The sequence below is a fragment of the Mercenaria mercenaria genome, chromosome 19 (genome assembly GCF_021730395.1).
Source record: "Mercenaria mercenaria strain notata chromosome 19, MADL_Memer_1, whole genome shotgun sequence".
Classification (NCBI taxonomy): domain Eukaryota; kingdom Metazoa; phylum Mollusca; class Bivalvia; order Venerida; family Veneridae; genus Mercenaria; species Mercenaria mercenaria.
The window spans coordinates 37,020,123-37,155,489 of NC_069379.1; the positions used below are offsets into that span (position 1 = coordinate 37,020,123).

A 135,367-nucleotide genomic window follows, 5' to 3' on the forward strand; every position below is an offset into this window, starting at 1 on the left:
CTAAAGATGTCCTTCCAAACACAATAAATATAAATAAGACAAAATATCATTTAAAGGTATACTGGAACAAATTGTCATTTTTGAACACATGACAAAATACTTGAGACAGTGTATGTAAACATAAACTCAACAAGTTTATGTGTATTAAGTTCTGTTTTTAAAATAGTACACGCTGTGGACACGTATGGCCTAGCACAGTATAAATGTGTCGTACTACTTCAATTGTAAAAGTATCTTTTAATTCATTGACTGTTATTTATTGCATGACATTAATGCTCTACATACACAATTAAATCAATATATATTCAGTGAAGTTAGATATATCTAATTACGGTTTTCTACATATGAACATGATGAAGTAAATATTTAAATATAAAGTATTTTAGTGAAAGATTGAAAGACATTGGATATTGTTAAAAACGGTTCCATTTTAGTTGTGATTTTTGTAATTGCACACGATCAATTTTATACCCAGGTGCAGAAAGTACAATATAACTAAGACAGATCAATTTTATTCATTTACGAGAATTTCAGTGCAAATGCATCTCATTTCACATGGTAATTAAACTGGTATATTAGCGGCACAATCACTGGCGCCAGACCAGAAAGAAAATGCCTCTGTACATGTTATACCATGCCCCTAGGTATTCTATAAGAACCATGGTCATGATGGGGAAAATATACTTACCCGTTTCAATCGTACATTTCTCAACTTAATCGCGCAGTTCGGTGAATGGGTACTTAGTATATTGAACAAGCGATAATTTATCTTCCATCGTGCACCAGTCACATTGTCTCAATATTCCATATTGCTGAGATTAGCAACATATTTTATGCTTTCGTCAACGTTACAGAAAAAACTTGCTTGACCTTCCCTAATAAACATCCGGTCTAGAGGTCACGCATTGTGCACATGTTGGGCGAATTGTAAACAAACAAAAACAGAATTAGAAATAATCACAATTTTATACTAAAACTCGAAATGATGAATGAAGTTCATCTTGTATATGATCTTTAATTTGAAATCGTACATTGGTCTGCATCTGTTCTGTTTATTTTATTCATTTTTGCACATTTATGCTGCATTTTCACATTTTAGCGAACACGTGTAGTAAAATGACGATTGACATACATTTTCACAACAGCCAGTCAGAATGGTTTTGTAATCTAGAACGGAACTTCACCAGGGAAGTTTAAGAAAGTTTTTTGTGTAACGTTGAAATAACTACGCGTTGTTTTTCTAAGATAAGATGTATTGAAGAAATGTGACCGGTACGCAATGGAAGATAAATTACCACTTGTTTGATATCCATAGTACACATTTACCGAACTGCGTGTTTTAGGTATGAAATGCGCGATAGAAGCGGGTTAGTATATTTTCCCCTTCATGACCATGGTTCTAATTGAATACCTGGGGGGGGGGGGGCGGGGGTTTGGTATAACATGTACAGAGGCATTTTCTTTCTGTTCTGGTGTCAGTGGGCACAATTAATGGAAACATGAATTTATCCTTATCACCGGTTTTATCTTTTTGATCATTTTCAAACGACGTAGATATCATTTATATCAATATGTGTATTGTAGACTATTTCCTACATTAATATTGATCAAATAATCAAGGCATTCTCGTCGTTTGAATTTACGATGTACAGGATTTGTACAGTAGATTAAAAAAATCATTCCTACATGATTATTGGAATAATTATGAAAGCAATTAATATTCTGAATTATGCGGCAATTTGTCATCATGGCTGACGACATCATCTTTTTTTCACCGCTCTTCCCGTCAACAGTTGGCTATTGCAGACATTACAACGATCGGTGTTCATCATTTTTTGAACTGCCACATAATTCAAGCTATGCTATCAAATGAAAATTGTATTTTATGAGTTAAGTCTAAATATATTTATGAGTTAAGTCTAAATATATTTATGTCTGCTAACTGATTCTTCATCTATATTAAATAAATACATTGAGCAGTATATTTTGTATCAGTGTTTACTTTTTATTTTATTTTATTTATTTTTTTGTTGGATTTAACGTCGCACCGACACATGATAGGTCATATGGCGACTTTCCAGCTTTAATGGTGGAGGAAGACCCCAGGTGCCCCTCCGTGCATTATTTCGTCACGAGCGGGAACCTGGGTAGAACCACCGACCTTCCGTTTACTTTTTAATATGCTATAGTATATTTGTTAGGGCCTCCGTGTTCGAGTGCTTGAGGTTGCTAACTTGAATAACTTGCCTCTCACCGATGCTAGTTCGAGCTTCACTTTTTCGTAGAAATCATTATGTGAGGAATGCATCAAGTTGGTTTACAGAAGGTTGTCGGTTCTGCACAGACGATCGTGTGTAATGAAATAGTGCTAGGAGCGGCACCTGATGTCTTCCTCTGCCATCAAAAGCTGGAAAGATGCTTTATGAACTATGATTATGTGGGTGCGACGTTAAACCTTACAGAAATAGTACGTTTACTTATATTAATACGGAGGGGCCTCCGTGGCCGAGTGGTTAAGGTCGCTTGCCCCTCATCGGTGTGGGTTTGAGCCTCACTCGGGGCGTTGAATTCTTCATGTGAGAAAGCCATCCAGCTGGCTAACGGAAGGTCAGTGGTTCTACCCAGGTGCCCGCTCGTGATGAAATAATGCACGGAGGGGCACCTGGGGTCTTCCTCCACCATTAAAGCTGGAAAGTCGCCATATGACCTATCATGTGTCGGTGCGACGTTAAATCCAACAAAATAAAATAAATAAATATATTTATACGGGGTATATGTAGAGCCTATGTTCACATTAATTGAAACACAATGCTACCTATTTTTACTACAGAGTCAACACAAAGCTTCTGACACTTTATCCAATTACGATACGTGTTGGTTGGTAATAAAGCCATAAACTACCATCCTTTTTTCTAAATTTGCATAATTTTACTACCTTCTGCAACATATAGCCCATTAATGACTTGATACAGAAAATAATGTTTTCATTAGACACATGACTTAAAGGTTTCTATTTTCTCCGCCCTCTGATTACAAGGTGTTTCCATAACGTAAACTTGCTACTTTATTATTTACAACTATTACATTTATAATAATTGTACGAATAAATTTACATTATTCATAATATTCAAAGTCCGACAATACTATATCGTCTCCAGTTAATAGTATCATATACTAGTAAATAAAGTGTTAGCAATTAACAATGTGTGTGTATTTTCTGGTCGTGAAAAAATATTCTATACACGTTTTTCTGTGAAAGTAAGGGATTTATGTTTGCTTGTGTATATGTTGCTGTTGCCTACGCATGTATTATGAATGTGAAATTCTGTGTTGATGACGGTTACTAAGAAGGACCTACAGCTTCATAATGTAAACATTCAAGAATTATCTCTGTCTAATTCTAAGTTGTCCCTATTATTCCTGTGTATACTCGCATTTATTTCTTCGTGACTATATTTGTTTCAATTTCTTTTTCACGACTTTTTCTTGGACAGTCCAAGCAATGTTATAAATTTCGTAAGGCCTATTTTTTATTTCCGGCAACATGCTTAAAATAAGGGTAAGGAAGGTCGGATTTTTTTTTAATTAAGTGAGAACTTTCAGTAAATAAATTTCCAACACCACTGACTATGTTTAAAGCATAGAAAGTGCTGTTTTACGCCTTCTTTTGTTAAAAGGTTGAAAAAATATTCTCCAAGGTCATAAAAACATTTAGGGTCTGGCCACAGGTTTAGGGTAGATCGTGATACAGGAAACGAAGACTTTATTACGCCTTACATATGATTTCAGAAGTTAAATACTTTTTCCGTACATAATTATTAAGTAAATAAATGATAAACAAAGCAAACAAACACAAATTCTAATGGTCTGCGTGCCCTTGCGTCTCTATATTGTACACAATTTCAAACAAAACATTTTGTCTAACACAATGCATTCACAAAATGTAAGTCTAGAATGTTTTATATAGGTATAAAGTTTTATTTTTCGTCTCGTCAGTAAAAATGTCGCATGAAATACTCGTACAGTACATATACACGGACAACCAAAGATTAGCGGTGAATTGTACAGAAGTTAGAACTATTTTAGAAAGACATCTGTTCATGCTTATTAGATTAAAAGCAAGAATACCAGTTTTATCTCTAGCACAGATGCCATTTATCCGCGATTAATTTCACCGGATTGAGTTACGAAATGGTTCATTAACAGAAGACAAAATACCACGTCTGTATTGATGACATTTTTTTTTCTATTGGCACGCCTAGTTTTCCGATAACAGCAACACTATCTATCCATGGAAGTTTCATTCCACTGTTAGTGGATGCTATAAAAAGATCCCTTGTATACAAAAAATAGCACCCTAAAAGAGTCCCATTAATTAGAAACATTTGTCAATCAAAATGACTGATTCTGTGCTTCAAGTTTTATTTCAAAAAGATTTCTGAAAATCTTCCTGGTATAATTTATGTTTTCAAAGAGTATTTTGACAGTGTCACGGGGTGAGACAAAAATGTGCAACAAGACAGGGACTTGAACCCGGGCCCTCGGAATACCGTTCCGATGCTCTACCGATTGAGCTACCCGGCCGCCTACACAGATTCTCCCCGTTTTGATATTAAAGGCATATACCGTGACATATTTCCCCATCATATAAAATTTGTCCTCAAATTTCAGGGGGTACTTATATATCAGCAAAAACAGGCGTCGGAGACTAACCAGTGTCATGCCGTCACTGTCCTATGTTCGGCGCCAAAGTCACAGGGTAAGAATAATGTGCAACTAGACCGGGACTCGAACCCTGGGCCTCGGAATACCGTTCCGATGCTCTACCTACCGAGCTACCCAACCGCCTACACACTGTTTCCTCGTTTTTTAATTTTCAAGTTCCCTACCGTGTCATATTTCCATACTATTTTGAAATTCGTCCTCAAATTTCAGTGGGTACTTAATATATATGCAATTACAGTCTTCGTAGACTAACCAGTGTAATACCGTCACGGTCCCATGTTGGGCGCCGAATTTCAAAGAGTGAGAAAAATGTGCAACAAGACCGTGACTCGGACCCGAGGCCTCGGAATACCGTTCTGATATTCGACCTAATTGCCCGCACACTATATTTTCTTTTTAATGTTCAAGTTCTATACCGTGACATATTTGATAGTTCGTCCTCGAATTTCAGTGAGTACTTTATTATATTAAGCAATTACAGGCGTCGTAGACTAAACAGTGAAATGCCAGTGGGCGCCAAATTTCACATGGGGAGAAAATGTGCAACCAGACCGGGACTCGACCCCGGGACCTCGGAATATCGTTCTGATGCTCTAACGACTGAGCTACCCGGCCGTCTACTTTTTCCACCGTTTAAATATTAAAGCCCTATACCGTGACAACAGTATGATTCTTTCTGATTTTTAATATACAAAGAAATTCGTTGATATTAGCTGATAAACACTGAATTTAAGATATAAATTATAGATACCGATTCTTTCAAAATGTAGGATTAAAGTAATAGGTCCGGAATGAAATTCGGTTTTATTTCAGCATTCTTCGACCGTAAACGTAGCTTATATGAGCAATGGTTTCTATAAAAAAAGGAAAATGTTGAAACCAAATAAGGAGCAAACGCTATCAAATGTAAATTGCCATGAAGTCCACAACCTCAAAAAATACACAAACTGCGAGCGTAGATACAAAGACCACCACCCTCCCTATTTCTATTATGACGTAAACCATTTTATTGTTGACCTTGTCAAATATAGGTAAACCTTCCTATTTCTATCATGACGTAAAACATTTTATTGTTGACGTTGTCAAATATAGGTAAACCTTCCTATTTCTATCATGACGTAAAACATTTTATTGTTGACCTTGTCAAATATAGGTAAACCTTCCTATTTCTATTATGACGTAAAACATTTTATTGTTGACCTTGTCAAATATAGGTAAACCTTCCTATTTCTATTATGACGTAAAACATTTTATTGTTGACCTCGTCAAATATAGGTAAATCTACTTATTTCTATCATGACGTAAAACATTTTATTGTTGACCTCGTCAAATATAGGTAAACCTTCCTATTTCTATTAGGCGTAAAACATTTTATTGTTGACCTTGCCAAATATAGGTAAACCTTCCTATTTCTATCATGACGTAAAACATTTTATTGTTGACCTTGTCAAATATAGGTAAACCTTCCTATTTCTATTATGACGTAAAACATTTTATTGTTGACCTTGTCAAATATAGGTAAACCTTTCTATTTCTACACTGACGAGATAAAGAAACGCCTCATTCAAACTCGGTATACAATTTTTCGTTAACCGTGATTCAAAATTAGAAAAGAACAATTCCATTCGCAAATTAGATGCTTTACAAGAATTTATGGTCAATAAGAAATCATTTCATTGTCGCATTAAGCTTAAATCTTGAATTATAATAGCCCGGTCGGAGAAATTGCATTAGAAAAATCAGTAGCGCGTGTGGCCACCTCTGCTAGCAACCACAGCAGCAAGGCGACGCCTCATAGAGCCGCACCAGTTGCGTAACAGATACCGTGGGATTCTGGCCCACTCCTGGTGCAGCGCTGCTACCAGTTCCCGGACGTTTGCTGGCTGGGGTTGACGTTGGCGTGACCGCCGTCCGAGATAATCCCACGCGTGTTCAATCGGATTGCGAACACGCCGGCCAAGGTAAAACATTAATGTTTCTAGCCTGTAGAAAGTCCCTGGTGACGCGTGCAACGTGAGGTCGCGCGTTGTCGTGCTGATAGACTAATCCTTGACGTTGACGGAATAAAGGGACAACTACATGACGTAATATCTGGTCGATGTAACGCCTGGCTGTGAGATTACCTTGGCAAACGACGAGTTGGGACTTAAACCTATGGTTGATTGCTGCCCACACCATTACTCCACCTCCACCGTAACGATTGTGCTCCAAAACGCAATTGTTTGCGTAGCGTTCATGGCGTCGTCTATAGACACGGATACGTCCGTCGGCGTTCCACAAGTTGAAACGCGACTCGTCACTGAACACTACGTTCTGCCAACGCTGGCCGCGATAGTTGCGGGCCCAAATAAGACGTTTGTGACGGTGGCGTAACGTTAGAATTAGACCGCGGTAGGGCCTACGACAGGTAATTCCGCGTTCTTTGAGTCGATTTCTCACTGTATGTCGACTAATTGGACGTCCACGGTTACCTACAACTATACGTGACGTAGATTACGCCGTCACAAATCTGTCACGTAAATGACGTTGACGTATATAATTATCCTGTCGTATTGACGTTACACGCGGTCTACCTGAACGTGGTCTATCGATAGACGTTCCCGTGTCTCTAACACGTCGAATAAGACGCACAATTGTCGAACGAGAGACGTTAAAACGTCTAGCAACTTGTTCCTGCGTTCGCCCACATTCAAGCATAGCCAAAACCTGAGCCCTCTCTTCAGAATTCAGCCTCGGCATTACGAAAACTAATGTTTTTTTCAGAGAATAGCTGAAAATATGGTTGTGTGTCGTATTACACATGTACACGTGCAAAAATCGTTCAATCAAACCACATGGTTTACATGCACGGACTGCACGAGGAAATCATGACCAGGTACATGAAGTGAACAAATGGCTGAATGAAATCGCGCGAGTTTTTGTTCACTGTGTTTGTCGGTCAGAGTACATGTAGATTTACTACATTTCACAACAATTAAAAGCGTTAGGAAAAAAATAACGCCAAATTTCAATGAGGCGTTTCTTTATCTCGTCAGTATATCATGACGTAAAACATTTTATTGTTGACGTTGTCAAATATAGGTAAACCTTCCTATTTCTATAATGACGTAAAACATTTTGTCGTTGGCCTTGTCAAATATAGGTAAACCTTCCTATTTCTATTAGGCGTGAAACATTTTATTGTTGGCCTTGTCAAATATAGGTAAACCTTCCTATTTCTATTAGGCGTGAAACATTTTATTGTTGGCCTTGTCAAATATAGGTAAACCTTCCTATTTCTATTATGACGTAAAACATTTTATTGTTGACCTTGTCAAATATAGGTAAACCTTCCTATTTCTATCATGACGTAAAACATTTTATTGTTGACGTTGTCAAATATAGGTAAACCTTCCTATTTCTATCATGACGTAAAACATTTTATTGTTGACCTTGTCAAATATAGGTAAATCTTCCTATTTCTATCATGACGTAAAACATTTTATTGCTGACCTTGTCAAATATAGGTAAACCTTCCTATTTCTATCATGACGTAAAACATTTTATTGTTGACCTTGTCAAATTTAGGTAAACAAAGAGAGATTTTTTTCAGCAGGAAAAACTATCCATTTCATACAAAGGTTGTTATGTCTAATTATTTCATTTGCGGACAGGTATAATATTTCTTTTTAAATATGGAGGCTTATTAGGAGTACTTTTCCGAGTTTAATTCAATGAATTTAATTTATACATGTATGCCAACATCTCAATGTTGTGGAATGATCATGATTCCCAGTGATATAATTTTACAATTACATTTTAATTTGCTGCATACAACCTATTTTTTTTAAGATACACTCATTATTTCATAACTGTAATTTTGTTTGCAAATGTATTGTATATTTACTTATGGTTATTCATTACATCTGGTTCAATAAGTTTGTTTTTTTCTTGAGAATAATTCATTAAAATACTGAAGTTTTATCATTCTTCTGTGAGGGGAAAACAAAACTGGCCTAAAGAGAGCTCTTTAAAATAATCTGAAAAGTGAAATCGCACAAAAATAGGCCATATCGAACTGACTCACAGTTTTCAATAATAACATGAAACGTTATTTTGACTGCTGAAATCTGCTATTTGTTCTGTGTATCATGTATCATGAGAAATCTAGAATCTTAACAACGTTTGTGTTATTTTGTGACATTCATTTTCGTCATGTGTCTCTTGGCGATTACATGTTTACAAATTCATTTTTATGATAGTTCACACAAGTTTGAGTGACCTATACAGCTAGGCCCTCAAACAAACGTTATTCAAACATTTTACTTGAACTTGGAATCATTTAGAGTTCTTCATGTGAGGAAGCTATCTAAATGACTCACGAAAGGTCGGTGGTTTTTACACATCTAGTAACATGCTATAGATAACAACAATGCCTACCGTCTCTTTATGGCGCATAATGTGCGGTTATCAGCTTACTTGAAACTAATCTAAATCAATAGCTGTCAAACAACACATAAATTAGATACGCGAGCAGTTTACCAATATTCTGAAAAAAAAACCCGTAAAATTAACGTATAGATAAACAGCTGCCAGGGTGGAGTCTATTGTCTCATAATAGCTACTAATACAATTCATATTGACACAGGTTTGCAATTACATAAATGACACATACATATGTTTGTTTGATTTATACAGCTGATACCTATGAAGAAATTCTAAACTGCTATAACTGAATATTAAATGAAGATATTCTTTATTTTCACAAAAAGAAATAATGTATTATGACAAAATAGTTCTTTATACTGCCTACGCTTGTACATGCAATGCGATCTTTTCTTTATGAAATATGAAATATTTTAGCGGATGCCACCGTTGTATACAAAAGATAATAGGTAAGGGTAGATTTCTCGGAAGCACAGAGCAGCAAAAACACAGCCCAAGAGCCACGCATTTTTTAGTAGGCCCACAACAAAAAGAAGCTGTAATGGAAAAATATTTCTGACGAGTTGCTTCAAACATCCAACAAGTACATATTAAATTATGCTAATACTGATGGAGGGGAAGGAAACGGCAAGGGGCGAAACGGGGTCGGGGTGGGAGAGGAATCCGAAAGGGAAAGTTGAACAAGGACGAATATACAAGTTAATGCCATGTTCTTTAAAAACAGTCGCACTACAACGTAAACCACAATAGCGCAGACACTCATGTACCAAAGATAAACACACAACTACGATCAACTAAATAACATAGAAAAACGAACAAGCAACACATAAGAAAACAGTAGGGCACCGTTATAGACTCACAAGCATACAAACGCACCCACACACTAGGAAAAACAATCTAGTACCGTCTCAAAAAGTAGCGTAAATGCAAGTTAAAAGAGAGGGCAATATGGGGAGTAGGGCGGAGGAAAAACGCTTACAACAAACAAGAAAACATACGCAACAGACAATACAAGACAGACAAAACAACCAGTTGAAAATAGGGGCACCGCCTTGGAACGGTTAGTAACACAGAAAACATATTTGAACGTGTTTATCATGCAAATGGATCTATATAAATCTGGTTTCATTAGAAATAGAATTAAATCCACAGGGTAAATTTCTAGACAGTTTGTTTTGTGGTTAGTGTCTCTGGATGCGTTTCGTATGTAATATATTACAAGTGATATCTTAGACAAGAATATTTTTAACAAAATTTTTGAACCATACAACACAACTAACAAAACTGATAGCAGCCTCGATTTTATTATGTCTGTTCGTGAAACGCTGTGAAAATAATGCCTCACGCCCTCTAGTGGCAACGGTAGTAAATGTCAAGTATTGAGACAGCCGCATTTAATGAACTCTGTTAAACAAAAGAACGAAGAAAACGTATCTAAATTAAATTCATGTTCTAGGTGAATAAAATAGCCCTCAGCATTTCAATATTCAAGTCGTGATAATAAAATCTGGAACAACATGCTCTGTCATCTTTTTGTAATACTACTACTTATAATAATAATTACAATAATAATAATAATAATAATTACACTAATAATAATAATAATTACAATAATAATAATAATTACAATTATAATAATAATTATAATAATAATAATTATAATACCAATAATAACTATAAACTATTGTTTACCTTATTTCTTTGAAATTGAAATATGTGTTTTTCGTAACGATGCGAAGGGCTAAGTACAGGCTGATCATGATCTGAACTGGTCCAAAAGGCAGAATCAGTCGTGACCAGCATGATAAGGGTTAAAAGATACTGCAAAGGGTAACAACTTTCTGTTGAAATAAGTAATCTTAATGAATCATATCCAGTTACTTTTGATAGTGGATGAAAAAGCTGATGACTAGATATCGATATTCATTTCGACGCAATGAAAATGTTTATACAGTATTATGTATGACCATCTGTAATCAGTAAATGAAATAACTTCGATGTCTATTGTACATGAACATAATTTAACAGGATCATTTTGGATCAATGAAAGACATTATCTGGTTATTCTTAAATGACTTTTTTTTCAAATAAGATTGAACGAATTGAACATGTTTGATTTGAAAAAGCGAAGGAAGCTGCACAAGATCTTCGTTTTATTAAATATAAAAGTACACAAAATTAAAAATTAAAACGGAAATGATTGGAAATTATCCCTAAACACTCAGTATATTGTCACTGTGTGTGTGTTATTTTGTTTTATAAACCTGTTTTAGCAAATTAGATATTACCACATTGTTAGGATTTCTACGGTAAAAATGTAAACCAACATGTTTTATCACTAATATTATGTACCACTATTTTAAGAAACACCGATCTTGTGGTACAATGTATGTGTTTAAGTCCTTGTTTCAATGGACAGATCCCTCAGCTGTTGAAACAAATAATTACAACCTTATATACTTCACATGAAGATAAACATTATTTCATTTTGATAATTAGTGTATATTTCTAAAAAAATTATTGTTGCCGATATTGTAATAATTTATGAACTGAACATTCTACAGCCACAACCAAAATAAGCTAGCATTTGCTAAATGAAACAGATGTTACTTTTATCAGTTATATGTTTTATATCCGATTTTATACTCCGGATATTATCAAGTTTAATTGACATAATCTGATTTAGCAAGAACACGTTTTGTTTAGATTATTTGCATAATGTTTTCTTATTTGCATAAAGTCATGTCCGTTTGACAGTACTTAGTTCAGCTTAGTTTGCTACTCAATCCGTGACACACATCGACAATACAAGTCTTTATCGTTTATGATTTCTGTAATTTACATATTTATTTCTAAAATCGTATCACACATCAACAATGCAAGTTATTTTCCTTCATGGTTTCTGTAATTTATACATTTACTACCCAATTCGTGACAAACATCAACAATTAAAGTTATTTTCGTTTATGATTTATGTAACTTACATATTTACTACCAAACTTCGTGTCACACATCAACAATAAAAGATATTATCGTTTATAAGTTATGTAACTTACATATTTACTATTAAAGACGTAACACATCCACAATACAAGTTATTCTCGTAATACGAGTTACTGAGTCACTATCGTTTGTTTCTTAGTTGAATAATTAAGTGAATGCAGAAAAACTTTAAACGTAATAAAATATTTAAGCATGTCTTAAATTTGGTGCACTTCGTTAAACAATAACCTTTATAAAATACTTTGTGTCAGAAAATTAAAACTATTTTTGAAACGTATAAGTGGGGAATTTTGTTATACAGTATCTATATATTTCATTTGTCTGTAATTGCTTTCATGGCATTTTATTTCAGAAAACCTGTATCATTCGAGTGTGCATATCCTTGTTGGTTTATTTGTGTGCGATGTATATCATACAGCCTCACTGACAAGTCTAAGTGACTTTAATATTCAGTCTTTGGTAGGGCAGGGTGACACCTGATGCCTCTCTGAGCACTATTGCCGACACTAACGGGTACCTAAATTGTCAACTATCCGTAAGCCAGCTGAATGATTTCATCTCATTGAACACCACAAGCAACAAGCAAAATTTCAAAACCACAACGGCTTGGGGCTCGGAAAATTAACAGCTGACAATCTTATTGATGACATAATTGAAAAATGTGTTATATAAGAAATATTTGACGTATTCCGTTCTATCACACATGACGTCGTACGATTGAAAGAAAGTCATAACACTCTTTAAGTATAACATTAATGTAACAAAATCTGACGTTGAATTCGCTTCTACTGAAGACGTGGATTGAACTGATTTATTGATCATTGATTGTTTTGGGTTTAACGCCGTTTTTCAACAGTATTTCAGTCATGTAACGGCGGGCAGTTAACCTAACCAGTGTTCCTGGATTCTGTACCAGTACAAACCTGTTCTCTGCAAGTAACTTCCAACTTCCCCACATGAATTATCAGATGTGGAGGACGAATGATTTCAGAAACAATGTCTTTGATCAAATCGACCCAGAGGACATACGCACTGGGATCGAACTCGCGACCCCGCGATCCATAGACCAACGTTTCCCTTACTGAACGAAATTTAATTAGATTGTGGAAAGCACCTTTAATAAAAAATGTTCTCGAATGATAACCCCCTTTTATGTTACAAAGCATACAATATAAATGATAATCCACATTTAATTTCATCTTTTGATTAAAACGTTCCTATTACATAGTAGATAACAAAATATTTAACTTAGATCTCATGATATCGATTAAGTGATACAATAGATATTGATTAGATTTTAACTACCTCTTGACTAGTATGTATGCTAAATTCTAAATAGTAGTGTAAATGTAGATTTATATATTATAAGAATGCGTTCTTCAGACGTAAGGAAAGAAATACATGTACTTTAGTAAACTATAATTATGACATAATTGGAAAAGTTTGGCGGCTACAACTAATTTTACTTATCTTGGCTTTTGAGAAGTGATGGGACATCATTTAAGGATATTTGAATATTTTAGCCAGAGGAGTTTTCTCTTATTACAATACGCTAGGCTTATCCTAAAAGTAATATTACATGATAATTAATTGAATCTGTTCGGTTTCTATATGTAATTTTGCGAATTTTATTATATTTGAACAACACGAGGTTTGATTTTTAGTTTTTATACGATTAAATATTTATAATCCAAGTTTACGATAGGACCAGGTCCCACTAAATTATATATATAAAAAAAACACACGAAATTAGCACTTCAACTAGATAGAGACCGTTTCTTATTTTACGATATCAAGAGCCATGTCTCAACAAAAGTTTATTGCACACATCTGATGTAATCTATTGTACAATTCGTCAAATGGACTGCGTGCATAACTCTGCATATTCTTTCCATATATGGGCTATTCCAAAAGAAATCCTGCTTCAGTGACACGATATGGTTCTTGTTTAAGAAATATTTTCAACGTCATTGATTCACTTATATTCGTGCATTAAATAGAATCTAGTATATTTAAATCAGTTACAAGTGAAATTTTACCCTTATTTTTTCAAATAAATGTCATTTGTGTTGTCATGCAAAAAATATTCCTAAACATTTATGTACCGTGAGAATAAAGAAGTCCATAGATAAAGAAAAAAGGCCCGTTATGAGACCAAAAATATATTGCTCAATTAAAGACAGTTTCAATAAAATTGCTGTGATTAATCATTGAAATAATAGCCAAGTTATAAATATACATAAAATGCTGCACGTTATGCACTGCGGCGTCAAAATGTTCTTTGTAATGAAACCATATACACAACAAAAACCATACAAAACAAAACATATACATAACAAATTCATATACATAATAAAACCATAATAAAACCATGTACAAAACCATATACATAACAAAACTTATACTCAAAGAAGCCATATGCATAAAGTTTTATACCTATTGAAACCAAAAAAGCTAAACAAAATACATAATGAATCCATATACGCAAATATCATAGAAAACAAAACATATACATAACAAATACATTTACATAATAAACCCAAATACATAATGAAACCATATACATAACAAACCTGAAACACGATGAAGCCATATACAAAACAAAGATTTATACCTAATGGAACCTTCAAGTTGAGTAAATGCATAATTGCGTAATATACGTAATCAGAACCGTATAAAAAGCTAGTGTAAAATTTCCCCGCATGAAGTAACCCTCACACAATAGGAACACATTCTGTTTCCCTTCAAAATAGCTATTGGCATTAGATTTAAATTTGAGTGAAGTTATGTAAAATTCAACATCATTACTGCCCAATTTCAGCACTTGTTTGCAACTGATAAACGAACAGTAAGGATCGAGATCAGACTGTGCAGTCTAAACTGGATCCGGTCTTATCTCCTACTATGAAGAAATTACTGATTTATGGGATACAAACTGGTCTAAAACTTTTTCGAACCGCTTCTTGTGGAATTTAAAGCGCATCTTACGATATTAAGAGCGCGTCTTGTAGTATTTTAAGAGAATTATATAAAACGCAGCTTGCTGTATTTAAAGCACGTTTTGTGGTGTTTAAAGTGCAGCTTGCGATAAGCTGCTGTTGCCCGAACGCCTGAACAGATGTGCTGTAACAGCTCTAAACTTTTTGTGCGGTATCTTGCGGTTTGACCGGCTGTCAGGACGGTTTTTCTTCGGGCAGAGGACAAAGCTAGTAAAAAAATTGAGTGCTGTTGCAACAGACTTTTGGAAAGAAGTTGTTGTTGAAACTGATGTAGGGGAGTGATCATACATAATTTTGAATCTCATGAAATATTCATTTGACTTACGTCCATTATTTATATTATTGTAATACAGCCATTATTATTCCAAATATATCATTATGCACAGTTATAGCATTTGGATAAAATATGTTTATGCATTGAATAAATGGTAAGTAATTTTATGTACTAACTAATAAAGACAAACGTACTCAACTGCGCCTTTGAAACTTGGCATCAACTGGTTTATTCCGTCTAAAAGCTAGTATGCAAATCGATTTATATGGACGCGTGAAACACCTTTTATTTTATAATTATCCGACAATCCATAAGTGCTGGAATATCTGATATTTATCATTAATTTATCGATGTAGCTCATTGCAGACTTGGAGCGGTCTTCTGCGCATGCCCGAAGGTGATTATCAATTGGCACGGCAAAAATATGCATATTTTTGCATGTCCGCATGCATTTAGTGTACAATATGCATAATCTACTGACTAAAGGTTAGGGTTAGTATCACCATGATTACAAAATATGTACATTTAAGATATTTTCGTTCAAATTTAGTTAATCCGGTATGTACCGGAGTCTGTAATTTATACAGGCGCTCCAAGTCTGAGTCACAGTCTTAATTTATTGGGAGCTTGGCATCTAATGTTTCGGCGTTACTGTTTAAACTTTTACGGAATCTGATTTATACATTTTTCCCTCAGCAGTATTTCAGTTAGCGTTCTCCCTACCTTCCGATTTAAAATCTAAACCTCTGCTAGAAATATCATTATACAACTCCTTATATAAATTGCCAGCCTATAGCCCATGTTCTGAAAATGACGATGACTTACCTGAAACATAATAAATTTTTGCCGTCTTTCAGAAGTAAAATGTACCACAAGGAACACCTGATTGTGTCCTGTAATATACATAGCAAATTCGTATGCCTTATAAAATGCTAATGCATGTTAACAATGTTTGTTTTATGGCACATTAACACAGTCCATAGCGCAAAAGAGGACCAAACATTTTCGCTTTTGATCAAATTCACATCGATGTAAAACATGAGGTATAGAATTAAGACTTTAAAACATGCCGGTGTCGCAAAGATACAACAAAAACCTTATACATGTATTATATTAGTTTACGTACCGCTTTATTCAAGTGATATTGAATTTCTTTACTTTAATCTACTTCAGTTTTTAAAGCATGTCCCAATGAGTTTGTTATATAGATTTTTTCCTTCGTTTGATGAAACTGAAATTGAATAATTTATAGTAAATAAAACAGTGTCGAAGTGCCACTGAGAGTTTAAATAGCTTTATTATTCAAATCAGAATACTCCTTTAGCGCAAAGCAACAGTAAAATATGTTAATGATATTGCTGAACTTATTTTCTCATTTGATGTTGAAGAAAGAAGATGTGTCGTCTCAATAAAAAACGACCATAACAAAATTTTGTCTCAAAGCTTAGCTTGAAAAGTTTTAGCAGTTCTAAAGTCCCTTCTATGTTATGACATGTCCAGATTGAATAGAATTACAGTTGTTCATACAGGCGGAAAACTTAGCATGAAATATGACGGTGCCGTTGCATTGCAATCCTTAAAATTTACGCGAAAAAGATTTCTTCAGTTTTTCTGTGCAATAGAGTATTTTTAGTATTATAGACGTGAAAGGTTTACGGGACTCAGGAAAACGCACTGTATACAAAATAGTAACAATTTTATACCCTGGTCACAAGAACGCTACCAGCTCCGTACAAGTAGGTTAACAGTCGAATTTTGGCAAACTTTTACAGCGTCCGTACAGACATCGCTGACACTTACAAAAGTTGTACAGATTTTTTTAATTCGTAGAGAATACGGGAACTCGCTGAAAAAGTTCCATCGAGCCCCCGAGTTCTTTACGAGCTCGTAGAGATTTTCGAAGTTAGGAGCAGCTCGCAAGAATCCCATACTGGAACCACTTGGGCCCCGGGAGAGCTGGCACGGGCAAGGCACGTATTTGGAAAACTGCAAGGCTTGCTGATGCTCGCACAACTATCACAGGGACTCGCACTGTTAGCTACATAATGTTTTTTTTTCAGACGTCGCCAAACTAATAAGCCATTTCGTATCCCAATCCAATGAAATTACCTATGGATAAATAGTAGCTGTGCTCGGGATAAAACTATTTGAGCCGCGCCATGAGAAAACCAACATAGTGGCTTTGCGACCAGCATGGATCCAGACCAGCCTGCGCATCCGCACAATCTGGTCAGGATCCATGCTGTTCGCTTTCAAAGCATATTGGATTTACAGACACTGTTAGCGAACAGCATAAATCCTGACAGGCTGCGCGGAAGCGAGGCTCATCTGGATTCATGCTGGTCGCAAAGCCAATATGTTGGTTTTCTCATGGCACGGCTCATTTTATCATTGCTTTGAATTTACTAAACATGAATTGACGTTTACTTACAGTAATTCTTACTCCTGTACAATATACCGATAATAATGGGTTGTCCGTGTATATGCACTGTATGTGTCATGTACACGTACGAAACCTGTCCATTTTGCTGTTTACATCTCGCGTAACTGTCATAGAAATGCTATGTAAAAGAGGTTATTATTGCATAGCCTCTCTGCATATTTCATAGGGCTTTTTTGTTGACGAAACGTTAAATGAAACTTTATACCTGTCTGTATAAAATTTCTAGCTTGTGCTAATTTCTTGAAGCATACAGATTTGATATTTATATTTATATTTGGGTTTTACGGCGCACCAAAACAGTATAGGTTATATGACGCCAAACAGGACTACAAATTTTGGTTTCACATCTCATTTACATCGAAATAAAAACGTGAGGTCTGGAGTCAAAATTTGCATACCTGCTGGATTCACAGAGTTACAGCAAAACCAAGTGTTAAGACCCTATTAGTCGCCTTTTGTAATAATGCAAGGGTAAGGCAGTGGTTCCAATTCTTTTCATACACAGATTGTCCCAGAACCAGCATATAGATTTAAATTTTGGGAATGCATTATGTTAGACCAAATGTTTTGTTTGAATTCATGTACAATGTAAAGACAAAATGACAGCCAGACAATTAAAAGTTTTATTTGTTTGCTTCGATGATCATTTATATACTTAATAATTAGTACATAAAATCATGCTATGGTCTACTGAAAACACTCATTGTTGACTGGACATTGAACCAATCGGATTTCTGACAATGATATATCTTAAGCCAAACACTTGTAAATTCAACAACAAACGATGGGAATGCCTTGATTATTTGATAAATACGAATTCTGGAAATAGATATCAATGCACAGATTGTTATAAATGATATCTAAGTATACACATATTGATATGAATGATATCTAAGTCGTTTGAAAATGATAAAAACGATAACACAGATTATACTTATTATTCATGTGCCGCTACCATATTAGTTTAATTGTCATGGGAAATGAGATACAGTACAGAAATTTTCTGAAATAAATAAAAACTGATCTCTCTTAGTTCCATTGTACTTTCTGCACCTGGGTATAAATTTGATCATGTACAATGACAATAACCAATTGGAACAATTGTTTAGAATATCCAATGTCTTTCACTCTTTCACTAAGATACTTTATAATTAGATATTTACTTAAAAAATGTAGAAAACCGTTTTTAGATAAATTAAACTTAACTGAAAATATAATTTAATTGTGTATGTAGGGCTTTATCCATATTTCATGTAATGCAATGAAAGTCCATCATTCAAAAAGTAACCTCTAGGGTTTTCAGTGGTAGCACACATTTATACTGTGCTAAGCCATACATGTACACATATGTATGGTAAGCACACCTTTTCTTTCTTTTAAGGTAGTTCTGCACGTTTGATAAACCGGAAGTTATGGCGTAACGTCATTGATCCGGAAAGCGTAGAATAAATCCTGGATTCAGCGTACGGAAATAAAAATCATTTTATGAATTAATGACAAACTGTAAGTACATTTATTTAAATGGCACTGTTACTATATGTCTAAAGTCAAAATATGATATTAAAACATATGTCACGTTAAATGATTCAAAATAATGTCTTGAAATTAGCGTGAAATTTTCGGTTCACTTTAATCATGGTCAAATATCTCAAAAATAAGCACACGGGCCTATACATTTTATTTCACCACATTATAGGCCATATGTTTATTTACAACCATGAGAAGTTTCATCAAAATCTACAACGTAGAAAAAATTCTATTTGCGAAAATGTTTTGAAAGTTATGATTTTTCCATAGACTCCCATTATGAAAAAATACGTGAGGTCCAATTTTTCAAATCAGTCTAGCAAAACATCAAGCATATGACCCTATCCTTTTTATTTGCTGAATTTTCTAGGTATATTCTGAAGTTTTGAAAAGTCAGAGTTTAAACAAATTCTACGTTGTAGAAAAAATTTCGATCCAAACGTGCAGAACTACCTTAACAGTTAATGATACTGTCAACATTGAAAGATGGACAAGTTTCATTAAAGTAATTTAGCAGGGTAAGGGTTAATGCACATAAACTTGTTACTTTTATGTTCACATATATATGTATAGAGTAGCATCTTTATTTTTTCTGTCTTGACTTGTCAGATTTTGACATTTAAAAAGTGCCTTCAATTGTAAGTGGTTCTGCTGTTAGGAACAGTATTTTGTTTGTAAAACACTCTGATATTCTGTCAAATAAGAAAACATTTTTCTAACAGTACTCATGCAGTGAAAATGTGATTGAAATAAAAAGAAATTTAAGGTTCATTTTCACCAAACCCATAAAATACCCATACATTTAAATAAAAATATTGCAGTTTAGCGAACATTAACTTCACTGTTTAATTAACATTTTTGTGATACAATATCTATCCAATCAAAAAATAATACTAAGTTTTAACGAAAACTTTTCCTTTATTTTTTAATAAAAATCTAGATTGTTGTCTTAAGACATTATACTCATATTTGTAGTAGATAGATAGATTTATTTCGATAATTGAGCAAACATAACATAGTTACAATACATGCATATAATAAAATTTATAATCACATATAAAAGTTGTCATATGAAGTAATGTGTTATGAACTATGTCAGTCACATCAATATCAAGGATGACACAAGAAAGAGAAAAAAATCTCTTATTTCCATTGGTACCAATGGTCTGACATAGAGAGGCATGAAACATTAACATGAATATATATAAAAAAAATTTACCGAGTTCATTATTATAAAATAACGTATGTTATGCATATGTAATTATAATTGCTCAATTTATGATTCTTAAATAAATGAAAGACTTATGAATAAATAGACACCAATATCACATCAATATCACAGTACATTGTAAAAATATAATTTCTTAAAAAAATGCATTACAACCAGGGACTAGATAACAGAAAGAACACGTAAGTTCAGCGATGAAGCTTATCGTTAAGAAAGTGGTCCTTTACCGCCCTTTTAAAACTGGATATGTTGGGCAATTGTCTTATGTGGGGAGGCAGCATGTTCCATAACTTGCAGCCCAAGTAGGAAAAAGACTTTAGGCCAAAACCTTTAACTTTCGGTGGCCAAAACCTTTAACTTTCGGTAGTAACATACATACGATTAGATTGTTTAAACACCTTTGTCATTACAGTCTCTTACAACTGTATTGGGTTTCTGGTATGATATTATTTATCCTACTGAATCAATTAACCTTACGGAAAAGCAGCTTTCACTTTTCACATATCTGCTTTACACAATGCTGCATTTTTATATCATAATGTTATAGACTCGAATCTAGGGAATATGGACTAAAGATACAAAGGAGTCGTTTGCAAAACGGGAAGGGAGACACAGTTTTTCTAATTTCGGAAAATACTGCCAACAGGTATATACATTTTTGTTTCATTGTTTAGTCACACAAAAAAATGTACAAAGTAGGCTTGTAGCAGACGTTTCGATGAAGTTGCACATGTTAATATCTTTATCTATTCATTCTAAGGATGAACGATCGTTTCATCATTTCGAAAATGTGTTTTTGAATATTTCTCTCAGGCAAAAGTTTCTGCCAAAAATGAATGCTTAGTCATCAAAATATGACTGAAAATGTACCATTTAACCGTTCAGATTATACCTGTTCTGACTCTTATTTCAAGTCAAATTTAGCCTTAAACCGATATAAGAAGCATGATGGGGATAATAGTTATAAATATCTTTTAAAAGCAGGTAAGGTCTTGTTTTCATATTTTGATTTATATAACAGTAAGTTAAATAAAAGAACAGTTTTTAGCAATGCACTTCATATTATCTTGAAAGTGTAAGTACTATTCGAAAAAAAAATACTTACGATTTCACAATACTACAGGTTTAATAGGGTTTTTTTTTTTGTTTTTGTTTTTCCTAAATATTAATATTATTTTTAGGCACGATTTACTAAACTTTGTCTTTTTAATATCTGCATATTTGTATGTCATACAAGAAGTAAAATATTTTTAAAAGCTTTACTGTAGATTTTTGTTTGTAGATTAAAGGTGGATAATCAGAGTTTGGCAATGTAACGGATTTGTTCGAAACTTTAGCATCTGATCATTTACACTCATTTATATTCACTTAACACTTAACACAAATTAGATTTTCACTGGAGGTATTTTTAAAATTTCATTTTCCTATCCTGGTTGCCCAACCAAGATAGAGTTATTTTATCATAAGTATAAATTTGATAAACATACTTTGCCTAAGGAAATGTATAAATATTAGACATATTGTAATATATTTGTAAAATATTTGCATTAAAAATTATGTATTTAGATGAAATTCATTAGAAACGCAAGTTTGAAAAGTTATTATTACCTCCCTTTGCCTATCTTGGTTGCGCAACCAAGATAGATTGGAAATAAATGAATTCAGAAGCTACACACAGCTTTAAAACTTGCATTTTGGTTCGGATTGTTCAATAGTTGATATGTCTATCAAATGCAATTGTAAAACTAGACATTGTATCGAAATAAAAAGAAATACCCAGCTTTTTATATACTTTCATATTAAAGGGGAGTAATTACAAAATTTTATAAAAATAATAAAATATACATTTCAAATAGGAATCTAACTCTATGTAATCGGTCTTTTTGTTCCTTAAATAACTCTCTACCAGAATATACAAAAAGTAAAAAATGTCATTAAATGTTGACTAAATGTGATTGACCACCTTTAAAAGGTGGTTTTCTATCGCAAAAGATGAATAGGGGTAATTATGTCAGCATGTAAGATAAATTGAAATCTTTAGTGAAATTAAGGTTTATAAAATACTGATGTTACTGTATATTGATAGTTAGCACACTTCAACATTAAGTTGGATATTACAATGTGTTTGTTTTACAGAGTACCTCTTTTTTTAAATTTAGCTTAATATCAGAAATGACCAAACAGTGTCAATAATAGCTCCTGAGAAAAATAAAAATAAAGTTGAATGTGTTGACCTTTATTTTTTTCTTCAAGCTTCAAAGTATAAAAACATAGGTAAGGAAGGACAGAGCACCACATACACAGCCTTCAGAGCCACACATTTGCAAAGTAGGCCCGCAAAATATGAAGCCGTAACGGAAAAATATTAACGGGTTGCTTACATTATCCAAATAAGTAGTTTTTACTTTCATGCAACATATAGAAAAGGGAAGGAAGGTGTAGGGGTTATGAATGGGAGGGGTTAATGGGGAAAGTACAACAAGGATTATTATTCAAAATGAAATGCTACGTTTGTAGAAAAAAATTATCATAGTATATTACGTCCTTTATGACGTCATCTATGCACTTAAATATATATGTTCAGTTGAATATCTCCATCTATTAACGTTATACTTTCACCGAATTACTTTGATATATTTTCAGTTCAATACTTTATACCTTTTCCTTTCATTTCATCTATTTACCTCAAAATCTTCATGTTATAACTTTATATCTTTATCTTTTCACAATTTACAACCCATTCACATTGATGTCATTTCACAGAGTCACATGAATCAAAAATAATAAAAGAAACGTTTGCTTAAAACGTAGAATGAAGATTGTCTGCATCATCCGAAAACTTGTATTTTTATCATAATTTTGGTATCGTTATAATTATTTATAGTTTTTCATCTCAAAACTTGTATTTTTATCATAATTTTGTATCGTTACAATTATTTATAGTTTTTACACCAAAATTAATGATTTCTTCAACAAATTTAAGATTCTACGATGGTGAAATTCAACAACAACACGTGAACTTTTATCTTTTATCAACGGTTTGGCGCTTACGCCTTCGTCAGGATAAATATATAAATATATAATAAGACAACGGATGTGACGCCATGAAGTTTACGTTACGTTAAACGGTGGATAAACATATAGTATTTTGAATATACCTAAAATAATTGTAATTACTCTTGATAAATATCATATGTGGATAACAGATGACAAGTTTAGTTCGATACGGATATATAATAATACCTAATTTTCTATAGCAGTATATATAAAAAAAAAAACATAACTAGGAAGAAATGTAATAAGACTAAACATACTGGTTCACATACATAGTTAAAAAGAATCTGTTGTATAATAAAAATGTTAATAGTCTAAATTGTTTATACAAAAGGCAGACGAACGCTCTGGTGACATCATTTCATTTTTTTTTCAAAGTACTATGGTATTAAACCCAAGACTGAATTGAGTTTAGTAACATTTAATAAAATCTGAAACATTGTCATAAAGCATAACGCATTTTTTCTTCTGAAAAACAGGAACCCACAACAAACGTTAAGATACAACATTACTGATAAGAAATAGAAATCAAGGACGAAATACAGTCATAGAATCAAGTCAAGTCAGTGGTGTTGTATTTTTTACTATTTTCTCCAGCAGCAAAAATATATAATTTCAATATTGTGATAAATATAATGTTGTACTGTCTACATTGCTATTGTAGTAATTTTAAATGTCATCGGCCGGAAAAGATTTATTCTATATGAAAAATTAAGTATGTATAATAACTATAATACCTGCATTCTGGTCCATTTCCGGCCTTCGAGTGAAAGGAGGTGAGTAACAGTTTATGACACTTTCAAATTTTCATATATTCTGTAAGAGAATTATTCAATAAAAATAAACAAATAAAAAAAAGAAAAGAAAATACCCATAACAAAGAGTTATTTCCCTACTGGAAAAGTGGGTTTTATTACTTTTTATGAATTGAGAATTACGCCCCCCACCCCCCTTTTAATAGAAAAGTATTTTTGATAAAAAACTGGTCTATTTCTCAATAAAATGTTTGATTTTACATATTGCGTTTGATAAATATTGGGACATTTTAACAACCTGAAACAAAAGTTTTCAAACAGCATGTTGGTCATGAATTAATCTTCTGTAAATAGACAAAGGGAGATAAGAATTATAATTGAATGCACATTTATTTAAAATTAATTTTGATGAAATTTGTACTTTTCAATGCAGAACTTTGACGTGTTCAATACAGTAATGCTTATATAGGGATAACGCATGTTTTCTTCGTGTCATAACATCTGTAAATCTCGAGTGATTGGACTGGTCCCCGAGCCCGATAGTGTGAGGGTACCAACGTTTCCCGAGGAATTCTGTAGATGTTATAACATGAAATGAACATGCGTTAACGCTATTCTAGCATAAAACGCGCAAATAAAAACCTGAAAATAAAGTATTTCCAACGTCATTAAATCTACTTTCCATATAATCGCAAGCATTCTTATCATTTGTCTATATTTTTTTTTTGGTTTCAGACTATGCAAATAGCTGTTACTTCGTTTGGATTCCATTTTGTTACTTTGTAATCGCTTATTTTCCTCGGAGTACCGAAACCTATTTTTAGAACGTGAAATTGAAAGTAAAGGCAGCAGGGTACACTTCGAATTTTGGCCCCCGTCAATATTTGTTGTAATTAGAACTTCGAGATTTTGGATGTCTGTAAATTAAGGTGAGAGATAATGATTGTTAATTCTTTAGGCAGTCGATACATGTAAAATTCTGATGTAAATTGTAGAACTAGCTGCTGCTAGCTTTGTATGAATCGTTTAGTCACCTTGGCGCGTGAAATTCAAATCACGGAAGGGTTCCGTGCTTGTTGATTGATACTCAGGAACATTTTCGTCTATTTTGTGAAAAACAAAACGAGCTTGATGGGCCCCATTCCGTTTATATCCTATAGTTCAGTAGGGACTATTAAATTGAGATGCAATAAAGTTGGGCATTGTTCCTGCAGCGGGATCATTGCAGGCTGTTCAAGAAAGGCACAATTGATGATTTTGACATATTATTGATAATGGAATATGTAAAACTTTCGTTTTGATAACTTTCTGTATTCTTGTATGAGAGTCCTGATCTTGCCATTAATTAAAAGCACTAAACATGCACGCAATTTATAAAATGGCCATCCTGATTCTGCTCATTAGGGAAGTGCAATATTGTGACTCGCTACTTGTAAGCCTGGTCGTGCCCAAATTTTCGAATGTAAGAGTATCCTGCTACCTAAACTTTCCGGAATTTTCAGTATGTCAAAAAATACTCGGATATAAACAATCAAACAGGCGACTTCGAGCAGTAGTTCAGAGATTTCGGTAAGATAAATTGACCGTAACATGTATGTCTTGGTTTACGTAGCATAAATTAGTGTTCAATATTGTGTGAAAAAGTCTGAAGTATGATACTGATACCGCTGAATGATGAATTATGTAAGCGCACGCGCCGAGGCTTACTGGTGCTATTTTTATAATTGCTTTGCTATTTTTATAACTGCTAAGTATCGTTGACGACAGTTAGAAGTTTACCATTGAAATCTTTAAAAGTATGCCGAATTTAATTATCAATGTTTCACTATTGAAATCAGAGTTATTTGACCACGTATAATTAGAACTAATTTTTCTATAACGAAATTTAATCAGATTGTGGAAAGCAGCTTTAAATTTCCATGAAACGCGCGGGATTATCTGCGTCGTTTTTTTTTCACGCTGACTTCATTACGTTTTGAATTATTCGTGTTTACATTTTGCCACGGAACGCGCATATACAAAAAAAAAGGTGTTTTAACAGCATGTGAGCGCGAGAATCTCTCTGTAAACTTATGGATTCTATCCTGTTAGAACACCCCCAGAAAAGTTACAGCACTTTTATGATTATAATGATTACAAGAAACTGAAACTTTTGGCATCATTAGTAGTTTTAAAGACAATATTACATAAAATTTATACCAAAAATATGCCTTTTAAATGTTTAAAAATAAAAATCATACTATGATTTCATTATAATCGCCAATTATTAAAAACACCTTATTTGAAGGCATAATAAAACAAAACACCAGTGTCGCTTTTGATGTCAAGAAAATCATTTTACACATCATGAAAGAAACATAAAAGTAAAGTTGCGCTAATAAGACCAGGCAAAATGATGGTCTCAATAGTGAACCGGTCTTACTAGCGGACCGTTTTTGCTCTATATTTTACACTTTGGTTCTTTAAGATTTCCAATTTTTGCATGATTTTGAAATATTAGAAGTCGTCTTATTAGCGGAACTATACTGTATTTTCTTTTTATATTTTATAAGAAAAAGGAAAACAAATAATGATATCATATTTATATTTCTACAGGTAATGTTTGATAACTCCTTTTATCCTTTCTTTAGTTATTCCAGTCCATGACACACTTGTTATATTACTTCAATTTTATCATATGTGTTTGCAATCTCATCAACATGTTAATGTAGTTCTGCACGTTTGGATCGAAATTTTTTCTACAATGTAGAATTTGATTAAACTCTGATTTTTCAAAACTTCAGAATGTACCTAGAAATTTCAGCAAATAAAAAAGATAGGGTCGTGTGCTTGATTTATTGCTAGACTGATTTGAAAAATATGGACCTAACGCAATATTTCATAATGGGAGTCTATGGGAAAATCATAACTTTCATAACATTTTCGCGAATAGAAATTTTTCTACAATGTAGATTTTGATGAAACTTCTCACAGTTGCAAATAAAGACATAACCTATAATTTGATGAAATAAAATGTATAGGTCCATGTGTTTATTTTTGAGATATTTGACTATGAGTAAGGTGAACTAGATATTTCACGCAATTTTAAGACATTATTTTGAATTATTTCACGTGTCATATGTTTTAATACCATATTTTGACTTTATAAATATAGCAACAGTGCCATTGTAATAAATTCACTCACATGTTGCGATTAATTCATAAAATTATTTTCATATCCGTATGCCGAATCAAAGCTTTATTTTACGTTTTCCGAATAAATGACGTTACGCCATCACTTCCGGTTTATCAAACGTGCAAAACTACCTTAAATAAGCCTATTTTGAATGAACAGTGTTAGCGTTAATTCTTTTGATACAATGTTTCAAGATAGCAGCTTATTTTTGATGATTTTATATTCTAACTTTACATTAAGAAATAAAAAGATATGATTATTAAAAAAAATAGTGTTCAGATATTTTTAATCAAACGCTCTTTAAACTTCAATCTAATTTAGATTGAGAGATTTTTATAATTTTAAGTTTATAATTTAAATATATAATCATTATTTTTAAAAGGTGAAAATACGGTTAGTTTGTGCTTCCTTGCCGTTATGGCACGCCTAGTATCAGAATAATTGTGTGGGAACCATTATGAAATTTTATGCACCATATAATGGCTAGAAAGCACACACCAGCCGTTAACTTACTAATGCCTTCGTTTTTACCGTGTTATTTTTTATCTACTTCTGTTTTCCAAAACCTTACAGTTATAATTCTTATTTATTGCTGTTTTTTCAATCATATAGAGAATCTGTCTTAAAACAATTGAGCATTTTCAATCGCCATGATTACGTTGCTACTTGACGTTTGCTTTATAACCGCGTGGAAGTTTCGTTTACTCGAAACCCTTATAATAGTGCAGGTAATGCACACTGTGCTAGAGAGGCAGAATAAACTGCTTAAAATCTTTTTTTCTATCTTACTCAATCACTGAGATAGAGGTATAATACATTTTGGTCAGGTCCATCGACTTAGCTATTTACAGATGTCATCACCGATATCATCACATAATAAACATTTTATTGCACCCTACATTGACAGAAAGAGCAAATTGGTAGTTCCTAATAAAAGTTAATGCTAGATATTTTTCAAGACACACAACCAAGCTATTTATATAAAAATTTGTCATATCATCTAAAAAGATTATTGTAAAGAATTAATAAAATTTTAAAATATTAAAGGGAAAGGCAATGTTGTTTTGATGTTAATTCCATCTGCTGGGAAATCTATCTTCATTAAAAGAAGTGAAAGAATTTTCAAAATCTTGGACCTAAAATAAGGAAGCTATGATCATTTAAATATTTGATCAAATGGCGGCCATTTTGATTTCATGGCAACAAGAATCTAAATGGTGGATTTATTAAACTTCTAGACATATATTTGAAATGTATTTACTTATTCTGTAAAATAATTCCTCTACTTTTTACAGCTATAATGAAAGAAATTACCATATTAAACATCTCACACGCAAGAAACATATACAATTAATCTATTTAAAAGGTGATTTGCTAAATACAGAAGTCAGCAGACGAGTGTGTAAATGACGTCATAAACACACAAAATGGCTGCCTTCATGATAAGTAACTTTCTTACGTTTCAAACTGCCATATCTTTTTCCATTGTGGTCCGATTTTAAAAATTCTTTCAGCGTTATGAAAGGCTTGGATATGGCTTTCATATGAAATTAAATTATTGTCAGGCTTTCCTTGCCCTTAAAAGAAACAAATGTTCTATACATGAAAATCAAGTTAGCTCACAAGAACATTACTTCTTTCCAATAGAAATCACTTTCTGCGGATGTACATATTGTGGTGCCCGGACCCCTGCCGAGCTCCTCAGGGTTGCCCGCTGCACCACATTTCAACTTGGGTAGTTTCGTCACACGGCCCTAATGAGGGGGTTAATCAGAAGGACACAAAACCTTCTGGACAAAAATAGGCTTTTTTTATTCCTCAACTATTAGGACTACAGTTGTTAAATAAACGTAAAAATACAAAAACGTATGTTCATTATTGTCTTGCATTGCAGAATAAATATAAAAGACCTATAGTTGACTCAGTCGGAGTTATAAATCTAGCAGACGACGGTGACTAGATCTGGTATGTACCTAGTAGTGTACTAGATTTGGTAAGAACCCTGATAAACTAAATAAACAATCAGCTTGTATGCACTGAAACGAGAAAACAGCAAATAAAACAAGTATTTCGCCTGAGTACGACCCATACTCTTATATCAGATAAAAGTAGATCTAGCTTTTCTTTCTGTATCAACACAACAATGTTTGTTGTAACTACAGTGATACGGAACGCCCGGTATTTATACTAACCAGAGTATGACGTCACAAATACAAAATGGCTAACAGTCACCGGCTAGCTGATTTAAGTCCACTTTTAAACAAGTTTAAATGTAAATAAGGGTATGACAGCAACTAACAAGAGCTGTTGGAGGCAACAACGCTCGACTATTCAACAGCCTTGTCAATTGAATAAATACAAGTCAAAAAGGGACATAATTCTGTAAAAATGCAGGGTTACGAAACCTGCACAGTGCTTATTAGCTCACGACAGTGGACAAGTGTGTGAAGTTTCAATCCATTCCCATTAATGGGTACTGAGATACCAGCTTACATAAAAGAAATTTTATGCCAAGCCTGTAACAAGCCTGTATCTGATTTCTGATCTCTCTGTCGTGGGGGCTTTGTCTCACTCTGTCCCTCTGGTCAGATCGCTCTGTGTCTGTACTAGTAGAGGATGAATTATGCGCCCTGTGTGGATGCATTTGAACTATGTAAAGCGCCTTTGAACGTGAAATTGATCATGAAAAGGGCGCTATATAAATCTGGTATAATAATTATAATAATAATAATAATATAAATTAACCAAAAACAGCTAAGTTGAAAAAGGGGCATAATTTTGTTCAGCTGCAAAGTAGAGTTATGGGACCTTCACAGTGCAAGTTAGATCATGACAGTGAACAAGTTTGTGAAGTTTCAATCCATTCCCATAAGTGGATACTGAGATGCCAGCTTACATACAAAAACTTAACAAAAAACTGCTAAGTCTAAAAAGAGGCGTAATTTTGTAAAAAGCAAAATAGAGTTATAGACCCTGTGCAATGTAAGTCAGTTTATCACATTAAATAAGTGTGAGAAGTTACCATCCATTTCAACAAGTGGTTTCTGAGATATTAGCTTACATACAAAACCTTAAGCATAAATTTCTGAGTACGTACATAGAACTTTCATACCCAGTGTCTGGCAAGATAAAAATTACAACAAGAATGAACAAATGCATGGGCACCACCAGATACCGACCAGTGCGATATTCTTTAAATAATTTCAGATAGTATTGAATAAGGTTAGAGAGCATTCCTTAATGTATCAGAAATAAGATTGTCAATATCTATAAAAAGCGTTTGACGACTGATAGACAGAGTTATTTAAAACTTTTTAAGACATTAATCCTTGCTCGCTAAATATCCGATGTTACAAAATGACATTATCATTGAAAAATTATTGTAATGGTGGGCGATATTGATATGGCGAAATGCATATATTTACATTTTCAAATTGTTTAAATTGGTAGACAAACTCATTTAAATGGCATTAAGTTTAAAGGTAGCAATATTTTTATTTATGGCTTTAAATGACAGTTTTGTAGACAAACTCATTTAAATGGCATTAAGTTTAAAGGTAGCAATATTTTTATTTATGGCTTTAAATGACAGTTTCTGTTGAATGTGAGAACTATCTTAATAGGCAGTTTATATTCTTCTGGATTGTAGTTGTTGGGAATTAAAGTCAATTCAGGCATCGGAATAAGTGAGATACTTGAATTAAAAGTTTCTTGAAATGTATTAGATATTTTCATTTAAAACTGTGGGAGACTAAATATTTGAAAACAATACTGTGCAACATGAGCCTTTCTTTCTGTTATGTTATCCTATGGCATTTAGGAATGGTTCACATATTCCTTAGAAACTTACTAATTAAAAAAAGGAACTTTACAATATGATGATTCCTAGCAATTCAGTTTATTGGGATAATTTCAAAGTTATTTGATATATAAATGTTGTCTAATTGTCTTCTGTTGTCGTGTCGTATAAACGTTGATATATATAACAACTTATTACATACTCGTTTCTATTCCACGTTAAGTTACACTGGTACCGGAAACGTCAATATTTTTCCATACGCTGACGCCTGAATTTCATATCGGGTGCGTGACGTCATTCAGTGTGTGTTGTTGCACTATTTTATTTCTATTCAGTTCAGTATTGTCAATCCTATTTAGGCTATTGAACATATTTACGATATTTACATAATATTTATACGTGTAGATGCGTATGTAATAAAAAGGTTATCATCTTTGCATCGGGAAATATGCACTCGTTCTTCGGCGGAAGAATATTGCGCTCCTAAAGTCGCGCAATATTTCCTCTACAGAACACGTGCATATTTCCCGATACAAAGCTAATAACCTATAAATATCGTATGACATAATTTCCCTTTTAAAGCAGCGTGCCTCCAGATTTGGCTAAAAAAGTAATCTTTCTTTCAAATTGAAGTTTGGTCTTATTATGAACACTAGAATATGAATTTTTGTTTCTAAAATATTTTTAAAGTTCCAAATCAATAAAAAAGATGACCGCGTTGGGAATCGAACCCCGGACCGCCTGGGCAATAAAGACATTTTCCCGTCGTCGTAACCAATAGCGTTATAGCTGAAGTAGTGAATAATGATTCAAAATATAGATATTTATAATCGAGACAGTTTACATGGAGTAAAAGCGTGACAAACGCTTTTCGATTTTCATCGTAAAAAGTAGTAAAAACAGCAAATTCTCATGTGTTTCCGTAACAAAGAGTTTGTCAGTAATTAAGTTTTAAAGCCTTCTTAAGAAATATAGCATTTATTTCAAGATATCTAAAAAACTGTTTTTTCTTGTTGTCGAACGATCTGGAGGCATGCTGCTTTTACCTCACGAAACACTTTTTGAAAACAAGTTTCGAGCAGTATCACGAGATTATGTAGAATAATTATGTTTTTCGCAATCTTTCGTAATATTCTAAAAGTGAAACGTATTCCAGTGGTTGATTTTGACAGTTACCCATTTGCAAATGTTCAGTTGGAGCTATAAGATTGGGTGTTGACATGCCTTAAAATACAAATATAAATGAATAAATAAAAACAATAAAAACATGTCGCTGTATATAATGTAGGTTACTGTAAAAGTGTCTTATTCATAGTCACACAAATTTATCGTCTAATTTTAAGTGCTTTGAAATCCTTTTGTTAAACTTTGTAACCATAGTTTCTCCTCCTTTACAGTTTTCTTTTTGATAAACAAGAAGTGCATTTGTAAATTTTGATTTGTCTTTCCTAGTTGATGACAAATAATAACTAGATTATTGAATGAGTAATATTTTTGGTCTTCTTACGGGTTTGTTTAAATAATAAATAATTGTATAACAGTCTTTTATCTTCTTAAGGCTTTTGACAATTTTATACTGGACCCGAATTTAAAATCTTTAATCTTGACAAAGTACTACATAATATCTTATGTAAACATGACGAAACAGTGCTATGTATTAGGTTTTAACAGTACAAATATATGTCTGATGCTCTATGCTTCCAAGAAATCTACCCTTACCTATTACCGCTGTTAAAATAGCTTAAATAGGTCCTTCCAATGAAAATCTCGAAACTGTTTAACAAAACAAATGTTACCGCATAATATTTGAGTATGAATATAGCTCTTCCTATACCATTATTTTTATATTGATTGAAGTTAAACATATTTGATGAGTAGTTTCTATATCCGAGGCATACGACTTTAAAATTGGAAAAAAAATGTACATTACATATTTTATTTCGTTGGGTTTTATACAAAAGAAATGAAAAAAGTTCCAGTATCTCCATTGTTTGGCGGCGCAAAGCTTTTAAAGGGAAACGAGCTTCTCCTCCATCATCATCCAAGAGCGATGGATTCCATCAGAGACAAAGTGTCGAGGGTTTTTAATATAAGTAAAAGAAAAATTTGCAAAATTGTCCTGACATAAATTAGTACAAATCATTAAAAAATCAACTCTGTGCTCTTGTCGTCAAGTTGAAGTCCTTATATACTTGTGACCTTTCTACTGTTTGTTTAACTCTAACGTCATTTTCTTTTATAATAATATATCCGCAAGAGAGAAGAGAAGCTTCTTAACCAGGGTAAATAACTTGTTTCTACAATAATTGCTGGATGCCGAATAATTGTTCCGATGCCTGTAACCCCTTTTGTACCTGAGTAAGACCCGTGCAATTTTAAAAGGAAGTTTATCGGTCAAAAATCGAATATAGTATTCTACAATGAGCATTTTTTCTATCCATATGTTAGTTCTCTTTAAACAAGATATCAATAAAATGAGATTGATAAAATGTGATCAACCATGAATACAAATTTGTCATTACTAAAGCATTCATAGGATGAAAGGTTAAAGGTCTAGTCTTTTTGAAGGGCAAGGGAAGCCTGATAATAAGTTATTTTTATAACTTAGCAAATTCACACCGACGATAAACAGTATGATGAATATATTGTGTTGCAGTTGTGCACAGAATCTTTGTTTTGATAATAAGAATTGTATTTGTTTTACGTTTTACATGAATTTTCATAATATAATGTATAGTTCGGCTTAATTGTCGATATTCCGTTTCCTTTCTTGGTGCCTTTGTGTTAAATTATCAATTAAGCTATTTATGATAATTCTATAGGCTATATAAAATTATCATGTATGTTACAGAACGCGAAGAGGCCAAGATGAATTTTAGGACTAACCTGAATGTGAAAAGGTCGTGCGTGTCTCTTGTGTGCCTTTTGTTGCTTGTGATCCTAACATTTCATATTGTATCCGAACGAAGGGAAATGGTTTATTATGCACCAGGTAAGATTTTTATCGTTCAAAGAAAGAGAAATTTGCTTTTACCAATCGCTTTTAAAATGATTGGACAATTTTAATGGGCTTTTATCTGCAATTTTTCATGATATTAAGAAAAGAAAACAGCTTAAAGTTCAAATGACTGTTTAAATCAATTTAATCTAATTGAATTATTATGATGAAAATGTTAGAAACCTTATTGCTTATAAAGGTTAACATTGCAAAATATATAAATGGTTAAGGTATTGTCGCATGTTTTGACATGGATTTAGCTGTACAAATGAAATCATTTCGTTTGATAAAGAATAAAGAATACCAGCTATTTAGTATATTTATACAGACAATGTTTGTTAATTTGGACAACATACTAAAAGAAACCTTAAATCAAATATAATCATATAAGACCTAAAAATTCTTTGTTTTGAGTAACATGCTCAAATAAATAGGGTAGGTAGGTCGGATTGATTTTTAAGTTGATTTCTAACATCACTGACCATGTTTAAAACATAAAAAGTGCGGTTTTGCAAAAATTAAAAATTGAAATTAATAAACAGTCATTTGCTGAAGCATCATTAATAATCATCATTAAGTCTTATTAAGTTTTATAAAATATACATTTTGTGAGAAAAAAAAGCAATATCTTAGGGTAAGCAATAACAGTCACTAAATTTCCAGGCGATAATAATGAAGATGCGAAAAAATAACAAGGGTATAACTTTTATGATAATTGCCTGCAGTTCCGACTGAATCGATTTACTTAAAGTGTGGTCAAATGTTTGACAGTATGAATTTCGTCAGCCTTTGTCGATTTTGAAAAATGCTTTGATATATTAGAACGTTCTCCAATATTTATAATTTTTTTCTAAGAAAATGTAAGCCTTAAATGAGTAAAAGCTATTCAAAGTATGCATAGTTCTATAAAAGAACCTTTCATATTTTCAAATATAAAACCTATATTAACGTTTTTCGAATCAAACATCTGTAGAAAATTAAGGATCCCGGTTGTAGTTTACATTGTCATTATTAAGTTAACGGTCAGGTAAATAATAAATAAATTACTTACAATCGATGACATAAAAGTAATTCTTCTGCTGATCGCAGACGAAACAGTATTCCTTGCTTACATACCTGAATCTTTATATTTATCGATACTGTTCCAACTGTATTCATTACAATCAATGCAAGAAATATTATTTTATTGTTGGTTCGTTATTAAACTACGACGCAGAAATTTTGGGATAAGACAAGACAAAAAGTTTTAATGAGTCCACTACAAGTATTTATGATCAGTATCTTAGAATAAGAATGATCATAGCTAGACAAATGTGGCAGCCTTATCATACAAATGTAAACAAAGGCATTATGAGCCTTTAAGACAATGTACAATACTTGTAAATGTTGTAACTGAATTATGCTGAATGTTTTTATGCAAAGTAAAATAAGATCTTGGAGTTCTTGAAATTTATTAACGAATGGTTTGTTAATCAAATACAGTGACTTAAATTAGGTTTATATATGTCATATGTTTCTTTAACTTGAAATCTTATTAACGGACACTGCTTTTAGTGTTTGTCTTATTATTGTACATGTGAAATACGGTTTTAATTTCGTAGTGTTCGTAAATAAAAGATAAAAATGAAGTGACTCGAAATATCACTGTGTTACAGCCAGTAATTATAAATTAAGCGAATTAGAATTCTATTAAATATGGTTTATAAGGCATGAGTTAAGTAATATATATGATGTTAAAAAGGTAGAATTAAGATGTACTTAATAATGAACTCATTAATAAGTCTTGAGGTCCCCGCAGTCAAATGTTTAAGTGATTTTGAATGGCTTTGGTGTAAAGTTCTTTCACGTGGGGACGAAGTGACCTTATGTACGGAATGTCAGTGTTTCTATTGAAGCTCATGCCCATGCTGTCTCCAACAATCACCGAAATCTCTTGAAGGACGCCACATAATTCATGAGTCGTTACACAGAAAAAAATACAAAAATAAAACTTGGAAAACATATGCATCACAATTTTAACACGCAAGTCAAAATATGGGAATATCGCAGTTTTGGCTTTGTCCATATACATTGCAAGTTGATTTTTAGACATGCTTTGGACTATTCAACGCGCCAATTATTTAATTTGAAATTGTAACTTTTAAAAGATATTAAAGGTTGACAACAGCGGGTGTAAAGTGTGTGCTATGCTGTGCTGTGCTAAAAAGTCGCCCCGACTTCGTCTCAGTGTTGTTATATTTTCTGGTCCTTCGGGATCATTGATTTGAACTCATTTAGATTTGAAGGTTGAATACTGCTTAAGCCGGTGCTAGGGGCGGGGGCAGTGTTGCATTTTCCATTACTTCTCATGCACAGACTAAATCAAACCGAGTCTGCAATATTCACTGTTTGTATTGTTTTCGGTGCTTCCGATGGATTTACATTTTAGATGATATTTTTTCTACGATATCTGAATAAAAGACATTTCGGCATTACTTCCAGTTTATAAAACTTACAGAGCTACCTTAATTGTCATTCTTTTACACGTAATTTGTTTATAGTCCCTTGTCACCAGACTAGAAACAATTACCATTGGAATAATTATGGTTGTGCATGTTTATTTATATCACACCCTACACGTTTGTAAAAAAAACAGAGATATGGTCATAAAAGTGATAAGAACATGTTCATTTTAACCTGAAGCTAATGGCTTTGTCTCATGATATTCCGTTTTCTGTCAATGATCAGTTTAGATTCGTTTGTTTAAATTTCTGTTTTTGTTTTGTTTTTGAAGAAACGGGCTATTTTTTTATTCACTTCACAAGTGTTAATTTTACTATAACATGATATATAAAACAACCAATCATGTTTTTGTTGTTTTTTTTTTTTTGCAACAACACTTTGTCTGATATATATGATTTTCATTACTTACTAAAGTCTACTCAGATCAATATAATTAGACTCTAACTGTTAACTAGCTAACTTCATCAATTAGTAAAGACGCGATACTATAAGAATTCCAAAGAAGTTGCATGATAAACTATGCATGAGTACTGTAGTTTATAACATGATTACAATAAATAGACCCTTGACGATTATTAGTAACCTGATAATATTAAGCTACCTGTAGCTTAAAGAGGTCTGAATACAGTCAACACTATAAATTATTGTATTCCTCGGTGCGTTAAATTCTTTTCTTTTTCAAGAAGTTTAAATTTACAGCATTACGAATGCTCACCTAATTTATCCATGCAAATTTTAACAAACTGAAAATTGTCATGTTAGTCACTAATCCTGGGTATGTCATATTGACACTCGACCGTCAGGCATAGGATCATCACATATATTTTCTTTCATAGATCTTATATTCTTGCACCATATTACGCAATAACCGTATTACCGAATGTATATTTTAAGTCCGTGCACCTCGTTTTACTTTATACGTAACAGCGTGCATGGATATCATAGGGAAAATATATAGGAAATATATCTTACTGAGAAGTGAAACAATGTCTATAATATCCACGTAGGCGTAGTGACTATACTAAATCAAAGAAGTATAAAATACACAGAATGGCAACTGACTGTAATCTCGCGTGATCTCATGTCAGAGCGTGAATCGGCGTTATCTTAGTAAAAACAAACATCGGCGAGTATGAAGTTACAATTTGTACCTTTAAAACTACATTTAAAATACATGTTAGCTTCTAAAACAACATTAGTTTAATGTTAAATAGTCTTAAGACACAAAGTACACGTTGCTTACCATCAAAAGAAGCGTGGTCAAACGGTGATAACTAATTTACCGATGAATAATTGCTTACGCATACAAAATGGCGCGTGGAAAACGCGTCACTTCTGGTAAACGAGATCTCATTCAGTAGTCACGTTTTTTTGGCGAGATTTGCTCTATATGCCTTTCAAGTTGCCGATCTATTTATTTTTATAGCTCTTTGGCTAAATTATAAGAAACAAGAGAAGAAATGAACGAAATAATTTTGGATGCTATGATAATTTATCTTAAGGACATTTCCTGTATTTCATGAATTTGATTGAAACAAATAACATTGTGTTAAAACAAATGAAAAATGAAATGGTACAATATAACTCATTGGTGTGTTGTGATTGTTTGTATTTATAAAATCTTATTTGTGATTTATTCCTATCTTCTGACTCATCTGTATTTTCGGCATGCCTAACACCCTACCAATGATATTTCATGTAGTATATATATACAATTCATCTGTTATTTTTGCATGATTAACAGCTTATATTACTGATATTAATATATTTAGTAGCTCATCTGTGATATAGACATTGCTTTTGCCTCCAAATATTTATCAATCACCTTGCATGTGTAACAACTGATCTATGATTCCTGCATGTGGAACAATTGATATTCGAATCCTGCATATCTTTGAAACGATCTGTGAACTATAATTCTACATATATGATAGCTGTACATATATCAACTGATGTGTGACTACAACGTGTGTATCAACAGATATATGGATACTGAACATGTAGCAAGTGATGTGCTATTCTAAATGCGAAATATGACAGGTTTATAAATTCTACACATTTTGCAAGTGATGTATAACTCCAACATGTGTAATGACAGATCTATGAATCCTTCACGTGTAATAAGTAAGTGTCTGACTACAGATCGATGGATCCGACACATGTAGCAACTGCTATATGATTACAAAGTGTGTAACAGCTAACCTATGGATCGTGTAAATGTAGCAACTGTTATATGAATCCATCATGTGTAGCAACCGATCTATGAATTCTGCACGTGTAAAAACTGATCTACGAATCCTGCAGATTTAACAATTGAAGTATGACTACAACGCGTGTAACTATTAATATATGGATCATTCAAATATATGAATACAACGTGTGTAACTAAAGTTCTATGAATCTTGCCCATGTAGTAAATGATGTATTATTCCAGCATTAGTATCAACTTCTTCATGGATCCAGCTATTGTAAAAAATGATCTAAAAATCCTACACATATAGCAGCTGAAGTATGATTCCAACATGTGTAACGGCAGATAAATTATTCATGCAAATGTTACAGCTGATGAATAACTCTAACATGTGTAACGGCAGATAAATTATTCATGCAAATGTTACAGCTGATGAATAACTCTAACATGTGTAACGGCAGATAAATTATTCATGCAAATGTTACAGCTGATGAATAACTCTAACATGTGTAACGGCAGATAAATTATTCCTGCAAATGTTACAGCTGATGAATAACTCTAACATGTGTAACAATTAATCTATGACTAATGGATGTGCAGCATCTGCTTAATGAGTCGGCGATTTGTGGTATCTGACGTTCAACAGTAATTCCGAAATGCAGAACAACGGGTCTATCTAAATCTTGCATTTCTTCGAACAGATCTATTAACACGACATGTTTTAACTATGCATGTCTATCAGCAGACCATTGAATCTTGCATGGTGTGAACCTTGTATGAATCTTGTATGTATTTCACCAGGCATATGACTCTTAAAAGTATTGCAGCTGATTTACGGCTGTATTTCTGCTGTCTGCACATACTTCGCTTCTGAGACTTCTGCATGCTTAAAAACTTTTCTGTGACTGCTCAGCCTCTATAACAACTGCATGCCTTACTTCCATCTTTATACCTGCATGAGTAGCCATCGTCTATCAAGGTATTTTCAGATATTTCAATTCCTCATTTTAATTTACATTTTGTAAATTAAATAAGATAATTAGTAAGTGGCATTGTTAAATGTAACGAACCCAAAATGACAATCGACGATTTCCGTGCATTTACGTATCCTCTGTAACCTATTTCGGTATTTTTCTGCCGTACCAGGCAACTGTTTTCATAACTACCGAAGAATGCCGAATTCGCAAACGTAAATGAACGGAAATTGCCGATTGTCATTACAGGTCCATTAGCAAACGGGAGATATTTATCTAACAATTTGTATAATGTCTGTATAGTAACAGCATCAGGAAAACAAACAAAAAATGCAATTGTTGTAAATAATTTGTCGCTCTAAAGAGGAAGTACAATCGGAAGAAATATGGATAGTTGCCGATTAATGCAATATTTATCTCCACTGACAAAACTGGCAGCCTTTTTGGGTAAAATTTCTACATATCTTGTATAGATAGATTATGTACTTCAGATTTATCTAAAATGACATTTAAAGTCTTTATTTCTTTTCTTTTAGGTGCTGAATTCAAATCTTCTTACAAAACAAATACAACAAGGAAAAAAGGGGGGACCCGCAGTGAAGAATCGACTGGACTACTTGAGTTTAAGAACACATACAATGCAGTCGCCTGTTTACTCAACGTTGTCAATGACGAAAGTATTTGTCATCTGACCTTATTCCAAAAAGTGCAAAGCAAAAATATCTCAGCGAATTTCTTGCGAACTGAGAGAAAATCTGAACAGACGCAAACGTATGCTAAAATTGTAGACGATTTTTTCTCAAATGAAAATTATCCGACAGGACAAAAGGGAGGGGTAGATAGAATAAAAAAAACTTGCAGTGACGGGGATTTACTACGCGACAATGGATATTTCGGTCAAAATAGCACTAGGTTTTATTATTCTTCCAAATATAATTTCTCATATTGTAAGGTTCCGAAATCTGGGTCAACATTTTGGACTCAAGTTTTTCATATTCTTAAATATGGAGTTAAAGTTGCAGATAAAGTATTTTCGAAAAAAAAACAACAAGTGTGCATGGTTCAGCGGGATCACTTATGGTAGATATTTTTAGTAATTTACGAAAGAATTCATTGTCCCTTTTAGTGTCACGTGACCCATTCAGTAGGTTGTATTCAGCATATATCGATAAATCATACCTACTTTTGAACTTTAAAACAAACTTTCATATTAGACTCCTTAGACCAACGGTACATAATAGGCAGTGTCCAGTTGATGTAACATTTCAAGAATTTCTCGATTTTATCATATTTGCTGCCAGAGAAAATCGAACATTAAATCGTCACTGGGCACCTATTTTCAGTCTTTGCCGTCCACGTGATGTAAACGCTTACATTTTAGTAAAACAAGAAAGCTTTTCAAAGGACACAGAGTAAGCATTGCAAGCGTTTGGTGTTGAGAATAGAAAACTTGAAGTAATAAAGTCAGCGCTTCATGATCATAAAGTTGAAACGACAGTCCCTGGTGTTATAGAAATGGTTTATAATAGAATCCAGCACAGTAAATTACGAGCTTGCGTGGACGGAAGGAACATAGCAATGAGACTGTGGACTTCATTGAAAATACAGGGATACCTGAAAGAAAAAATAAATTCCAAGTCAAATGTTTAATAACGCAGAACATTACAATAATATTCACTACGTATCGCAGATTATATTGAATTCTATAAATAGAACCAAAATGACGTCATTAGAAATGAAAGATCAGCGTTATAAAGCACTAGCAGACGGTAACTGTTACAGTGAAATTAAGGAAGAAACGATTGACGGCATTAGAGAAGTGTATAAATTAGATTTTGAAATGTTCGGTTATTCCACAGACCCCCCTGTTGATTCTCACAGACGATAGATAAAATTAGTAACACAACATGACATATAGGTCAGAATAAACATTTTCCCAAAACCGTTGCCATAACGTTATTTTCTGGTGATTAAAACAAAACAAACTGCATATTTAAATTTGTAAGTACGACCTGCAATTTCTAACAGTATTGAAATGCCCATTTCTTACTAGGCAAAACTCTGTTGATTTGAAATCTCGCTCGTGGTTTAGATTATTTCATTTGAAGAAGCCATCCAGCGGACTTCCGTAAAATTCAGTGGTTCTACCCAGATGCGTGCCTTTTTCTGAAACAATGACTGTTAGAGGCACCTTGCGTCTTTCAGTATATAATGAAAAACTTGACATTCGCCATAATAATGACATATTACCTTGATTCTGTGACGGTAAACCATACAACTACACAAATGCTCTATAAATTTTAGCTCCAGTCATGTAAGAGCTTAAAATGAGACCGCAAGCAACGTATTTACCTCTAAATATGATGAAAATATGTATTACTATAAAAGTAGAACTGTATTTAGTATGTTGCTTTTAATAACAATACCGGATGTAATTAACATCAAATGTAATATATGATAAAATTATTTTTCTTGCCTTACATAGCGGGACAAGACTATGATATCATGAATACCACATTAAATGGAAAAGACCAATTGCATGTACGTATTGAGAAAATATAATTTTTAAGTCATAAACTACATGCAGGATTTTTTTATTTATAATATTTTTAGAAATCGCCTGTGTCAGAAATAAGTTTTCTAAACTTTTGGAGCAAACAGGTTTCGTATTCCTTACTGTCCTTTCGACAGGGATCACACTGTCTCACACAGGCAAATATGTAAGATCCTTACATTTAGATTCCTAACATAATATCGGAGTATGCACGTTCAGCTATATATATATATTACTTATTTTTCATTGCCGACCAGACTGTTGCAAATCTAAAGCCGACTTAAGTAAATCTTATTTTCATATTATGCTTACTTTTGAGACTAGAGCGGAATCCAATATTTCAAAGAACTTAGTCAATTGAATCAACTTAAGCGCGTAAGATACTTAAGAAAAAAATATATGAGCTATTGCAGTCATGTGATTGTAATAGTTTTTGTTGATAATTGTTAAAGTGGTATCCCGTTTGATAGAAACAAAGAATATTCAGTTCTTCCCAAAAATCTTTATGTTATGATTCAACCAAATAGTTTCCTTTTCCCAACAGAAAGGAACATTTATTATATCTTAATATTGAGGTTTGATACTTTCATTACAGGCAATGAACTAAAACAATAGAAATTCTTACGTGACTTCGGTGAGCTCAACAAAGCAATTTCAAGCACAAATATTAATGTGGAATGTAAAGTAAGTTACACACTAAAAGTCCTACCAAGATAGTTACAGAAACAATGCATATGCAGAATGGAGAGACAAAAATAATTTTGACAGCTCGTGAAAACTAATGACAAATTTTGACAGGTGAATGATGACTCATGACCTAATTAAAATTTTTCTGTTTTTTCTAACTTCCAGATTGATTTTCTTAAAAATGGATATTCTATATTGTAGCTTACAACTTATAAATTAAAACAATAAAAGAATATATTGTTACTTACTGTCGTTTTATCCAAATCACATGAAAATTCCTATCGTTTCAGTCATTTATCACTAATTGAGGATTTATCTAATGAGCACATGCATTGGAAATGCAATTTTAATATCGATTTAATACCGATTGTGTATTACAATAATGCTAGACTATCTCAGCCGTGATGTGTCCTTAAGAGATTTTATTTAAATTTCTTAAACTTACTGTTTACAAGATTCCACACTATTACAAGATGAGTTAGAAGGCTTAACATATGTGTTCCCTGCATTGTTTTGAAAATGATGGCTCTGTTTTAGTACATTATTTTCCGTCTAAACAAATATAGGCAAATATTTTGCATAATGAATTGAAGTAAAATGAAAAGTAATGCAATGTTCCCGCATATCATACCTGGGATTTTCAATAAGTAACTCAACTGCGTGAATATTATTTTCATACTATTTCATTACTACACTGAATTAGTTTGAATCTACGTCACGTTATGGAATCAACATGAATAAATAAATTGGATCAATTATTTATTAATTAGAACATCATCAGGAATGACAGTTGGAAATGAAATGGTGATTTTGTCTGAGAAACAGCAAGTGCTTTTTAGCTTGGTACGTTGATCAATGTATAAAACTCGCATTCCATTGATACTTTTGTTTAACAATAAAGAGTATCTATAATCAATTATCATTGATATTTGGCAATGCCTTAATTAGCATTTTAATGTTGTAATGGGCATTATTACCTTGTCAAATGCAATTATTAGTTATTTTAATATGTAGATGTATAATGCACTAGGTTAGCATGTTAATTTAATAAGGGCTTGATAACTATTTTAATGTAATACAGGACTTGGTTTTTAACTTAATGATAAAATGGGCGTCATCAATACGTTAATGTAGTATCGGGTTTGATTTCTATTTAATGTATGTGATCTTGATTTTCTGTTTTGTATTCAGACTTAAAATAGATGTTTCACCTCATCACCCACATCATGTGACACAAGGTGCATAACTCTGACACCAATTTTTCTTGAATTGTGTCCCCTTTTACCTAGACTTTAAGGTTGGTTTTGATGTATTTTCACTATATCTCATTCTGATTGGCTTAGAGCCAAAGGGAAGTAACCTTTTTTAACTTTTGTACTGTGTTTCTTCCCCTTAAATTCCAGGAATTAGTCTACTTTTAGAAATCCTATTTTTAGATTTTTAATATTTTAGGTATTTTTCTAACTTTTTTATTATAAGTCCTATGTAAAAAGTAAATGCATTTTTCTGTGGTATCATGGGTCGATAAGACACTTCTTTATATTCACCTTTAGTGTATCTCTAATATTAGAGATTTTTATATTTACTAGTATTACTATACTAGTATTACTTATAGATTAAGGTGGAAGAAAATTACACGTCAAAGTTAAAGAAGGTTATAGATTAAGATGGAAGAAAGTGGCAGGTCAAAAGTAACAGAAGATCACAGATTAAGGTAACAGAAAATCATAGATTTTAGTATATATAAATATTATATGGCTTTATAAAGAACAGAAAAATCAGTTTAGGAAACAGAACTTCAGGTTTAGGTAACAGAAGGTCACAGATTAAGGTCACCAATTGAGGTGATAGAAAATCAAAGATTCGGGCAACAAAAGGTCACAGATTGAGGTTACCGTAACAGAGAATCACAGATTATAGTTAAGTGTGGTCACCTATTAAAGCAGCAGGTAACAGACAGTATTACATTGATGAATTACAATTGATGAAGGAAACAGACTAAGGTGACAGTTAATTGTCCATGTATAGGTAACGTAAATTAACAGATGAAAGTAGCAGATTCTATATCAGAAGTGTTATACTTTGTTTTACAGAATAGGTTTGAGTTAAGGGGACGCATATTGCTACATTCACAGTTCATACAGAAATGCGGAAGGGATGCATATTCAAGAAATCGATGGTGGGAAAATAAAAAACATATTCCTAAACTGATATAATACTGATGGACACCTGTAATATTCAGTAATTTGTGGATAAGGATGTGGTACTATGAATGTAATAGGAAAACAGAGGTCTTTGTGAAAGTACATTCAACACAAAATATTAAGCTTTTGTATAAGGAAAAAACAGGTTTTTGACAATAACAGTGCTCCAAATAATGTTGAAGGGATGAGATTTTCTTTCTAACACACCAGGTTTGCTTAAACATGTAAAAATTTAACGCCACGTCATTTCAGGTCGGGATGGACGCCATATTTCTCATTGATAAAAATGTAAAAAAAAAAATCAGAGTGGGATTAGCATTGCAACGGCATAACATGACATTCTACACAATGAATACCTTAGAACAGATATCTAAGATGCTACACAGGTCAGGCGGGTTAAATGCATAATGGCGATCACTTGAAATTCATCTTGAAAAAGTGGTTAATTTTAGTTTATTTACATGGTTTTTAATTTTCCCACGACTTCTCGGCGATTCACTGCAAACGTATTACTGCGCCGAACGAAAGGTAACTCTAATAAACAACGGAAGACAACTTAGGTGTCAGCACGTGTATGATTTTTAAAAAAACATGTCGATGATTATAATTTCTTATCAAATAATGAATCCTATTCAGATATTCGTCTTTATTATTAGAAAATTATTAATTTCTGTGGACATTTGTCAAAAAATATTACTTACATTGGACTACTTTGCGCATCAAACTGGTTTCCGCTTCAGTTGTGAGGCACTTCCGTTATACTTTTTGACAACAATAACAAAACACAAAATGAATCAATAAAGTCACTTATAAACCGACTGCTACTTAAATCAGTGTAAGTAAATTTGTTGTTACAACATTATACATGTTCGTTACGTTATGAGATAAAGTTTATCTTGAACTGCATACTCCATTAATTACGTTTAGATGATATTGCTTTTACAACTTATTTGACCCCATTTTTACGTGAATGACAGCATTCTCGTGCAACTCGTGCAAACAGAGTTATGAAAAGTATGGTGGAGAATTCAAGGACAAATTATAAATGACATTAAAATGAGGATAACTGTATATTCGTCCAGTTTTGATCATTGACATGCCTGCTGTGTATTAGTAACTTTCGTGAACAAGATTAGAATGTTACTTTTGCACATATACACATTGATTGGACCTCTCAACCAAATGTCATACCTTATTTTAGGGATTTTTAAGACAATACATTTTCAAAAGTTTGTTGAATGTGTTTTGATATTTAAGTGCATTGTAGTTCATGAATACCAAGTTAAAAATTAATAATGGCAACCTTTCTAGGCCCTTATTGTAAGCCACTAGACTTCTGTAACGATAAATGTTTAATGTATTAAGGGGAATATACTCTTTTAGTTTTGGAATGTGGCATTCCTTGACCACCGTATCTTTTCTTATGCACTACTTTGTAAACAAACTAAATAATATGTTTTAGCTTACATATGCGAAATGAAAAGTAAGACAGTGACCATATTTCACATTCTTTCTTTAAATTAGAATCTGTAGGACATTGATAAATGTTTGGACAAAGTGAAGCACTATTATTTTCGCACCAAAAAGTCTTAATTGTTGACTTTGAATGTACACAATAAGTCTTATGTAATTCAACAATAACTTCCTTGTTTCAGTTTTCTCATTTTTATTTTAGTGAGCAATCCTTTATGTACTTATAACAGTTGAAACAGGATCCATTTCATGTACCAAAACCTTGTACTTTTTTGCAGGTAAATTTTATCATACCCCACCCAATTTTTTCTAATTTCAAAGTATGCGTCCCCTTAACATGACAGTGGTCTTATAGCTGATTACCAGCCGATGTAAAGATACAAGTAACGTTGGGCAGGAGAAGGCCGTACAGAAAGTTGACTGTTGAGAGCCTTAGGGAACCTCTTGTTTGCATCGAGTGTTTTCATAGATAGCCTGTCTTAAATTTCAGGTAAACGCTGTGACTCGAAATTACGAATGGACACAGTGATTCTTTGTATCAAACATATGAAAACGATAGCTCTTCGTTACAGATTTATATCTTAGCACGGTATGTGAGGCTGAGGTCGCTGACTACAACTCGCTTGCCGCTCGCCAATGAGGTTCCAAACTTTGCTAAGGGTGTAGAATTCTTCGGATAAGAAAGCCATCCAGCTGGCTTAGGAAAGATCGGTGCTGCCCAGGTGCTGTCACGTGATGAAGTAATGCCGGTTTTCTTCCTCTACCGTGAAAAAGCTGGAAGAGTCGTCATGTGACTTAAATTTAAAACCAATAAACAAAACATTTTTTAAAAAAAAAGATCATCATTACAGATGAAAATCATATCTCTTTGTTACAGGTGAAAACCAGAACGCGATTTTTCATAGGTTTTGTTTTTTAATGTGTTGTTTTCACTTATTTTTGATGTTTTTGATTTGTCAGTTTCCGTTTAAACGAACTGTAAGCATATTTTTCTGTTCTGTCCCGGCGTTCGATGTAGGAACGCTAAATTGATACAACTTCGCCAAATGATACAACTGACTTTAAATGATACAAAACTGACACTAAATGGTACGACCGACGCTAAATGATACAAAATCAAGGCTCACTAAAAGATACAAAACTAATGCTAAATGATACAACATTTTTAGGCTTGCTAAAAGATACAAACCGTCGACGCTAAAAGATGCAAATTTTCTATAGTGATGCATAGAGAATTTCTACATTTGTTGACGTTTACACGAAAATATCTCATTTTATGCACGACATGTCAAATGGAAATTTAAATATACATGTAGTTTTGTATGTTTCCTGTGAAATAAACATATACATGATTCCAATTGTATTTTCCTGGAGTGCACACAAGTAACATCCGTGCATTCATTTTATTCTTAAAACTAATTACATAAACTAGTGAAAATTGAAAGGAAGTTGATAAGCACTGGGATATAAGCCGGTAATGCAGGTCATATATATTATACTGAGTGTATTTTAACAGTGTTTCTTTTAAATTCTTTGTGTTTGTGTTTTCGTTTGTTTTCTGCATTGTGTTTTGTTGTTGTTTGTTGTTGTTGTTGTTGTTGTAGTTATTGTCAGATATTGTTTCTATGATGTGTATGCAAGTGTTCTGTATCGGTGTTCGAGAATGTTTATTCGAGTGTATTCGTTCTGTTCACTCAAGGTTTGGGCTTGTGTTTTGTTTATTGCCTTTGTGGTGTTTTGATTGTTTTGTGTGTCTTGTATTTAGATGACAGAGTCTTCGTTCTTTATACATGATACTTTGGCGGGTTTGTTGGGGTTTTTTTTGCGGAAGCTAGTTTGGTTGTTTATTTTTGTTTTTATTTGTAATATTTCGTTAATAACATATGATTCTAATAAATATTTTGTTGTTGTACCTGTTATTAATAATTGTATGTTCTAATTCGTTTAATGTACATAGCATTTGCTTCTTTCCATACATAAAAATGTTTTCACAAAATAGAGGTATGTTTAGATTATTGTTATAATGGTAGTTTTTCTTTTTATTTTATATTCAGGTATGCAAAGGGTGTCAGATTTTAGCTTTCTGACACAGTGGATATATACGAAAATATCGTTCAACACTATCAGAATATTTTCACAAAATAAAGGTATGTATAGATTTTCGCTCAAATGCTAGTTTTCCTTTTTAGCTCGACTATTCGAAGTCGGCGTTGACTGAATTATGGCCCCTTTTCGACATAGAATAATTATGCTTATTGTAATGTTAAAGTTTGCGTATCACCCCAAATATTTTCAAAGTCTATTGAGATATTGCTTTCATATTTTGCATTCTTGTTTACCATCATGACCTCATTCTGTAAACAGGAGCAGACAACTTAATCAAGCATTTTGACTGAATTATGGCCCCCTTTCGACTTAGAATATGCTTATTGTAATGTTAAAGTTTGCATACCACCCCAAATATTTTCAAAGTCCATTGAGATATTGCTTTCATATTTTGCATACTTGTTTACCATCATGATCCAGTCTGTAAACAGAATCAGACAACTCTGTGAAGCATTTTGACTGAATTATGGCCCCTTTTCGGCTCCGAATATGCTTATTGTAATGTTTAAGTTTTGCTCATAGCTTATATTATACTATCAAGCACTGAGAATAGTCGAGCGCGCTGTCAACTAACAGCTCTTGTTACTTTTATATTTAGGTGTACAAAGAATACCAGATGTTTGCATCAGACACAATGAAGAGACTCGAGAACATCGTTCAGCAAGGTCAGATATAGATTATCGTTAAAATGCTAGTTTTGCTTTTCACTTTTATCTTTAGGTGTACAAAGGGCATCCGATAACTTCTGACACATTGGAGAGACACGAGAACACCGTTCAGCATGATCAGCGTATTTTCACAAAATATATGCTAGTTTTGCTTTTCACTTTAATCTTTAGGTGTACAAAGGATACCAGATGTTGGCTTCTGACACAATAAAGAGACACGAGAACACCGTTCAGCAAGTCAGATATAGATTATCGTTAAAATGCTAGTTTTGCTTTTCACTTTTATATTTAGGTGTACAAAGGGTACCAGATGTTGGCAGACACAATAAAGAGACACGAGAACACTGTTCAGCAAGATAAGCATGTTTTAACAAAACAGAAAATGTATAGATAATCGTTATAATGCTAGCTTTGCTTTTTGTGCCCCCACCCCCATCAGTGGTGGGGGCATATAGATTTGGTCTTGTCCATCCGTCCGTCCGTCCGAAGTTCGTGACATGCCTAGCTCAAAAAGTAATTGATATAAATTGATGAAACCTTGCGTGAGTCTTTATCATGATATGAACTTGCGCACCTCCTATTTTTCATCTGGCTCCGCCCCTATTTTCTGAGTTATGGCCCCTGAAATAGTCAAAAATGCACATTTTTACCTAGTGACGCGCTTAGCTCAAAAAGTATTTGATATAAATTGAGGAAACCTTGCATGAGTCTTAATCATGATCTTGCGCACCTCCTATTTTTCATTTTGGTCCGCCCCCTATTTTCAGAGTTATGGCCCCTGAAATATTCAAAAAATGCACATTTTTACCTTGTGACGCGCCTAGCTAAAAAAGTATTTGATATAAATTGAGGAAACCTTGCATGAGTCTTTATCATGATATAAACTTGCGCACCTCTTATTTTTTGTCTGGCTCCGAGCCCTATTTTCTGAGTTATGGCCCCTGAAATAGTCAAAAATGCACATTTTCACCTTGCGACACGCCTAGCTCAAAAGGTATTTGAAGTAAATTCATGAAACCTTGCATGAGTCTTAATCATGATCTTGCGCACCTCCGTTTTTAGCTCATCTGATTTTTTGAAAAAAAATGATGAGTTATTGTCATCACTTGAGCGGTTGTCGGCGTCGGCGTCGGCGTCGGCGTCTGCGTCGGCGTTGCCTGGTTTAGTTTTATGTTTAGGTCAGCTTTTCTCCTAAACTACCAAAGCTATTACTTTGAAACTTGGAACACTTGTTCACCATCATAAGCTGACCCTGTATAGCAAGAAACATAACTCCATCCTGCTTTTTGCAAGATTTATGGCCCCTTTTGTACTTAGAAAATATCAGATTTCTTGGTTAAGTTTTATGTTTAGGTCAACTTTTCTCCTAAACTATCAAAGCTATTGCTTTGAAACTTGCAACACTTGTTCACCATCATAAGCTGACCCTGTACATCAAGAAAATAACTCCATCCTGCTTTTTGCAAGAATTATTGCCCCTTTTGGACTTAGAAAATCAGTTTTCTTGGTTAAGTTTTATGTTTAGGTCAGCTTTTCTCCTAAACTATCAAAGCTATTGCCTTAAAACTTGCAACACTTGTTCACCATCATAAGCTGACCCTGTACAGCATGAAACATAACTCCATCCTGCTTTTTGCAAGATTTATGGCCCCTTTTGGACTTAGAAAATATCAGATTTCTTGGTTAAGTTTTATGTTTAGGTCAACTTTTTCTCTTAAACTATCAAAGCTATTGCTTTGAAACTTGCAACACTTGTTCACCATCATAAGTTGACCCTGTACAGCAAGCAGCATAACTCCATCCTGCATTTTGCAATAATTATTGCCCCTTTTTGGGCTTAGAAAATCATTTTCTTGGTGAGTATTATGTTTAAGTCAACTTTTCTCATAAACTAAACAAAGCTATTGCTTTAAAACTTGCAACAGTTATCACCATCATAAGCGGACGCTAAAACATCAAGAAACATAACTCTATCCTGCTTTTTGCAAGAATGATGGCCCTTTTAGACTTAGAAAATCATGGTAGGACAATATTCTATATACAAAAAAATCAGATGCGTCAGCACCCGCAAGGCGGGGCTCTTGTTTCATTTTTGGGCCGCCCCACTGCCTATATCGAAGAGTTAAGTGGTGCTTGGCCACCTAGGACCATCCTGGCATCCATTGCATGCCAAAAATCCGGGTCCGAAATTTCGACCCAAAACTGCTATTTTTCCTGACCCCCCTCGTAGGAGAATTGTCGGATCTGGGAGGGTCCTATTACCGCCACTTTCACTGCCTATATCGAAGAGTTAAGTGGTGCTTGGCCACCTAGGACCATCCTGGCATCCATTGCATGCCAAAAAATCCGGGCCGGAAAATTTCGACCCACAAACTGCTATTTTTTCTGACACCCCTCGTTGGAGAATTGTCGGATCTGGGAGGGTCCTCATTTTACCGCCACTTTTCACTGCCTATATCGAAGATGTTAAGTGGTGCTTGGCCACATAGGACCATCATGGCTCCATTGCATGCCATAAAATCCGGGTCCGAAATTTCGAACCCAAAATGCTATTTTTCCTGACCACCCCTCGTAGGAGAATTGTCGGATCTGGGAGGGTTCCTATTCAGCCACTTTACACTGACCTATATCGAGAGTTAAGTGAAGTTGCTTGGCCACCTAGGACACTTCTGGCATCCATTGGCATGCCAAAAAATCGGGTCCGAAATTTCGACACAAATAAAACCTGCCTTATTTTTTCCTGACCCCCCTCGTAGGAGAATTGTCGGATCTGGGAGGGGGTATAATTACCGCCACTTTCCCCCACTGCCTATATTGAAGAGTTAAGTGGTGCTTGGCCACCTAGGGACCATCCTGGCATCCATTGGCATGCCAAAAAATCCGGGCTCCGATTTTGACCCAAAACTGCTATTTTCCTGACCCCCATCGTAGGAGAATTGCGGATCTGGGAGGGTCCTATTTACCGCCACTTTCACTGCCTATTTCGAAGGTGTTTAAGTGGTTGATTGGCCTCCTAGGACCATCCTGGCATCATGGCATGCCAAAAATCCGGGTTCCGAAATTTCGACCCAAAAAATGCTATTTTTCCTGACTACCCATCGTTGGAGAAGTGTGGATATGGTGAGGGTCCTATTACCGCCACTTTCACTGCATATATCGAAGGAGTTTAGTGGTGCTTGGACTCCTAGGACCATTCCTGGGCATCCATGCATGCCAATATTTCAGGGTCCGAAATTTCGACCCAAACTGCTATTTTTCCTGACCCACCCCTCGTAGGAGAATTGTCGGATCTGGGAGGGTCCTATTACCGCACTGTCACTGTTCCATATAGAAGAGTTAGTTAAGTGGTGACTTGGCCACCTAGGCCATCCTGGCATACATGCCATGCCAAAATCCGGGTCCGAAAATTTCGACCCAAAACTGGCTTTTTTTCCTGACCCCCCTGCGTAGGGAGAGATATTGTCGGATCTGGGAGGGTCCTTATTACCGCCACTTTCACTGCATATTGCGAAGAGTTAAGTGGTGCTTGGCCACCTGTGGGACCATCCTGGCATCCATTGCATGACAAAAATCCGGGTCCGTAATTTCGGACCCAAACTGCTATTTTTACTGCCCCACTCCGTAGCAGAGAATTTGTCGGATCTGGGGAGGGTCTTTTTACCGCACTTTCACTGCACTATTATCGAAAGAGTTAGTGGTGCTTGGGACACCTAGGGCCATCCTGGCAGACATTGCATGCCAAAATCCGGGTCCGTTATTTCGACCCAAAACTGGCTATTTTTTCCTGGACCCACCTAGTAGGGAGATTTTTTGTGTCGGATCTGGGAGGGTCATATTACCGCCACTTTCACGGCCCTATTTCGAAGAGTTTAAGTGGTGCGTTGCCACTTACGGACGCAATAATGGCATCCATTGCATGCCAAAAATCGGGTCCGAATTTTCGACCAAAACTGCTATTTTTCACCTGACACCCCCTCGTAGGTGAGAATTGTCGGATCTGGGAGGGTCCTGTTACCGGCCACTTTCACTGACTATATCGAAGAGTTAAGTTTGGTGCATTGGCCACCATTGGGACCCATCCCTGGCATCCATGGCATGCCAAAAATCCGGGTCCGAAATTTCGACCCAAAAACTGCTAATTTTTCCTGACCCCCCCCTGTAGGAAGAATTGTCGGATCTGGAGGAGTCATATTGACCGCCCAATTTCACTGCTTATAGCGAAGAGTTAAGTGGTGCTTGGCCACTATAGGACCATCCTGGCATCCATTGCATGCCAAAAATCAGGGTCCGAAATTTCGACCCAAACACTAAACTTTTGCTATTTTTCCGGAACCCCCTCGTAGAGAGATTTGTAGGATCTGGGAGGGTGTTTCTATTACGCCCACTTTCAATGCATATATCGAAGAGTTAAGTGGTGCTTGGCCACCTTGGGACCATCCTGGCATCCATGGCATGCCAAAAAATCCGGGTCCGAAATTTCGACCCAAAACTGCTTTTTTCCTGACCCCCTAAGTAGGGATAGTGTCGGTTCTGGGAGGTCGTAACCTATTACCGCCACTTTCACTGCCTATATCGACTGTGTTAAGTGGTGCTTGGGCCACCTAGGACAAATCTGGCCATCCATTGCATGCCAAAAATCCGGGTCCGAAATTTCGAACCCCAAAACTGCTTTGTTTCTGACCCCGTCGTAGGAGAATTGTTGGCTCTGGGAGGGTCTCACTATTACCGCCACTTTCATGCTATATCGAAGAGTTAAGTGGTGCTTGGCACTAGGACCATCCTGGCATCCATTGCATGCCAAAATTCCGGAGGTCGAAAATTTCGACCAAAACTGCTATTTTTCCTGAACCCCCCTCGTATAGTGTGGAATTGTTCGGATATGGGGCGGCCCTCCTATTTACCGCCATTTCACTGACTATATCGAAGAGTTTATAGTGGTGCTTGGCACATAGGACCTTCCTGGCATCCATTGCATGCCAAAAAATCCCGGGTCTCGAAATTTTCGACCACAAAACTGCTATTTTTCCTGACCCACTGTAGGAGTAGAATTGTCGGATCTGGTGAGGGTCCTTTTTACCGGCCACTTTCATGGCATATATCAGAAGAGTTAAGTGGTGCGTGGACCGAGGTCCTTCCCTGGCATCCATTGGCTTGCAAAAATCCGGGTCCGAAATTTCGACCCAAAACTGCTATGTTTCCTGATCCCCCCGCGTAGGAGTATTGTCGGATCTGGGAGGGTCCTATTACCGCCCCTTTCACTGCCTATATCGAAGAGTTAAGTGGTGCTTGGCCACCTAGGACCATTCCTGGCTTAATTGAATGCCAAAATCCGGGTCGAATTTCGGACCAAAACGCTATTTTTTCCTGACCCCTCGTAGGTAGGGAGAATTGTCGGATCTGGGAGGGTCCTTATTTAACCGCCACTTCACTGCCTATTATCGACAGCTAGTTATGTGGTTGGTTGTCAACCTAGGTCACATCCTGGCATCCATTGCATGCCAAAATCCGGGTCCGAAATTTCGACCCTAATCTGGCTATTTTTCCTGACCCCTCGTATTCGAGAATTGTGGATCTGGGAGGGTCCTATTTTTCCGCCCACTTTTTTCACTGGGCCTATATCGAAGAGTTATGTGGTGCTTGGCACTAGAACTATACTGGCATCCAGTGATGCCAAAAATCAGAGGTCCGAAATTTCGGGACCCAAAACTGACTTTTTTTTTCCTGAACCCCCTCGTAGGAGATTGTGGTACTGGGGAGGGTTCCTAATTACCGCACTTTCACTGCCTATAGCGAAGAAGTTAAGTGGTGCTTGGCCACCTAGGACATCTGTGGCTCCTTTGCATGCCAAAAATCCGGTCCGAAATTTGACCCCTCATAAAATGCTATTTTTCCGACCCCCCTCGTAGGAGAATTGTCGGATCTGGGAGGGTCCTATTACCGCCACTTTCACTGCGCCCCTATATCGAAGAGTTAGTTAAAGTGGTGCTTGGCCACCCTTGGACCATCATGGCATCCATTGCAAGGCCAAAAATCCGGGTCCGAAATTTCGACCCCAAAACTGATAATTTTTCTTGACCCCCCTCGTTAGGGAATTGTCGGATCTGGGAGGGTCCTATTTCCGCCACTTTCACTGCCTATATCGAAGTGTTAGTGGTGCTTCGCCTACTAGGACCATCCTGGCATCCATTGCATGCAAAAATCCGGGTCGAACAATTTTCGAACCCAAAACTGCTATTTTTCGAAACACTCGGTGGTGAATTGTCGGATTGGGAGGGGTCCTATTACCACGCCACACTTTCACTGCCTATATCGAAGAGTTAAGTGGTGCTTGGCCAACTTAGGACCATCATGGCATCCATTGCATGCCAAAAAATCCGGGTCCGAAAAGTTCGACCCAAAAACTGCTAATTTTTTGACCCCCCTCGTAGGAGAATTGTCGGATCTGGGAGGAGGGTTCCTATTACCGCCACTTTCACTGCTATATCGATGAGTTTAAGTGGTGCTTGGCCACCTGGACCATACTGGCATACATGGCATGCAAAAATCCGGGTCCGAAATTTTGACCCAAAACTGCTATTTTTCCTGACCCCCCTCGTAGAGAGAATTGTCGGATCTGGGAGGGGTCCTATTACCCGCCCACTTTCACTTGCCTATATCGAAGAGATATGTTGGTGATTGGCCTCCTAGGACCATCCTGGCATCCATTTGCATGCCAAAAATCCGGGTCCGAAATTTAGACCCAAAAACTTGCTATTTTTCCTGACCCCCTCGTAGGAGAATTGTCGGATCTGGGAGGGTCCTCATTACACGCCATCTTTCACTGCCCTATATCGGAGTTAAGTGGTGGCTTGGCCTCCTAGGACCATAATGGCATCATTGCATGCCAAAAATCGGTCCGATAATTTCGACCCAAAAATGCGATTTTTCCTGACCCCCTCGTTGGAGAATTGTCGGATCTGGGAGGGTCCTTTGTACCGCCACTTTCACTGCCTATTATCGATGTGTTAATGGTGATTGGCCACTAGGACAATCCTGGCAATCCATTGCCCCCAATGCCAAAAATCCGGGTCCGAATTTTCGTCCCAAAACTGCTATTTTTCCTGACCCCCTCGTAGGAGAATTGTAGGATCTGGGGAGGGTCATATTACCGCCACTTCACTGCCTATATCGAAGAGTTAAGTTGGTGCTTGGCCAACTAGGACCATACTGGGCATCCATTGCATGCCAAAAATCCGGGTCTCCGAAAGTTCGACCCATAACTGCTTTTTTTCCTAAGACCTAAACCACCCCCATCGTGGGAGAATTGTCGGATCTGGGAGGGTCCTATTACCGCCACTTTCACTGCCTATATCGAAGAGTTAAGTGGTGCTTGGCCACCTAGGACCATCCTGGCATCCATTGCATGCCAAAAAAATCCGGGTCCGAAATTTTCGCGACCCAAAACTGCTATTTTTTTCTGACACCCCCTCGTAGTGGGAGAGGATTGTCGGATCTGGGAGGGGTCCTATTACCCGCCACTTTTCACTGCCTATATCGAAGGTTAAGTGGTGCTTGGCCAATAGGGACCATCCTGGATTCCATGGCATGCCAAAAATCCGGGTCCGAAATTTTCGTACCCAAAACTGCTATTTTTCCTGACCCCCCTGTTAAGCCCGAGAATTGATCGGATCTGGGCGGGGTCCTATTACGCCACTTTCACTGCCTATATCTCGAAGAGTTAAGTGGTGCTGGGCCACCTAGGACCATTCTGGCATCCATTGCATGCCATAAAATCCGGGTTCCGAATTTCGACCCAAAAACTGCTATTTTTCCTGACCCCCCCTCGTTAGGGTGAGAATTGTCGGATTCTGGGAAAGGTTCCTATTACCGCCACTTTCACTGCCTATATCGAAGAGTTAAGTGGTGCTTGGCCACCTAGGACCATCCTGGCATCCATTGCATGCCAAAAATCCGGGTTCTTCCGAAATTTCGACCCAACCACACTGCTATTTTTCCTGACCCACCCTAGTAGGAGAATTGTCGGGAATCTGGGAGGGTCCTATTTACCGCCACTTCACTTGACACCTAGATCGAAGAGTTTAGTATTAAGTGGTGCTTGGCCACCTAGGACCATCCTGGCATCCATGGCATGCCAAAAATCCGGGGCCGAAATTTCGATCCAACAACTGCTATTTTTCCTGACCCCCCTCGTAGGAGAATTGTCGGATTTGGGAGGGTCACTATTACGTCCACACTTTCACTGCACTATATCGATGAGTTAAGTGGTGCTGGCAACCGAGGTCCATACTGGCATCCATTGGCATGCCAAAAATCCCCCGGGTCGAAATTTCGACCCAAAAACTGCTATTTTTTTCCTGACCCCCCTGTAGTTGAAATTGTCGGTTGGGGAGGAGTCCTATTTACCGCCCACTTTCACTGCCTATATCGAGAGTTTAAGTGGTGCTTGGCCACTAGGACCATTCCCTGAGCATCCATTGCATGCCAAAAATCGGGACCGAAATTTCGACCACCAAAAACTGCTATTTTTCCTGACCCCCCTGTAGGAGAGAATTGTCGGATATGGGAGGGTCATTTTACCGCCAATTGCACTGCCCCTATATCGAAGAGTTTAGTGGTGCTTGGCCACTAGGGACCATTCCTGGCTTCATTGCATGCAAAAATCCGGGTCTCCGAAAATTTCGACCCAAAACTGCTATTTTTCCTGACCCCCCTCGTAGGAGAATCTGTCGGATCTGGGAGCGGTCCTATTACCGCCACTTTTCACTGCCCATATCGAAAGAGTTAAGTGGTGACTTGGCACTAGGACCCGATTCCTGGCATCCATTGCATGCCAAAATTCCGGGTCCCCGATATTTCGACCCATATCTGCTATTTTTCTTGACCACCCTCGTAGGAGAATTGTCGGATCTGGGAAGGGTTTACCCTATTACCGCGACCTTTCACTGCCTATATCGAAGAGTTAAGTGGTGCTTGGCCAATAAGGTCCAATCCTGGAATCAATTGAATGCTCAAAAAATCCGGGGTCCGTAATTTCGACCCAAAAAACTGCTAATTTTTCCTGTCCCCCACCTAGTTTAGGAGAAATTGTCGGATCTGGGAAGGGTACTATTACCGCCACTTTCACTGCCTATATCGAAGGAGTTAAGTGGTGCTTGCGCAACCTAGGCCTTCCTGGCATCCATTGCATGCCAAAAATCCGGGTTCCGAAAATTTCGACCCTAAAACTGCTATTTTCTGACCCCCCTCGTAGGGAGAATTGTCGGATCTGGTGAGGGTCTATATACCCGCCACTTTAACTGCCTTATATCGAAGAGTTAAGTGGTGCTTGGCCACCTAGGACCATATTGGCATCCATTGCATGCCAAAAAATCCGGGTCCGAAATTTCGGCACCCAAAAACTGCTTATTTTTCCTGACCCCCCCTCGTAGTGAGATGTCGGATCTGGGGGGTCCTGTATTACCGCCACTTCACTGACTATATCGAAGTGTTAAGTGGTGCTTGGCACATAGGACCATCACTGGCATCAATTGCATGCCAAAAATCCGGGTCCGAAATTTCGGACCCAAAACTGCTTTTTTCTGACCCCCCTCGTAGGGTGAGAATTTGTCGGATCTGGGAGGGTTCCCTATTCACCGCCACTTTCACTGCCTATATCGATGAGTTAAGTGTTGCTTGGCCACCTAGGACCATTCCTGGCATCCATTGCATGCCAAAATCCGGCGGGATTCCGAATATTTCGGAACACCAAAACTGCCTATTTTTCCTGACCACCTCGTAGGGGAATTGTTCGGGATCTGGGAGGGTCCTATTACCGCCACTTTCACTGCCTTATATCGAAAGAGTACGTGTTGCGTGGCCACCTAGGACCATATACTGGCATCCATTGATGCCAAAAATCGGGTCCGAAATTTCGACCCAAAATGCTATTGTTTCCTGACCCCCCTCGTAGGAGAATTGTTGTTCGGATTGGGAGGGGTCCTATTACCGCACTTTCACTGGCCCCTTTATCGAAGAAAGTTATGTGGTGTTGGCCACCTAGCGACTCTGGCAGCCTTTGCATGCCAAAATTCCGGGTCCGAAATTTCGGACCCAAAAACTGCTATTTTTCCTGACCCCCACATCGTAGGAGAATTGTGGATTGGGAGGGTCTATATACCGCCACTTTCAACTTGCCTTATCGAAGAGTTAAGTGGTGCTTGGCCACCTAGGGACCATCCTGTGCATCCATTGATGCCAAAAATCCGGAAAGTCCGAAATTTCCCGACCCCCTAAAAATGCTATTTTTTCCTGACCCCCCGTAGGAGAATTGTCGGATCTGGGAGGGTCCTATTACCGCCACTTCACTGCCATATATCGAAGAGGTTAAGTGGTGCGATGGCCACCTAGGACCATTCCTGGCATCATTGCATGCCAAAAATCCGGTCCGAATTTTGACCCTAAAAACTGCTATTTTTCCTTGACCCCCCCTCGTTTGCGAGATTTGTCGGATCTGGGAGGGTCCTATTACCGCCATAAAACTTTCACTGCTATAATCGTACGGTTAAGTGGTGCTTGGCCACTAGGGGGACCATCCTTGGAATCCATTGCATGCAAAAATCCGGGTCCGAAATTTCGACCCCAAAACTGCTATTTTTTCCGGACCCCCCTGTAGGACGAATTGTCGGATTGGGTGGGTCAATATTACCGCACACTTTCACTTGCTATTATCGAGAGTTAAGTGGTGCTTGGCACCTAGGACCATCCTGGCATCCATTGCATGCCAAAAATAAGTGGGTCCGATATTTCGACCCAAAACTGCTAGTTGCCTGGACCCCCCCCCCCTCGTGAGGAGGAATTTTGTCGGATCTGGGAGGGTCATATTACCGCCACTTTAACTGCCTATTTCGAAGAGTTTAATTGGTGCTTGGCCACCTAGGGACCATCCTGGACTTACATTGCCATGCCAAATATCCGGGTCCGAAATTTCGTCCCCCAAAACTGCTTTTTTTCCTGGACCCCCCCTACGTAGAGAGAAGTGTCGGATATGGGTGGGTCCTATTACCGCCACTTTCACTGCATATATCGAAGAGTTATGTGGGCGTGTTGGCCACCTAGGACCTTCCTGCCTCCATTGCATGCCAAAATTCCGGGTCCGGGCGCGAAATTTCGACCCAAAATGTATTTTACCGGACCCACTCGTTGGTGAATTGTCGGATCTGGGAGGGTCATTTTACCGCCATCTTTACTGCTATATCGGATGAGTTAAGTGGTGCTTGGCCACCTAGGACCATCCTGACTATCCATTGCATGCCAAAAATCCGGGTCCGAAATTTCGACAACCAAAACTGTAATTTTCCTGACCCCCCTCGTAGGTGATTGTCGGATCTGGGAGGGTCTATTACCGCCCACTTTCACTGCCTTTATCGAAGAGTTAAGTGCGTGCTTGGCACCTAGGACCATCATGGCTCCATTTGCATGCCATAAAATACGGGTCCGAAATTTCGACCCAAAACTGCTATTTTTCCTGACCCCCCTCGTAGCAGAGAATTTGTCGGATCTGGGAGGGTTCCTTTTACCGCCACTTTAACTGCACTATATCGAAGGAGTTAAGTGTTGTGCTTGGCCACCCTAGGGACCATTCCCCCCCCCTTGGCATCCATTGAATGCCAAAAAATCCGGGTCCGATATTTCGCAACCCAAAACTGATATTTTTCCTGACTACCCTCGTAGGGTGAATTGTCGGATCTGGGAGGGTTCATATTACCGCCACTTTCACTGCCATATAGCGAAAGTGTTAAGTGGTGCGTGGCCACCTAGATCATCATGGCATCCATTGCATGCCAAAAATCCGGGTCCGAAAATTTAGACCCTAAACTGCTATTTTTCTGCCCACCCTCGTAGGAGAATTGTCGGATCTGGGAGGGTCCTAAACGAAACAAGTTTTAGCACGTCCGTGTCGGTGTTTTGATAATCCTGTCTGTATTGAATGCAGCAACGTCTTGGTTTTAATTTTAACCAAGATTTTTTTTGTGATGTGAAATTAGGGTTTTTATAAAACGAATTCTTTATTTTTTTTCCCCGATTAATCGACTTACAAATTTGTGATCGAATTAAATCGGCCTAATCGAACGATTAATCGAATAGTCGTTCCAATTTATTAATAATTACGAATGGGCTCAATTTCGGCACCGTTGAGGTACTGACTTAATATCCAGTGGAAAAGCTGTCAATATTTGAACTCGGAGCGTGCAACAAATATTTTATACTTATTCAAACACTTAACCTCTCACAGTTCTAATCTTCAGTCGATAAAATATTTCTCCTGTGTTTTTATAATTTTTTATTTCTCACCTAAGAAATATAATAAACGAACAAGAGACTACTTTTTACTGACTTTTCGTGGAGTATGCAAAAACTTATGGCCGATACTAGCTGTTTACGGCTTTTAAACTTATAGAGTAAGAAGACTGTATGGACTTTAATACAAAAACTATTATTTTAGGAGTTAGGTACCCGGGCCAGTTTTGTATTTAGACTAGATCTACATGCGGACATGTGTTTTGATTTTGACGTTCTCTAGATAAAGACATTCACATCAGAGTAGGAAAGGTCGGTCAAGCTCACGGATTTTCAGCGTCTGGAGCAATGAATTGCTTAGTGTGTATACATTTTTTCTCACAGTTCCCTGGTTAGCCTGGGATTGTCATGTTATTAATTGCATAGCTCTTTATACAAAGTACCAGAACCGTAACAGATTGCTACAATCAAACACATTTCAGACTGCTAAACTAGAAAACTGAATCTTTTGATTTTTTCCTTGATGTCTTGCAATAAAAAGCACTACTAAGATGGCCCACGTCAGTACATTATTTAAATTTCTTCTGGACCCCGCTTGATAAAATAAAAAATTTTTTATTTTTAATCACCGCTGTCCATGTCATCCAATAATAAAGGAGGACTAGTTATGAAGGAATACTCATCTTCTTTTTCTCCTCGTAAGAGCCTACTTGTTTAGAGACTTTTTTCTCCGTTGTCCTGCTCCGATGACCTTTTACTTACACCGGGGTTACACAGAAGGGACACATAGAGGAGGACGTTTTTGCCACGGGCGTTTTGGTACGGACGTTTCGAGCCTAGGACGTTTCGTGGCCAAGCAAAAGCTTTTCGAGGTCTAGGATGTTATTGGCCAAAAAAAAAAAATTCATTAAATATGCAAATTATGATCTGGAACAGTAATAAGTTAATGTAAAACAAAATTTTTTACTATAGTGTAACAAATACATTAAAAACCATTGAAGTGCTGAAACACTTATTAATTAAAAGACTAAAGTGGGAGAAGTTCTCAGTATTGTTGTGTCACAATTTTTGGGGTAAGTTTTCTATGTCATCATTGCATACTGCGAAAAAACCCTCTTAACATACCTAATAAAGCTGAAACTTTCCGTGTAAATGAGCTGAGGAGTTATTTTTCTATTTCCTTCTATTACTTTTCTAAAAAAACATTCAGAGTTTTACCTGGTGTTGGCAAAATTTTCATTTTGTGCACATGCCTTTACACATTAAGAAGTCCGAAGTATAGGTTATGCGTGTGCGAGAAGGGCCGTGAACGCTTACGTTAATGCGAATTTCAGGGGTTGTACTGCGCTGACATAACGTCCACAAAGTGCACGAAAAGAAATATCAGTAGTTATTATGTAATAATATTTTCTTTTAAAGTATGTCTGCCAAATGTTACTCGGAGACTTACTGACTTTTAGAAAGCTGCATTTTCACGTACCTGATATTTTCCACTTTGGTTAAAAATGCATTTTTACAATAAATAACTGTTTTTAAAAAATGTATTTTTACCATCAATGCTTTCAGTAATATTGAGAGCATTGATGGTAAAAATTCATTTTTTTAAAAAACACGCTGAAATGTTACAAATGGCGTTTTATGATCGTTCCCCTATGCTCATTACATGGTAAAATGCCTAAAACTATTTTGGCTAACTTAACCAGGGGCGTAGGAGGAATGGGGGGTGGTGGAGGTCCGGAAACCCCAAATGTTTCTGTGCATTCATTAACAAAAAATATAAAAAAATTACCATACAGATAAAACATTGTAAATGACCGTTCTAAAATGAAACTATAAGTGATAATATACATACTCACATTTAAAACTTACCATATAACTTATAATTTCATATTTTACTTAATTAAGAATTAAAATATAAAATCTGGTTACTATATTCAATATCATTTTATGAATAAAATTCCTCTGGTAGACACTAAATAAAAGGTGGACAATGACCAAGTGACTACATTGAATACATTATGGATGTTGTAGGAGTAAACTAGAGACACGAATGTTGAGTAAACGGACCGAGTGAGTACATGTATGTACGGATGTTGAGGTTATGTAGCCGAGTGGGTACATAATACATGTGAAGATGTGAGTAGATGACCAAATGTGTACATGAGTGTAAGGATGTTTGATGAGTCATGAATGCACAATTGCTGAGTAATGATCAAGTGTGTACATGAATGCACACATGTGAGTAACTGATCAAGTGAGTACATAAATGTACGGATGTTTAGGTAGGTGACCGAGTGGGTACATGGAGTAATGTACAGTTGTTGAGTAGGTGGACGAATGACTAACGAGTGGGGGATGTTGAGTGGTACGTGAATGCATGATGTTGAGGTACCTGACAAGTAAGTTACATGATTGTCTTTTGCAACAATTTTAAGTGACCTAAAAGAGTACACGAGTGTACGGTATGTTAGGTGCCGAGCGAGTTAATCGAGTGTACCGATGTAGAGTAAATGACCGAGTAGTAAGTACATAATTACTTTATACAATGCTTGCAGTAAGTGACCCGCGTTGATATATTTTATATTTATTATTTACTATAGTATCATCTATGCAAATAACTTCTAATAGAATATTGCCATTGTGCCATATCTGTTCTTAAGATACAATAAAAGGTCCATTGTGATATTCCTTTCTAGTACACTATTAATTTACTTTTGTTAAGTATTTAACATACTAACATTAAGATACATAATAACATTGGTAATCTTACTGAGAGTAAATGTTACATATTCTGAAGAAAAACAGCAATTACTGTCTGTCAAAAAAGCTAGTTAAAACAAGGAGTGTAAGACTGATCTTGAAAAATCTAAGCATAAGCCTGTTATAAATTATAAGATATATAGCTTAAAACACTTATCATCTCATTTCAGTTATGAGAAGACTGATTAACATTGTTTTTTATGCCATTTACCTAATGATATTTTTAACTATTTAAAAAAATATCATTATTACATTAAAATACACAAGGACATCCATTTATATATCAATTCATTCTCTTCTCAGAATAAAAAAGCAGTTTTGGCCCGTAAAATATGTCATTTCTCTACTGGTAAAAATAAATATGACTGATCATTTTCTAACATATCCGAAAATTCTCATTTATATATTTAAGCTTTTATGTACAAGTTATCTCGAATGTCACTATATAACTAGCATTTCATAATAACATCTTTCATTTCTCTATTTGATCTTACCAAAAGGGACATAATCTTTTCAATAACCGGTAATTCTTTCTACCTTCCGGTCTCAATTACGTAATGGTGCCACACCACAAATCTAAATTTTGCTAAAGCAGAATCTATGTAATCGAGACAGTATAGTTTTACAATAATTTTCTGGTTCATATTCTGTTTAAACAATTTTTAGGTCCGTAATTTATTGCCTCTCGTTTACTAACTCCGGTAGTGTGATTATTAACAACATATTTTTCCATTTTTTATTATAAAAATTATTCATACCAGCTTTTGTTATTCTACCAACAAATTCATTTTTTGACATTGGAAGTATAATGTTAAATAAATCTTCACATTCTATTGACCTTAAATTTTGTCTAACTCTATAGCACCAATTCCTACATCTGTTTTCACTTTGACCATAACAATAGAGAAATACAACATGATTTATTCTTTCTCTAGGCATCTTACACAATCTAAACCAGTAATTGGACACTACATCCATTTGTCTCACTGATGTGGGTTTCCATCCCATTTCCCCAGACACTGCAGCAGAAGGGGCAAACTTTGATACTCCATACATATAAATGGGGGTGTTTGTCATGGGATTCGATCCAATAAGGCCGGTACTTGAGCTGCGACCTGAATGAATGGTTACCGACTTTATCCGCATGGCGCCTGACATAGTGGTAGGAGTTGGGAGGTATTTGGAAAGCACAATAACAGTGTCTCATTACCAAATTGGCTGGCTCTTTCAATAGAGGTGGCACTATAATAAACAAGACCTTTACCTTTACCTTTTGTACACTAGGAATATGTTTGTTTTACATGTAAGATCAAAGCATTAACCCCTCGTGAAAATATAATGCATGTGGCGTTCACTGTTGATATGTAATTGTCGTAGGGTAAAATAGTGGCACCTGTAAATCCTTAATGTTTTAGTTGTTTTATTTCATTTTCCCCGTTAATGTCCTGTCTGGTGTTCCGTACTTTTATCAAATCCTCCAATATTTATATATAGTATAAGGGAAGTAAATCATCGACTCCTTTACTAATCTTACTAATATTTATGCATGTGACTTATTCCAACCAATCACGATCTGGTCACTCATAAATGGTCAATGTTTTGAAAACGTTTATTCTTTGATACTGTGCAAATAAAACCAAATATCTTTGGATATATTCTACATATATTCAGGTAATTAACATTTTTGTATTTTGTCATCATATTTCTTGATGTACCTGAAATTCTGTATTGATATTTCAAGTATTTAATGAACTATTACGAGTTATAAATTACTGTGTTTAAACGGTCAGTTACGCGCCACAACACCGGTGACAAATGGCGCCCAACGTTTTATATGGGTTGCCTTGGAATAGTGCATAGTGAAATAAATGAATCAGCTACTGGAGATTTCTTCCATAGTTCATAGTGATAACTAGTGGCCTACCTGTTTAATGGATGAATGGGATGCTTTGGATTAACTTGAATACTTACACACCAGGGACCTGCCTGCCTGCCTGCCTGCCTGCATCCATGCAACTCTTCAGAACGGATTAATCGGTGCACCACGGATACGTTAGGAACGGAAACAGGATTTCAACAGGAACTTTAAGCAAAAGGATGGAATAGTGATAGTGCTTGTGGATGTAACTTTAACTGTGATCAAATTGTGATATAGACATTGTTTATAAACATTTGTGATATTGTGATATAAGGATTTTTGTTGTGACAGACGTGCAAGGTGTGGTGAGTGGCTTTCTTTTTTCACACATGTGATCATTATTTTTATGTACTTTTTGTTAAACTAGTTTATTGTGGTATATTTTTGTGTGCCACTTTGGTACATCATTGTCATTGATTTAGATTCGAAGATATATTTTTCATAAGACTTCAAAGGCACTTTCACCCTTTTGTTTCAGCATCATTGATTAATACCAAACTAACCAGTCCTATATTTCTTATATGATATAGATATATTTCCTATATAGTTGATTGATATATTTCCTATATAGTTGATTGATGTATTTCCTATATAGTTGACAAACTGTTGGGTAGACAGACATCTTATAAAGGGTATAGTTGAACTCCCCTGTACAGCGCTGTATATTATTTTTATATCGGTGTGCAAACGGATTTTGTCTGTTTATACAAAGATGTAATATATATTTCCTTCTTCTATGTTAAAGTGTCCATTTCTTTGCGTATTCATTATTTAAAAACTGTTTGTTGATTACCGGTAATTGTCCTTGTAAGTTCAAGGAGAGACAACACGTCGTAAACACTTGTATACGGTCAACGCTCTACTTTGTTCAAATCTGTCTCCAAAAATTATGACACACAGAATTTATGGATCTAGGTGAAGCCAAACCTTTTATAACTACATACATATACACATAGAGTGGATGGAGTGACCCAGGGTATCACTGTCTTACCAGGGATCTTGAGTGCGAGCCTCCGCTACTGCACTGAAAGGGACTAAGAGTCCCGTGTATGGGTGTTTTACACCTGACACGCTGCTTCTGGATTCGATTTGGAAGTGTCTTCTGAATCTTACAGAAACTTCCCTTTAACATTTCTTACACTCTTTTGGAGGAGTCATCCATATGGCGGCTGTAAATAAGGTTAGTAATATATACAAACATATACAAATGAGCCGTGCCATGGGAAAATCAACATGATAGTGGCTTTGCGACCAGCATGGATCCAGACCAGCCTGTACATCCGTGCAGTCTGGTGAGGATCTATGCTGTTCGCTAATGATTTCTCTAATTGCAATAGGCTTTGAAAGCGAACAGCATGGGTCCTAACCAGACTGCGCGGATGCTGGTCGCAAACCCACTATGTTATTTTTCTCATGACACGGCTCAAATATTGATTTTTTTGAAAATTCACTCTTGGTAATTAAACCATTAATATAAATACTTCTTGAACAAAGGTAACCTAAATGTTGTTGTTTTATTTTAATCGTTCTGGGCCTTTATTCAAAACTGCTCCCTAGACACCTTAATATATTAGCTTTTAATAATTGTGGTGTGTTTTTATATTTTCGTTTACAGATAAAAATATGAACTGTTAACCATTTTATAGTCCCATTTAAAGAACACCTTAATTTTAATAATTTAATGTCTTTTGAGAGTCGTTATACGTTGTTCGTTTACATAACATTTTATTTTTTTTATAAATTTGACTTTCTGAAACAAATCTAAACAAACATTAGATAAATGTGACCTTCATCAGACTATTCATAATGCAGCAGTATCAACCCGTCTGCTGATTTATTTACGAAATTTGAGCCGCGCCAAGAGAAAACAAACATAGTGCGTATGCGACCAGCATAAATCTAAACCAGCCTGCGCATCCGCGCAGTCTGGTCAGGATCCATGTTGTTTGCTTTCGAAGTCTGTTGCAGTTACAAAAACCTTTAGCGAACAGCATGGATCCTGACCAGACTGTGTGCGGATGCGCAGGCTGGTCTGGATCCATGCTGGTCGCAAAGTCACTCTGTTGGTTTTCTAATGGCGCGGCTCATTTTGTCTTTCATATGTAATGCATTGTTTTTCCTTCATACACAAACAAGTTGCTACCTGTGTTGGAACCATACGCATATTAATATGGGAAAGAATCGCATTCCAGTCGTGATAAGTTAAAAAAAGACGAATAATAACTGTTTTTTTGGGGGTTTTTTGTTTGTTTTTTTGTTGTTTTTTTTTGTTTTTTGTTTTTTTTTCGTGCTGACAGGTAAATAGAATCAGTTAAGCAGTATGTACAACAACTCTAATTTTGTAGGTAATCATTTAGTACATCACAAGCTATGTTCAGCTCTAGCTCTTGACCAAGCATAACGTTATACACAAAATCCATTCAATAGACTGGTAGATCAATGTCTTCAAAACCCGAAAGTCCGGCTGGAGAAAAGTCAGTGGTTCCACTCAGGTACGTGTCTGAAAACAAAATGCACCGGTGCGCTCATTACTTCTACTGGTAATAAGAAGCTGTAAAGTCGCTTTTTTACTAAAATTGGTTAGGTTTTACGGAAAATCCAACAAAAAACAACAACAACAATATATATTAATAAACAGAATTTTGCGACTCAGTGAACCGTCACCTTAAATGTGCGTCTCAACCTTCTACTTATGTGGAATTGAGATTTTGCTCACCTTTTGTTAATAAATCAACGGGCCATTCATGCACATATAGATTGGGGCTATGTTCATTCACAATTTGGTTCATTTAGCGCGAGGGTTTCTGTGGTCTACATGTATATGTCAATACTTGACAAATAGAAAAAAGGTTTGCACAGTTTTTTTTATCTTTTTTTATTTGTTCATTAAGGTTTCTTTTCATTTCATTTATTGTTCGTGTTGTCAATTTCTTACCTTTTTTCTCTCTTTCTATTATATATGTATTTTTCGTTCTGTTTTGATGACTTTTCTCAAGTTTTCACAATTTTTAAAAGTAAAAAATAGAACACTTATAGAAATCGGATCGACTAGCCAGCGACGCTGAATAAAAAGGCAGAATTACAGAATCTCAGTTGCAGGTCAAAGAGAAGATCGATGTATGGTGGATGATACTGGCAAAAATATTGATGCATCCAATGGGATTTGTCTCAGTCAGTCGCCACTCCGAGGACCGCAGCTCTCCTATGGTTACTTCTACTGGTACAGCTGACAGACAATAGAACATCAGTTTCTTAAGGTAAAATATCTGTGCAAAACTTTGAGAGTCAGTCGGATGTATCAAACGATTTTCCTTTTTAGCTCGACTGTACGAAGTATAAGGAGAGCTATCCTACTCGCCCCGACGTCGGCGTCGGCGTCGGCGTCTTTCTGCGTCCCCACCTTGGTTAAAGTTTTGGTGCACTTTCTCTTTTTTCAGCTTATCACTGTAATTACTAGATGGATTTGATTCAAACTTGAAATATTTATTCCTCATCATCATCCACATCATCTGACATAATGGCCATAACTCTGGCACCAATATTTCTTGAATTATCCCCCCTTTTCACTTAGATTTTCAGGTTAAAGTTTTGATGCACTTTCACTCTATCTCTGTTATTACTGAATGGATTTGATTCAAACTTAAAATAGTTGTTCAACATCATCACCCACACCATATGGCGCAATGTGCATAACTCTGGTACCAATTTTGTCATGAATTATTCCCCCTTTTTACTTAGAATTTCAGGTTAAAGTTTTGGTGCACTTTCACTCTACCTCTGTTATTACTGAATGGATTTGATTCAAACTTAAAATAGTTGTTCAGCATCATCACCCACATCATATGACACAAGATGCGTAACTCTGGCACAATTTTTCATGATTTATTCCCCTTTTTTACTTAGAATTTCAGGTTAAAGTTTTATGCACTTTCACTCTATATCTGTTATTACTGAATGGATCTGATTCAAACTTAAACAATTGTTCAACATCATTACCCTTATCATATGACACAAGGTGCATAACTCTGGGACCAATTTTTCATGAATTATTTCCCCTTTTTACTTAGAATTTTAGGTTAAAGTTTTGATGCACTTTCACTCTGTCTCTGTTATTACTGAATGGATTTGATTCAAACTTCAAATAGTTGTTCAACATCATCACCCACACCATATGGCGCAATGTGCATACCTCTGGCACCAATTTTTCATGAGTTATTTCCCCGTTTTACTTAGAATTTTAGGTTAAAGTTTTGAGGCACTTTCACTCTGTCTCTGTTATTACTGAATGGATTTGATTCAAACTTAAAATAGTTGTTCAGCATCTTCACCCACAATATATGACACATAAGCTGCATAACTCTGGCACCAATATTTAATGAATTATGCCCCTTTTTGCTTAGGATATACTTATATAGTGTTTTGATACATTTTATCTTTACCTCTCTTTGACATAGACTCAGGCTATTGTGCAATATCTTCATCCACAATTAGAGTCATTAAACACTCCAGTGACAGCTCTAGTTTCCTCAGATTTGCCCAGTTTCACTATCCAGCATCGAAATAGTCGAGCGCGCTGTCTCCTGTGACAGCTCTTGTATAGTAACGAATTACCAGATTGCTCCTGATAGTCTGCTGAGGTCTACATTTTTCGATGCGTTGAACATGATCTCACACTTGAAAACATACCAAAAGAAGTGTAACGCGGCAATAATGATATATTTTGATATTTTTACACTGTTGACATTTGAGCCTTCTTCAGTGTTCTTTACAAAAAGTTATATGTTTATAAAGTACTACGAAATTCTTACTCCAACGTATGAATTACTTCTGCGAATTCCACTTCTATGAAAATGTGTGCCCCGAATTTTAAGAAGCAGTAAAATCATCTTAAACGGACAGCAGACGATAATGATATTTTAAACCTGCACATCGTTTTCTCATTTTCAGTTATGTTGAAAGACATGATGATTGTGCATAATGATGATGGTGGTGATGATGATAGCGATGAAGAAGATGATGATAGCGATGATAACGGTGATGATAGCGATAGTGATGACGATGATGATGACGACGACGGCCAGTGGCTTGTCCTGGCTCACGTTTGACCATCATAGTAAACACAGATCGATGATTCTTTCCAATAAACAAGAACGTCTAAAAAAGGTGAACTTTGTTTATTCATAAAAGAGCAAAAATAAGTGACATCTTCAAAAATGTATTAATATTTTCCATTATGATGCACCTCTGATCTGAAAACTTTTTAAACACAGCATGACGTTATTAATTTCCTTAATTTGTTCTGAGAATTTCATTTCTATGAAATATATGTGCACTGAATTTTAAAAAGCAATAATAAATTCAATGATTATCGTAAACGGACATCAAAAGATATTTTAAACCTGCACATCGTTTTCTCATTTTCAGTCATGTGGAAAGACAAGATCATTGAGAATAATGATGATGGTAATGGTAATGATGTTGATGATGATAGCGATTATGATGGTGAAGGTAGCGATGATTATGAAACTGATGATGGCCCGTTGCTTGTCCTGGCTCAGGTTTACCCATTTAACACAGATCTACGATGTCAACGTCTAAAAGGTAAACTTTGTTTTTTCATAAAAGAGCAAAATTAGTGACATCTTCAAAAATACATTTATATTTTCCATCGTGACTCACCTGAATGCTTAAATGGAGGTAATTGTGATCGCTTTCTTCCCTTTATAAGGTTTGTCCCGCGGATATATCAAAGTAGCAAAATTACACTCTGTTAGGACATTAGATGCCGCACACGTGCAGCAATCATAAACATACCTTAAAACATATATACCCTGTTCCAAGTACTCAGATATATTAGATGTCTACAGAATTATACAGAAAATAGAGAGCGAAAGAGTCAATATTAAAATATTTAACTGTTCGTGTACAGTATATGTTCCTCTACCTTAACATTCATCACAGAACTTGTACATTATGTCTTTAGCTACATGAAAATAATGATAAAATGTGTGTAAATACGTACACCGAATGCAACACTTTAAGTTTCTAAGTTGAAACTAATTTTAAGACCAGTCTATAAATACAGCCTTTTTATTGGTCAATCTCGAGATAAAGCTCAGAACGGACCAATCAGAGGCTTCAGATTGCAGACTGGTCTCACTCAGTTTGTAACATACATATTAAGATACTTCCATTATAATTAATGACTGTGACTCAATGCAGACTTGGAGCGCCGGTATAAATTACAGACTCCGGTACATACCGGATTAACTAAATTTGAACGAAAATATTATTATTGTAAATATTCTGTAACCATGGTGATAATATGAATTAAGGCACCGCCTAGCATGGGGATTTATCTTTTATATATAACTACTTACAAAGAAATATTTAACGCTCAAAAGAAAGTGAAACCTCACTCCAAGTTTACATTTAGTGCCATCATACCTCTTACAGCGAATATCATACTTTGCAAAATTTACGTCATTCACCACGTTCTCGCACTGACTTTAGGAATTTTTTTTTGTTTGTTTGCACTCCTCGCAGAAACTTGACGGCCTTTACACTTCCTTGCTATTTTAAAAGTGTTTTTTTCAGTCGCATGTACAGTTTTTATTACGAAAAAAGAACTAAAAGAAGCATGTTGGCGCGGTTTACGAATTTCTGTGACTGATTCGGGGTGCTCGGATGTTCATGCAGACAACCAGTCTGCGGCGTGTACATAAACCGGTACCGGAAAACATCGAAAAAATTGCCTCAGTATATGCAGACAACAAAGACGAATAACTATATACGGACGTTACCGTCTCGGGGATTTTCATCCCCGGCGCTTCGCGCCGCGGATAAATCCCCTACTAACCCTAATCTTTAGTCAGTATTTTATGCATACTGTACACTAAATGTATGCGGACATGCAAAAATAAGCATGCCGTGTGCTACAATTGATAATCCCTTTCGGGCATGTGCAGAAGACCGCTCCAACTCTGCGATGAGTTACATCGATAATTAATTACCTGCGGATAACTTACAAATAACTTTTAAACTTTTTAAACAAAGCATGCCGTTATTAGTTTCCTTAATTTGTTTACAAAAATCACATCTAGATATGTTTCAAAACAGGGCAGAGTATTTAAGTCATACTTTCTAATAGTCAATTTTAGATACAGTTTGGATTGATGTATTCCATCCTTTTAACAAATATACTCAGAACTAAATCTTTCGTGATAGTTCATATAATTCAATGACTGTAAAGAAACGCAGAGGTTTTCCTCTGGGCACTTTAAAGATGACGTTATTTGTACGGCGGTGTTGCATGTAGCTGAAAATTGTATGACAAAATGCACTTAAATGTTCTAAAGCAACACTCGGTCTCTTTCCAGTATCTTTTAAAGTGCTACATGTACCTTTTTATTTTAAACTGATTTAGCAAGGTATACTGATTATAAAAATCAAGCCAAAGCGTTTAAGAAATCACGAAATGACATACTTTCATATTATTCAATACCTTTATCACTTTAGAAAAAAAACTCGCAAAATACGCATTAATAAAGAATATGGATCTTCTAAAGTTCTGAAATGTTCTATGATTAATAATATTTGTCATGTGTTTACGAATCGGATAGAAATATCCGTCCCGAGGGCACCTGCGCATTGGGCGGTAATGAGGCTTGCCGAATTACTGCCCATGCGCAGGTGGCCGAGGGACGGATATTTCCATCCGATTCGTAAACACATGACTGATATTTTTTCTTGCATATTGTATACTTGTTAGCATTTTATTCTGGCAAACGTTTTTTTTTTTGTATACCGTATTTTACAAAAGGTAGAAATAGTTTCTTTTTAGCACTCTTTCTTATAGTGGAGAATGAACACAAAGCGCGGAACATTAACGTCCGTAAGCAGAAGTGACGTCATGATGTTTTGCGTTACGCACAATAACAAAGTTCCACTTTAGTTTTTTGTCGTTTGTAGCGTAACGTTATGTTTTTATGGTAAACTAACGTATTTTGAATCGAGAAATATACTAAGTATAAGAAATGGAGAGAAACTATCAAGGTAGCTGCATTTTTTCATATTTTACATAAAGAATATATTATTAGTTTATGAACCAGTAGTTGTCATTAACAGCACGAGAGTCATCTGGCATGCGGGTGCCAGATGGATTTTGCCGGCATGGGTAAAATAACCGGAAACGCCAGTTCGATATGCAAGAAAAGTTTCTCTTATATGAATGAAAGAAATTGAAAATTGTCACACATGATCCTTGTTTCTCAGAAGCATGCCTGTACTGAAACCTTCTAATTAATCCATTTACTTAAAGTCTAGAATATTGTATATTTAGCTTTCAACATCATTACTGTCACCGTTGGTTATAATTTTGATAAATTCAAATGTCTCTGTACTACCAAAGCTATTGACTTGAAACTTTGAAATGTTATTTTACTATCAAAGTCTTCATCAGCAGAAACAATCCCCATAACTCTGTTTTGAATTTTGACAGAGTTATGCCTCTTTTTAACTCAGTATATGTTTTGGTTTAAGTTTTTGATAAAGTCAAATATCTTTGTTACTAACAAAGTTATTGACTTGAAACTTGAAATAGTTATTTTACTATCATATTCTACGCCTGTCCAGTAAAAACAATCCCCCCAACTCTGGTTGAATTTTGACAGAGCTCTGCCACTTGATTTATTTAGAATGTTTTGATTTACGTTTTTGATAAATTCAAATATCTGTGTTACTGTCAAAGCGTTTGACTTGAATCTTAGTTATTTACTATAATCATAGTCTACACCAGGAAAAAGCAATGCCAATAACTCTGAATGAATTTTGACAGATTTGTGCCACTTTTTAATTTAGATTTTTTTTTATTAAAGATTTTGATGAAGGCGAAAGCTCTGTTACCATCGAAGCTTTGGATTTGAAACTTAAAGTAATAATTTACTATCAAATTCTACACCAGAAGTAGCAATCTTCGTAACTCTGGTTATATATTTGATCCAGTTCAGTCCCTTTTAATGGCAAAGTTCTAATTCAGAGTCAAGCACTGAGAAAGTCGAGCGACAGCTCTTGCCTTTATTGAGCTTTAATGTATTTTTTTTAATCTTTGGTCGTAACGTTGTAATTACCTGTTCTTGTAGCGATAGACATAGTGTAGTATATAGACTAGCCACTACTCTAATAATAATATATTTCTACATTTTTCCTTTTTTGACGAGTTTAATTTTATAGAGACAAAAGCCAGTCTATTTTAGAGATTTTCACAGGGGAATGATGTTGAAATTATCATATTATGCTTTTAGACATAGAATATAGACTAGCTCAGTTCACTACATTTAAATCATAAAAATGTAAAAAAAAAGATATTTCATAGTCTAGGAGCTAGTCTATGTAGTATACAGAAGTCTCTTATAATTCTGCTGTATTGTATGGAATACGTGTGTACTGATGATTTATTCATGTTAATAATTTTATGTAGGCCTACCTGTATTGTATGTACACAGATGAGACTATAACAATGACTAAATATACTAGGCGTAAAAAAAAAATGTTTGATTCCGGTATCCCGACCTACCCTAAATTCTTTAGCCCGACCCTAAATATTTTTATTGCCTTGGAGAATATTATTTTCAACTTTTTTAACAAGAGGTTGCAAAACTGCACTTTTTATGCTTTAAACATAGCCAGTGATGTTAGAAATCAACTTACTGGTATTCTAAGGTCATAACCCCCTTATTTGTATTCATTTTTGACACATTCAAATTATGTTGATATATTTCTGTGTCCATGGTAACGGCTAAAATCTAGCCTTTAAAACTCAGTTTGATATTATTATTGTATTTTTAGCATGTAACCGGAAACAAAGAATGTTTTAGACCTTACATGTTCAAAATTCACAAAAAGACATCTTTAAAGGAATCCCATTCTGAATGATTGAAACTCGCAATTTTTAAAACTGGAACGGTTCATCATAAAAATGATTTTGGGGGTCTACATAATATCTATTACGTATGAAAACAAAGACATTCTGCAAAAAAAATATTTAAAGAAATAAAATGTTTTGAAGTTCCGACACGCAAAAGCACTTTTTGGCGATATTTTACTGGTTCTGCGTCATGTTTTACAAAACCCGGTATATTTTATAAAACGTGTTGTTAACCAGAATTCTTTTATGTATATTCGGAAACCACAAAGCCTCTATTAGGCATAAGGCTATGTGCCTTGTTTCAATGAACTATAATACTTTTCTTAAAAGTGTGCTTTAGCCTATACAGTTAATGATTACTTTTCAGGTTAAAGTTGACAAACAAATTGTTCGTTTGAAGATTCATTTTATAAATATGTTGAAAACGAATGAAACTCGTTTGTTTAGATAATCTGTTGATATTTGTTTTTGGTTTTTGCTTTAAAATGGAGTAAAATGTAAAAAAATGCCGCTATATAGTTATTATTTTCTGTATCAGTGTCTTTTCGCCAAATATGGTACTAAGTATTCTGATTCTCGCATCGAGCTATATATGCATCCGAAGATTGGCGTATTGCCTGGCGAGGATACGTGATTCTCGCATCGAGCTATATATGCATCCGAAGATTGGCGTATTGCCTGGCGAGGATACGTGATTCTCGCATCGAGCTATATATGCATCCGAAGATTGGCGTATTGCCTGGCGAGGATACGTAATCTCACGGAAAATGCCGAGTGTCATGACGAGTCCACTGTCTTAATCATTAACATTAAAACTTTATTACAATGACTGTCTTCTATTGTTTCTCTGATTGGCTGAAAACGGTTCGAAAAGTAACGAGTACATATCATATCATAAATAGTACGAAAATAAAAATAGTTCAAAGTAAAACAATATCAACTTGATTTTATTTATCAACCCTCAAAAAGTTATATTCATCGAGCCGAATCGGTGAATATTATACAATTATTGACTCTTGAGCCATTGGATATGATGTGATATTCACCGGAAGATGGCAATATTGACCGAGGCGATAGCCGAGGTCAATATTGCTCTCTTCCGGTGAATATCACATCATATCCAATGGCTCAAGAGTCAATAACTGTTTTATTATATGGGTTCAGGTTTATGAATAAGTAACAAGTATTTGCTGCAACATATTTAATGTTTGAAAGTAACAATAACTGTGTGAAAACTTAATAACGATTAATTAAATGAAGACACTTAAATTTCTGGAATCATTCAGTGTGTATACAGTTTCTTAAGTTATCACTGAAATATATTGTAGTTGATTGTAGCCAGTTATCGTTGGCTGGAGTAACACCTGTAGCTGGATTTCTCACTGTTCATATTGTAACAGTTCAACTTCCATTCTATTTTTAGAAAGTAATGTTTAATGGGGAAAACCCACTAACCAGTAAACATGAAATATATTTTGAAAGATGATGAGCGGTTTCGGCCAATGAAATTCAGGTTATTTTTAGAACATATAATTAAACTCTTTTCGGGTTGATAAATCCTGATATCAACAGGTCTATGAAAAAGTCGATAATTGTATAATATTGAAAACATTGGGAGAAAAGTTCCTAAAATGCGGGAGAAAAAAAGTTTATTTACGTCTGATTACTGCAATGCATATTTAAGTACATTTCACAAATTGTATACACACATTATTCATTGCATTCAGTTGTCCTTCGGGACATAACATTTATTGTCTGCAAAAAGGAGTTGTAAACATGTGTTTATTAGTTATTTTTACTCATTGGCAATCATTGTAGATACCTACCGCTTAAGTTGTATCTATTTCGTTTATCTCGAACCCAAAGAGCAGACGGGTCAACAACCGTAAAATATGGAAAGAAATAAGGATCAAAGCTAACTGTCTTAATGAAAAGAGACTGCAACCAAACTAAATTGTTCGGTAGAATTTTTCCATCCGCTAGAAGTGTTGGACAAAAATCATACATCAGTGATCAGTGAAAACATTTTGCTGACGTGCATTTAATATCTCACAAAACGAGAAAATAAATGGAAGAAATACGTATTATTATTTTTCACACTTTTAGTCCTAATATGTTAGCTTTTAGTAGAATGATTTAGTGTGTATTTTTTCTGTTAAAAGTTACCATTAATTAAATTCTTCTTTGAACACAGAACTTTATAATCGACAAACGTGGGTGCCTGGGTAATTATAACCGTATATTGAAATGATTACCTTTTATATATTAAAAGTAACAGCTACCTCCCTTTTAATTGAGTAAAGTAAACTTTTCAGAAAAATTATATATTCGATCGACGATAATGTCACAAATTAGTGACTTATTTACGGAAGCCTATTAGGGACATTTTATCTTAGTTTTTATGCATAACCTCTTACGTATGACATAATATATGTTACGTGCTATCAGTTACCTCTTACATGTTACATATTACATCTTAAGTGTTATATCTTATGTGTTACTTATCAAAACTTGGATTTGCCTAGTTCTCAATAGGGAAACCAAATTGGCGGACGTTAACGATTACTGCTTGTGGCATTTTACCCTTTTGTGTGACCACTAGAGCTAAAACTAAAAAAAAACAGCTTTAAACGATTTCTGCTATGAACAGCATGATGGATCTTGATCAAACCTGGTCTGTACCACCATTATAATGTCATTTCCAAATTTGTTTCAAAACGCGCAAAGGTCTTCTTGTAGGGTCCTCTAGAGCTAAACCCAGAAATACCTTTAAACAAAGTCTTTTGCTGAATTTTCATCAAACTTTGTCTGTAGTTTAAACACGGGGTTTTTGATCCTTTTCTGAAGATCTTAGAGACATAAATAAAAATACATTTAAACAACTTTTTCTGATGACCAATTAGTTGCGTTTGGCATATAATTCCATATTTTGTCTAAAATGTTTGATACATAACTTCGAAACTTTGAACACTTGCTTACCATCATGGCCACATATTGTCATTAGTGCAAGATATATCCAGATCTACAAATAGAGGTAGATTGTTTTTCTTATCTATTTATTTATTTATTTTTTTTTATTTTGTTAGAAAATCTTTATATTTTGAACCCATCATACTTCCATCAATTCTTCGAATAGTCGAGTGCACTGTCAACAGACAGCTTTTGTTTCTTGTTGTTTTATGAGAATCCTTAACTTGTTCTTGTCCGTACGTCTGTCCGAATATATGTCATGTATATTTCATAAAGTATTAAACTAGAGTCATTAGATTTAGGATTGTTATTAAACATGTTACGTTGTACATCTGCATGGTATTGTGGTTTGAGTTTACCAAACCAGACCATGACTTAGTTAAAATATACTTATTGTAAAAGGAAGTCGGGGTCTGGCTGTTCCTAAAAGTAGAGGATTGCTTAAACTGGTGCAAAAGGATATATGCAGCATTATGTTTTTCATTACTGTCCATAAACAGACTCGATAAAACTCATTTGTTTTTTCCTATTGATTTTTTTCAGTTTGCTGTGTTGAAGCATATATATTTCATTAATGCCCATAAATATTTATTTATGTCTAAGGACTTATATACCCTCTATTGTGGCTATCGTACTTTATAATAGATAAAGTATATAGTTTGTATAAATATAGTGTTCAGTTACAGACATAAGTTAGTTCAGAGATTACTAACTGCGCAGTCAACACAAGACGACGCACAAGATCTGTAATGAAATATAATGCAGCAAGATAATAAACCGAGAAAAAACAACAGAAAATAAGAAATAGGTTTATTTAGCCTGTTCATGAGCAGTAATGAAAGATATAATCCTGCAAGACAACAAACTAAAATGAATTACTAGGAAATAAAAAATGGGTTTTATCGAGTCTGTATATGGGCGATAATGAAATACTTAATACCACATATGCCCATTTGCGCCAGTTTAAGCCATTCTTTATTTTTAGGAACAGCCCAACCCCGGCTTCCTTTTACAATAAGTATATTTTAAAATAGTCATGGCCATGTTCTGGCTTTGTAAACTCAAACCACAACTTCAGAGGTACAACGTAACATGTTTAATAACAATCCTAGGTCTGGTGACTCTAGGTGAAATACTTTTTGAGATATTCATGACATATATTCGGACATACGTACTGGCAGGAACAATTTTAGGTCTTGTTTCTATTTGACATTCTCTTCCGTAATTTTGTTAATGGTTTGTCTCTTACTAAATAGTAAAACATTGAATGTCTTATGTTCAAAAGGTTAGTATTAGTATTTTCTTACCAGAAATGAAATAAATATCGAGATGTTTTGTTACACATAAGAAAAATAATATGTTTTGAAAAACAACACCCTCTAAACTGTTCCCATGAAAATTTGTTATTTAGCAATTATGCGTATGCAGAAATTTTCTCAATGAATAAAACTAAAACCTGGAAATTCACAATGGAATGTAACACTGAGTAGTCACTTACTGTTTGGTGTAAACCGACCTTAAACTTAAGGCCTCACAGGAGGTGCTCTTGTTTAATTATGTTTACCCTGAAGTGCTTTTCGAAGTGGTCGAGCGCGCTGTCTCCTGGCAACTCTTGCTTATTACCTCCCTTTATGATACTAACAGTTTAAGTTCGTGTACGATATCAAAGTAAAACTGTCTCTACCTTATTGTCATGCATTTTTAGCTCGACTATTCGAAGAATAAGTAGAGCTATCCTACTCACCACGGCGTCGGCGTCTGTGTCGGCGTCGGTGTCGGCGTCGGCGTCGGCGTCACACCCTGGTTAAGTTTTTCGTACCAGTCCACATTTTGACAAAGTCTTTTGAGATAAAGCTTTGAAACTTTCAACACTTGTTTATCATCACCATGTCCAGTTATAGGCAAGAGTACATAACTCTGTCAAGCATTTTGACTGAGTTATGGCCCCTTTTGACTTAGAAATCTTGGTTAAGCTTTTCGTACCAGTTCATATTTTGACAAAGTCTTTTGAGATAAAGCTTTGAAACTTTCAACACTTGTTTACCATCACCGTGTCCAGTTGTAGGCAAGAGTACATAACTCCATCAATCATTTTGGTTGAATGATTGCCCCTTTTTGACTTAAAAATCTTGGTTAAGTTTTTCGTACCAGTCTACATTTTGACAAAGTCTTTTGAGATAAAGCTTTGAAACTTTCAACACTTGTTTACCATCACCATGTCAAGTTGTAGACAAGAGTACATAACTCCATCAAGCATTTTGGCTGAATTATGGCCCCTTCTGACTTAGAAATCTTGATTAAGTTTTTCGTACCAGTTTATATTTTGTGTAAAGTGTTTGATAAATGGCTTTGAAACTTTTATATCTTGTTCAGTATTATAGTCTCTATTAATAGGCAAGAGTACATAACTCTGTCATCTTTTTTGGCTGAATTATGGCCCTTTTTGAACTTGGAAATTGGTTCTGTTTTCGTATATGTGCATGTTTTGTCAAGACTATTTGACATATGGCTTTTAAACTTTAAACACTTGTTTATCATTATGATTTCCAACTGTAGGCAAGAGTACATAACTCTGACAACTATTTTGGCTGAATTATGGCCCTTTTTGGACTTTGAAATTTTTGTCAAAACTATTTGAACTGTGGCTTTGAAACTTTTAACACTAGTATATCAACACGATTTCCATCTGTATGCAAGTGTACATACTTCTGTCAACTATTTTAACTGAATTATGACCCTTTTTGGACTTGGAAATTAGTTAAATTTTTCATACAAGTCCATATTTTGCCTAACATATAACTTAATAACATATTTGCCATCATGGGCACACATTGCCATTTAGTGCAAGACTAATCGAAATCCACAAATCAGGGAACATTTTTTGCTTAATCCATTTTTTCTTTTGTCTGAAAATCTATGGAAATATTTTGACCCCATTCTTCAATCAATTCTTCGAATAGTCGAGCGCGCTGTCATCCGACAGCTCTTGTTATACCCCCACCAAACATGTTTGAGTTTGGTATATAGGAGTCAGTTTTGTCGCGTCGCGTCCCGGCGTCGCGTCCCGTCCCGTCGCGTCCCAAAATCTATTATCTCAGTTATTACCAAATGAATTTGATTCAAACTTAAAATACATGTTCCACCTCATCACCCACATCATGTGACACAAGGTGCATAACTCTGACACCAATTTTTTATGAATTATGCCCCTTTTTACTTAGAATTTAAGGTTGATTTTGATATATTTTCACTATATCTCAGTTACTACTGAATGGATTTGATTCAAACTGAAAATAGATGTTCCACCTCTTCACCCACATCATGTGCCCACATCATGTGACACAAGGCGCATAACTCTGACACCAAGTTTTCATGAATTATGTCCCCTTTTACTTAGAATTTCAGGTCAAATTTGTTGTATGTTCACTATATCTCAGTTATTACTAAATGGATTTGATTCAAACTTAACATAGTTGTTCCACCTCATCACCCAGATCAATTGACATAAGGTGCTTAACTCTGACATAAATTGTTTATAAATTATGTCTCCTTTTACTTTAAATTTAAGGTTGACTTTTAAGTATTTTCACTTTATCTCAGTTATTACAAAATGGATTTGATTCAAACTTAATATAGTCGTCCACCTCATCACCCACATCATGTGACACAAGGTGCATAACTCTGACACCAATTTTTCATGAATTATGTCCCCTTTTTACTTAGAATTTAAGGTTAATTTTGATGTATTTTCACCATTTCTCAGTTACTACTGAATGGATTTGATTCAGACTTAAAATAGATGTTCCACCTCGTCACCTACATCAAGTGACACAAGGTGCATAACTCTGACACCAATTTTTCTTGAATTGTGTCCCCTTTTACCTAGAATTTAAGGTTGATTTTGATGTATTTTCACTATATCTCATTCTGATTGGCTTAGAGCCAAAGGGAAGTAACCTTTTTTTTTTTACTTTTGTACTGTGTTTCTTCCCCTTAAATTCCAGGAATTAGTCTATTTTCAGAAATCCTATTTTTAGATTTTCAATATTTTAGATATTTTTCTAACTTTTTTATTATAAGTCCTATGTAAAAAGTAAATACATTTTTCTGTGGTAACATGGGTCGGTAAGACACTTCTTTATATTCACGTTTAGTGTATCTCTAATATTAGATATTTTTATATTTACTAGTATTACTATACTAAGTATTACTTATATGTGGAAGCCCAGGATGAAGTACTCCAAAGACTAAGTATTTTTAAGATTGCTTATGGTTGCCATTCTTCTGTGACAAGACCGTATGGTGGGGGTATGAGTCACTCTTGGACAGTTATAGTTTCAGCTGCTTTGTCTTTTTGCTAAAATAAAAAATAACGCACTATGGAGCTTTAACAGAATATTGACAAGTAAAGCATTTGTAATGTAAGACACTTATTTAAATTTTTTTTTTTCGGGTTATCTTGTTTTCAAAGATCAGGATCATCTATGTAATATACAGATGGCGGCAACACAAGATCTAAAAGACGACCACATGCTTATAGAACAGAAGGTTACAGATTAAGGTGGAAGAAAATTACACGTCAAAGTAAAAGAAGATTATAGATAAAGGTGAAAGAAAGTGACAGGTCAAAAGTAACAGAAGATCACAGATTAAGGTAACAGAAAGTCATAGATTTTAGTATATATAAATATCATATGGCTTTATAAAGAACAGAAAAATCAGTTTAGGAAACAGAACTTCAGGTTTAGGTAACAGAAGGTCACGGATTAAGGTCACCAATTGAGGTGATAGAAAATCAAAGATTCGAGCAACAAAAGGTCACAGATTGAGGTTACCGTAACAGAGAATCCCAGATTATAGTTAAGTGTGGTCACCTATTAAAGCAGCAGGTAACAGACAGTATTACATTGATGAATTACAATTGATGAAGGAAACAGACTAAGGTGACAGTTAATTGTCCATGTATAGGTAACGTAAAATTTATAATTTAAGGTATTAGGCTCATAGTAGAGTACCTTTTTTCTGAAGTGTATTCAATTCTTACCACAAACCTACATTGACTGCAATTTTCAGGGGGGCGTAGGTTCAAACCCCACTGGGACCAACATTTTTGCCCTTATTTTCCATTTTTTCTAGTAAGTTTTCACTTCTTTCAAGACTTGTTAATGATTTATTGTATAAAAATGGGAAAAAAATCATTTGATAAGCCATTTCTTGCTGTTCAAAGTGAATTTAACTCTGCAACAGGAGGGGTAGAGTTAGACATCTTTAAAAGTACTAAGTTACATATGGTAAAAGTTCTTTATTTTGCCTTCAATCTTTCGATTACATATTGTGGAAGAAATGTAGGTAGGTTTTACTTCTGGCCCGAGGTTATTTTTGAATGAAGCGAGCAAAATTCAAAACAGACTCACAGCATTCGACCTTAATTTTTTCAATGTTGGAGTTAGAGTTCTGTCACATTAAACTCGTTAACTGGAGGCACCCTAAAAAAGATGATATTGACAGTTTTATTTTAAGTTTTATATATGTTTCCCAACAGTGGTGGGGACATATAGATTTGGTCTTGTCCGTCCGTCCGTCCGTCCGAAGTTCGTGACATGCCTAGCTCAAAAAGTAATTGATATAAATTGAGGAAACCTTGCATGAGTCTTTATCATGATATGAACTTGCGCACCTCTTATTTTTTGTCTGGCTCCGCCCCCTATTTTCTGAGTTATGGCCCCTGAAATAGTCAAAAATGAACATTTTCACCTTGTGACACGCCTAGCTCAAAAAGTATTTGAAGTAAATCATGAAACCTTGCATGAGTCTTAATCATGATCTTGCGCACCTCCTATTTTTCATTTTGGTCCGCCCCCTATTTTCAGAGTTATGGCCCCTGAAATATTCAAAAATGCACATTTTTACCTTGTGACGCGCCTAGCTAAAAAAGTATTTGATATAAATTGAGGAAACCTTGCATGAGTCTTTATCATGATATAAACTTGCGCACCTCTTATTTTTTGTCTGGCTCCGGGCCCTATTTTCTGTGTTATGGCCCCTGAAATAGTCAAAAATGCACATTTTCACCTTGTGACACGCCTAGCTCAAAAAGTATTTGAAGTAAATTCATGAAACCTTGCATGAGTCTTAATCATGATCTTGCGCACCTCCTATTTTTCATTTTGGTCCGCCCCCTATTTTCAGAGTTATGGCCCCTGAAATAGTCAAAAATGCACATTTTCACCTTTTGATGCACCTAGTTCAAAAAGTATTTAATATAGATGATTGAATACTTGCATAAGTCTTTATCATGATATAAACTTGCACACCTCTTATTATTTGGCTGGCTCCACCGTCTATTTTTAAAGTTATGGCCCCTGAAATAGTAAAAAAATGCACATTTTCACCTAATTATGGGTCTAGCTCAAAAAGTATTTGATGTAAATTTATGAAACCTTGCACACTTTGCATTCTTCCTGAGAATCTTAGCATTTATTACAAAGTTATGGCCCTTGAAATAGCCAAATAGTGGATTTTTTTGTTTGTGATGCCCATAGCTCAAAAAGTATATGGCCTAGAATAATGAATCCTTTTCATAAAATGTTTGTTGAGGCTATACCCCATTAAGACTACAAACATTTGAATTAGTTTTTCTTATTTATGACAAATGTACCAGTTGGGGGGGGGGGGGGGCACACCCTTTGGCCTACAGACACATTCTAGTTACTTCTATCTTTAGGCGTGCAAAGGGTACTAGATGTTGGCTTCTGTCGCAATGGAGAGGCATGAAAACACCGTTCAGCAAGATCAACATATTTTCACAAAATAGAGGTATGTACAGTTTATCTTACATTTTGTCTGTCGTCCATCTGTCCGTCTTCCGTTCACTACTTTTTTATGAACATATGAACAGAGACCACATTTTGAAATCATATCTCGGTTGCTTTCGGAAAATGGCCAGATCCCATCATTGGTTCCAGACTTATGGTCCTTTAAAGGGTCAAAATTTGCTATTTTTGGCTTGTGAACACGATAGAGAACACATTTTGGTATTAACTTTAATCAGACTCAAACGCAATTTGTGTTAGCATCTTATCTTGCTTTCTTTTGAAAACTGGCGAGATCCCATTAAGGGTTCTAGAGTTATGGCCTCTTAAAGGGCCAAAATTTTCTATTTTTTGACTTGTGAACACGATAGAGATTACATTTTGCAATCAACTTTAATAAAACTTTGACACAACTTGTATTGGCATAATATCTTAGTTCCTTTCGAAAATTGGCCAGATCCCATTATGGGTTCTAGAGTAATGACCGCTTAAAGGAACAAAATTTGCTAGTTTAGCTTTTGCAGCCACATAGAGACTTCATTAATTGTTTGATTTGGTATAAACTTGCAAAATATCTTCAACAACAATAAATCTCGGATTCTATGATGAATCTTTCAGGCCCTAGCATAGGTTCTGGAGTTACGGCCCCTGATTGATCCCTGAAAGGACCAAAACTGTTAACTTTTATCCTGTGAGAACACGATAGAAGTGGCATTTTATATTTGATTTTTAACCACATGATTTAAGTCACAATAACATCTCAATTCCTTTCAAAAACTAGATTCCATCATGGGTTCTGGATTTACTGCCCCTGAAATGGGCAAAATTTTCTAGTTTGGCCCTTTCAGCCATATAGAGGTTGATTTGATACAAACTTGCATAAAATAATTATCTTGGTGATTTCTAGGCCTTGATCGAAATTGGGTCATGTCGGTTCAGAAACTTGGTCAAAATGTCAAATCAAAGGAAAAGTTTGTTAACAGCCTAGAGGCCACATGTATGACCCGACCCAATCTTCATGAAACTTGGTCAGAATGTTTATCTTGATGATTTTAATGCCAAATTTGAAACTGGGCCATATGGGGTCAAAAACTAGGTCACTCAGTAAAATCAAAAGAAAAGCTTGTTAACTCTCTCGTTCATTTGATGTGCATAAAACTTGGTCAGAATGTGTGTGTACATGAAATATCGAATGAATATTTATCTGGGTCATGTAAGGTCAAAAACTAGGTCACCGTGTCAAATAAAAGAATAGGCTTGTTTACACTCAAGGGGCTACGTTTTTTGGTCCAATCTTAATGAAAATTGGTCAGAATGTCTCCATAAGATCACTAGGTAAAACATGTTTACACTGTTATTGTGTGTTACTCAGGTGAGCGACTTAGGGCCCTCTTGGCCCTCTTGTTACTTTCATCTTTAGGAGTGCAAAGGATATCAGCTGTTGGCTTCTGTAGCAGCGGATATACACGAAAACATCGTTCAGCAAAACCAGCATGATTTCACAAAGTAGAGGTACGTGTTTGTACAGATTATCGTAAAATGCTAGATTTACTTTTGATTCTGACACAGTGAAGAGACACGAGAACATCGTTCAGCGAGATCAGTTATTGATTATCACCATATAAAAATGCTAGTTTTGCTTTTTACTTCTATCTTTAGGTGTGCAAAGGTGCCAGATGTTGGTTTTTGACACAGTCGATATACACGAGAACATCGTTCAGCAAGATCAGTATGTTTTCATAAAATAGAGGTATGTAAAATTAACACATACGTTTTGATTTTATCCATTTATGTTATAAATAAAATAAAGGCGTTAGTTCTGTATACGTGCAATACTAGTTTCAAGAAACGATCAGTTGTTTATTTAAAATTCTGTTCAATCTATAGTTAAACAACCATTCCAAACCAACAATTTAGTCCTTTTTTTTTTAAAAAAATGTCTTCATGAGAAATGTGAGTTTATAACAAAGTTATAAGAAAGTTAAACATTTTTTTTTCTGAAATAGCAACTATTTTTAGCTCGACTATTCGAAAAATAGTCTAGCTATTCTATTCACCCTGGCGTCGGCGTCGGCGTCGGCGTCACACCTTGGTTAAGTTTTTGCATACAAGTACATACAGCCATCGTTTAAAGGCATATAGCTTAGAAACTTATTTATTCTTTTTCTAGGTCAATCACTAACCTCAGTGAGTCAAGTTCCATAACTTAACTCTGACATGTATTTTGAGCAAATTATGCCCCCTATTGGACTTAGAAAATTCTGGTTAATTTTTTGGATGCAGGTACATACAGCCATCATTTAAAGGCATATAGCTTTGAAACGTATTTATTCTTTTTCTAGGTCAATTACCAACCTCATTGGGTCAAGTTCCACAACTCTGACATGTATTTTGAGCAAATTATGCCCCCTTTTGGACTTAGAAAATTCTGGTTAAAGATTTACATGCAAGTTACTATCTCCAAAACTAATGCATATATTGAATTGAAACTCCACATGTGTCTTCAGGGTTATAAAACTAGTTGATAGCAGCAAGTCTCATAACTCTGATTTGCATTTTGGTCAAATTATGTCCCCTTTTGAACTTAAAACCCTTTTGATATTTAACATTTTGGGTAATATTTTCCTGCTTTTGGGACAATATTTTGAATAGTCGAGCTTGGCTGTCTTACGGACAACTCTTGTTGTATTAAATTGTATAATGTATTTATTTGGAATAGTCGGTAACAAAAACTGATTCAGTGAATAAAAGAAAGAAGGCAAACGTGTTAGACTTGACGGGCACCTTCCAAAATTGCGAATTTTCCAGAGGCACGGAACACTGCAAAAATTTATATTAACTTAAAAAAAAAAAAGGGCACCAAGAGCATTTTAGAATGAACTTCCAGAACATAGTTACAGACAGTAGAGTATTGGTTTTCCATTATGATGTGTGCAAAAATAACTGGAAATATTACACTTGAAACAAACTTTATGAATAACAATTTGGCTTTTTGTAGCTGAGCAGAAGAACCTTTTTTCTTTCGAATAGTTACAGAGCATGGAAGTGAGGCTAGTTTTTAGTGAATGAAGTACAGAAACATTCCAAAATGGCGAATCTTCCAGACACTGGAACACTTAAAGGTATTAAGTTTCAATTCAGATAAATTAAGAGCAAATAGCATTTTAAGGAGTTTTTTTCAGTACTTCATTTTTATCTTTAATAACTTTTTCTTGGTTTTTGAAAAAGCACTTTAGTCGAGACGATGTAACGTTCAAACATATTTTTCTAAGTGGCATTTTTAATCCCCTGCCGTGGTGGAGGGATTATAGGAATGGTCTACGTCCGTCCTTCCGTCTGTCTTTCCGTCCTTCCGTTCGTAACAAAATCGTGTCCGGTCCATATCTCCTAAACCCCTTGAAAGATTTTCATGAAACTTGGGCCAAATGATTACCTCATCAAGACGATGTGCAGAACCCATGAGTCAGCCTTGTCGGTTCAAGGTCAAGGTCACAACTCAAGGTCAAAGGTTTGAGCCTGCCATTTTGTGTCCGCTCTATATCTCTAAACCCCTGGAAGGAATTTTATAAAACTTGGGTCAAATGATCACCTCATCAAGACGATGTGCAGAACTTACGAGTCAGCCATGCCGGCTCAAGGTCAAGGTCACAACTTAAGGTCAAAGGTTTGAGCCTTCCATTTTGTGTCCGCTCTATATCTCTTAAACCTCTTGAAGGAATTTGATAAAACTTGGGTCAAATGATCACCTCATCAAGACGATGTGCAGAACCCATGAGTCAGTCATGCCGGCTCAAGGTCAAGGTTACAACTTAGGGTCAAAGGTTTGAGCCTTCCATTTTGTGTCCGCTCTATATCTCCTAAACCCCTTGAAGGATTTTCATCAAACTTGGGTCAAATGATCACCTCATCAAGGCGATGTGCAGAATTCATGAGTCAGCCATGTCGGCTCAAGGTCAAGGTCACAGCTGAAAGTCAAAGGTTTGAGCCTTCCATTTCGTGTCCGCTCTATATCTCCTAAACCCCTTGAAGGAATTTTATAAAACTTGGGTCAAATGATCACCTCATCAGAACGATATGCAGAAATTATGAGTCAACCATGCCAGCTCAAGGTCAAGGTCACAACTAAGGGTCGAAGGTTTGAGCCTTCCATTTGGTGTCCACTCTGTATCTCCTTAACCCCTCGAAGGATTTTCATCAAACTTGGGTCAAATGATCACCTCATCAAGAACTCATGAGTCAGCCATGTCAACTCAAGGTCAAGGTCACAACTGAAGGTCAAAGGTTTCACCTCTGTATCTCCTAAACCCCTTGAAGGATTTTCATGAAACTTTGGTCAAATGATCACCTAATCAAGACGTTGTGCAGAATTCATGAGTCAGCCATGTCAGTTCAAGGTCAAGGTCACAGCTAAAATCAAAGGTTTACCCTTTCACTATCCATAGCAGTGGCGGGGATTTAGCTGTCTTTCAGACTGCCTTGTCGATTAAAGTCTTGTTGTTCCATTTTGATATGCGCAAATATAAGTGGAACGTATTACACAAAGAAATAAATTTTGTTGTATCTGGGCAGGAGAACATTTTTTATGCCCCAAGCATCTACTGATGCGGGAGGCATATAGTGATTGTCCTGTCCGTCCGTCCGTCGTTCGTTCGTTCGTTCGTCCGTCCGTACGAGGTTAACCAAATGAGACCGTTTCGTCTAGCATCAATCCCCCTTACTAGAATGACTTGATACTAATGCAGATGTAACCTATGACCATTCCTCATCTTCACACATCACCTGACATTAGTTTGACCTTGACCTTGACCTCATTTTGGACTTAGGTTGCTTTATATGGGCCATACCTTGGTTAACCAAATGGGACCGTTTCGTCTAGCATCAATACCCCTTACTAGAATGACTTGATACTAATGCAGATGTTACCTGTGACCATTCCTTATCTTCAGACATCACTTGACCTTAGTTTAACCTTGACCTTGACCTCGATCATTTTGGACTTAGGTTGCTTTATATGGGTCATCTCTTGGTTAACCAAATGGGAGCGTTTCATCTAGCATCAATACCTCTTACAATAATGAATTCATACTAATGCAGATATAAACTGTGTCCATTCCTCATCTTCAAACTTTACCTGACTTCAGTTTGACCTTGACCTCGTTTTGGGCTTAGGTGCAAAATCTATAAACAAGGATGCCACTGGAGGGCATCAGTCGTTTAATGAACGCAACTTCTTGTTCTTTGGAATGTTTAGTTACATAACCGGTCACCGTGGCCCAGTGGTTAAGTCGTCCGTCTCGGGATCGAAAGGTCGAAAGTTCGAACCCCATGGGGAGCTTTAGTCCGAGGGATGTTTGCCGTAAAGACCTGTTCGTGAGCCGCGAGCTAGTTAAATGAATAGTTACCGACTTCTATCCGCCTGTCATAGTGGTAAGAGTTGGGAGGTAATTTGTACGCACAATAAAGGTGTTTCATAATTGACTGGTCCTTTCAATAGGGGTGACACTATAATAAGCAAGACCTTTACTCTTTTCCCTTACAGAACATGAAAGCAAGGCTATTTTTCAATGAATGAAAAAAATGACAGCAGACGTGGCACGCTTCGTAGACACCATCTAAAATGGCGTAATTTCCACTGACCTCAATTACTTCTGAATAAAGGTAATTTTATTTTTGTTTTTATATATTCTTTATTTAGATAAATGAATATAGTCCTACAGTTTAAGGGGAGTGAAATCAAACTTTTTCAGCCTTGATGACCGAGAAGCAGTCGGGTCGAATTGAGAGAATGTATAAACCATAATCAAACGCATCTTTAGAAGTGACATTTTGAGACTAAGGTATGTTTGCTACAATGTGACGTATGAGGAATTATGAATTAGAAATATGTTTAAGGAATTACAACGGTTGTCCCATGGTAACTGAAATTGCTTTATGCAGAAGATTTTTTTCTGATAATTCGTTACCGATTATGGAACTGAGACATCACTTTACTGAAGGAAAGAAAGAAGGCAGTCGTCATGGACACACCTTCCAATGTGGTGATTTTTCCATTCTTCGTAGATACCATCCAGAACTGCGCACTTCCAAGGGACCTTAATGACTATTCTATTGTTCGATAAATTCTTAATTTAGACAGTTGAAGACAGTTCTACAATTCTGAAAAAAATCAGGTCTTTTATCGCCTTAATTAATGTTTGAGAAGGATAACTCAGGGAAATATAGATTATATTTAAACGTATCTAAGGCCACACCAAATTAATTTCTTGGTCATCGGATTTTTTCCAAAAAATATAGGAGCGAGCGAGCGAAATAAAAATGAAAATATTTGTTTTTGGATTTTACCTACTTTTGGAGCGGGCGAAGAGCAATTTGAAGAAAAAAACAACAAAAAATACCTTGTCACAATGTCAACAAGCACTGCAAAAACTTATCAAAATGGCTTGAAAAGACATAAAAGAACCAAAGATCTTTAAATGTTGAAGGTTTAATTACAAACTGTTCCCAAAATACATTACAAACATTTAGACATTTAAACAAACTGGGGGGACAACAGGCGGATACAAGAAAGTCTTGCAATTTGACCGTATTTCTAGTGTATAGAACTAATGTGTTTGCTAAGTTTTATCCTAGGCAAGCCAGTACCCTGGCCACATAAAGGGTTTTGCCTTAGATTCTATGTCACTACATAAGAATAAGAAAGCTGTTACTCTCATGTAGTGTATAACAGAAATCATTATATATATATATATGGAAAATTCTGCAATCACCTCACTAGTACATTAGGTACATGTATACTCATGACTTATATATCATAGTGTCTGTCAACTTTCAATGCAATTTCACAAGATACCAGGAAATCCATCATCCTCTGATTGCCAAATTCATTTGTAAATTCAATGACAAATTTTACACTTTCTGTTTTTCTTTGATTTCACATTTAACTTTGGCAGATAAAGGAAGACTACTTTTGATGATGCAAGTCTTCTCAATAAATGCATTATCATCTTCAGTTTCTTTTTGATAAATAGATCTGATGGTACCCATTAAACAAATCTGAAAAAGGATCTATAAACAGTTATATAATATTCCTTTTTTCAACTCTACTTGAAAAATAAAAAAGTAAGCCTTTAATGCATGTTTTCTTGGATTGTGAGTTTGTAAGCTCTTTAGGATTCCTTTGCCCTAATAAAATTTCATGTGCGTACCCCTTCTCTGCAAGAAAATTGTGTTCATTTTACATAGCTGATAGAAGCAATGTTCCAGTCCTTAAAATCAAAGTTATTTTCAACAATACATTATTTATGATGTAACACTGTATGTGAAGTCCAAACTAAATAATATCGCCTGTTCACCATTTAAGTTCTACCAAATTACTGCTGATGTGTATAATTTTAAGGATTGCAGCAAAACGTTGTTTTAATCACCAGCCATTATTAAATATCACTGTTTTAAATAATGAGATATTTATGTTCATCTTGAGGAAAAAATGTTCTGCGGAAACTCTTTCTGGTGATCTTTCAAGGATTTATTTACACAATGTGTTGTAATGGACAATTATGATTCAAAGTATTAAATTTTATAAATTACTGTCGCTTCACAGTGATAATAAGGCCCCTAAATAGTGAAAAACGCCCGCTCTGAAATTTTGAAATCGGTCTGCAAAACTGAAGCGAGCGGAAGCTGATTTTCAAAACAAAAATATTTGTTTTTGATTTTGGAAAAAAATGGAGCGGGAAATCCGTTGACCAAGTAATCAATTCGGTGTGGCCTAAGTGGCATTTTGAAAATAAAATATGTCTGTTTACGTAAATAATGAATTAGAAACATTTTTTAAAAAAAATAACATCTGTGGTATCATGGTAACTGAAATTGATATATATAGGGAGAGTTTGTTTGTTTTGTTGTTGTTGTTTTCTAAAGAAATAGTTACAGATTACTGGAATCATGAAAGCTTGGTTTTACTGAATGAAACATAGAAAGCAGACGTCATTGATTTAGCAGACACAAAGTGGCGCCTTTTCCAGAGACTTGGAACTCTTCTAAATAAAGGTTATTTTATCATTCCTTTATTTCTTATATTTAATTGATTTCTTAATATAATTTAATAAAGATGGCTTAACGGTATAAAGGAACTTTTTTCGTATTTTTCATTCAGACCTAAATGACAGCAGTGAACCAACAGATTTGGTAGTTCTAAGCGCGCGTGCAGTGTTTCAAATACAGCAGATGAAATGGCATATAAACTACATATGCGTTCAAACTTATTGTGTGTCATATTCACAAGAAAAAACTGTCTGCTTCGTTTTGAACTTACTTACCGCTTGTAACGCTATTTTCCGTTTTTTACGTTATTTACCATATTTTTACGTTATCTTCTACAAATTCATGACAAGAAAATACATTTTTCTCTAGAATAGCAACTTGATGTCTTTCCACAGTCACTGATCTTACGCAGCTAGGAGAATGGTTTACAGAATATGTAAGTGAGTCTAGGCGTCGTGAATGAAATGCAGGACGTATCGGACATGCGACAACTTTAAAAAAAAAAACGTCGTCCTCCGTGCAGACGTGAAAGGTAGTAATATCATTCTACTTATTTGTATGACAGTATTTTTTTTAAAGTTTTATTGACTTAATGGCTGCCCCCTTCTTGCTTTTGAACAAGTAATGCTAATCTGTATAAGATATAATATCTATAGATTTCAGTCTATTCAGCTATGGTGAAGTTTAATAAGATTTTAGTTTATATATAGTCAAGCGTGCTTGACTATAGAATATAGAAACTATATGTAGAAAGCTCTGTTTAATTAAATATCAGATTTTACAGAATTGAGTGACAGAGTGGTTAAGCTTGGAATGTCTTTTCCACCACCATGATTTTTTGTTTTGTTTTGGGTTTAACGCCGTTTTTCAACAGCATTTCAGTTATGTAACGGCGACCATTTAACCTAACCAGTGTTCCTGGATTCTGTACCAGTACAAACCTGTTATCCGCAAGTAACTGCCAACTTCCCCACATGAATTATCAGAGGTGGAACCACTACCATGAAAAGATGGAAAGTCACCATATGACCTATAACTGTGTCGCTGTGGCGTGAAAGCCTAACTAAAACAATTTAGCATAGAAAGAATGAAGTTTTCGGCTGTCGGAGACTAGGAACTACGGTACATACAACTTTGTCCGTATTTTCCCGTGTACCAGAATACAAAAGTTTATCTGAGTAAAACAAAAGGTAAAAAAGTAGTTAATTTAAGAAAGGCTAATACATGTACAGTCTGGATTGGAAGAATACAGCAAATTTGTGCAGAACTATTGGTATTTGAAAGAAATGTATATTGTGTGAATCGATGCTGATTCTAAATCATTTCCCTTACATAATATATATAATTAATACATATGTTTTCTAGAATATGGAAGGAAAAACTTAACAATGTAATCCACGACAATAGAAGAAGAAGGAAAGAACATGGTGGCGAGCGGCACCAAAAACAGGCATGGTTGAACAGACGACAAGGCAAGTATAGTCAAAAATAGATAGAATAGAAAAAAAGGGTGGGGAACAGATTACAGACTAGTAGACTAAATATACAGACAGAGAAATCACTGTTCAATATACAGTGATGAAATCAGATACTGTTAGATATATTACATAAGATACAGTACAGGAAACACAAAAGGAAAAGCTCACACGTGCACGAAGTGCTCGCAGTTGGCCTTTAGGATCGTCAGATGTCTGTCATCATCATCTCAATCCACTGTTTTTTTTCTCCAACTTCACGATTCGAAACACTTCATCAAACTTGGGCACAATGTACTCATATATTGCCACCATAAATTGTCGGTCAAGATTGATTCTGGTCCAGCTGGACCATTAGAACTAGAGTTATGGCCGCTGATTTATTAAAGAGTAAAATGTTTAACCATGTTTACACTCTATAACCTTTATTTCTGATCCCAATTCAGTTTACATTGAATGTACGAGGGGTGATCGTACATACCATTAAGATAACTATACCCCAAAATTCAAAATGTATGGGGGGTTTATTGGAGTCACGCATGTCGGTTGGTCCGTCCGTCCGTCTGTCTCTCCGTCCGTCCGTATTCATCTCCACCCCAAAAACTTTTAAACCACTGGGAAGATTTTCATAAATCTTGCTTTAGTTACCAATTTCAGCAAGACGAAGTGCAGAGCTCTCAACCCAGGTCACTAGGTCCATAGGTCAGAAAGTTTAACTTTGTGTCCGCTCCAGTTCTTAATCGTTTTGAAGAATCTCATAAAAATTAGTATCAAACATGCACGATATGCAGAATGTCAACGTCAAAGTTGGAGGTCAAAGATCAGATAGCTTAAATGTGTGTCTGCTCCAAATCCTCTTAACCGATGGAAGGATTTTCATAAATCTAGCATCAGTTGTCAGCTTCATCAAGACGGCATGCAGAGTGCACAGCCCGGATCACAATTCAAGGCCAAGTACAAGTAGGGTTTAAATATCAGATAGCTCGTATTTGTGTCCGCTTCATTTATTCCTAACCACTAAACTAGCACCAGTTCTTTACTTCATCATCATCACACGCAAAGTGCACCATGGTCTCCTGGTCGATGTCACACACAAAGGTCAAAGATCAAATAACTCGAATTTTTGTCCTATTTGTCCGCTCCAAATAATCCAAAAATGCCAAGTTTTAATTTGTGTAGGTCTGTGAATTGTCATTCTTTTGCAAGTTCTAGATTTATTCAGATTTTCAACAACAAAAAAATGTATAACAAATATTAAATAGTTCCATGTGCGTGTAAATTATGTACGCGGGATTTTCAGACTGCACAGGCATGTTGGATGTGTCCACCTATTAAGTTTGTTCTGGACGCTCATAAAAACAACATTCATATATTTCTGGTTTTAGTTTCTCATTTAGTATCAATTTAATTGCGATAAATCATTAATAAATTACTCTCGAACATTTGCTATCCATAACTACATGGTTATCCGTCCCTGGCGCATGATTCTAAATGAAGTTCATCTAAAATGTTGTCACAATGTTGTGACGTCGCTTATGGCGAAAAATGTTCGTTATTAGGCCAAAAGGTACTGAAATACTAATGACATGTCATGCATAGACATAAGTAAAAATTCGTAAATTCGGTACTACTTTTCTTTTCAGTGACATAAAGGGGGGGGGGGGGGGGAAGTCCCAGTTAGGTGTTTGCGCAAAATGTTTTTTGAATTTATTTATATTTTGTGGTAATATACCTACATGTATTAAGTTTCATTAACAAGTGTTGCTGTTTCCCAGTTTGAGAGTGTACAACTCTTCCAATATTAATCAAAGTGTACTGATATACTGTCATTTTAATGTTTATTTAGCTTACAATATCTGCTGAAAATAACACCTTAATATCTCAACTAATGAAAAATGTTTTAGCTTTTTGTTAAAGTTCGTCCATTGAAAATCAGTAAATTTGATTAGACCACTTTGTGGCTCTGTGCTGAAAAAAGTATTCGGTACAATTTAAAATGCAGCATGTTGTGTGAATGTCCATTGCGTAGTTATTTTATCATGAAATCATGAAATTGTGTTCCTGGCTGGTCACACGTCAGATTACCCCACCCACTTTAAATGTGAATATCTATAAAAGTAAGTCAAAACTGGTAACAGTAACAACTGTTAATGAAACTTAATACATGTAGGTATATTACCACAAAATATAAATAAAATCAAAAAACATTTTGCGGAGACACCTAACTGGGACCCCCCCCCCCCCCCCCCCCCTTTGTCGTTTTGTCTCAAAACTTTAAGAAATACTTTCTAGCATTATTTCAAAGAGCGTCTGCAATGAAAGCGTCAAACTGATTGTGGTACCTTAACTATATTATATTCTTTTTTTTTTTTGAATTCCAGTGGGTTTTTTTTACAACAAATTCTAATACAGATATATTTGTTCATTCAGTTTTAATTTTCATATTTTAACATATTTTAATCATACCTTGACGCATAGAAATTACCTACTCATAGTTTTATTGAATAAATTACAAATAGATCTAATTTATCGTTTAGTTTGCTGCAGTTTCATTTTGACCCCACTTGTAAATCACTGTTAGCAATTTTATATAAAAAATGTTACATTCACATAACACTTACACATAACATAACCTAATTCCTAACATAATACTGGGGTTAAAATGAGTTTCAGAAAATATTTTTATTTGATATTGTTTTATAAACCGAGCTACAAAAACGAATGTAAATGAATCGGATGTAGATCTAGAGTTCGCTTGGAAATTTGCCTGTTAGACGCTCTTTAAAATAATTATTCGATGGAAATCATCAACACATGACGCTTAATACAACAGTGATAGAAACGAAAACTGTTTAACCAACTCAATTTCTTTCTAAGACACTCTTGGTGAGTTTCATTTAGCGTGTGACAAGTACAGTCTCGTATACTATATCTTATTTGAGCCGTGACATGAGAAAACCAACATAGTGGTTTAGCGACCAGCATGGATTAAGACCAGCCTACACATCCGCACAGTCTGGTCAGCATCCATGCTGTTCGCTTTTAAAGCCTATTGGAATTGAATAAAGTGTTAGTGAACAGCATGGATCCATGCTGGTCGCAAACCCACCATGTTGGTTTTCTCATGGCACGGCTCATTTACTTTTTACATGTTTGACCACATCATAAAATTACAAAACAGAACACAAAAGGGGTTAAGCAACAAGTTCTTTCAAATTAATGAACGTCCGTCACTAAAGAAAAACTGGATAAATAAATGCGTACGTTTGCCCAAACAGAATGGCATAATGTTCGTAGCTTATTTCTGCTAAACAAACCTCATTAATGTTGTATTACATAAGGTATTAACTTTTAAACACATTAAAACATTAACATACATTATCAATGAAAGAAGATATCTCTTTTCCCACTGTCTTGTTTTTCTTATGAACATTCAGAATAAATTAAGGTGAAGACATCGTACACGTCTGCACTCTGATACAAATGCCTTACGCTTCTACATGTCGTCTGTTGAAAGCCAGAAGGAGATATCCACATATGTACAAAGAATGCTGATAGCCCCTTCTGGCTTTAATTGATTTTAACGGACGATGTATTATGTTCATACTACCGCAAAAGAAGTAGTCCGTCCGTAACAAATAACTTCCATTGCAAAACAACTATGTTACAAGTACTACTTCCACACTTTAAAAGGGACTCCAGTGAAACTTCACAGACGGTGTTCACAACATCAACACTGATTATGAGCGGTCTGTTATTAAATATGAAGACATATGCGCCCTTAGAATTTTTAATTTTTAAACAGTGTAACTAATGCATTGAAATTTGTGGACCTTTTCCGTACGTAGACGTAGGTCCGTCCGTTTGTCCGGAAGTCCGTCTTTCTGTCCGAATTTGTGGTGTGCATCTCTCAAAAAAGTACATGTATTTGGCCTAGAGTCATCAGACCTCATAAGATTGTTATTCAGCGTGTGAACCTGGGGTTTTGTTTGAAATTTTACTCAGCAAGGCCAGAGTAATTATGTCTCCTCCACTCTGGGGGAGACATATTGTTTTTGCCCTGTCCGTCCGTCCGTGCCTGCGAAATGATGGTTAAGTGACTTCATAACAGTACTTTCTCTTTGATGTCATTCATTCCGTTCTGTTTATGTGACCTTTTTCTTTTTATGTGACTGATAGAACAATAGAGAGAACAATGGGGGTGTCACATAAATACCGTTTCGTGAGAAAGTCCGTCCGTACGTCACACTTCATTTCCGAGCAATAACTGGAGAGCCATTTGACCTAGAACCTTCAAACTTCATAGGGTTGTAGGGCTGCTAGAGTAGACGACCCTATTGATATTTGGGTTATTCCGTCAAAGGTCAAGGTCACAGGGGCCTGAACATTGGAAACCATTTTCGATCAATAACTAGAGAACCACTTGATTCAGAATGTTGAAAGTTCATAGGATGATTGGTAATGAAGAGTAGATGACCCCTATTGATTTTGGGGTTACTCCGTCAAAGGTCAAGGTCACAGGGGCCTGAACATTGAAAACAATTTCCGATCAATAACTAGAGAACTACTTAACCCAGAACGTTGAAACTTCATAGAATGACTGTACATGCAAAGCAGATGACCCCTATTGATTTTGGGGTTACTCCGTTAAAGGTCAAGGTCACAGGGGCCCGAACATTGAAAACAATTTCTGATCAATAACTAGAGAACCACGTGACCCAGAATGTTGAAACTTCATAGGATGATTGGTTATGAAGAATAGATGAGTCTTATTGATTTTGGGGTCACTCTGTCAAAGGTCAAGGTCACAGGGGCCTGAACATTGAAAAATATTTCCGATCAATAACTAGAGAACCATTTGACCCAGAACGTTGAAACTTCATAGGATGACTGTACATGCAAATCAGATGACGTCTATTGATTTTGGGGTCACTTCGTCAAAGGTCAAGGTCACGGGGGCCTGAACATTGTAAAACATTTCCGATCAATAACTAGAGAACCACTTGACCCAGAACGTTGAAACTTCATAGGATGACTGTACATGCAAAGCAAATGACCCCTATTGATTTTGAGGTTACTCCTGGGTCCTGAACATTGAAAACTATTTCCGGTCAGTAACTTGACAACCACTTGACCCAGAATGTTGAAACTTAACAGAATGATTGGTCATGCAGAGTAGATGACTCTTAACTATTTTGGGGTCACTCTGTTAAAGGTCAAGATCACAGGTACCCGAACATTGAAAACCATTTCCGGTCAGTAACTAAAGAACCACTTGACCCAGAATGTTGAAACTTCAAAGGATGATTGTTCATGCAGAGTAAATGACCCCTATTGTTTTTGGGGTCACTTCGTTAAAGGTCAAGGTCACAGGGGCCTGAACATTGATAACCAGTTCCGATCAATAACTTGAGAACCACTTGACACAGAATGTTGAAACTTCGTAGGATGATTGAACATGCAGAGTAGATGACGCCTATTGATTTTAGGGTCAGTCTATTAAAGGTCAAGGTCATAGTGGCCTGTTCATGTAATTTATTTTTTTGGAAATAACTTGAGAACCACTTGACCTAGAATGTTGAAACTTAATAGGATGATTGGACATGCAGAGTAGATGACCCCTATTTATTTTGAGGTCACTTGATCAAAGGTCAAGGTCACATGAGCCTGAACAGTGACTTGAGAACTACTAGGCCAAGAGTGTTGAAATTTAGCGGGATGACTGGACATGCCAAGTAGATGATCTCTATTGCAGCCAACCATCAGTGTCTCTTTGACTTTAGCTCCTGACTCCTATTGACTTCTTGACTTCTTGCCTATAGGACTTTGCATTGGGGGAGACATGCGCTTTTTTACAAAAGCATTTTCTAGTTGCCCTTGACAGTTATCATACACATATAGCGCTTTTCTGTCACATGTAACAAAACAGTATACGATCTAATCATGAAACCTAATTGGAATATTATAAAGCATGTAAAGTTTGTGCACCTGGGATTCTGTATATGATTTCTTTCAATAATAACCATTGACTTGGTAAAAATATGTATAAAGGGCTAAAACATTGTGTCGCTATATCTCAAGAAGAATATTGCCTACAGCCATAAAACCTCATAGAAATATTACTGGTATTCAGCATGTGATGTAAAATGCATTAAAGACTTATAGTTTTTGAGATACCTGCGAAGCAAAAAAAAATAACACTTTTGAGTCATGACATTTTTCAGTTATGTGTCGGGGATTTTATTTGGGATTAAACCCTCCATTCTCCTCCTCTCCTCATCCCACAAAAATACCTTTTTGTATTAAAAGTTTCTTTTCGCTTGTGTTTCGTGATGATGTTTTGTATTTAATTTATTCATACACCCTTCCCCTCACACCCAACCCTAATGTAATATAAAAGTTTGTTAAGTCTTGCATTGTAAGTAATTAAAACGGTATGACAGGAAATGAGGGCACCAGTGTCCAATGGACACACATCTAGATAGTAGTATTATATAGGGTGAAAGTGCTATAACTCTATATTACGTTAAAACAAGAATTTATTTTGTCCCCCCCCGCCCCCCCCCCCCCCCCCCCCCTCCCCCAACATATATACTTGATTATGTGTTTATGACACTGAATTCTTTCATTTAACTTATTGTGACAAGGCTTTTGAGTAGGTGAGCGTTGCTGACCTTAGTCAGCTCTTGTTTACGAAGAATAGCTTTTTAGTTTTAAAAAAGGTTACCGTTTGCGGAAGCTATACTGTCAAATTATATTATCAAATTAATGTTTCTTATTATTTGAAAGAATCTTGTTTAATTACAATCATGTATTTGATGATGTTTATATTTGTGCCAAGAAAAATATGAGGAATTTGAGCCATGCCATGAGAAAACCAACATAGTTGGTTTGCGACCAGCATGGATCCAGACCAGCCTGCGCATCCACGCAGTCTGGTCAGCGATCATCAAAGGCATCCGAATTCCAGTAGGAGCCGCCATTTTGTACTCATGCATATTCATTACAAATAGCCTCTTTGCCAATGTGTTTTTACGCATCTTTAAGTCAATCTTTAGTGAAAGTGAAAGATCCCTTAAAAAGAATATTTAATGTGCGCTAGAAGGAACCTTTTGGTAAGCTAAATCTTGTGTCAAGTTATATTATTAATAATTTGTTACACTTTCACTTTATCTATATCATTGCCAATTACATTTGACCCCGGCTTAAACTGTTTTCCAATATGTTCATCCACATTAGAGTCGGTAAACGCTTGAATGATAGCTCCAACTTTTTCAAATGTGCGCTTTTTTCACAATCCTGCATCGAAATAGACGAGCATGCAGTCTCCTGAGAAGCTCTTGTTGATTGTAGCATTTTGTACTGATCCTCTATAAATCAAGCACTGCAGTTAAACTTGGCCTGGCCTTATATCAGTAAATGGTCTTAAGGTACAAGACGTTATGTGTATAGTCTGGTGGTCTTCCACCCATGACCCCATGACCCTTGGGTAAGCATTGGTTCCACCAGGGGGCACCTTTTTTACAAAGTGAAGTCTGAAACTTTAAAAATCTTAATTAAAATAGTGCGTTCATATCTCTGTAACAATTGCATGTCTTAGTACAAATTATGGCCCGATTTCCACGTAGAAAATTTGATTAAAGTTTTATGTATACCTAACTATGAAGTTCATCTCAGTAATAGTTTTATGTACCGGATTGAAACTTTACATTAAGCTTCCCCGTCATTAAACCTGATGAAAAAAAAACAAATACTGTGAAGTCATTTTTATTCGCGTATGACGAACTTTCGCGTATTTCGCGCTAAGACCGATGTGTGAATTAAATAACGCGCTGTTATTATTTTTCATTTCTAAAATTGAAAATGCGCGAATTAAAGCCCGTGTGAAACAGTCATTTTTCACATTTGCGCGAAATATCAAGCCAGCGGATTTAATTGATTTCACAGTACCATGTTGGTTAAATTTAATATAAAGAAATGTTTTTAAGAACCAGACTGTCTGTTCGCAAGAACTAGGCTAAGTTGGCCGGACAAGCTTCCTATGTCTGTTCTGGGGTCTTTGTCTCGCTCTGTCCCTCTGGTAAGATCGCTCAGTGTTTGTACTGGTAGAGGAAAATGGCGCCATTGAACGCGTTTGTCGTGAAAAGGGCGCTACGTAAATCTGGTATAATATTCTTTTTCGTCAAACGTACTTGCATAACTAAGATAGATAAGTGTTTCTTTATTGATGTTATGAGTAGTGATATTTGAGAATAAATGATAGATGTGAGCAGGTTACATGATATTATTTGTTTGAATTTCAGAATTGAAACACGAAGTTAAAGTCCTCCCCTGGCGACTAAATCCCATTTGGGCCTCTTGTTAATTATTGTATAAGACTATTGAAGTATCCCTTTTCTGAACTGAACTAACAAAAGATATATTGTATGTTTTGTAGAATGTGGAAAAAGCACGTAGCGATGTAGTCTACGAAAATAGTAGGCCAGCAAAGAAAGAACAGTGTCGGTTGTCCCAGGAACAATTGACGACAGCTCAAATACAGATGGACAGAAGAACAGGAAAACAGAGGAATCAAAGAAAGAACAATTTAGAGACAAATAGACTATATTAACAGAGAACTGAATAATAAAATCAGATACAATTATAACATAAAATACAATGAAGGAAAAACAAATGGGACAGACATTCTCAATTTACTTTTGGCTCACATGAGCACGAAGTGCTCGTGGTTAGCTTTCAGGATTGTTGGATATCCGTCGACATTATCCGTTAGACATCCACTGTCGCCGTGTTTTTTTTTCTCCAGCAGTCACATTACACAATTCGAAAACAATACTCTACTCGTATATATAACCGTAAGTTATTGGTCAGTGTTGATTATGGGTCCAGTTAGACCAATGAATAAGAGTTATGGCCCCTGACTTATCAAAAATGCTGTATACAGCCATATTAACAGTCTGTCACCGTAATTTCTGAACCGATTCTTATTAAATTTACATTGAGTGTATATACCAATAAAAATATGGATCAGGTCAAAACGATAGATTCAAAGTTACTTACATATGACTAATCAAGCACGCAATGTCTCAGTATGTGTACGCCTACCACTGTCCTTTCTTTACGAATTCTGTTCACATTTTCACAGAATTTTCGTAACACCTGTAAAATCTGTGCATATACATAATTACGTCATTTCAAATCGTGCACAGACAATTTTTATATTGTCCACATAAGTTTCTTCCGGACGTTAATAAAAACAATAGGTCGATGAAAAAGAAATCATATATATATTTATCTTTTGTAAAACTTTGATATTTTCGTGCATTCATATATTTCCGTGTTTAGTTTCTTATAAAACATCAATTTAAATAGGCCTTGGCCTTTAGATTGTTTGACAACAAATTTTCTGAAAAAAATCAGATATCTGGAAATAACTGCTATATTTCTTCAGAAGGCTTTAAAACTTAATTACTGACAAACCATATGTTTTGGAAGCACATGATAATTTGCTTTTTTACTACTTTTAACGAAAAGCATTTGTAACTCTTTGCCCAAGGTAAACTATCTGTTATAAATGTATTATATCTTAGACCGTAATTCACTATTTTAGCTATAGCCGTATTGGTTACGACGACGGTTTATTTCCGCGGTTGTCCAAGATTCGATTCCCAATGTGGCCATTTTTTTGTTAATTATTTTAGAAACAAAAACTCATATTCTAATGTTCATGATATGGCCAAACTTGAATTTGAATTGAAAAGACAGATTATTTTAGCCAAATCTGTAGGTCAATACCTTTAATTGCGATAAATCATTAAGAATTATTCTCGAGGTTTTGCTATCCATTGTTCAATCGTCCTGGTGCGGTGCATTATTCTAAATAACTTTCATAATAATTTGACGAAACTAGTCGTTATAAGGTTAAGTTTATGACGTTCTTCGGTTTCTGAAAATTCTCATGACATGAAAAAGGCATATTATGCAAAATGCTAAACAAGTCAGAAATATGTTTCTTTTTACTGACATTAAATCGTCATTTTGTTTAAAATAATGTCTAGAAAACGGGAGTATTTCTACCATTGTTTCAAAGATCGTCTGCAATGCAAGCTTCAAGGTGATTGTGATCAAATCTGAGTAACTTTTACCCCAATCTGACTAAAGTACATCTCCTATATTACGCTACGCATAGGATCTGAAAACGACCTATTCATTGCCTCGTTCTGACGGCTCTTTCGCTAGCCAATCAGAGCCTAGCTTACAACATCTTGCAAATCTACAAGTAGCATTGACTTTTGATATTTACAATTCTTATGTCGTAATGTATGAGATAGCCGAGTAGCTCAGTCGGTAGGCCACTTGCTTTGTAAGCGAGGAGTCCCGGGTTCGAGTCCTGGAATAACCGCATATTTTTCTTATCCTTTGACAATCGAACAAGTCGTCTGATTGGATAACATAAAAATAGCAATAATGGAAATCCAAAATATACAGAAGACGAATGTGAATAGGTCGATCTCAGATCTTCGTTTAGAAGATCAAGTACTTTAGTCAGATTGCTTTTACCCCAAATAATATAGCCTGTTCTTTTCAATTGCCGCGTCTTTTTACAGATCGTACATAGATACATGTACATTTTTGTGAATTTTTCATCCTTGAACTGTAGTCAGTCAAAATATTCTGTTCTTACGTTTTTTTTACCAAGTATTTTTTCTAAGGGTTTTCTGAATTACCTGGACCACACTTCATTTAGATCCCAGTTTTGACCTTCACATAACACTTACACATAACATAACCTAAATCCTAACATAATATTGGGGTTAAAATGAATTTAATTTTTATAATTGGTCAGTTTAGTTGCCGGGCTACATTTTGTCTTTGCTTTTTTGGCATTTAATAGACTTGATCATGTTAGCCTAGAAGTTTGCATTTCACATCTTGTTTAAAGTAATTTTGGAATTAATAATATTGACATGACTTTTAACACAATGGTAATTGAATGGTGAAACGAATAGCAAAACTTCATTGGTATTTGATTTTGCATAACACACATTTGATGTCGTACCATGAGCATTTTGCATTTATCAACGGCAATCACCCACTGATTTATAATATCGACTTGTTTTTAACTTGACTTTTCGACTTTTGAGATAAAGCTTTGAAACTTTCAACTCGTGTTTATCATCACCATGTCCAGCTATAGACAAGAGCACATAACTCAATGAAGGAGTTTGGCTAAATTATGGTCCCTTTTGACTTAGAAATCATGGTTAAGTTTTTCGTATCAGTTCATATTTTGACAAAGTCTTTTGAGATAAAGCATTGAAACTTTCAACACTTGTTTACAATCACCATGTCAAGTTATAGGCTCACCATGTCAAGTTATAGGCAAGAGTACATAACTCCATCAAGGATTTGGGCTGAATTATTGCCCCTTTTGACTTAGAAATCTTGGTTAAGTTTTTCGTACTAGTTCATATTTTGTGTAAAGTATTTAACATATGGCTTTGAAACTTGTATCTGCAGGCAAGAGTACATAACTCTGTCATCAATTTTGGCTGAATTTTGGCCCTTTTTGGACTTGAAAATTTGTTTTGTTTTCATACTAGTCCATGTTTTGTCAAAATTATTTGACATATGGCTTTCAAACTTTTAAACACTTGTTTATCATCATGATTTCCATCTGTAGGCAAGAGTACGTAATTCTGACTACTATTTTGGCTGAATTATGGACCTTTTTGAACTTAGCTCAGTAGGTAAGAGCGTTGGTCTACGGATCGTGGGGTCGCGAGTTCGATCCTCGGGCGGGGCGTATGTTCTCCGTGACTATTTGATAAACGACATTGTGTCTGAAACCATTAGTCCTCCACCTCTGATAATTCATGTGGGGAAGTTGGCAGTTACTTGCGGAGAACAGGTGTGTACTGGTACAGAATCCAGGAACACTGGTTAGGTTAACTGCCCGCCGTTACATGACTGAAATACTGTTGAAAAATGGCGTTAAACCCAAAACAAACAAAAAAAAAATTTTGAATTTTTGGAAAAAAATTTTGAAATCAGTTAAATTTTTCATACCATTCCATATTTTGTTTAAACTTTTTGGCTTTGAAACTTTAAACATTTCATAACCATCATCCAAAACATTGCCATTAAGTGCAAGACTAACTGAAATCCACAAATAAAGGAACATGGTTTGTCTAAATTGTTTTTGTCTGAATATCAGTTGACTTGTAATATTTTGACCCCATTCTTAAATCAGTTCTTCAAATAGTCGAGCGCGCTGTCATCCGACAGCTCATGTTTGACATTTGTGACATCGCCTCCGTTCACAACTCGCAGCATTGGTGCTTAACTCAATAGGGAAAATGCAGATCTTCGGACCACGGGGTCTTTCATTTGGGTCAAGGTGATGTTATCCGTGACAGTTCTATAAGAAGTTGCGTCTGAAACCATTTGTCTTCCACCTTTAAATCATGTGAGGATGTTTTTCTATATTGTTATATGGGTGGATTTAACGTCGCACCGATACATGATAGGTCATGTGGCGACTTTCCAGCTTTAATGGAGGAAGACCTCGGGTGACCCCTCCGTGCAATATTTCATAACGAGTGGGCACCTGGGTAGAACCACCGGCCTCCCGTAAACAAGCTGGATGGAGGATGTTTAGTTACTTGCGGGGAACAGGTTAATACTGGTGCAGAATCTAGGACCATTAAAACAATGTTGAAAACGATGCTAAGCCCGACACAACTTTACACTATCAATAATTATAAAAAATAAATTAAAAAAAAGCGCAAATAATACAAATAAAACTGGGTTTGGCAGCAAGTTTGGCAGCAACATGAATGAATGAACTCCCCCCACCACCAGAGAAAGAAAAAATAAAAATGTTATAAGCTAATTAGCTGACAATTTAAAAATATTTAATCTCTTTAATTTTGAAAGTTTTGTTGAATTTTTGTTTGTTAAATGTGATAATAAATAAATTCTATAAAACTGCTTTCTTGAGTCCAATTCCAAAAGGTCATAGTCAAAGCGACTGGGATACTGGCGGAAATATAAAAAGTGTCTGTTGTCCGTTAGATGTTCTTTAATTACCAAACAAAAACAGTTCGCCATTTAGGGGCCATCTTTTCAGGAATATTACCTAACTTGGACTTTTTTTGAATTTCTACTTCAGCTTATACCTAATAATAATAAAGTAGGTGCGAGAATTAAGTTAATATTTAGTTTAAGTAGATGTAAAAAAATATGTCATGGTTAGATTTAAGTAGGTGTGAAAATTAGGTTATGGTTAAGTTTAAGTAGGTGTGAAAATTAGGTATAGGTTTAAGTAGGTGCGAAAATTAGGTTATGGGTAAGTTTAAGTAGGTGCGAAAATTAAGTTATGGGTAAGTTTAAGTAGGTGCGAAAATTAGGTATAGGTTAAGTTTAAGTAGGTGTGAAAATTAGGTTATGGGTAATAGGTATACCTAATTTTCACACCTATTTAAACTTAACAATAACCTAATTTTCACACCTACTTAAATCTAACCATGACATATTTTTTTTACATCTACTTAAACTAAATATTAACTTAATTCTCGCACCTACTTTATTATTATTTTATTATTATTATAACCTAATTTTCACACCTTCTTAAACGTACCCATAACCTAATTTTCGCACCTACATAAACTTACCCATAACCTAATTTTCACACCTACTTAAACTTATCCATAACCTAATTTTCGCACCTACATAACCTAATTTTCACACCTACTTAAACTTACCCATAACCTAATTTCCACACCTACTTAAACTTACCTACTTAAACTAACCTACTTACCCATAACCTAATTTTCACACCTACTTAAACTTACCCATAACCTAATTTTCGCACCTAACTAACCTAATTTCCACACCTACTTAAACTTACCCATAACCTAATTTCCACACCTACTTAAACTTACCCATAACCTAATTTTCACACCTACTCAACGTACCCATAACCTAATTTTCGCACCCACTTAAACTTATCCATAACCTAATTTTCGCACCTACATAACCTAATTTTCACACCTACTTAACGTACCCATAACCTAATTTTCGCACCTACTTAAACTTACCCATAACCTAAACTTACCCATAACCTAATTTTCACACCTACATAAACGTTACCCATAACCTAATTTTCCACCTACTTAAACTTACCTATTTTCGCACTACTTAAACTTACCCATGACCTAATTTTCCACCACTTAACCCATAACTAATTTTCGCACCTACTTAAACTTACCCATAACCTAATTTTCACACCTACTTAAACTTACCCATAACCTAATTTTCACACCTACTTAAACCCATAACCTAAACTTACCCATAACCTAATTTTCACACCTACATCAACTTACCCATAACCTAATTTTCACACCTACTTAAACCCATAACCTAATTTTCACACCTACTTAAACTCTCCCATAACCTAATTTTCACACCTACTTAAACCTATACCTAATTTTCGCACCTACTTTAAACTTACCCATAACCTAATTTTCACACCTACATAAACCTATACCTAATTTTCGCACCTACTTAAACTTACCCATACCTAAATTACCCATAACCTAATTTTCGCACCTACTTACCCATAACCTAATTTTCACACCTACTTACCCCTATACCTAATTTTCGCACCTACTTAAACTTACCCATAACCTAATTTTCACACCTACTTAAACCTATACCTAATTTTCGCACCTACTTAAACTTACCCATACCTAAACTTACCCATAACCTAATTTTCGCACCTACTTAAACTTACCCATAACCTAATTTTCACACCTACTTAAACCTATACCTAATTTTCGCACCTACTTAAACTTACCCATAACCTAATTTTCACACCTACCAAAACTTACCCATAACCTAATTTTCACACCTATTTCAAGTTAACCATAACCTAATTTTCGCACCTACTTAAACTTAACCATAGCCTAATTTCCATAACCTAATTTTCGCACCTACATAACCTAATTTCCACACCTATTTATATCCTAACTTTCGCACCTAAACTTAATTTAAAGTTTAAAAACAACACATATGTTTTGTTTGTTTATTTGATAACAAACAAAAATCCCTTTTATTTCACTCATTTCATGAATAAATGAGGTGAGATTTTTTAACAATATATTTGAGGCTCATAAGGAAATAATAGTACAATTCAATTCTAACAAAATATGATGAGTTTTTACAATAACGCCTTTCATATCTAGATGTCAGTATTACAATATAATAAATAAATAAATGATGCCCCATTCGGGCATCGGAGAGTCATAAAATGTACGGAGCTGAAAATACAAAATATCATTTATTTTAGCTGTGACAATATAATTTTAACAAATTTGCACAATTTTAACAGAAACAATGCGCTCGACTATTTTCAGTTTGAATAGTGTGTTGTTGTTTTTTTAGCGTAATGTGGCGTTTTAAAATCATACCCCCACAAAAGTAAGCTAATGCCAAAGCCAAACTTGCTTGACCTACTGACCTTTGTCATTGTGATCTTTGACCTTTTTAATAAAAAATCCTTCAAGGTGTTTAAGACATACAGAGTGGAAACCTTTGTGACCTTGAGCCGGCATATCGTCTTGATGAGGTAATCATTTGACCCGGGTCCTTTAGGTGATATACAGAGCGGACTCAAACCTTAAGTTGTTGACCTTGACCTTGAGCCAACATGTGTTACTCACAAATTCTGCATATTGTCTTATCGAGGTGATCATTTGACCAAAGTATCGTGTGACCTTGACCTTGAAGCCTACGTAAAAGTTTGATGAGATGATATTTGACCCAAGTTTTACATAATTCCGTTAAGGGGTTTATAAAAAAAACAGAGCGGACTTTTGACCTAGAGTTGTGACCTTAACCTTGAGCAAACATGTGTGACTCACAAATTCTGCATATTGTCTTATCGAGGTGATTATTTGACCAAAGTAGCATGTTACCTTGACCTTGAGCCGACGTAAAAGTTTGATGAGATGCTATTTGACCCAAGTTTTACATAATTCCTTCAAGGGGTTAAGAAAAAAACAGAGCGGACTTTTGACCTAGAGTTGTGACCTTGACCTTGAGCTGACATAGCTGACTCATAATTTCTGCACATTCATTTTTTTTCATGAAGATTCATTTATGGCCTCTAGAGAGGTTACAAGGATTTTCTAATTTAAACCTACTGACCTAGTGTTTGACCGCAATTAACTAAGTTTCATACTTGACCTAGACAGATGAACATTCAGAATAACTTTCATACAGATCCAATAAAAAATATGGCCTCTTAAGAGGTCACAAGGTGTTTTTCATTATTTAATCTACTGACCTAATTTTTGACGTGAGCCAGTTTCATACTAGACATCATCAAGATAAAAATTCTGACCACTTTTCATGAATATCCATTGAAATGTATGGCCTCTAGAGAGGTCACAAGGTTTTATTCTATTTTCAGACCTACTGACCTAGTTTTGGACCGCATGTGACCCAGTTTCGAACTTGACCTAGATGAATATTCTGACTAACTTTCATAAAGATCCCATGAAAAATTTTACCTCTAGAGTGGTCACAAGCAAAAGTACGGACGGACGCACGGGGCGGATGAACGGACGACGGACGCTGCGCGATTACAAAAGCTCACCTTGTCGCTTTGTGACAGGTGAGCTAAAAACATAACTAAGGTGTGACGCCGACGCCAACGCTGGCACCGTGGTGAGTAGGATGTATCTACTTATTCTTCGAATAGTCCATCTTTAGAGTAAAAAATAAATTTCATACTTCAAAACATCTTTTTGTAAACAAGAGCTGTCGAAGGACAGCAACGCTCACCTATTCAAAAGCCTTGTCACACAAAAGATGCATGAATGGATACACACTACACATATGTACAAAGGGGGACGTGTAAATTTTGCTTCAAAGTTAAAGCCATGAGACTTTCACTTCATATGACGCTAAATGAGTGACCAGCTTAGAAACAACTAAATTTATGTCCATTAGGCAGTGGTGTCTCTATACGGTTATATGTTTCTGACAATGCAATGATTGATTAACTTTCATATTACTTTAGGTTGAGGATGCAAGTCCTCGATGGTCGAGGGGGTGGGGGAGTAATAAATACTCCGAAAATCATCAATAAACAAAAGCTTAAAAGGACCTGAGAGAGTATTTTTGTCGAGGGAGCGGAGGAGGAGTGGAGTAGAGTGGGAGTGTAAATCTCTGAACTGACTCAGTCTGCTACTTTTTGAGATACATGCGAGACAAACTTATAGGTCTTTAATGCAAATTTTTGTCTAAATCAAGGACCATAACTTTGGTCTTGCAGAAAAAACATCCCAAAGTAAACCCCGGTGCACAACTTCAGACGCTGAATAATATTCCTATATGGTTTCATGACTGCAGGTCATATATTTTTTAATATATACCACACAAACTTTATGCATATCTTTACGACGTCAAGGGCCATAACTCTTGTAAGGTGAAATCCCAGACAAACTTCAGGAGAACAGCTTTACATGTAGGGTAACACATCTCTACCGTTTCATGATTCTAGGTCAAATACTAGGTATTTAGTTTCATGACAGAAGGCCAAATACTTTTGATTTACATGCGACACAAATTTTTAGGCCCTTTATGCATACTAACAAATGTCACCACCCTGGTTTTACTGAGTAAACAAGTGAATGGGGGCAATAAAAAAATCCCCGACTGGTAGGATTTAATTTCTCTGTGCTATAACAGATGAATGATATTGCAATTTTATAAAAAATATTGTACTGAAATACTATATTTATAAAAAACACTTTGATTAAAATTTGTATAACAAGGCTGTCACAAGGACAGCGCGCTCAACTTTTCGGCTGATAGGAAACTGGGCACATTTGAAAAAGCTAAATGCTGGAGTTGTCATGGGGTGTTCATTACTCTAACAGGAGGAAAAAAAAAAAAAAAGTTTTTGGTTTGGGTTCAAAATTTTTTAAGTAATGAAGAGAAAAGGGATCAAGTGTACAAAACATTAATTTTTAATATAAAAAGGGACAAAATTCTGAAATTTTGGAGAAAGAGGGGCCCCCCTTGTGTATGTTGTTTATCAAATCATTTAGTAAAAAAACCCGAGATATAGTGAAAATGCATCAATATGGATCAAAATTAACCTTTGGAATAATTATAAAATACTGTGAAGGTAATGACCCTTGTGTCATATGATGGGGGCGATGGGTTGGAAAACTATTTTATGTTTGAATCAAATTCATTCAGTTATAACTGGTAAAGTGAAAGTGCACCAAACCTTTAACCCTAATTCCTAGTAAAAAGGAATAATTTCATAAAAATTTTGGTGCCGAGATGACCTGTGTGCAATATGTGTGGTGGATTTTGAAAACCTTTTAAGTTTGAATCAATTCCTTTAGAAAATAATTAAATAAATGAAAGTGCACAAAAAACTTTAACCGGGGTTTCAAAGAAAAAAGCCATAATAATTCATGAAATATTGGTGCTAAAATTTTATCCCCTTGTGCCGTAAAAGTGGGTAATGATAAAAACAATATTTAATTTTAAATTTAAACCATCAAGTAACAGGCAGTCTAAAAACGCAAAACCCCCGCCATTGCTAGGGCTAGTAAAGGGGGAAAACCCTTTAAAATTTTAGCTGTGACCTTGACCTTGAACTGACATGGCTGATTTAAATAATTTCTGCACAACGTCTTGAGGGGTGATCATTTGACCAATTTCATAAAAAACCTTAAAGGGGGTTAGGGATCAGGCTGAAACCTTTGCCCTTCATTTTGGGCCCTTTGACCTTAGTTGAATGCTGCCCAAAGATTCTTGATGAGGTGACATTTGACCCATTTTGATGAAAATCCTTTAAGGGTTTAAAGGAGATACAAGTGGACACCAAAGGGAGGCTAAAAACCTTCGAACTTTTTGTGACCTTGCCCTTGACTGGCTGGTTGACTCTTTTTTCTGCCATTTTCTGATGAGGAAAATTATTTGACCCAAGTTTTATAAAATTCCTTAAAGGGGTTTAGGAATATAAGGGACACAAAATGGAAGGCTCAAACCTTTTGACCCAAGTTGTACCTTTGCCCTTTGAGCCGGCATGACTGACTCGGGGTTTGATATCGTCTTGATGGGGTGATCTTTGACCCAAGTTTTATAAAATTCCTTAAAGGGGGTTTAAGAATATAGGGGGGCCCAAAAAGGAAAGGGTAAAAACCTTTTGACCTTGAGTTGTGACCTTGACCTTAAGCCGACAGGTGACTCATAGGTTCTGCACATCGCCCCTTGATGAGGGGGCATTTGACACAAATTTTTAAAAATTCTTTCGGGGGGTTAAAGGGATATAAGCGGACACAAGGGCAGGCTAAAACCTTTGCTTGATTGTGACCTTGCCCTTTAAACCCGAAAGACGATGGGGTGTTTCATTGACCAATTTCATGAAAATCCTTAAAGGGGTTTAGGAGAATGCCCGGGACACGATTTTTTTAGGGAAAGAAGGACGAAGGGGACGAATCGGAAGGACGGACGCAGACCATTCTAAAACCCCTCCCCACGGCGGGGGTTTAATTTAACAAGATAAAGAAAGGCTTTAAAATTTAAACCAAAGTGGGGAACGGAAGGACGCCTTTCCTTCGTACACCCCAGCTAAAAACCTACAATGTTTTTATTGGAATTCTTTTGGCGGATTAAAAAAAAGGGTTTTATCAAAAAAAATTTTTCATATTAACCACAAAGGGGAAAATATATTTTATATAAAAAAAAACCTCAAAAAAAACTATTTACTAGGAAAAGGGTAGGCCCAAAAAACCCTTTAAGATTGGATGAACATGCTGTTTTATCATAAAAAAGGGGTCATATTATTCCCTACGGCCAAATAAAAAAATTACAAAAAATCTATTTATGTAAAAAAATGGACGTAATTCTAAAAACAAGGGCCATTGGTGGTGAATATTGTGCAAAATTTCTTTAAAACCCTTCCATGCATAAAAAAAAGATCGAAAATTCATTTTGAATTTGACCTTTATCTTCAGTTGACCTTGCCCTTTTTAACTAGACCCCAATGTCTTTTCGGGCAATATTTGTGTAACTGATATTTAAAACCCTTTTTTGCATGACAAAGTATTGACCCGATAGGGAAAAAAACCCTATTAACCTTTGACTACATTGAGACCTTTACCTTTAAGCTGGGGTTCGGGTTTTTTACGGGAATTTTCCCCATCAGGGGGAACTTTATCCAAGTAAATTTGTAACCCCTTGATTGAGACGGACGGAAAAAAAAAACCCCATTGACATTGACCTCCAACTGTGGCCTTGATCTGAGAGAGGGACCGTTTTTTTCGTAGCCGTTGTTTTCAAAGGTAAAATCAAATCCCTTAATGGCAGCGGGTTTGGACCGACAAAAAAATAAAACCAATTGTTTTTGACCCCACTTTTTTTGGGCCTTTAAGAAAGGGCCCCAGGAGGGCAAAGGCACGTCATGGAACCCTTGCAAGTGATAAAAACCCAAAAATGAAAAAGGGGTAATGAACCGGCACAAAAACAGACCCTTTTTCATGCAGTGTTTAACATTTGACTGCTAAGATTACTCGCCCTTTTAAGCTAGGGCTAAAATTGTGCAGGACCATCTTTTTATTATGAGGTAAAAATTTTGTGCCAATGAATTAAAATCCTTTTATGGATGGAGTTTTTAGGCCCGGACGGGAAAAAAATCCCCTTTGGCCTCTGACCCCCAATTGTGACCTTGTTTTGACTAGGGTCCGGGTTTGCGCATGCACTTATCTCATCGGGGGAAATTTTTGTCAGAAAATATTAAAAATCCATTCATGGAGACAGATTTTATGGAACGAACCGAAATTGCAAACGAAGGGGACGCCGAAACAAAACGTTGGGAAAAAGGGCCAAAATTTTTCCCCAAACGACAATAAAAGTGTATAAAGACTAAAGGGACTGACTTGCAAGCCCAGAACATTTCACGCAAAATTATGTTAACAACGGTGAAAATTTCATTGGAACTCTCTAAGTTAAAAATTGTGTGACGAAACGTTTTTGCAAGGGACGACTTTTTGGGTTTACATGGACAGATATACGCATGAAACAGACGACTTTTTCCTTTTCAATGTTCTAAAAAATTTTAAAACCCCCAAAAGATCAAGAAAAAATATAAAAAGCAAATGGGGGAAAACAAGATATATAGATATTATAAAACCTAAAAAAAAGTATTAAGTTTATGTTTGCTTCCTAATTTCTTTATTTGTTTTTTCGTAATGAAATTTGGGGTTCCCCTTTCGAACATCTCTTTTTGTATCAAAGTTTTTAGGAGTTTTTGCAGTTGCTACTTTCAATTTTTCTAAAACTGAACCATCTTATGTTTTACTGAGTTTTTGTTTGTATTGTTTTTTGGGGATAATCATATTGTCGAAAAAACTTGTTTAGCTAAGTTTAAATTTTGTTTAACCGACCAAAATGAAGATATCTTTCTTATCTTATTTTCTTATCCTCTTCACTTTTAAAAAACAAAAAATTCAAACCTTAGAACTTTAATGTTTTAAATATTATCGAGCAGTTGTGACTTTTTTGGGTTAAAATGAAACCATTACATAATTGCATGCTGACAAAATCATAAACTAAAGGAATTTTGTTGTTCAAACAGTTTTTTTTTCCAATGATCTTTGTATTAAAAGCCAGTCTAGTACTTCCACCAACTTTATTTAGAGAGCGCTTGAAATGAAAACCCCCTAGTGCCACGATAAAGCCTATCAAACGAAGAATAAACAAACCCCAAGCAGTGTCCCCTTACCGTTTCGTTATTGGTAAGCGAAACGGCAAGGGAGAAACGCTTTGGGTTTTTGGAGAAATCAAGCGAAGCGGAAAGGGGGAAATCACTGCGTTGGATTTGGGAGAATAAAAAGATATATTTGTTTTTTTCATTCTTTTTTGTAGTACCTTTAAAAAACAATTTTAAAAAAAAATATTTTTTAAATCTTTTTAACCCCAATATTATATTAAAGTTAGGTTAGTAATGTGAATTTTTAAATTTAATATAACATTTTTAAATTTAAGTTTTTTACATGATTTAAATTAAAAAATGGGTAAAAAATAAAATTTTTAAGAAAACCTAAAGAAAAATGTCAATTATGGAAAAAATCGAGTAGGTATTTTTTATGAAAGATGATTCAATAAAGGCAGGAAAAGAACTGAATTAACAAAAATCTATTATGATTTGAAAACGATGTGGAAAAAAAAAAAGGATATTTTTGGTTTAATTACATAGTTTGATCTAAGTCCCCTTGACGCTTCATTGCAGACGCTCTTTGAAAAAATGCTGGGGATTTTAAATTTTCGAGAAATGGTTTAAATCAATGAAAAATTGATCTAAAAGGGAGAAAAATTTTACTAAATTACGGCTTTTTTCTTGTTATATTTTTAAAACATACTTGCTTCATGGCTGAGCATTTACGGTTACCAAAGACAGTCACCGGGGGAAACTCAACATCATTATGCATTATTTTGGCGAATTCATTTTCTTTCAAAAAACTTTTCAGTATATCATTTCTTTTTATCATTTTTTTTCAATAAGCTTCGAAACAAACTTAGAGGACACTTTCGAACATGTTATATTTTTTAAACCCCGAAAAATTTGGTCATGCATATATTGTTACGTATTTTCTAGAAAATTTTAATTGAATTTCAAAAAAGTGACGGACAATGTACCAAAACGAAACTTTGAACCTAACATTTGACGGATCCCTAACTAGAGTATCACTTAGACTAGTCTGTGAAAAAACATCTTTTTTTTTTGGGCTAAAAAAAGTGTTGTGATCAGCCTTTGGTTTTAAAGTGGACCTTACCTTAAACCTTATGAAGCGCTTTAAAAATTTGCACGTTGTCTTGATAAGATTGATTTTTGTGACCTTGCCCTTTGACAGGGGTTTGCGCTCTGAGGGGCCCTTGACCTCTGACATGGTTTGCACTCTGCAGTGGTCGGGGAAAAATTAAAAACAGGGGTTTTAAGAGTTTAACATGGACAAAAAAATTTCCGATAATTGTCCTCCTAAAAATGCCCCCTGCCCTTTGCCCTTTTGGCTCTGCATATCGCCTTGAAAGGATAAGAAATTGACGCAACTTTATAAATTCATTTTGGGGTTAAAGAAATAGTGTGACGAAAAAACTGAGTTAGGGAAGTTGACCTCTAGGTTGCTTGCCCTTTGGACATTGGATCTAGGTTAAGCGCTCTTCATGTCTGGAATTTAACATCTTTTTCTGATTTATGAAAATACTTCCGGGGTTTAAGAATTATTAAACGGACATAAATTTTAGCATTTTGACTTGACCTGTAAGTGTGACCTTGACCTTTGAAAAATTGTTTTTGTTATGCTTTTTCATGCGGGATGAGGTAACAACTGATTCTGTTAATGAAAATCATTTAAGTGGTTAAAAAGAAAAAAAGAGAGACAAAAATTTGGGCATTTGATTTTTGGCCTGAAAAGTGTGACCTTCCGTAGTGACATGGGTTGTCATTCTGTGTATCATCTAAAGGGTTACAATTGTTGCAGTTAATGAAAGTCGCTTAGTGGTTAATAAAGTTGGAACGAACAAATTTAAATTTTGATTTCAAAGGTTTAATTTCATTTGGACCTGGACCCTTTGTGCACCTTGCGGGGAAATAGAGGGGCTGTTTACGAAAATTCAAAGTCGTTTTGAAATATAGGGGACTTAATTTAACTTCTGAATTTGCTAAAAAGTGTGCCCTTGACCAAGACAATGGACCAAATTGTGGGGTCTGCGTCTTTTCATAGACAAGATTGAAAGTTTTATGAAAATTTTCCGGGGACCCAAATTTAAAAAAAATATGGAAGCTTAACAGACGGGGGAAAATTGTGACCCCAAAATAACCACTACTTTTGCTTTTGGGGGTATAGTTTCTTGGGGTATTACATTTCATTAAAACGGATTAAAATAAAGGTGAACATGGTATTTTAAAAAAAATCGGGACCAAAAATTTTCTTTAATGTTTGATGGCGCAAAAAAGCTCACCCATTTATAGTCATATACAAGTAAATTGTGCCTAAGTTTGATGAAGATTGCTTTCGAATTGCAAATGCTAGAGAAAGGAACAGCCAGGCCGTGGACGACTAAATGATGCCAACGGACATCCGACAATCCTAAAAGCTAACTCCGAGAACTTTGTGCTCACGTTAGCTAACATCTTTTATTTTTTCCTTTTTCTTTTTTTAAAAAATTTTATTTTTCATTTAAACAATAAAACCTTTTTTTTTTTTTTTTTTTTTTTTTTCTCTTTTTTCCTTTCTTTCTTTTCCCCTTTTACTTTCCTTCTGCTTGCTTTTTTTTGGAGGGTTTTTTTTTTTTTGGTTTTAAGTAATTTTTTTGTTTTAAAAATATTTATTTTTGGGGGGGGGGGGGGGTTTAATTCCCCGGTAAAAGTTAATTTTTGAAAAAATTTTTAAAAAATTTTTTTTTCAATGAATTTTAAAAAAACATCTTTTTTTTTTCTTTTTTTTTTCAAATTTTTTAAAAAATCAATTAATTTTCCAATTTCCCTTAATTTCCAAAAACGGTTTCCAAATTAAAAAGGAAAAGGGGGGGGGAATTTTTGATAAAAAAATTTTTGTTACCCCTTTTTTTTAAATTATTTAAAAACCGTAAAAACAAACCCAAATAAACAAAAGAAAAAAGGGGCCCCAAAAAAAAAAAGCAAAAATTTAAAAAACAAATTAAAAATTTTTTTCCATTTAAAAATTTTCCCCCAAAAGTAAAACCCCCAAATTTTTAAAAAAAAGGTTTGGGGAAAAAAAAAAAAGGAAAATTAAAAAAAAAATTAGGGTCCAAAAAAATTTCCTAAAAAAAACCCAATTTTTTAGCCCCCGGATTTCTTTGTTGGGAAAAAAAAAAAAGGGGATTTTTAGTGAAATTGTGTGTTTTGGGGGGTGTCGGTTTTAAAGGGGGTTTAGGTATTTTTTTATAAAATATAAAGAAATCTCCCAAAAGGGGGGAATTTTGGGGGGGGGGGTTTTTTTATAAGGGGGGGTTTTTTTTTTTTCTTTTTCGAAAAAAACCCCCAAAAAATATTTTTCTTTTTGAAATGCAAATTTTTTAATTTCTTTTGGAAAGGGTTTTTTTAAGTTTCCCCCTTTAAAACGAAAGGGGAAAAGAACCCATTTTTACTTTTTTATTTAAATATATTCTTTTTAAAAAACCTTTTATAAATTTTTAAAAATTTTGTAGAGTTTAGGCAAAGAAAGGGGAAAGAATGTGGAAACCAAAAAAATTTTTTATGGGACTTCCCCCATACTTAAAATAATGATTTTAACTTAAAGGTTTTTTAATAGGGGAAAAAATTTTTTTTTGGAGGGGCTTGGGGATATTGTTTATAAGGGGCCTTTTTTACCCACCCCAATTTTTTTGGGGGAACCCGTTTTTTAAAAAAAAAAAAAACGGTTAAAGTATAATGTTCCGCGAAACTCAAGGGAATTCCAAAAGGGGGGAAAAAAACAAAGCCCTTCTTTCATTAAAAATTTTTTTAAAAAATATTTCCAAATTTGGGAAACCCCCGGGGAATCTTAAAGACTTTTTAAGGGAGCGGTCTTTGGGGGGGTTTTTTCCAATGAGGGGGAATTTCCATTTAAGGGAACATTCAAATTTTGGGGTTGTTTTCCGTGAGATTTGAAAAAAATTTAAAAACCCCGCCTTATCTGAACATTTGGGGAAATTTTTATTTAAAAAAATTTTTTTAAAAAGGGAAAAAAAAACCCCCCCCCGGGGGGTTTTCTTTAAAAAAAAAAAAGAAAATTTAAACAAAAAATTTGGGGGAAAAAAGTATTTTAAAACACAAAAAGGGTTTAAAAATTAAAATTTTTAAAAATTAAATGGGTTTGGGGATGTTCTCTTGTTTAAGGCTTGAAAAATTAGTTTAATAAAACTTTTAAAGACAGTAAAAAAAAAAAATTTTTGGGTTAAAAAAAGGGATTTCCTTTTTTCAATCCTTAAAAAATTTTTTTTTTACAAAAACAGTTTTTTTTTAAAGGGGTAAACCGAATAATTTTTTTTTTCCTTTTAAAAAAAAAAAAAAATTAAAAGGGATATTTTTTATTTTTATTTAAAATTTTTTTTCCGTTTTCGCTTTAAAAAAATACCCCTTTTCCCTTTTTCCCCGGATTAAAAAATTCAACTTCTAGGTAAAAATTTTTAATTTTTTAAAAAAAAATTTTAAAAAAAAAATTTTTCTGACTTTAAATACTAGTTTAAAAAAATACTTGAAAGTTTACCGGAAAATTTTTTTTTTTTTTTTTTTTTTTCCCCCTTTTTTTTTTTTTGTTTTTCTTTGGGAAGCCTAAACCCCGAAAGAAATTTCTTTTTATTTAATTTTAATTTTTTTAGTAAAAAAAATAAAAAATTTTTTTGTTTTAAAAATAAAAATTTTTTTCAACAAAAAAAAGGGTCTGCAAAAAGGGGGTTTTTAATTTTGGAAAATTTTAAAAATTTTTCCCTTTTTTTTTTTACTTTGTGACTTTTTTTTAATTTCACCAAACTTTTTTTTTTGGGGGAAATGGTTTAATTTTTAAAAAATTTTAAATTTTAAAAAAACATTTTTTCCCCAAAATGATTTTTTCATTTGGGGAAAAAGCACGGGAAAAAAAAGGTTTTAACAAGTTGTTAGGAAAGGACTTTACTTTTATCTGGGAACAAAAGGGGTCTAGAAAAGGAAATTCAAAGTGTTTTTCTCCCTGGGGGTAAGTTTAAAAAAATTTTCCTTTGTAAAAAAATAAAGGGAGGGTAGAGAAAAGTGATCAAAAACATAAAAACAAAACAAAAGGGGGGGAAAAACCCCCAATTTTTGCAATTATTTACCTTTTTAAAATTTGGGGGAAAAAACAAACCCCCTTTTAATAATTTTTGAAAAATGGTAAAATTTTAAAACATCAATTTTAAAAAAAATTCTAAATTAAAGGGGGGGGTTTTTAAAAAAAAAATTTTAAATTTGCACCCAGAAAAATGTGGGGTTTTGGAAAAATTTAAATTTTACTCTAAATTTGTTCCTGAAAATTTTTTTAAAAAATTTTTTAAAAATTTTTATTTTTTTTAAAGGAAAAAAAAAAATTATAAAGAAGGGAAAAAAATTAAAAATTTTTTTTAAAAAAAAAAATTCAAAAATAAAAAAGAAAGGCAACAAAATAAATTCTTTAAAGGGGGGATTTTAAAGAAAAATTTTTTGAAGGGGTTCCCTTATTAAAGTTTGGGGGGGAAAGAGGTAAAATTATAATTTTAAGTTTACAAAAAATTTCGGTAAGGGAAAAAATTTTAAAGGGGTTCGCAGGATCCCCAATTTAAAAGGGTATTTTAACTCAAAAACCCTAAAAATTCTCCCGAAGAAATCCCCATTAAAAAAAAAAAAACACCCCAGGGGTCCCCTTTGATTTTTTTTTTTTTTAAAATGTTTTTTTACCCTGTTTTCAAAAAAAAAGGGATTTTTTTAAAAAGATTTCCTAACCCCCCCTTTTTGGCTTGACTCGAAGAGTTTTTTCCTAAAAAAAAAAAAAAATTGGGGGTAAAATTTTAAAACCCCCCCATATTTAAAAGGGGGGCCCCGGGGAACTTTTAATATTTTTCCCCCCCCTTTAAAGAAAATTCCAATTTTTCTTTATCAAACATTTTAAAAAAAAATTAATTTAAAAAAGGGGGTTTGTCAAAATTAAAACAAGGGTTTTGGGGGTTTTTTTTTTAATTATAAAATATTTTTTAAATCAAAAATTTATGCGGGAAGGGGAAAAAAAATTTTAAAAACCTTCGTTAAAATGTCATTTCTGTCGTTTAAATTTGGTTTTTGGGTTTTTTCTGTAGGGGGATTTAAAAACTTTTTTTTTAAAAAATTTACAACAGAAAATTTCCAAAAACTTTCCAAAAATTTTAAGGTTAAAAAAAATTCTTAAAAAAAAATTTGGTTTGGGGTTTTTTTCTGGATGATTTTTAAAAAAACTTTTTAAGTTTTAAAAATAGCGAGGAAGAAATTTGACTTTTTAAAAAAAAAAACCAAAAGAAAAGCCGAGCTGGGGCGGTGCAAATTCTTACCCTTTTTTAAAATCGGCAAGAAGTGAAGTTTTGTTTCGGGAAGGCCCAGCGGGGTTTAAATGCAAGTTTAAAAAATTTTGATAGTCTTTTTAAAAAATGCTTAAAAAAATTTTCCCCGAAAAAATTTTTTTCCCAAAAGGGGGAAAAAATTTAAAATCCTTATGTTGCGGCCCCCGTTGTATTTCCCAGAAATTCCACCGCCTAATGCTTTAAAATTTTAGGTTTGTGTTCGTTCTTCAGGATATCTTCTTCTACCATCTTAAGCGGAATTCTACTTCCGGTAACTCAAAGGACTCAGTTTGGCAAATGGTTTCTGCACGCTTGATAGAGAACCTCCACACCATGGCACGTACAAAATAACTAAGCTCTAGGCCTAAACGCTTTAGAAAAGGTTTTTAAAGTTTTTCTTATAAATGGCCAATGTTGATCCCAGTGGTATATTTGAAAGTATTTGGTAGATGACTACTGAAAATACTGCCTACCAAATATCCAAGCTTTGGGTCTTGAAGCTCCAGACGAAAAGATGTTTTAAGTTTTCCTTCCATAAACAAGTGACTTCTGGGCCGGGTCAGTTTTAACCCCAGATGCATAATTTACATAAAATTGCTAGAGGACCAGTACACAAAGCTACAGTCAATAGACTATTCCACAGCTTCTTCTAGTGTTTTTCTTAACATATGTGACCCATGGGTTTAACCAATCTTTCGCCTACAGAAATGACTTGTACAAGTAATGAAAGAGCATTGAAAACTCGAGGTAAACGATTTAGAGGGCGTAGCCCCCGAGTAAAATTGTTACCGAGAGTTTAATGTTCTTTCTGTTTTGTATATAGCCATCATATATGGTATTGTAGGCGTTCCACATGCATATACAGCAGTTCGTGAGTACTTAATCCTGCTTTACAAATGTGTAATGCCCAGTAAATAACATAGAGCAGAAATCTAAAAACACTTCTCTGTTACTGTTCAGTGGCATAGTTTAATTCTTTACAACGTGCGGTAATACGTGCGGTATAAATATCTGCACACTTTTGTTACAGCACCTGTACTCAGTGTATCGAATTACCTGCACCAAATTTGTTAAGAAAAAACACCGAGCTATGATACAAACTTGGAAAACAACGTCTACACAAAGCGAGATGCAAAATATCTAATCTATAAGGTTTCAGGTTTTATGCATGATAAAAAAATCTAAGATTTTTCTATATAAATCTACGTAAAAAAACGTTCACCCAAGGGAAAGTTCATTTTTCACGCCAATGGCATGACTGTGTATTACTGGGCTACAAGCTCTGGGTGTTACTCAGGGAAGCAGATTTTTAAAATGTTACAAGTCTATGCGAAACAAAGGCAATTCCCAGGGCGGGGAAGTTTTGGCCTAATGGGTATGATTCGAACAACTTTTATACAAAACTGCATGCCAAATATCTTGTCAGTTTTAGAAAAAAATCAAGTTTTTCCTTTGAAAGTCTATATGTAAACAAGCAAATTTAGTGAATTTGTATCCCCCGCCCGCCGAACATGAAGGTTTCACCCTTGAATATTTTACGCAAGAACACTCTGTCAATTGGGTTGGAATTAATATGGTTCATGCTAGAGCCTAAAGATTTTTGAACAATTCAAAGGTAATAACTCTGAAGTTAGTCATGATATCTTGTCATGTCATGTGCTAATTAATAGTTATTCGAGGTTTGGTGAATCTAGCTAAAACACATTTTGAATTATATTCATTTTCAATTTCGGACGCACGGACGCACAAACAATCAGACGGACGAACAACGACAAATCTATATCCCTTTACCTTTGGCGGGGATAAAAGTGACCGTGCCCCCTTTGAGGGTATGTTTTCTGACGCACGGACGCACAAACAATCAGCCGGACGGACAACGACAAATCTATATCCCTTAACCTTCAGCGGGGATAAAAGTTACCGTTCCCCATGGAGGGTATGTTTTCTGATGAATCAAATAAACCAACATTCTCGGAATTTGGTCATTTAAAGGGGACCACTGAGTGAAATTTGAAAATCAAATCAAAAAATTTCTTACGAAAAAATATACAACGTCCCTGCCCACCATGTTTGGGGGTTTTTTTAGGGGGGGGGCTTGACGAATGGGAAAAAATAATCAATTTTAGTAAGAAAACCCAAAGGGTACCTCTGAAAATAAAAAGAAATACAACTTTTTTAAAAAAGATGTCAGGGTTAAACAAATATTATAAGGCAACAACCCCTCTACGACAACGTTTCCTGCAAGTCGGGATAATTTAAAACCATTAGAAGATAATCAAATAACTAAAGGAACATTTTGAAACAATTTTAAATCTGGCAAGTGGTTTTGCGAAGCAAAAATTTTTTAACTTTTTATTTTCTACATCGCCAGGGGTAACCAAGTTTTTGCATAAAATAAAATTCTTTAAATAATTTTGAAAAGGGGAAAAATAAAAGGGAATGCCAGCCCAATTTCATCACATATAGAAGGGTACAATAGGAGCCATTTGAAAAACATTGGAGGGGAGGGACGGACCACGCAACGCAGTAAAATGATCACAAAGCTCTCCCCGACCATTTGTGCTCAGTGGAAAAAATTACAAACTATCGAGCTTACCGGTATTGGGTCCTTTCATTAAAAATGTCAAAGACTTTCTGGTAAATCGTTCATTGCTTACCATCATGATGGGGGGAAACATGGAACCAGCGCCAGAAACATTCTTTGAACATATTTCAAACCTAAAAAATTGAACAACAAATAGACATTTAAAAAACTCATTGGCTGACCTTCTAAATTAACTCTTTCATGTTCTTTTGTTATAGTATACTAACGTATTAAAAATGGAAAAGGGTTTTAAATATACCCAGGTTTGTCATATTTAAGAATCTTTAAATTACCTAAAGTCAGTGTTGAAGGCATCTCGAACAAGAAATTTTTACAGCAAAATGTTTAGCATAAATAAAAAATAAATCACTTTTCAAAATACGGACTCACAAGGACTGCATAAAAAAAATAAATTTGAAACACGATAATACACATGAAACTTTTGGGGTTTAAAACGAAATAAAAAATTTAAAATTTTGGTCGTCGTTACGTCAAAATTACCTCTGTTGAATAGTTAAGTTTACTTTTTAAAAGAAACAGAACCTTATGTATACACATTACCTTTCCAAAAAGAAAGGAACACCATAAATTAAAAATTTTTAAAAACTTTACCCCCTTTATTTATTCCCCAAAACCTTCCCTCGTTTTTCATTTTTTCCCCCCTTTGTTTAAACCAAAAACCTCTCCCAAAGACCCCAAAACCCTCGCTTTCATATCCTGTATTCACCAAAACCAAGTCTCGCTTTCATATCCTGTATTCACCAGAACCAAGTCTCGCTTTCATATCCTGTATTCACCAAAACCAAGTCTCGCTTTCTTTGTCCTTTTAATTCACCTAAAACCAACCTCGCTCTATATTCTGAAACTATTCCAAAAAAGAACATTTTCCACTAAAATCTAGTACGTCTGCTAAAAATTGGAACCCCGCATCGCATCCCCCGCACAAAAACCTTGTAATTTTTTTAAAAAGTCCTAACAAATTTTTAAATTTTATCTAACCTCATCTTAATAAAGAAATCAATCCAATCAATAAATAAATGAAAAAAAAATTTACCTTTTAATTTAGAAGAAACCCCAAATCTCGGGAAAGGTGCCACACCGGAAGGGGTTTTTGCCAATTCAATCAGTCTCTTTTCACGTTTCTTCGCAACCCATACTCACTTCAATATTCTGAAATTAATTAATCAACAGTAAAACTTTCTTTTCCCGGGGTCAAGAATTACTTTTGGGCCCTGCCAGAAAAACCCAACATAGGGGTTTGCGATCAACATGGACCAGCCAGCCTGCACATCCAGCATCGGGTCAAATCTATGATGTTCCGAACATTTCGTTGCAAAGCCACTATGTTTTTTTTCTAGGGCAGGGCTCTTTTATTTTTCCTGAAAACAAGGTCTATTCACATTTTTTCATGTACCTTTTTAAAAACCACTTTTTTCGCAAAATACCCCCCTAAGACACGTTTTGAATAATGCTATAACTTTCCCAAACTGGGCAAAAAATTTCTCAAACGAAATTTAAATCGAAGAAGATGAAAAAATTCAAATAAACCATGGTTTCTTTAGTTGTCAAAAAGAAGAAATTTGCCAAATATTTAATACCTTTTTTTAAAAAGTATTAAGGTCTCGGGAAAAAACCGCCATTCGGTGGTGTCTCCCAAAGTTTTACACGTCTGCGTCCGCCCATTCTTTGAAACCTAGCCTCACAATCATGTTCGTAACTAAATATTGCAAAAAAAAGTTCGGGGGGTCTTTAATACAAAACAAAAATTATCAGGTTTTTCCCAGTTAAATTCCAAATTTTTATACAATTATAGGAAACAAAACCACGTGCAAAAATGCCACAAAAAAAATTTATTTTGATAGGGTCCCATCAGACTTCCCCCCTCGTCTCGTTTAAAACTGATTTCTCAAAAAAAAAAAAAAAAACCCAGGTGTTCTTGTCAAATTAATGTGAAAAACGCCCCATATTAAGTTTTCCTATCTTACGAAGATCGCATTTTGAAACCTTCCCCAATCTACACGTACACCTTTTTCCATCCACCCGAAGCCGACCTCGCTTCCAACTGAACTAACTGTCAAAAAAAAAAAAAACTCCTATAAAAACAATACAAATCAGGTGTTTAAAAGTTATTTCTGAAAAAGAAAGGTTTCAACCCATTTCAAAAGTCACTATCCACTATTTCATTCCACCTGCATCAAACATAATAAAATTTTAAAGTAACTACGCAAAAAAAATTTTTTTTCATAACTTCAATTACAGTTTTTTTTTATTTTTTATAAATTTTATATAGCGTCATTTTATATCATGCTTTTAACATAGTTCAAAAACATCCCAAAAACAAAACGAAAACCATCCCAAAAAAAAAAAAAAAAAATTTGAAACATGTTCAAAAACTCTCGATAAACATCTTTGAACCCGATAAAGCACAACATTTATAAAGAACACTTTGCAGCACCCGAAAAACAATCTAAAAAAACAACAAAAACAACAAAAACAACAACACCAAAACAAAACAATACCCCAAACAGGAAAAAACGAAAAACAAGCCAAAGAATGATGAAACCACATCAATGAAAACAAAAAAAAAAACATCAACAAAACAAAAAACCACAAACACATGTAAAAAAGCTATTGATAATCGCGGCTTGCATTTAACTGAGGGAATGGGACGAATTTTTTTTTTCAATAAAAATTATCTGCTTTTTATTTTTTAAAAAGAGATAGATATCATCGTATAAAAAGGGGTTTACTGGTTTTAAGCTACACTCGAATGGTTTGAACCCCAAAAGGGAGGGGCAGGCAACTTCAGTCCACAGAGCACGTTATTCATCTGTACAAAACTACATCTTTTATCTGAAAAAACTTGATTTCACTTGATTGAACAAAGAACACTCCTCCTAACTTCAAGTAATGGTTTTTATCTGAAATTTTTGGCATGCAACAATAACAAATACTTGAGCAAATCCAAAAAAAACGTCAAAATTTCCCGGGACTCCCCGGGTTTAAAAGCTAGTTTTCTGTACATCGGGTGTCTGTAAAACAAGTTTCACGCATCAATGGGAAAGGGGAATTTAAAATAGTAATCAAAGTAAAAAGAAATATACATAACACACCTTTTTATTTTCGGGTCTTCACTTTCATCTCACTTTCATCGCAACTTTAATCTGTTACTTTTACCTGTAACTTTTTATTTTTTTGTTACCATGTAAATTTTCTCTTTCCTTTAAAACAATCAAATTTTTACCAAAAGTCTTTACTTTTATGGGACTTCTTAACCACTGTGCAAACCAACACTGGTACCTTCCAACATCTAAAAATAAAGAAAAAACGAAAGTCACTTAAACGCACAATTAACATACCCTTTTTTTCGTGAAAAATTCTGATCTTTCTTAAGAATTTTTGTGTAAGTCCTCGTGTCGAAGCCAACTCTTGTATCCTTTTCATAATTTAAAAATAGTGTAAAAAAACAAGCATTAAGCGATAAACAAACACAAACCGTTTTTGAAAAATTTTGATTTTGTTTAATTGGTCGGGTTTTTCCATTTTCAGAAACCAACACGAAAAAAACTATCCAAAAGTAAAAAAAAAACCCCCTTTATAACGATAATCATACCTACCTCTAATTGTGAAATTTCGACTGCTGACGAGCTCAGTATATCAACTATGTTAAAGTCAGACCTGGGACTCTTTTCACATCTAAAAATAAGTGAAAACCCAAAAATAAGCATAAATAGTAAACTAAACTACCTCAAACCGGAAAAAGTCTGATTTTCTTAACGATCTCGGTAATTTTCTTTTCGAACCCACCTGGGAACCTTTGCACACCTAAAAAAGAAGTAAAAAGCATGATATTCTGATTTTGTTGAAAGATAACCATGTGTAGCACTGTATTCAATTTTCAAAGTCAAGTCTGGTACATTTCTCACCTAAAACAGAAGAAAGTAAAGCTAACATAACAACATTTTCTATACATACTTTTTTTTTTTTTAAAAATCGATTTTGCGAACGTTTCACGTGTGTATTAAAATGCTAAGGCAACAATTAATCATTCGCAAAAAAAATAAAAATAAAAACCAAAGCACAAAATTAGTGCATTCCCTTTTTTGTGAAAAATTTTGATTTTCGAAAGATGTTCGGGCATACCCATGTGTAAGGCCCCTCATTCCTTTTCGCACTTTTAAAGATAAAAGTAACAAGCAAAGCTAGCTTTTAAAAAAAGGTAATCATTAAAAAAACCTCCTTTTGTAAAAATATTTTGATCTTTCTAAATTTTCACATTATACAGTATTAGTCCCAAACAAAATCTGGAACCTTTTGCAAGCTTAAAACTAAATGTAAAAAAAAAGCCACATTAAAACGGTAAACTACAATATTTCCTCTATTTATTAAAATATTCAAAACTTTTAACGATTTTTCCCTTTTAACCACCGGTTTTAAAACCAAAAACTGACCACCTTTTTACACCAAAAAAAAAAAGTAAAAAGCAAATTTTTTTATCTTAAAACCTCAAGCCTGAAACAAAGGGCACTCAATAAACGCAATGCCACGGTGCTCCTGTCGATAATTTGCCCAAGTCCAAAAGGGGGTCAATCAAGTCAACGAGGTCAATGATGTTTAAAATGAGGAATGACACGGTTTCATCCATTTGTACCAGTCATTCTAGAAAACGGGATTTAAAGCAGAAAAAATTGACCCATTTGTTTTAAACCTTTTACGGGCCCGGGGGAAAAGGACGGGCGGACAGGAAAACCCTATTTGCCCCCCACATAGATACGGGGGGGGGGGATAAAAACAATAAAAACATAAAAAAGGGGGAAAGCAACAGAGACAGGCAAAAATACAAAAAAAACACACCTTTTTAAATCCAGGATCGCAACTTTCATCGTTTGCTTTCACTGCTCCTTCATCTGTGAACAAATATTGCTCTAAGGTGATCACTGTTACCCTCATCGTTTGTCATGTAAACTTCCGTTACCTTCATGAATGATCAAATGTTATATTTAAACGTTACTTTATGGAAATTAATGAAACTACCCTTACTATTACCTTCTTGGGGATTTCCCGTTTCTTAAAACCCCTTTTATCTGCTGCCTTTATTCTTCAACTAACCTGAAACTGTGACTTTCTGTTACCTCAAAACTATTTTCTTTACCTAAACGTAACCTTTCTGTTTACCCAATTGTGACCTTAAACTTTGCCTTCTGTACCTCAATCTGTGATTTTTCTGTTACCTTAATCGTAACCTTCTTTTACCTCAATACGTTTTCCTCCTTTTACCCCATCTGGAACTTAACTTTGACCTCTTTTACTTAATATGTGACCTTCGTTTCTTTATCATGACCTTGGTTACCTCAAATTGTGATTTTCGTTACCTCAATCTGTTGTTTTCTGTTTCCCTAACTGTGTTTTCTGTTTCCTAACCTGTATTTTCTGTTTCCTTAACTGTGGTTTTTCTGTTTTTCCCTAATCTGGTTTTCTGTTACCTTAAACGTATTTTCTGTTACCTTTAATCGTGGGTTTTTTTTACCTTAAACATGTAATTTTCGTACCCTAATCGTGGGTTTTTTGTTACCTAACTTATGTTCTTTTCTTTTCTTGGTTTGCTGCACCCTTTAAACTCTATCTTCATAAGTAGCCTTAATTTGGGCTCTTTACCTTAAACTTGACATTTTGCATAGCTGCTACCACTTTCCACACACCCTGGAACACCTTTTACAAAATTCGAATTTTTTTGCTGCCGCCATCTCTGTCTTTACTTTTGAAAATAAGATAACTTGAAAAAGAAGGAATGTCTTACATTAACAACGCTTTACTTGTTATTCTTACACGATCCGATTCATTTTCCTATTAAAAAAAGAAGGCTGGAAACAGTTAATTATCTAAGAAATAATATATCTCATCGGTGGCTTGTCGCTGAAAAAAATCACTGTTTGGAGTTCAGATGCGAAGGAATTATAATACTACGCCTCTGAACGACAAACAGTGATTTATTCAGCGACAAATCACTGAATGAGATATATTATTTCGATTCTAACACGTTATCAAGGACATTAAAGTACACCCTTCTCGGCATGCATTAATTATTTGCCCTATGCGCCCTCGTGATATAATTTCTTCGTATCTAAACGATATAAAAGCGACAAATCACTGATGAGATATATTATTTCTTAAATAAAACGTCAAAAGTCCATACTGCATTTATATTGTACACAAACTGTCAGAGTCATAAATGGAGCTAATAACAAGTGCTTTCTGGAGACAAAGGATGCTTGATAGCACACTACACAATAGATCATACTTAGATATACAAAAGCACTGTCTGCAGGGATCGTCAGTTAGTGCTCGAAGTTTGTCAATATGCAGGAAAAAAGAGATTAAGTTCTTGACCTTCTTACTCATCTGTTGTATAAAGTTTCAAAGTTATGGTACTTAAGTAAACTTAAATAAAATAAACACTAAGAAATATCAGGGTTTTTTTTAAAGTTAAAACTAGAATGTGTCTGTAGGTCAAAGGGTGTGTCCACCACTGGTATATTTGTCACAAATAAGGGGCAATAATTCAAATGTTTGCAGTCTTAAGGAACTGATATAGCCTAAACTAACATTTTATGAAAAGGATTCAATAATCTAGGCCATATACTTTTTGAGCCATAAAAAATCGTAACTCTGTAATAAGCTCTGAAATTCTCAAGCGGAATGCAAAGTGTGCATGGTCACATCATGATAAAGATTAAAGCATGGTTTCATGAATTTAAAATAAATACTTTTTGAGTTAGGCACATTAATAGGTGAAAATGTGCATGTTTTACTATTTCAGGGGCCATAACTTTAACAAGAGGGTCATGATGACCCTGGATCGCTTACCTGAGTAATATGAGCTACATGTTTCAAATGTCAAATTGATGAGTTTTAGAAATTGTTTGGAAGATTTTCTGATGTACAATCAAGTAATCCCTGGGGCAGGGCCAATTTTACCACTGGGTCATCATGATTTGAACAATGTTTTTAAAAGTCTACTAGGCAATGTTACATATTAAATATCTAAGATCTAAGCCTTCTGGTTTATTTTTAGCAAATTTATGAAGATTTCCCTATGTACAATCAAGTAACCCCTAGGACTGAGTCAGTTTGATCTGGGGGTCAAGGTTTGAAAAAGTTTTGTAGTGGTCCACTCGCCAATGCTTCATGCCAAATATCTAAGCTCTAGGCCTTCTGGTTTATTTTTAGATATTTTTTTTGAAGATTTTCCGATGTACAATTAAGTTACCGCTGGGGCAGGGACCTAGGCCTTCTGGTTTATGTAACATCAAGTGACCGCTGGGGCAGGGTCAATTTTGACCCCAGGGGTCAAGATTTGAACAAACGTTGTAGAGGTCCACTAGGCAATGCAACGTGTGAAATATCTAAGCTCTAGGCCTTCTGATTTACTTTTAGAAAAGTTTGAAGATTTTACTATGTAAAATTAAGTGACCCCGGGGTCATGATTTGAACAACTTTAGTAGAGGTCTACTAGATAATGCTATATGTCAAATATTGCTCTAGGGCTTCTGGTTTTTGAGAAGAAATTTTTTTAAGAGTTTCCTATGTAAAATCAAGTGACCCCAGGGTCTTGTTTTGAACAAACTTGGTAGAGGCCCACTAGGCAATGCTTTAAGCAAAATACCTAAGCTCTAAGATTTCTGGTTTTTGAGAAGATTTTTAAAGTTTTTCATTGCGGTTGCCATAGCACCCAGAGTTCTGCATGGAATTCAATTCTTTGAACAATTTTAAAAGGGGGCCACCCAAGGATCATTCATGGGAAGTTTGGTGTGATTCTGCTCAGTGGTTTTTAATAAGAAGATGTTGGGGTTTTTTTTAAGAAATTGTTGACGCACGGCTGACGACGGACATCAAGCGGTCACAAAAGCTCACCTTGTTACTTTGTGACAGGTGAGCTAACAAGAGGGCCATGATGGCCCTGTATCTCTCACCTGAGTATTATTGCTCAAAATGATATGATCAAGTTTTAACATAAAGCACATAGGCATACATATTATCATCAAAATAAATATTCTCTTTTAGCAGTCCCTTCTGACCTATTCAGGGCCAATATCTCCACCAAGTTTGAGGATTCTAGGCTCAAATGCTGCATTTTTGTACTAACATGACTATTCCTTACCTTGGAAGAATTAAATAACATTTAAACCGACCTTATTATATGTTGCTGATATATATTCGTTTACATAAAAAAGGGAGGTAATTTGTTATAAATTCAGTCAAAAGTTAATTATCCTGATTGTCCGAGACCATCTAATAGCACAAATAACATTTCAAATCAGTATTTTCATTGGTTACTGAGATACACCCATTTTAATTTGAAACAAATGGAGGTAATTTGACATAAAATCAGTCCATAGCTATTTTCCATGATTGCCTCAGTCCAACATAAGACAATAATGAAATTTCAAATGAGTTCTATAAATATTTACCGAGATAAATTCATTTTTATCAAAATCAGGAGAGTTAACCACTCATTGGTATACACATGTAGAAGATACAGAGTACAAGCATATACAACAATATATAAGTATTTTTTTAAAAAGTATTCATATCGATAAATGTTCAATCAAGAGTTATCTTTTGACGATTTTTGCAGGTATGCATCAAATAAACAAAAAGTTACCCCGCTTAATCTTCAAGTATATATAGATCATTCATTTAAAGTTTCATTACAATCAAACGAGTTTATGT

The 135,367-nt window shown here is 35.1% G+C and overlaps 1 long non-coding RNA gene across 2 annotated transcripts; it reads left to right on the forward strand.

Annotated features, from left to right (window-relative positions):
• The first annotated feature begins 47,328 nt into the window (after nt 1–47,328).
• LOC123542936 (uncharacterized) lies at nt 47,329–95,940 on the forward strand. 2 transcript variants are annotated; one of them, XR_008368572.1, is made up of 11 exons: nt 69,289–69,975; nt 71,666–71,881; nt 72,143–72,319; nt 84,085–84,267; nt 86,338–86,429; nt 88,085–88,175; nt 89,456–89,547; nt 91,965–92,083; nt 94,358–94,474; nt 94,838–95,000; nt 95,834–95,940. It is a non-coding gene; the product is annotated as an uncharacterized LOC123542936 (long non-coding RNA). The 2 variants fall into 2 exon arrangements; XR_008368573.1 differs by lacking the exons at nt 69,289–69,975; nt 71,666–71,881; nt 72,143–72,319; nt 84,085–84,267 and adding an exon at nt 47,329–49,137.
• The last annotated feature ends 39,427 nt before the right edge of the window (nt 95,941–135,367 follow it).